The sequence below is a fragment of the Falco peregrinus genome, chromosome 2, assembly GCF_023634155.1.
Source record: "Falco peregrinus isolate bFalPer1 chromosome 2, bFalPer1.pri, whole genome shotgun sequence".
NCBI classification, from domain to species: Eukaryota; Metazoa; Chordata; class Aves; order Falconiformes; family Falconidae; genus Falco; species Falco peregrinus.
In genome coordinates this window covers 63,294,844-63,439,022 of record NC_073722.1, presented here as the reverse complement: position 1 = coordinate 63,439,022, position 144,179 = coordinate 63,294,844, and positions in this window count along the sequence as shown.

The window sequence follows — 144,179 nt, the reverse complement described above, 5'->3', positions numbered from 1 at the left end:
AAGTAACTGAATTAAACTAGATAACTGGAGTACATGGACACTCTTACTATGTCAAAATACATCATCTCCTTTGAAAATCTACTGTGTCTTTGACTGTCACTGCTGGCCACTGATGGAATCAGAGATAAAATACCAGGCTGGATGTAACTTTGCTTGGGTCCAGTGCAGTTAGGCTTATGATAGAAAGCAAAAAATAAAAGTGTGAAAAAAGGCAAGCACTGAAGTAAACAACCTAGGGAGATTGTGTATTTTCTCCCTAAAGACCTCTACCCACTGGCAAGTATCAATCAGGAATGATGCAGGTATAATTCAGTCTGCCTGGGGAAGGATGAGATGATTTTGGAAGTTCCTTCCAGCACTTTCAAAGGCCAAACATATTCACAGCTCCATGAAAATGTCCATTTTTTTCAGGGATTTTCAGATATGAATCATCTAACTGTGCCATTAGGCTGTCTACTTGCCTTATCTCCATAACGTCATAGCTCTTCCTTGTTTCAAATGCTGACCATAACTTACCGCATTGAAGAAATGGTTTCCACTGAGCAGAAAACTCTTCTAGGAAATGACTGTGTAGGTTAAAATCTAACTGATACAGCAGCAAGCTTTTCTGTAATATGCTGCAGTCTGGAGCTTCTGGTGAGCACATGAGGCTGTGGCAGCAGGGTATAGTCTGATGCTGGGCTCTCCGTCTGGGCAGGATGTTTATGCCCCTGTCAGTGAAAACAGAGGAAACAAGAGCACATGTGCATGTCAAGAAGAGCAGCTAAAGCAGAATCGTGTCACCTGCACCCAGCATGCACAACGAAGTCAGTAGCTCAGTGATGTTCTTTTGACATCAACATCACAGGGTTGAAACGTGGCCAATCCAGAGCAAAAGGCTAGTACAGAGGCTACGGTCTTCCAGAACCACTTAGCACAAATGGGAACCCATTAATCTTTGCAACATGTCTACAGAATACATATGAAAAATTAAATCCTTGCCTTGCTGAATTCAGTGAGAGCTTTATTTCTGACTTTATTGGAGCCTGATTTCACCCTAAAAATACAAACATTTATCTCTGTTTTATAGATGATTTAGAAACACATGCCAGAAGAGGGTGGGCAGAAGTATTGGATTCTGTCCTAGAGTTGGGTAGGCTTCTCTAAATTTTCCACAATTTAGGGCTTTTACACAGTTTTGCTCATTTGCCTGTAAAGAGAGTTCTTCGTTACAATTGATGTACATTTTCTTTTGAAACTTACTATAAACCCACAGGTGAAATCTAAGGCTTATATATTCTAGTACATTGTTTCGATCCTTTTTGACTTTTTCCCTCAGACATAGTAAGATGTTGATAAAGGGGAAAGAAAAGCACCTGTTTAAACTGAGATATGGTGACTGTGAACTTGAAAATAGAAAATGATCAGATTTCTTGTAACAGGGAAAGGAAGGGTATATGAAAAAGCCAAGCATTTGCACAAGGGGAAATGTTCTCTGGGATTTCATCCTGATCAATTGTTAACTTTAACAAGATCTTGGATTCCCTCTTGCACAGATTAATTTTTTCTAGCGTAAATTAGAAAGACTTTTTAGAGAATTTTGCAAATGTTAGTTGTTTTCTTGCATTTTCCTTGCAAATTCAAAGATCGGTAAAACTTCTCTCTGAGACATCCAATTTCCAGCCTTTGACCTCTACTCGTCTGCTCACATCCAAAAGTATTTCAAAATTACAGCTGCAGCAATGCAGCGTGTGTGGATATTTTTACCTGGATTTCAAATTCAAAAGAGTGAAGAAATTTCAGCAGGCAGTGAAATTCTAGTGGTGAAAGAAAGGCTGACATTTGCCTTCCCATCACTATACCTGACAATGTGTACTTTTATATAAGCCTGTGTGTTTATTTACTTCTCCCAAAGGCTTTCATACAATACCACACTTCAGATTTCCAGATGCAAGAAGCAATTTCTTCGATCTAGTATTTCTACAAATTAATTTTCTTCTGTCTAAAACTGATTTGGGATTTCTCTGTCTTATAGAACTGTCATGTTCTCCAGCCACTGTACACGCTAATGGTCTACATCATTATATTCATCAAAGCAAATTGTAGCTTGACTAAGCAGAGGCACAGAGATTTGTGTTATATGAATGGTTCTAAAACAGGCCTTCGCTATTCTTGGGCAGTAGGTGCTCATCTTGTTGTGTCCCTATAAATTAGACAGGAATGATCTTTTCCTGCCCATTCTGTGGGTGCTTAATTAGTGTTCATAAATAATTTTTCAGTTACTTAGACTACAGACTGTCAAAAAGGTAGTATATATTTGATCATGAAGACAGTGGAACATGTGATAATGTGAGTGAGTCTGTGTGCAAAATGCCATCCCTCCCCAATGGCCACAGACACTATCCAGGAGTGGATCCATGAAATGAACAAAATACCTATTCCACTATGTTGTGCATCCCTGGCTTTCCAAATACTAACCGCCGACTGAAACACACACAGTGTATGAGCGAAATAAAAAAAATAGAAATATTTTTTAAGGCTGGAAATACAGATTTCACTGGTGAAACACAGGGCATTTCAAGATCTGCTCAAGACAGCAGTGCTGCCTGTGTAAGATTATCAGTATTTTCCCCTTGCTGTATTTAAAGCAGTGCAACAGCAATATGAGATAGTAAATTTTAGAAAGGTGATGCTGCCTTTCATATCCTGGAACTGGAATCTTTCCTTTCCATGCCAAATCCCCAAGGTCAGAGTATTTGATCACTGCTGAGAAGTTTTCTCAAACTCCAGTAGAATCAGTCATTGTGCTGTGCTACTTTTCTATTCCTGTGATTCCACTGTTTGCTATTTATTTGAGTTACAGCCATACAAAACTAGAGTAAAGCAGGAGGTAATCCAGCTCTTTGCAAGGACACTCCCTTAGTTGCAGAAAACAGCAATATTTTTACCTGAGCTTAAGGTAAACTTTCTGCTTTTTTTTTAGAAGTCTTTTGTCCAAGACATGTGTTGCTTCCTTTTACAACATTGTAACTTAATATTTATTTAATATTTTTTCTTCTGAAAACTTACAGGGGAGACTTTATGGTATTCTACACCTACCTGAAAGGATGCTGTAGTGAGGTGGGTGTCAGTGTTTTTTCCCAAGTAACAAGAGATGGGACAAGAGAAAACAACCTCAGGTTATGCCAGGGGAGGTTCAGATTGCATATTAGGGAAAATTTCTTCAATGAAAGCACTGGAACAGGCTGCCCAGGAAAGCAGCTGAGTCACCATCCCTGGAGGTATTTAAAAGACATGTAGATGTGGCGCTTAGGGACATGGTTTAGTGGTGAATTTGGAAGCCTTATACAGTTGGATTTCATGATCTTAAAGGTCTTTTCCATCCTAAATGATTCTACGATTCTGTAGTCCTATGGCGGTGGTACAAAAGTGATGCTCTGGAGCTTTAGAGCAGCTATGCTTCTAGTTCATCATGGATAAAGAGTGGGAAACTGGAAGTACTAGCATTGCCTTGGTAAACAGGATATTTCGGTCTGCCCCTTTGCAAGCATCTTTTAGTTCAGTAATGTCAATGACATCTGAGATTGAAAGTGCTTTACTGACAAGGTCATTAAAATTTCACTGTATTGTTTAAGAATCAATAGAGGAATATTCAGAGCAGCTTTCTGAGGGTGACTGCTCAGCAGGGTTAAGAATGGAACTTCTGCATCCTTAAATCTTTCTGAGATCAAGGCTCTTTCTTCTCCTTGAATAAATCTATGCAATTTGTTGATGAGATTTTGATTTCTTTCTTCTGCACTTTCATTTTAATAACAGTTTAATGTAGCACTATTCAAACAGTAAGTAGCATCCGGTCTGCCCCATCAAATAGGCTAGCTGTTGTCTATGTAGTGATTTATCCCATTAATACAAAGGAAGAAATTGTAAGATTGTGCATGTGATTTTTTAAAACTATTAACATAACTGTGTTTGTCTCTTGGATTTTGCTTCCTCTGGTTTTACAATGTACTGTCACGTTAACCAAGCTGAGGCATATATGAGAAAATAGCTTTGGCTCCTTCAAATACAAATCTCTTACCAACATTCATGCAAAAGGATGGCTTTTGGAACATTTCTCAAACCAATAGATTTCAGGTCTGTCAGATTTCAATGGAAAGTAATTTTAAATTTAAATACCTTTCATTGCAAACATCCTCCTTGTGTGCCCCAAGACAGACCTAAACACTGTTGGTCCAGAGTCCCTGCAGTTTATTACAATGCAAAAACCTAGGAAAGGATTATGGACATGATTCTGTTCTTGAGCCCACCTATCTCAGGAGTCAGACTGGTAGTATCTTCTGAGTTACAGGACTTCACAAAGTGCAGGTAATCCAACATGTGGCCTCAAATCATGACGGTATGCAAATTTTTGCAGTCACACATTGGAGACCCATTCCTGCCTTGGTCCAGACATGAAATGAGATGCAGATGAATGGTTGTTCAAAGAATAGAATCTGTCTGAAGGATTCCAGAGCAGGAAGGATGCAAGTTTTTCATTCCATCTTATCAGAAATATAATCTACCCTTCTTCTACCATGTTGTGGTGAATGATCCCCTTCTGCCTCCCTCAAGGTATGTCTAGTGGTTCATGTGCTACCCCAGGAGCGAGCTTGTGGAGCAAGGGACTGCATCTGGTCTAGCACATCTTTTTCATTTATTTAGAGACAGTTTCTGTCACTTTGGCTTACTTTTTTTCTTCTTTTTTTGTCCTTTTCATCCACTAAGGGAAATATCTCCCATATTTGATTTTCTCAGAAGTTAGGAAAAATAACTCAATTGGAAAATGATGCTTCCTGTATACAAAATACAACACGTGAAGTATTGTAGGTAAATTCAACATGACCACAGACTTCATGGGGAAGTAATGGCACTAAACAGGTCAAAATCAATATTCTGTTGGAATATGGGGGGAAGATCCAATTTTCCAAAGCCCCACCTTTCTTTATGGAAATAGAAATATCCTTATTCACTGAGAAGTAATGGAGGTAGAGCATATATGAAAGTCTGGCGAGGGGGAGGAGGGGAAAGAGCTGAGCTCAGTGAATGAGCTCATGCTTTCATTTGACACCAATTTCAGCAAAACTGAGATTTCACTCCTCAGAGCTGGAAGGTCATGTTGTCCATGCCACATCCTGTCAGCAGAATCAGCTCAATCTAAATGGCTTCAGGGGAAAGTTCATATTAAAAGCTTGCAGAGTGACTGTCAACTCTACAAAGGAATTCTCATCTATCTATAGATATATAAGTCAATGACTGCTCACAGCTGAAATTGATTTAAATCAAAACTGCATGGAGATGTGTGCACAAACCAGACTGGCAAGCAAACCCACACATATTCCTAAACCATCACAGCAGAATGGTAGGAACAAATGCTACTATAATTCAGTGACAATTTTGTATGTTACAGAGATAAAACAGAAACAAAAGCATCCTTTGGTTCAGTAACTCTGCAGGTTACACATATGTGAAGGCAATACAGTGAAATGTTTACTCCTGAGACTTCTCCTACCATTTACTTCCCCTGACTCAAATTTCCCTCTTTGCCTGCCACAGCCATTCCCCTTTCCTAACTTTGTGTGGAACATCTGAGGTGATGGTTATATGTGAGAAAATGAGAGTATTTTGGTGATGCCAAATGATCACTACATGGCATGTTGTGTTCTCTCCTGACCACTGGCTGTAAAACGTAGTTTTTGAAGTATCTAAAAAACAAACAACAAATGTTACTTCCTTTTGGAACTGATGAACCAAGTTGACTGGGTGTCTGGAAAAGATACAGGCTGTTGTGGTTTAAACCTGGCTGGTAATTAAGTACCACGCAGCCACTCGCCCACTCCCCCCCTCACCCAGGGGGATGGGAGGGAGAATCAGAAAGGAATGTAAAACTTGCAGGTTGAGATTAGAGCAATTTAATAATTGAAATAAAATAAAAATGAATTAACAACAACAATAATAACAATAACAGTTATAATGAAAAGGAGGAAGAGGAGGGAGGGATGAAATCCAAAGGGAAGGGAGGAAAGAAAGTGATGCACAACACAACTGCTTACCACTCACTGACTGATGCCCAGCCAGTCTCCAAGCAATGACCAGCAGCCCCTGCCCCAGTTTATATACCTAGCATGACATCCCATGGTATGGAACACCTCTTTGGCTAGTTCAGGTCAGCTGTCCTGGCTGTGTCCCATTCCAATTCCCCGTGCCCCTCCAGCCCTCTGGCTGGCAAGGCCTGGGAAACTGAAGTCCTTGACCTAATGTAAACATCACCCAACACAACCAAACCCACCAGTGTGCTATCAACATTGTTCTCTCAACAAACCCAAACCACAGCACTGCACCAGCTACTAAGAAGAAAATTAACTCTATCCCAGCTGAAACCAGGACAAGGTGAAAAGTACTGGGAAAGCAAAATTAAGATATTTCAGTTGCAGATTAATCAGAATAGATATATGAGAAGATTATAAATTGCCCTCTTGGAGAAAGGAATCAGACACTTAAACTGACCCTTTTTATTCAACTGGGAAAAAATGGTGTTAAATTGCAAGACCTATTCAGAGCTAACTGGATGATTTGAATGTTGGAAAGGTAACTAGAGGAACAAGAAACCATTGAATCAATAACATTAGATATTTTACAAGTGCTTAATACATTCATAATGACATCAGATAGGATACAAGAATAACAGGTAGACTTACATACACTTAAGAGTTTAAGTCACCTATAAGTAACTAGGAGCTAGGAGGAAACATCACTTTATAGTCAAGCTGCTTCACGAGTTTTTTGGAGGACTTTTCCATCTGTCTTTAAGGCAGCCAGTACAAGTCTTTCTAAGAGACACAGTGGTTCATTAAATATCTCTCTGCACCAACCGAAAATTTTATTATTTCCTTTGTTCTTCATTTCTCAAACCTTCATACAAGGCCTTATTTGCTACTTTCTGGACAGCTTCATGGAAACTTTGCACCAGAAAGCTCCACATTTTCATAAAAATTGCCAGCAACTTGCTCTGCATGCTTCTGAACATACATAATTTTTTAAAAGATAGAGGATAAGCTAGTGGCTTGTGGCATTGGGATGAATCCTTGGGCTGTACTGCAGCCAAAATGTGAAAATTAGTGGGTAATCCAACTGGGGTTACTATATAGTCCTCTAATTTCAGAGCCTCTCTTTATAAATTTTATTAACAGTGCTGGGACATTCCAGCTAGGATGGCACCAGCACCACTTGTGCTCAGTATTCTGCAAAATTATTCTAAGTAGTAACATTTTTTCCAACCAATTTACAAGATGAGACCCACTAGTCCTATTTCATATTTTCCCAAAGTTTCCCTTTCTCTGTCCTCATTTATGCACTCATTTCTCTATTGTGCCTGTCTTTTCTCACGTTGTTTCTCTTTTCTGAAGCTGTATGTTCTTTGGAGTGAAAAAGTTCCACTGTTTTCCCTACAGTTCCTAACAAAAAGGGACAAATCCACAATGGAGCTAATATTTTGTTTTGGTTTGGGGGGTGCGTGTGGTGAAAATAGGACTGGAAGATACTTCAGAAGTTGTTTGCCACTAAAATGTCCCAGTGTCATTCCTGGTAAGACCTTCTTATAGCAGCAGGTGGAGAGAAGTGCAAGTCCAGAGAGGCATGCTGCTACATGGGAGAGGGAGGCCAGAACTTGCATCTAATACCTACAGTTGTTCAATCCTCATTAGACTAATCATCTTCTTCAAATGATGGATTCCTCCATTTTGCCTCTTGTCTGAGTTTAGTAGCAGAGCATTACAATTGCCTTCTACCATATTTAGCTTTGTGCTTCCAACTCAAGATTTAAACGTTGTCTTTAAGGGTTATTTACCACAGTGTTCCTAGACAGGTATTGCCAGAAATTGAAAGGGAATTTGTAACAATAATTACTTTTTGTCTAGTCGGAGTCACCATCATCACAACTAATAGCTTGGAAAGTTGTTAAGATTGCTTGTCCGTAATGAATAGCGTTCAATAGTTTCTATATATTGCCAGGCTTTGTTGTCAAGCACAAGTCCATCAGTAATATTGGAGCACTGTAGAGATCAAAGAATAATGACATGTTAATGGCTGGCTCTCTGAAAAATACCATTTGTTTCTATTGTTCCAAAGTGAAGGGACAAGTCTACATGAAGTTTATCAGCAGAAGCTTTTCAATTGGAGTTGCATCCCTAGGCTGGCAGGCGCAGAGGCTGGATTTGCATCAGGTGGAAGTCAGCTGGATTTCACTGAGCTGGGTGTGCTGTTACTGATGGAGAGCAGGTGGGCCACTGGCCTAAACTGCTCAGATGCTTTTGAGTGTACCTGTTCACATGGATCACAGCTCTTTTGCACGTCCGCTTTGGCTGCTTTTCAGAAGTGCGACTTCACCAGTGCTACACCACAGCAGCAGCATCCTCTGTCAGTTGTGTTCTCTTTCTCTGGCCCCTCTTCATCCAGTTTCAAAACTGTCCCTTTTCCTTTCTGGCCAGCACCTATGTGGAGGGCGTCATAAGCAGCTGTGCCTTTGGGCCTGACACTAGCTCTTGCATCAAGAGGTTTCACTGCAACAAGGTGATAACAACCACTTTGCATTAAATTTCAACCACAGACAGGGAAGCCTCAGGCTCCTTAGGGTTAGAAAGAAAATAAGAAAACCTGAGTACTCCGTGGAGGTGAAACCAGGGAGGATAATTCACTTCTGACTTATTCACTTCTGCCTTTAATCTTGCAGCATGGAAACCAAAGATCAATCCCCAAACAGCTCACATCGATTCCTGGCTGAACGCTTTCACTCTACTCCCGTATTAGACCCCATTTTTCGCAGTATGACTCTTTCAACTTAATGTTTTCTTAATGCTATAAAAGAAACAGGGGAGACACTGATATAAGGAAGGAACAGAGGGAGGACAGAACAATCCCACTATGGTGTTTTTTTAATTTCTAAGACTGAAATACAAAGACGTCTGTTTTACATCTTTATCCCCAACCTACTCATAGCCCCAAGCTACAAAGATTTTAGCATTTGCCACTTACAGCTGGCTGAAGTCCAGAAAAAAGACTGATAATGACATCTTAAAATACCAGCATACAGGTACACTAGGTAGGTCCAAACCCAGATTTATCAGACCCGCTATGAAGGGGGACCAGGCACGTGGCTGGAGAGCAGATCCCTTACTGTTTGTGCAACTTTGTGGCTTTTTAAGACAAGCCTGGTACATCCTTCCGTTACTCCAAAGAGACCCATCTTATGTTTCTGGGGGAAGAGTAGAAGCCCCATCAAATATGTAGCTGAAATACAATTAATGTGGCAGAAAAGTTGATTATGAGCAAAGAGATTCTGTATTTGATCAATCTAGCTGTGCAGGTGGCACTTGTGGAACGGAGCCTGTGTGACAGAGTTGAATGGGAGAGCTGCCACTTTCCAAAGGAGTTGAGGTGAGGTGCTCATGAGAGCATTTGAAGCCAGCTGGGAATTTTTAGTTAGAGTTTGGATCTTTTTGCAAGGGAAAAATTGAAGCAAAAGAGTTTGGTGAGTCAAAACCAGTCTCTGCTTTTGCCTGCCAGCAGTCTCATGGAATTTGTAGCTTTTGAACGCTTTTTGTAAGCTAGGTATTCCACCATGGGCTTCCTTCTAGTCAGCATTATCCTTGCTTGTGTCCATGGTGAGAAATACCGACTACTCAGGGTCATCAGACACTTTGGCTGTTGCATTATTCTAGACAAGGATTCAAGTTTCTGCTATATTTGCAGCTGAAGAAGATGAAAATGGGCTACGGAGTGGCATCCTGTGTATCCTACTAATAGGATCTAGTAAAAATTTCAAAATTGCAGCTTTTATAAAAACAGATCTTTTGCAAGAGGAAATTTTCTTTCAGATGGCAACTTTTTTGCCTTGTGCTTGTCCCTGTGCTGACTGACCAGAGCTTTATTTCCCATCACATTGGGCAGGGGGAAAGCATTTACACGCGGTGAGCATCACTGTACACACTGGGAAAAGGCAATGAATTTCAGCTGCAGTTCAACATCTTTGAATAAAGGCAGCAGTAACCTCAATATGGCTATGTCTGAACAAAGGGGTGAAAGTAAAGGTTGATGGGAAAGAAATATTCTGTGATCTGAAAACAAGTCAAGAATTCACAATCTTTTTCTTGTGTGTGCAGATGTGCAGTAGTTCCCAGAACCTGGGAGAAAAATAAGTTTGAAAGCCAGAGGAAAGTTATACAATAATTATTTAAGAGGATAGCTGAATCTAGCAGCTGGTAAGCTTCAAACAGCAAGACAATTTTCCTTTCTTTCCACCTTTGGCCCTACATGCACACAAATTGGGGTCAAGGAGTTGGATAGGAAAGGAACAAAGGAGGGGGAACTTGTTTACATACCAGATCTTTACGTACAGTTGTTCTATTTCCTTCTGTCCATCCCATCTTTGTATTAGGTTAAATTATCCTTATTGCCTTTACTGTTTTGTTCCTCAGAGAGGAACATCTCTATAACCCATGATTATATCTGGATAGCTTGCAATTCTGCAGGGACTGAGGGAGCAAAGGAGCAGAAGGCGGATACAGGAAAGAGAAAAGGAAGTCTGTCCCAAGAAAAACATAAATTTAAGGCCAGATCTCCTTGGTTTTGCAAAAGCACACTACAAACTCACAGATCTCATTATCAAATCAGGGGAGTGAGCACAGCTGTTCCCGTCAGCACAAAAGCCATCAGGTTCAAATAAGCTCTGCATGTGTACAAAGCATGACAATTTTCTCTGATTCTCATCAAGGCCAGTCCCAGCTAGTACCTGCTTTTGTTTCTACCAGAGAAGAGTTGCAGCTCCACGAATAGGCCACTTATGGGATTTGAGAGGCAACCGAGGCCTGATATAATTGGAGATTCAGGAAACCTGCCAGCCTCTTGTGCCCACCTCTGCAGACAGAAAACCTTAGGGAAACCTCCTCTTCCCATGCCTCAGTATCCTCATTTGAAAATAAGGAGAATAATACTGGTCCTCCTGATAGCCTTTGAGATGCATAAGGCACTGAATGTCATTACACTCTACTGGCTGTTACAGCAGGACTCCACAGGCACAAAACCCATCAATAATCTTGCAAAGCTGCTATCACACACTTAACCTTTGTTTTAAAATTCCAGCTCTCCTGAGTCAGCATAATGAATAAGATTTGAAAATTTTCAGAGGAAATGCTCCAAAATCAAAGCATCTAATAATAAAGGGAGGTAAAGTCAGAGAATATTACTAGTTTTTCAACAACCACGTTTACATAGAAACATTTCTTGCATGCAAAAATATGCATCCATACATTTTTTTTTTAGATTTGTCTAGAATGCAGATAGATAGAAAAGCAGTTGCATATTACAGTTTCTCATATACACTTTCAAGGGGGAGTTACAGTAAGGCCATTTCTCCCAGCTGGTAATTAATATCCTTTTCTCTTTTGCTGCATTTGTTTAGTGTGTAACTTATCACCAGAGGTTTATAAATCTCTGACTATCTGTTATACTGAAAGAACTTCTTCCTTATTAAATGTCTGTGCTTTAAGATTCATCTCCTCCATCTATTAGATGCCAATATTGGATTTGTGATTAAATTTATAGCTTACAGCATTTGCTTTTAGCTATCTGGGACAATTTTTTTTTTTAAAGTTAATCTATTTTTCTAACCTAACTTATTTTTTCTATCCAGGTTTCTGTTTCTTATGGTGTTATATTTTAAGATTACTAAAAATGGTTATCTGTTGTGTTTGACAAATGCAAATAGCAAATATGAACAGATGTAGTTCCAAATTGCTATATAATAGAGATAAAAAATACAGGTAAAAGTAAGCCCTTTAGGAAGTGCTATGCTTTGGCATTTCTACCTTATGAAGTCTGTATTGTCACCAAGTTAAAAAGGCTGGGTAGCCGGGTGAGTTAGTGCTTAATGGGTACATAAATAGTTTTGCCATCTCGAATGTATTATTTTTGTCTGGGGCCTTCTCATATTAAATGTAACACAGATTTTTCATCCAGCATTAGCTTCTGTTGGATTGTACCTTCACATCCCAAAGAACAGCTATTCTATCTGGCTACCCCACCTACTATGCTGTTGTAGAGAAACGGATGAGAGTTTGGTCACTTAGTTTCAGTGTGACATCCAGTGCTGTCCTTAGAGTTAATTCTAAGGGGAATGCTCTTCGCTTTTGTTATTGTTAAGGAGAACTAGAAGAGAATGCTCTGCATTTACTTAACGAGAATGTCATGGTTTGAGCAGAGCTAGAGAAGAAGCAAATTTGAAAAGCTGATCTTTGTAATGAGCCAGAAAATTATCAAATGGCATCAACCATGATATGGAATTGGGTTTAACAGCTCTGTGTCTTACATTAGGTCAAATAAGTCTGTGCATATGAATTTTACATGCTTAAAACTATACAACCATTTGTCTCTCACAGAAAAAATTACTAATAATACACTATTACACATACTACTGATCAACCAAAGTAGTGGTAGGGAGGATGAGGGGAAATGCTGGTCAGTGGGAATGGGAAAAAAAATTAACACTGGTACAGGCTTTATACTTTCACTAGGAGCTAAATCTTAGAGACAGAATAAAGTAGGAACTGACATGGCTTTGTCAGTAGTGTACTGAAGTAAGGCAGATCATAAGGTAGTCTAGAGAACTACCCAAACCAAAAGCTACCAGTTATTTAAAATGTTCCCACTATGGGGGATACCTGCACTCCACTTCTGGATGATTTTAAGGCCCTTCAAACGTGAGAGCACCAACAATTTCAAATTGTCCATGCAGGGATAATGCTGAAATCATGAAAGTATGGGCTGCAGCAGACTGCCATTAATGTCATACTGGGCTTGTACAGCTTAGCTCTCTGCAAAAGCTAGTTGGTTAAAGTTAATCTGCTTCTGCTTAAGTGTGATACAGTCCTGACTGTAGTGTTGAGTCTCTGCTCTTCTGTTAACTACAGTGAAGACCTGCAAGGGAGGCCACTGAGCAGTTTCAACAAGGAAGGGCAGTACGCAAAGCAAACTGAATCTCCTTCATCCATACCCGTTTCTGGGATAGGCTTGGCTGATTCTTTGGTAGGACCCATCATCGGTTGACTCTGTGTAAGAACAACCCTGTACAACACAGGCACCTTACTGCAGCATGTTCGTGACTGGATACACATGTTCAAACCTAGACTTAGATCCAGAGAATACAAGTTGTGTGAGATCTTCCTGAGGAGCATCATATTACTTCTAGGCATGCTGCAAATTCACAGGTGTGATATTGTAAGTGAGGCAGCATCCCTTTGAAACAGAGAAGGACTGTGCTTGGCTTGTACCTCAGGGTCAGCTGACAGTGTAGAGGAAGAATATGCTCATGACCCAGCTGGACCAGAGGTCCAAACCAGTAAACAGCTTCCTCACTCTTGCCCCTTAATTTTCCACCTATTCTATATCTGCTGTTGGGTGGTGACAATATCTGCAATTTGTCTTACATAGCAGAGCCATGGAAGGATATTAGAAGGTGTGTTCTTTATTATTATTATTCACAGACATGATGGGAGGGGGAAGCAAAAAATACCTGAAAATTGCAGAATACTCAAATTATTAGCTTATGACTAAACACTCTACATTTCTGGTCCTCTTCATGAGGTTTGCTCCCAAGTCTGGTCTCATCCATGTGGAAGGATGAATTAACATATCCAACCAGCATATTTTTTGCATTTTGCATGTTGGAGGAACTTCTCAGGAATCAAGTGGAATGCTTTCAGCTCAGGTGAGGAGCAGAGGGTACTAAAGTCTACTCAGAACACATCCAACAGAAGTACTGGCTAGGCCTGATCCTGCCTCTGCTGAAGTCAGTGGCTGCTCTTAAAGGGAACACTAATCTGTCCCATATTTACTACTGTGCACAAAAATCTGTAGTAGATAATGGTATTGTTTCTCAGCTGAAGTAATTTTTCAGGCCAGCATATGATAGATGCAGAGAATCCACAATCCCTTTGCTGCTTCAGTCCCTATTTTCAGTTTTACAGTTCACACAGAGCCCAAGGAAATTTCAGCCCAACTGAAACCACCCCTGCTAATGCAGCTAATAGTGAAACTGCTGAAATGCTGGTACAGACAGTGTTCAGGCAGTGCAGGCAGGGTTTAGCAGCACCACACATCCCCCTCGTGCATTCCAGCTTCCTTTCTTGTTCATTTAACCAAGTGAAAGAAGCTGGGCTGATCAGCCCAGATCTCCCAGGGAAGCTGGAACTTGGAGAAAAAAAAAAGAAAAAGAAAAAAAAAAAAGTATAAATCTCCAGAGCCAGAGCAACCATCAAGATTGATTGGGCAAGTCCCAAGAGGATGGGGCCAGGCTCTTTCCAGAGGTGCCCAGTGACAGGACAGGAGGCAACTAGCACAAACTGCAACATGGGAAGTTCCACCTGAATATGAGGAAGAACGTCTTTACCTTGAGGGTGACAGAGCACTGGGACAGGCTGCCTCGTGAGGGTGTGGAGTCTCCTTCTCCAGAGACCTTGAAAACCTGCCTGGATGTGACTGTGCAACCTGCTGAAAGTGAACCTGCTTTAGCAGGGGGTTGGACTAGATTATGTCCAGAGGTCCCTTCCAACCCTGACCATTCTGTGATGGTGTGATTCTGTGATTAACTAGTAACGAATCAGGGGGATGTTGCCAGTAAATCAGAGTGCCTTTTAGGCTACAAACAGTCTGACCATGTGTTCTTGGCATTGAGGTAGAACCTTAGGCGACTTCTGCCTTCTCGGTGCTGCCCCGACTCGCATGTATTCAGATATAGTCAGATATTGTGGCAGGCAACTGCTGACAATGAAGTTAGACTTTTGCAGCTGGGATTATTCCCAAAAACTTTTTTATTTAGTTGGTCTTAAATTAATGGGGTGATGATGGTTTGTTCAAACTATAAAAATAGTTGCAAGTAACACTTACATAGGCATCCTATCACAAAGTCTACCCATATAGTTTACATACAGCACAGATTATCCCTCCAAACACTCTGAAAATGCAACTATTGCTGGCATCCTGATTTTTTACCATTTTTTTCCAAGAAGTAACCTGTTACTACAGATAGAGCAGTTCCTATTAATTCTCTTTATCCTTCCTGATCTACAGATGGTCCAGAGCCAAAGATCTGGGTATCTATTTTCTCTGTACCTTTTGTATTATCCATAATAATAATAAAAATACAATTATTAGTATTATTTATTTATATATTAATAGTAATTAAAATAATAATTATTATTATCTTTCCTTTCTTCAAGACTGGAGTTTGAAATCAGAAGTGCCTAACAGCAAAGTTTGACCTGCTGTGTTTTGACATTAACTAAAAAAAATCAGCTGCTTTTTATTTCTTAATCGTGCAAATCAAAAGTAGCAGGTCACTGGTAGTAATGGAAAGGTGTATCTGTCTTGCTGCCTGTCAGTCAGCAACATGCCCTGTGGCACAGTCAGGGGAAAGTATTTGATTTCATACTGACATATTGTTCAAAGTATTAAATTATAATGTGTCTGAGGAGTTGAAACATAAGCATATTTTCTGGGTACTTGGATCCAGCACACCAATGTGTAGGTAAGCTTGCCATTGTGGGGGCTGGATGGCTCATAGCTTTCATGTTTAATCTGTGTAGATTTCTATCGAGCGTCACAAAATCCTTGTAGGACTTAATATATTTCACCACAATAAACAGGATTTTTGTGGTCAACCTCAGGAGAAAGGTCTTGGTTTTACCACCGCATCCACAAGAGCAAACCCCTCTGATTGTGCAGCGTATCATAGGGTTTGGCAGCTGGGACAATGCCTTACATGGGTTTTGAGGCCGATCCAGGCTAAGCAAGAGCAGCATTTTAGAAGGGAAGGGAATAGTTGGAAGGGACCTACAGCAACCACCTAGTCCAGCTGCCTGACCACTAGTTTCATCCATTTCAAAGGTTATTTGAAGAGACCCTCTCTATGCTCTCAAAAGGCTCGTACCATCTCTGCACTAGGGAATAGAGTTTATGCCTTAAACCAGAGTTTTCTGTTTCTTCCTAAACTCTGAGTAGTATCCAAGGCTTTAACTCAGGTTCCCTTGAAAGGTGCATTTTCTCTTTGAATCTTGAATTCAGTGTCACCCTGTAGCAGAGACTTACCTGTCTCACTGCACTGAGTGAGAAGTAAGACACTTCTGCTCTACCAAATGGACCTGAGGCAGATCTCTGTGAGCTCCAAGGACATGAGTGCAGTTAGACTGGGAAGTCCAGGAAAGCTAATGGGACCCACTGATAGACCTGAGGCAAAAGCAGAAGCAATCATTGTCTGAGAACTTATTACAGGCCTGTAAGAAATGAACTTATGGCCTCAATAAGTAATTACCTATGTCTTTTTGCATTGCCTGTTTCTGTATGGACATTGTTCAAGGGCTGAGTTGGTGAAATGGCGACCAAAGCCCCATATGGTCCCCATCAGGTCCTTTTCTGCCTTTGGAGGAAGAGCTGAACTATCATCACACCATTTTGGTCCCATAAATAGAAACTCATATGGCAGTATGGGATAGGTGTCACCACTGGCAGAGATATCATCATCTCAGTGCTCAGGTCCCCCAGTCCCTCAGCTTTTCCTTGCTTCCATGTGCAAAGCTCTAGGGGTCCTGGATTTCACTAGATGCAGCTCTGGGCTAGGGCTCTTGATCCCCACAGCTTTACTGGCACTGAGAACCCACCTTTGCTTTCTTTCATCAAAGTCAGAAATCTCTGTTCCTGGCTTCAGTATGTCATGAGATAGCACGGGCAAGTCCCCCTGCTTGTCTGCATCTGAACATCACCCGTGCTGCCTTTCAGACTAGTAGATCTGTTTGCTCTTGCTTAGGGCACAGAGGGGAGCACCTGCGCTTGCAGGTGACTTGTCAAAGCTGGGCAGCTCCTTCAGCCGGCTCAGAGGTTACCAGTATTAACAAGGCCGGGGGGGGGGGGGGGGGGGGGGGGGGGGGAGGTGGGCAGGCAAAACCCCCCTTTTTTCTTTGTTTTAATTTTATTTTTAAAGCCATTTTGCAGTCAGAAAGCCTGCTATATCAACCCAAAGAACAGAACTTTTAACCATCCAGATTTTTATTTAAATTTAACCCTCGAACTATAAAGCATCAGTAGCTTATTCAAACTGCTTAATTCCTTCTGATATATTACATTTTTCTTCTACAAACCCTGACTGGTAGGGTATAAATAGGTGAGCAGGCAAAACGAGAAGGCTGTAGTAAATGAGGTGCAAGTGGGATTTTTTGTCCTGCTCCTCAGAAAATACTCCTGCATGTATTCCAGGGATCTTACCTCTGTGTGTGTGTTGGTGTAGAGCAGGGTGCTGGTATTGAGCAGCAATGTGCATAAAACTTCATCTCTCCATTGCTTTTCAGTCCTGCTAGGCTGCCTGCATGATTTGATGCCGTATGCACACCAGCAGGCTGGGTATTCTGTCCTGGCACCAAGTTCTTAGCTGAGCTCTTGCAGAGGCATTTGACAGATTTGTTGCTGTGAAATGCCGAGCCTGTTTGCTGCAGAAATACCTTTGTGCCTTAGATAAATACACTCATAGTGATAATGGTGAGATACGGTTGAAGGTTTTGCAGGAAAAGCCAGGTGGTTTTTATCCAGCTGAAAAATACGTGCATGATGGAGACGCTTTCAAGGCTTGGAAGAGCTAATCCTGCTACGTGGGAAGCTGATATGGCTCCACCTGCTGGTTTCAGGCACAGGAATCACATTTTTCTGGGGAAATTCTGAAACATGCAGCTGTTTTGCAAATACCCTCCCCCCCCCCCCCAAAAAAAAAAAAAAAAAAAAGCTCTGAACAACAGCACACCAAAAAAACTAAAGAGAAAAATGCATGCAAGCCTTCCCTGAAAGTAAACATTGAAAACTTAAATGAAAAGAGAACATTATTTATACCCTACCAGTCAGGGTTTGTAGAAGAAAAATGTAATATATCAGAAGGAATTAAGCAGTTTGAATAAGCTACTGATGCTTTATAGTTCGAGGGTTAAATTTAAATAAAAATGTGGATGGTTAAAAGTTCTGTTCTTTGGGTTGATATAACAGGCTTTCTGACTGCAAAATGGCTTTAAAAATAAAATTAAAACAAAGAAAAAAGAGTTTTTTTCCAGATACAAATACAAATTAAATTCTTTCAGAGGAATTACTAACTTCAGAGATATGTGGAAGGAATGAAAGAAGAATTTGTCTCTGAATGAATGTCTGTTTCAAAAGGCCTGGTTATCTGTAGTCAAACTCTGCATTAAGGATTCAGTGAGAGAGTATTCTATTCTTTTGGGTGGTTAAGACAAACAAATACATTGTCAATTAGGATGTAAAGCCAACTGCTCTCTAAAAGCTTATTACAATTTCTAGGGCTTGTGAAAATGCTGATTATAGTGATTGCTATCCAAATGCTTTTCAATTTACTAATAAAACAGTGTGGTAAGCTTCTAACACCGTTGCCATCTGCTCAACACTAAGGTTGGACAGATGAGTTTGGCAGTTCTGCTTCTTAGTTTTTTTCTAATAACTGAGACACTTTCAAAAACTGCCTAAATTCCAACAATGTATTTTCCATCCTTTTTTCCAGTTTCTGTGGGACAAAGGAGGCCGTGCAAAGGAGGGAGGTTTTACATATAAAGATGACCAGTTTCAGGGTTGCAGATTCAGATCCTTGGTCTATCACAGATTTCTTGTGGGATTGGGGACTGTTATATTTGCTGCTGGAGGTGGCCCATGCTTGCTTTAGAAGGAAGTTTCTGGGAAGCATTGCCTACAGTTGTATGTCTCTGCATTGCACTCTGCAGCAGAGATATCAACAATAGGGAACATTACAAGAAGCATATTTGGGTTGGCAGCAGCCACAGCACGCCTATATTCTCCTTTGCATAATGATAAAGTGACTTCAGGCAGTAATTGCAGCAAAAAGCAGCAGCTTTACAGGAATGGACACTTCGGTATTGGTAAGCCTGGATATGACCTTGCTGCTATTACCTGGAAGACAGGCTCTTTCTTTGTGAAGAGTTCCTTCCTTCCGTTTTCGCTCTTATACCTCCTTTTAATTAAGTGCTGTCAAGTAATTCCTGCATAATTGCCCAACATAAGGCCTGGCTACATCATCATTTCCATTTGATTTTTGTTTGGAAGAATTAAACTAAATGTAATCCTTGTGAATGCATGGAAGAGAAGAGTACTCAGCTTCATTTTTTTGAAAAGTCTGTGGTAGGAACTGGCTGTGGTAGTTGGATCATGTTTTCACAAGTCTGATATACTGTCTTGGAAAGATTTACCAGGTAACATTAAGGCTTCTCACTCACTCTTTTACTCGCAGTATCTCATCCATGTGCTCTTGAGACTAATACGTGTGTTTTGAGCATATTACTATACGGCCTACCTGTTGGCTGGGACTGCATCTGCCTCGAGGGAATTTGAAGAAAGCGTTGGCATATGATGGTAGTACTGATTTTGAAGGACACTTTTTGTTAGGTCCCTGATTTTACATAAATAAAAGCTTGAGTTTGCTATAAATGATCTGTGACAAATCTCACCCTAACACTGCAAACCCTGGGTGTCAGAGATCCATGATTCCCTCCCCAGCATCTATTCTGTGAAGCACGGGTGGCACATCTGCAGGTAGTCCTCCTCACTAACAGCAGACTTGCTGCTGCTTCCAGTTCCCAGCTGCCCTAGAGCTGCATGGTTTGGTGTCCTTCCTTCTCAAAAGGACTTCCAGGTGACTTGTCTCCCTGGCATCACTCAGCACTGCAGCTCCAAATAATTCCAGGGACATCTAAGACACTAACGTGGCATGAATACAGGTTACCAGGCTACAAGAAAGCATCGTGACATAGTACTGACCACAAGTAGACTTTAAGCTAAGCTCTCAGTCAAGAAAGGAGTTGGGTGCTGCCTTAGCACTGTCTGATGCAGCAGTGCTCTGTGTCCCTGTGCTGTTCTGCAGCCTCCAGTCACCCCTGTTGCACCTGCCTCCAGCATCATGTCACCACCAGGGCAAAATAGATCCAGGACCAGCATGGGATTAATGCTAATTTAAGGGTGGAACAGGGGATAAACTGTTTTGTTCATACATCTTGATTGAAGTAACAAGTCTTAGGCAAAAGAGTAGACCATCAAATTGGAAGTTGCTAACTGGTGGCCAGCAGTAGATGCTGAGGGAAGGAGAGAACAAAGGTGTGCAATGTCATATGTCCCAAAAATGCTCTCCTGCCTCCTTATTGGTATCTGAGGTGCATCTTGGAGGTGGTCTTAGCATTTGATGGCTGTTACAAGCTTTTCTCCACTGGATTTGTCTGCTTGTTAAAGCCATATAAATTTTTAGCTTCTGCAACACCCTTTGACAAGCTGTTTCACAGCTTAACTCATAGAATCATAGAACCATAGAATGGGTTGGGTTGGAAGGGATCTTAAAGACCATCTAGTTCCAACCCCCCTGCCATGGGCAGGGACACCTTCCACTAGACCAGGTTGCTCAAAGCCCCATCCAGCCTGGCCTTGAACACTGCCAGGGATGGGGCATCTACAACTTCTCTGGGCAACCTGTTCCAGTGCCTCACCACCCTCATAGGAAAGGATTTCTTCCTAATACACAAACTAAGTCTACCCTTTTTCAGTTTAAAACTGTTACCCCTCCTCCTATCACTATAGTCCCCGAGAAAAAGTCCCTCCCTATCTTTCCTATAGGCTCCCTTTAAGTACTGAAAGGAAGCCATAAGGTGTCACCACAGCCTTCTCTAGGATAAAGATATCTCTCTCTTTTTCTTTGTTAGCTTCAAGTGATGTTGCTAGAATTGTCATTACTTACATAAAAAGTGGGGCTTTGCATATGTTATGAGAAAAGCACCACATAATATTTGTATACAGTATGTTTCTTAATAATAATAGCAGTTTTAGAGCACAGGTTTGGGCGTCGTCTTGGCCTCTTACTTCCTTTTCTGTATACGTGGAGTTAATGGAAGAGTAAATGATGGTGACAGGTAGAATATGGGTTTTGGAAGGATGACTGGCCATGACTTGGAGCTGGAGGACTGTGTGGCATCTGCAAGTTTCCTAGGGCTATGTCAGCAAAACAACATGTGATGACCTTCCCCGTAACACATACAGCAATTTTTGAGTGGCACCCACAAATTCTTGATAGCACACTGGACTTTGTTTTAATCATGTGCTGTGTACCAGACATCAGCCATCATTTGCTAAAGCACATAAAATGGTATTCAATCTTTATGCCTCTCTAGCTGCACAGCTTTACAGATTATTATTTTATTGGTTCTTAGGTTATTACCTTACCCATACAATATTAGACTGCATGAAACTGTTTCTCTTTATAGGAAATTGTCTTTGGATTGTGATTCATATTTGCAATTATTATCTAAATCCTTTCAATGACTCAAAATGACACAGCTAGTAAAAAAAGCCAAAACAATCTCTATGAATAACATATTTGCCCCTTGTCTTGAATTTTTGGTAATCCATACTAGCATGGTAGTCCTGTGAGTAAGATCTCCTTGGAACTTGTTCACACCTCTTTCTTCTCTGTGGCCGTATAAATTGTGACAATGAATTCAGCTGGGAAAGATCTCTACATAGTACCAACTGGCACAGAGATGTCTGTGGCATCTCACATTGCCGGGGTTTAATGCACTAACATTTCACCCCAAGGACTTTGGTCACATCCCTTTAGTGTATCAGTCTAGTTTTGAGAGGTTCCTGCAGGACAGAGGCACTCCTCTGTCAAACAGTTTGAATCACAGTCTGAGACGAGTGTTGATCCCTGTCTCAGCAAGAGGGAAGAAGAAGGGCTTTATATATCTAGTTTGGGGCTGAGATGTAGCAGTAGTGCAACATGGACATGGCTTTTCCTAAAAGCTAACACTTGTTAACCCTTCTCTTTCTGGAAAAACAAAAGGAAAATGTACTTACAACTACACACATGGAATTCTTCTGGAATTTGGACCAGCTGGCTCCAAATAAAGTCTATGAAGACTACTTTCTGGATAGTACATCTACGGGTTATGGGATCTAGAATTCACAAAAGCCAGGATCCTAGATTATTTTTTTTTTCCTCCTGGAAGATTGGTTTCAGCTGCCTTTACGGTACCTAATTCTGAGAAAATGCTGAGAGTTTTTACTCCAGAGCTTTGGGCTATATACCTAAAAGCAGTAGTGAGGCAGGAGCTTCTTGAGGTCTTTTCCATAATCACCCAGGGAACAAATGACTCCTCCATGTTGCAATAGTAGCCAACATGTAGTAAATTTATGTAGCCACAAAAGAAGATACAGTTCCTGCCCCAACAGACTTGCCAGCTGTTAGTAAAGTGTGAGAGGGCCCCTCAGCATAGTAACCCTCTGCTTTTTCTCTGTCTGTGCAGTTACACATTCTCAGGGGTCTTCACTCACGTTAGGAGTTTGGTCAAAACTGTCCTCTCTCATGCATCATCCAGCCTTGCGTGGAAGCTACCTTTCTACAAAGCCATCCTACGCAGTGCAGTGCAACATGGAGCCATCGTGGTAGGCATAGCTGTAGAGACAGCAGTGAGGTCCTACCCTGTGCCTGCAGAACCGACCCCAGTCACTAGCACAAGTGAGGAGTAAAAAAAGCAGCTTGACAATCCAGCACAGCGTCTGAGTGTTGGCTCTCTAGGAAGAGGGGTGAAAAAGGTAATCTTCTACTGATGTTCCTGTAACATGAAGGCCTTGCACTATACCTTTGCCAATCTGTCTGTCACTCTTCCAGCTTTTATATTAGCACAGACATTTCAGAGAGTTTAAACACTGCCCTCTTGAAGAACTTTTCTTCCAACCTGTCCCAACTGGAGCCTTGAAGAAGGAGATTTTTCCCTCCAGGAAGGGAATAATGGTGTCATCTCTGCTGGCCTTGCTCACCCCAGAAGACTAGAACAGCTTTTTTCAGTAGCTGCTTTTCCATGGAAGAACATCTCAATTCATCATGGAAGGAAAATGAAAAGCCTGGACACTGACTTGTTTTGGTCTGCTGTTCTTCTTTGCCCTTTCTGTGGGTCAACATAGCACAGCTGGAATGTGGGTCTAATAAGCTTCAAACAGTGTATACAGGCTTGGTTTAGTGTTTAAAAGCATTCAGAGCTCTGTACTTGCAGTGAATTATATGTAAAGGCAGAACGGCATTTTCCTTTGGCAGGAGAGGATGACAGAGGAAGGACTGGGCTAGATCCTGAGGACTTGACCAAACTGCTTCTGTATCAAGTCCCATGACTAACTGGAACATCTTCCCAAATGGGAGCCCAGTCCTTAACTGAAAGTTACAGCAGTTTTAATAATCATCTCTCCTCTTCACAAGCTGTTCCAGTACACTAAAATTGTTCTTAAGAAAAATATGTTGTAAATCTCATTGGATCAGAATGACCTTAGGCTTGTGGTGGTGACCTTTTTCAGTGGGAGGATTTGGAAGCAATTTTTCTAGATAGTGTGAATATATTTTTAAAAAAAAACGTTCTACTGCATATAAAATTTCTAATGATGTGACTCAGACTTGGATGGAAACCTATTTTGTTTCAAATGAAGCTACTGAATATCGTGGAATTATAATTGCATATTCATTTAAAAATTGGTTCTTTTTTTTTTTTTTTCTATACATGCCTTTTGCTTTCGTCCCCCACACTGGGGAGATGAAAAGCTTTTGCTTGTTACAGAACAAGCTCAGCAAGCATTTCTTCAATGCTGTGGATGCTTCTATATAGAAATAGGCTCTGACCACTAAAAAACGTTCATGTTTTAAGCTCAGAGGAACACACCACAGTACTAGCAATAATGTGACCCTTTATTTAAACACTTGATTATTTCACAGTACAGATGACATTGAATATACAAAGTCAATACTTTGAATGAGGCATGACAATCAATACCTGAGGTCCAAAGGGGTTTATAAAATAAGTCAATATCACAGGTCTGCCTAAGCAGTTGTGATCTGTTTGCATGGACTGTTACTCCTTAAGAAAAAAAGAAATACAAAAGCAAGGTTTAAAGTGCATTGAATTTAATTGAGAAAGTAGCAAGCATCATCAATTTTTTAATAAAGTTTCTTGACCTCAATATGGATTTAGTATGATGTATTCAGTTATTGATTTCACACCAGTTCTTCATAATACAAAACAATGGCTCCACTGGGTCACGCAGTAGTGGATGGAGTACCACGCTTGTCACTCCTTTTGTCCACTCACTCAGCCATGCTTAGCATATGGCTCAGAGTATGCAGTGTCTATAGCATGCCATCTTTTATACCTGTGATTTAGTTGGCTGAGTGGCAGCTCTCTTGAATTCAAGCTGTGTGACTGACAGCTTTACTTCACAAGGTGACGCTTACTTGATCTGATTTCTTTTGTAGCTGTGTCTTTGAGTTTTCCCCTTTTTTCCTTTCCCTTCCCATAAAATAACTTTCACATCTGCTGTCCAGCCATAATGGAGATGTGCGAATGGATAATGGTAGTGGGTAAAGCCTCCATCATTCACTCCATGCTTTGAGCAGATGCAGAGTGACCACCTGTATGACCCCACACTTAGGCTATTGATTATGCTGTCCCTATTAGAAACCTTTTACACCTTATCACAAGCTGCTCTGCCCTCAGTCTTATGTTGATCCTGCTACCCAACAAGAACAGGCAACACAAAGAGAGTGGTCTGCAAATATTTTTTTCATTCCTTTAGATCTCAAATCCATCAAAAAATGTCACAACAGGTATAGCACCTGCTGCTCCTTGGCCTTGGCTCACTGCCATGGGCTGTCATACAAGTTTCATAAATAGGAATGTTTGTATCTGTGAAAATGTAGACATTTGTGCATGGTTTATAATTAAATAAGACAGGGCAAGCAATGCGTTTTAGAGCAATAACAGCTGCTTTCACTGCCGTGCATTATCAAGATGACAAACGGGAAAACATAGTATCTATCACATGCTCTCATCTGTAAATCTGTTAGTCCTTGTTATCATTACTGGATGCAACTCAAATTCTAAATGAAATACAGTCAGGACTGGGAGAGCTCTCAGTGCTTGATCTGATGTCAGTTCCCGGGCTTATGTGCATTTCAAGTTTTGGTACCTTCTCTGTAACACAGAAGACTTTTCCACAGGAAAGTCTGTAAGAGTACAGAAATTCATATATCGGGTTTTAGAGAAGGGATGGGGCAGTGGTGTTTTATTTTTCAGTTTTCAGAGAATTTAACTGGATAGATTAGAAGAACTCGGATATATAGTCTATATTTTCTCTCAAAAATCATAATGAAGAATAAGTGTGTATTTGTATTATGACAGTTATTATCACTGGTGATCTGTAGTCATTTTGTGTGTGTGTGCATGTGTGTGCACACATGTTTTAATGTGTACATGTAAAAATTATACGCTAACTCAAGTGATACATGTATACAGACTGAATGCCTGCAAGTTCATATATGTGCTAGGCAGAAAAGCACTGTTCCTTTACTTTATCAGTGGCATGTGAAAATTTGTTAATGTGCAGACTAGCTGCATTGTTCTGCACACAATTTTCCATGCACCTGTTAGAAGATCAGAAAAACCATGATGTGTAATAAACTTTTGGCCTTCTTTCAACATTATCCTGTTGCTTTAAACTAGGAAAGTGTAGACTGTCTAAGGCTGAGAGCTGAGCTAACTCTGGCAGTTTCATCACGAAACTTTCATCATCTGTAACCATTTGTGAATGTTTCTATCGTATGCCTAGAGTTAATGATTTAAGGACAATATTCTCACATCTTGCCAGTACTGACTATTAGGAAATGACAGCTGGAATCATCAGGTCTGTGTTTGACAGACACTGGCCTTCCAAGGCATTGGTGTTAGCACGGTATTGAGACTTAGAGCAAGACATCTTTGTTGTAGTTGGTCACTTGGATTGAGAAGTTGCAAACCAGAATTCTGGTCATGATGAGACAAGTCTCTACCTTAACTTACAAAAAACTTATCTAAGAGATTTCAAAGTTCCTCATCCACTATTTGACCTAAGTTTGTTTTCTAGGATGAACTTTCTGTCCTGAAATTATTTTCTAAAGCTTGAAGGATAGACACAATATAGCAGCGGTAGAATTTTTCACACTCCCAAGAAATTCAGTGCTGTCCTCACCATATGCTCCAAAACATTCTCTGTAAACATTTGTCTCCATTCAGGCTGTTACTCAGTTCTTACAAAATGAGACCCAATTTTTAGCCTTATGGCAAGCTAATTGCTAGTCTTTGGCTACATATTCCTTTTGTTGAAGTAGTAGTTCCCACCTTGTGCTGAGCTCTAGCAAGTACTGGAAAGCCAGCTGTAGTGCACTGAGTGATCATGAGATGTTATACCAATATGTGGTAGTATCTCCCTGCTCCCCCACTATGAAGACAAACAGATTTTTAGGCTAATTTGCTTGATAAACCAACCAAGGGAGTCAAAGATCTTACCACAAATGTTGAAACTGCTGCTGTTTTGTCCAGCTACTTGAAATCTTCTAGCTGAGCCCCTACCTGTGCTGTCTCACCCCTCCTCTACGTTCTGGCTGAGGTAGGTATGGTCTTACTGATCTCCTCCATAACATTGATGAGGTGTTTTCTGTTGTGCAGAGAGAGAAGAGGACACATGATGAAGACACATTGATTGTGGCTTTTTTCAGATGTTTCACTAGATGCTGGTAAATGCTCAAGTCAGGAAACTGTACCAAAGACCTCTCAGTATGGATCTTTTTAAGAACAATCTCATCAGCCTTGTGTTAGCCTGAACAATGAGCTCAGAGGAAGAACTTCTTTAACAACATTATGAAAAGCCTTGTATGCACATGGACATAATCTGAGAAGTCACAAAAACACTCAACAAAGGACTTTAAGAGGGAAGTTGAGGTATTTGGTTATCAGGAGCTGTTTCTGTACATGCTAATATGGCAGTTCAGGATTGTACTTATACGTGTGTTTAAGCACTGGGTGCAGACTCAAGTGTTTTGGTGTTTGGGGAATCTCAGGGATCCAGCAGCATCAGTTACTGTTTCCCATCCATGGCTGAAACACTCTTAACCCTTCATCCCCACATCAAATCTCTCTGCTCTTCAAATTCTTCTGGTGAGTGGGTTTTCAGCTACAGGGAGAGAACAGAACTAATTAGAATAAGCTTTGCTATATAGTCTCAGGATCTCTGTTGACACACGTGAAAAAAGCTAATGTGAAAATTATTTCATTAGGAAATTAATTCCCAATGAATTGCAGAGGTCAGTGGGCCATGGAAATAATATTATTGCATGGAAAGCCATGAATAATTCCTCCCCAGCCCAGAAGAGATTGGTTATCACCCATCTCTTTGACTGTATTTTGTTGGTTTTGTTCTTATAAACCATCCCGAACCCTATTATTTGCAGTACCAATGTAATGAAAAATACCTCCCAGTACATAATTTGTTCAATTGTGGTGTGACAGGAGACTGCGAGTATAAACAAAGGCATGATCACACTGGGACTTCTAGTGCATGTGTTCTTCTTTGCCTTTTCATTTTACAATAGCTTCATCTAAAACAAACCACTACAACAACGAAAGCCAGATCAGTTTTTAAGCATTAGGGCAAAGATGAAAAGTCAAGGTCTGAGGTAAAATTAAAATAATAAATTTCATCATAGTTGATAGCCACAGTAGATGCATTAATTTGTGATTTGCTCCAGGTTACTGCTTTTTGACTAATGACATCTAATTATATTAAGAAAATTAGCCAAAATTAGATATTTAGACAGTTAATTAGTACTGAAATCACTGGGAGTTAAACTGCAAAATACTCTCAGTATACTGGGCTCTTTCTCACAACATCTCACGGGCTTATGGGAGGAAACATTCACTTTATATAGTGCTTTAAATTACTTGTAGATCACCTCAAACACTCTGGAGTTGATCCTTAGGTGACAGAAATTGCCATAGCTGCATTGAAGTTAGTGGAGTTGTAACAATTTACACTAGTTACTTGACAAACCATCTCAGAGGTTACAGCATAATCTGGCACCTTGGTTTCTATATAAGCACTTAGAGAAGTAGCTTAGTGCAGATGTATTGTCATCTTTCTACTTCTACCTGTGCTGAACTAGAGGCAGGATCCAAAGCTCCAGTCTGCCTTTCAAAATAAGCCCTTTTTAAGTAGCTGTAGTATATTTCTGCCCCCAAAGTTGAATTTGATTGTGGCTGGATATGTTTTTGTTGGTCAATGTGTATATGTGGCTTATGGTAGCTCTTCATAATGTGTGTTATTTTTATTCTGGCACCTAAATCATTGCAATTAGTCAGTGATTGAGGGTAGAGGCATTAACAGCTCTTCAGAGGGAATAAACACATATATGTTTAAATCAACGTTGCACTAGAACAGGAGATTTTAGTGTTGCTTCTACTACAGTGCAAATGTGCTTTTCTGATGGAGAACAGGACAATTTTTTTCTCATCAAATGATCAAAAAACAGAGGAGATGATAATTACCAAATCTGAGGACAGAAAAAAGATATTTATTTTAATGAAATAATGTAAAACCAGTTCTAGAAGTAGCCCTCTTCATTTCCAGCAGTAATGGTGAGGGCTGGATTTTTTCCCGCCAGCACAGGCTGCTGAAAGCAGGAAACAATAGAGAACTATCAGTAAACACATCCTTTCTTGCCTTAAAATCTGCTTATCAACAAAAGATTTTTTTTTTTTCTCCAAAACTCCACTTTGGTTGCAAATGTGGTGACCTTTGAAATTAGATTTTAAGGAAAGCCTGGAAACAAGAGAAATATTTTACTTTTTCTTGTGAGGAACTTTGATTATCGTTGCCTGGCTAGGTTTCCTATGTCTCCTGCCCACCGTAAGTTTATACAAAATTTTTCTGAGAAACAGTTTAAATATGGATTCAGCCTGTTATAGATGAAGAAGCCACCATTTTTAGAGCTAATCCTGCTTTATGGTGGGTCACCCATAATCCTGTATTGAAGGGTGGACGGAAGTAGCATTCACACCCTTCTTTCATACACTGATTAAATTTGGTGACTAGGACAAGTGACCCACTTTCACAGTCTGTTGTTTAGGGTTTTGGGGGGGGGGGGCAGGGTGGGGGAGGGGGAAGTGGATTGTATGCTATTTTAAATGTTTCTTCCCAAATATTTAGGAAGTTTTAGATCTCTTTAAAAATGAGGCTTCTTTGGAGATCTTTTCTGGAGCATCTGAAACATCACTCACTGTCCGTAAACACACAAGCAGAATGTTTGTTTCCTACCAAGTGCATATATATATGGGCTTGTGGAATTAGTGGTGATAGCTTTGGCCTTACCACTGTGAGCTGGAAGCTAGAGAACAATTTCGCAGAAGCTGTGGTGGGTTCCTTGGATGTGCTATGACTTGACCCACCGGTTTGCATTTGCAGCATCTTGGACTATTCTTGAACTCTAGAGAGCGCACCATGTCCTAGTCACGTGCCAGTGATATCCCTGAGCTTTAATGAACGTTTCATGTTTGTAGCTTGGCTGAGACCAGAAAATATCTTGCAGTTGCAGATGCAGCAGATGCTTGGTTTTTCATAGAAAAAAGTCACTGGTCTAAACCCCATCTCAAAGTTAGATCCAGCTGTTAGGTTACTGAATTTAAGTGTACTGTCGTATGTGTTGGTAGGTTAAGTGCTTTGTAAAGCTGAAGTAAATGCTGTCAAGAACTCAGGTTTGAGGAAGGTCATGTGTATCTCAGTGAGGCTGACTTCATTAGGACAAGAAGTATGATGGCTCAAAGTCTTGTTCAGAGAGCTGATGCATGATGCTCTGAATAAAACCCCATGCATTCAGCTGCTAACACACGAGTTACACTGTTGTGTAATTTCAGAGATAATCCATAAGATTTAGTCTGTTAAATTACTCAGGTGTTGTAACTAACTACATGCTTAGGAGTGGAATGTGACTCACTGAATAAAACCCTCCAATGGAATAACACTCAGTGGAGATGGACAAGGGTGACTGTGCCGATGCAGCTCAGAGGATAATGCAAAGAAGCTGAATTGATCTAAAAAAAAAAAGCACCAGAGGCTGGCCTTTGTTTTAGATAAACACCTATGAACAGTTGAGTAGATCAACTGGTGGTGTAAATGTGTCCCTGAGTTAACCAGACCAGCATGGGAGGAGTGAGTATGTACTCATTGTGTTGGCTCAGGCCAACATACAGTATGAAACCTGAACAACTAGCAAAATAATTCTGAAGAGAGCAATGGGCTTGAGCTGGCTTCAGCCCACGTATTCCTTCCAGATGACTGGGGACACCCAGTGTCATGGCAGCGATCATCTTATATAGACCAGTAATGGGGATCATACTAGTATTGTGATTGAACTGTATATTGCAATTGCAAAGATTTTGGGAAGTGTAACTTACATCTATACTCTGCTTTCAGTATATTTTTGTATCGCTCTGAGTGTAACTTTTCTCTGTATTGGCTTTTCACTATATTTTGTATCAGAAAATCAGAAATCAGGAAACCTGTGTAACATGAACTGTCTTCAAATAAGGAAATCTGATATTAAACATTACACTCTCCACATGTGGAATATCTAAAAAAACCTGGTCAGAGGATATTGGATTCTGACAGGTGGTTTTTCATATATAATGCTAAATGCCTGAAAGATTATGTCAAATGACTGTGAAAAATGTCAACCCAGCAGTCAAGGTTTGGCAACATGAAAACCAGTTGACTCAAACCTAAAACTCACTGTGCAATGGAAGTCAAGGAGGTAAGCTAAACACTTGTGACCAAACATGCTCACTTACTTCACCAAGCCAGCCGAGCGCACCTCTCCAGATATCAGCTTGACCTGGGAACTGCACGCATGCACACAATGCCTACATGAATCAGGGCTAAACCCTGAATCTTCTGTGATGATCAGAAAAGACTAGAAAATGTTTATGCTTGTGCCTAATTATGCATTTTCTGGTTTATGCTGAGAAAACCGGTAGAAATACCAAACATTTGAAGGGCTGTTTTGACAGCATTTCTGATCCATTGCAGCATAGACTTCTGTAATTGCTAGCACTATAAAGCATTTCTTCTGATGAGTAATGAGGTCTTATCTTTTCCAAGGGAAAAAAAGAAAAAAAAGTTATACTACTTGTCAATTATATAGTGCCATATTGGTCATAAAACAAATCTTTACAACAAATTAATTAGAAGAAAAGAGAGTTATACCACAAATTTTTCAGCTAAAACAGGCTTTACTCTGGCCGACATTGTTCATAAATCAGGCTCCTATAACCAACTGAAAACAGCATGCCTCCACAAATGGTAGAGCTGAGTCAGCACATATTTATGAATAGAATAGAACAAAATATTTTGCAGCTGGAAGGAACCTACAAGGATCATCTAGTCCAACTGCCTGGCCAATTCAGATCTGACCAAGAGTTAAAGCATGTTGGGTGTTGTCCAAATGCCTTTTAAACATTGACAGGCTTGGGGCATTGACCACCTCTCTAGAAAGCCTGTTTCAGTGTTTGACCACCATCTTGGTAAAGAATTATTTCCAAATGTCCAGTCTAAACCTCCCCTGGCTGTGAACCATTCCCATGCATCCTGTCACTGGATACTAGGAAGAAGAGATCAGCACCTCCCTCTCCACTTCCCTCCTTACAAAGCTGTGAAGAGCCAAGGGATCACCCCTTTTCTCCTGACTAGACAAACTCAACATCCTTATCTGTCCCTTATATGACATACCTTCCAGCCCTTTCACCAGCTTTCCCCTGGATGCCTTAGAGTACTTTAACACCCTTCTTAAGTCGTAGGGCCCAGAATTGCACACAGTACTTGGGCTGATGCAATGCTTAATACAGTGGGGTTATTGCCTTTTTTGACAGGCTTTTTATTCTGTGTTTGATGCACCCCAGGATGCGGTTTGCCCTCTTGGCTTCCAGGTCACACTGCTGATTCATGTTGAGCCTGCTGTCAACCAGTGGCCCCAGATCTCATTCTACAGGGCTGCTCTCCAGCCACTCCTCTCGCAATTTATACTTGTGCCTGGCATTGCTCTGTCCTAGGTGCAGAATCCAGCATTTGGACTTGTTAAATTTCATTCTGTTAACCATTGCTCAATGGTCCAATCTATCTAGACCCCTCTCCAAGGCATCTTGTCCCTCAGGAAAGTCAAGAGCACCTCCCGGTTTGGTATCGTCAGTAAACTTGCTAATGGTGCATTCAATTACTGCTTCCTGATTATTGATAAAAATATTGAACAGAACTGGCCCTAAAATTGAACCCTCTGGAACAGTGCTGGTGACTGTTCACCAGCCAGATGTAGCCCCATTCATCACAACTCTTTGAGCCCTGCCATTCCGCCAGTTCTTCACCCAGTCCACTGTGAACTCCTCATCACACAGTTGGATATCTTGTTCAGAAGGACTGTGAAGGACAGTATCAAAAGCTTTACTAAAATCCAGAAAAACTATATCTGCTGCCTTCCCTTCGTCCACTAGGTGGGTCACCTCATCATAGAAGGGTATCAAATCAGTTAAGACTTTCCCTCTGTGAACCCCTGTTGACTGTGCTTGACAATTGTGTTGTTCTTTAAATGCTTATCGATAGCACCCAGTATAATCTCCATAATTTTTCCAGTAACTGAGGTTAGACTAACAGGTCTGTGGCTCCCTGGGTCTTCCCTCATGCCCTTTTTGTAAACTGGAATAACATTGGCTAGCTTCTGGTCTCCCAAGACCTTTGGCAGATGATTGAGAGGGGTCATGCCATAACATCTACTAGCTCCCCCAGTACTCTGGGATGAATCCTATCAGACCCATGGACTTGTGAACATTCAGCTGATACAGCTGGACCTTTACAATTTCAGTGTCCACAAATGGAAAGTCACTGCTCCCACACTCGTGGTTCTTCGACTCAGGGGGATGGACAACCCAATGTCTATCAGTATTATTAAAGATTGAGGTTAAAAAAGCATTGCATGCCTCTGCTTTTTTTTTAATCCCTAATAGTCAGATTACCATCTTCAACAAGTATTAGTCCAATGTTTTCTTTAGATCTCCTCTTTCTATTAATGTACTTAAAAAAGGTCTTCTTGTTATTGTCACAATGATGGCCAGTTTCAGCTCTAATTGAGCTTTGGCCTTCCTGGTTTTCATGGTCAAGGACATAAAATCCTTGCTCAATAGCCCATATTCAACCCCAGGGTCAGCCTGTACCAGTCCAGAAAGCACTACTACAAAGGACATTTCCTTAGAGGCAGAACTAATTAGGATAGGAAAAGTTTACTTGCTTCCATAGGTTGGGGTAGGTCGTTTGTACTAGAGGGTTTGTAGATTAGCGTCTGGGTGGAGTGGGATACAGTTTACACCAGAATCTGCCTGCCTCTGCCCCAAGGACTTAGTCTCCCAGACACAGGATGAGAGGGAAAGCAGGGCTGCATGGACAAGGGGTAGTTTCTTCTAGTTCCTGGCCTATCCACAATCCATTGTCTGCTGACTCCTGTGGCATCTCTTCTCCTTGATAGGTTGGAGCTTTTATGTTCTACTGCAGCAAAGAGTAAAATAACTTTAAACTACTGGCAAGGAGGCTACAAATTTGTAATACTTCAAAAAGGCTCACTGAGAGCTTTTTTATAGGAAGAACATTAAAAATTAATAAAGATGGTCAGGTGAGTCCCTTGACACCTCAGCTAACACAAAACTGTCAGGGTGTTTACCCATGTATATTTAGCGAGATGACTCTTCTCAGAAAGGGGGAGCAGTGTTGTGTCTTTGTATGGTACAAGGATGTAACATTCCTCAGCAAAGAAACATAACAGGACAGCAAGATAGGGAGGAAATATGAGATGAATTTATGGTCTAAAGAAATGTGATGTGAATATAGCCAGACGCTTCCAGATGAAAAATGTCCCATGGCCCCTTTTTGGACATGCTGAATGCAGAAAGCTTCCAGAAGGCATGTGAAAGGTGAGTGTATAGGACAGAAAGACAAAATCTCCATAGAGAAAGTTTGGGGGTTGTAGTCCTTCAATATACCTTTTTAGTGCCAGAAAGGACTGTTGTGATCACTTGTTCTGAGCTGTCTCTAATCTCTGTCTAGGAAAGAAGAATCAGGTAAAAGGGGTTATATGGATGGAGCCAGCACTCCAGGGGGTGTGTTGATTCAAACTGCTCTTTAAGAACACAGAAGAACACTTGCCTATGTTCTGTAAAATAAAATAAAAACCCATATAATTTTAAAAAGTAAATAAAAGAGGCATTTGAGCCAATTTAGTTGGGGATGCTGCAAGAGAGATGAGGGGTGGAACAGTTCTCTAGCCAGAAGATTGTTTCTTCCGTGGGCAGAGGACCACTGCTGCCTGATGTGGAGGAGCAAAGAAAAGGGTTTGTTGTTCATGTAACAAGAATAATTCAGGGAGAGTGGAGGGGACAGCAAGCACTGTCCTGTTGAAAGACAGGACACCAATTATGAAATGTCAGAAGAAGCAGCTGTGGCACTGTCTCAGACACAAAGAGGGATAGTAGGTCAACAATAATGTCATGCAAAATGGTGTGGTGCTGCGATGGAGAGACTGGAATGCTGCTTGATGCAAGCAAATGTCGATTTACTGTACACAATCACGAGTTTATATGTTTTCAGAAGCTGCGCGCTTTAAACAGATTGGTTCTTTAAGCTAAGCATTGCATACTAGGCAATCCCCGATGGGTGGTTAACTACAAAAAAAGGGCACTTTAAGTGTTTACAGTCATCAATTAACAGCAAGGTGTTACCTTTCCTTGGCCCATCCTTGGCGCCATCCGTCCCCCACTCCCTGTGCTCTCTCGGCATGACTCATCCTGTTAATTGTTGTGTCTATTCACACTCCTTGTCCTCCTAGGGTTAGTGACCTACAAGCTCGAGCACATTCCCCTCAGCTAACTGATTGCCACGCATGGTCCTGATTTCCAGGCCCCCTCCTGCAGTGAGGTGCAATGATTGTGGGTCAAGTGCCAAAACCATCAATTCTGGAAGCAGGAGCAACCTCAGTGGTGACAGACCTTTCTGAGATCTAGCTTGGTGGCCACACATGCCTATTATGCTGCCTCCTGGGACTGGAGCTTGCATTTCCGCATGGCACTGCATGGAAATGTTACTGTGCTCAGAGCTAGCTCAGGTATCTCTAACACACCTCTATGTAGACAAGCTGTATATTTGACACCCATTTGTTTTGTTGTTTGAGTAATTTATAGCTCAGAATGCAGAACTGTCTCAGCAAATTAATATATGTGCTAATCGTTTCGGCCCAAGGCCTTCCGGTAGCTTTTCTTGGCTACTAGACTTTCTCTAGCCTACTCCTTTGACGCATCTGCAATGTGTCAGACCTGTCTGCATCTGTGTGTTTTTTTGGTATTTCTGATTTTGGGTAACATAGGTTGGAGGGCCAATGCAGCCTGTACTGAAAAAATCTTTCCTAACAAAAAAACCTTAACAAGCAAATAAACAATATCTAAACCAAGAGGTTTAGATTTTTTTGTACTTTTTATTATCTTGTAAAGGTTAAAGTCCAAATGTTAGAACTTTGTTTACAAAATGGTATTGTACCCAGCACAGGAACTGTGCATTTGGACTTTTTTCTGATAGATGAAGATGAATGTGTCCCACATGAGACGACCGTAGTTGCTTAGTGACAGCTGGTTATATTCACTAGGGCAAGCAAAGTATTTTTCCAACCCACCACATACGCTTAGTGGTCTAAGAAAATCTAATTTGCCAAAGAAGAGGAAAATTAAGAGTCAAAACTGACTGGGAGAAGGAAAAGGAATGAAATTTGGGGGCTGGTTAGGAAAAAGTATTTTGAACACTCAAAATGACCAGTAGCTGTGATAAAGAGTAACTGCTGGCTGACAGCACATCCAGGTTTGAAGGTAGTGAACAGAAATTTGAAAGCAGTAGATAACAAAAGAAAGAAGCTACATAGATAAACGAAAATGCCTTAAAGAGTAAGATTTAAAGTGCTAAATCTCTTTGGCATGTTAAAGAAGATTTAAAGAAGATGGCTTGACTAGAATATCTAAGAACATTTACATGGAGGAAACACCACAACTAATGGACTTTTTGATCCAGTCATCAAAATTATAATGAAAATCAATGACTGGGAGCTGTAATTAGATGAGTTCAAATTAGTATTAAGACTTGTTTTTTGCAAAGGTAAGTGATTAACCTCTAGAAAAAGTTACTAAGGGGAAGGAGGGGCTCAAGAGCTGGAGGTTTCAAAACAAGACTAAAAGCTCTTAGGAGAATGTGTTTCAGGTGCAGTGTAATTCAATGCAAGTTCTTGGGCTCACTGATGAAGCTCAGGAGGAGATGGGAGAAGTGAAAGGTTTCACAATACCTGGAGTCTGAACTACATAGTCCAGCTACATGTGATCCTTATTAACCTGTGGTACCTAGATGAACTGGCATTCAGTCTTTCTTGAAGTCATAAACTGGGGAATAACAAAGTGAAATGTTCCTATATTAAAAAGTTGCTTGGCACAGACACACCACCTCCTTATTACATCCCCCACAACGGTAGCACAGCATCCCTATGTTATTGTGGACCTGAAGAATCTGGAAGTTTAAGATTGGAGATGACATTCCTCACCACATAGGCAGTGGTAACACTGTGAAGGGCCTTTCTGAGCTGGTATCTCAGACCCTGCATCATTTCACTGTGAGCTGAGAGGAAAGGAGAGGTGGGTATGAGACAATGGATGTGAGGTTTTTAAAACTTAGATGACTAGAAACATTCTCACACATCTTATTTCCTTTTCCTTTTGAATGACAGGAGCAATTTATTTTCTTCTGGAGCATGTCCCAGTATTAGATTTCACTGATCCCATGAAAGTCTGTGTAAGGAGAAAGGCTGGAACAGCTCCTTGAAGGGCCAAAGGCTTGAGAACCAGCTCCTTGCAGGGACCACCACAGGCTTTAGACATTTTTATGTTGATGTTAGGATTACAGGGACTTAGTCCTTCCCTTAGATAGGTGTGAAGTTTTAGGAGATTGTCCCAGATACTTTCAGACCAAGAGAAACATCTGAAGTTAATTAGTTGCCTTTGCTTAGACTTTTACATTGGTATGGGATGAATCCTCCTCTGGAGATGCCACTACAAAGGAAAGCCCTCATGACAAGTTTAGTTTAAGTAATTTACTAGTAAACTACTGCCATAGGAAGCCATCCTGAGTGCTCAGTACCCTTCTCCGCCCTAAGGGTGTGTGCTAAGTCCCAGCCCAGCACACCAATGTATGTGATCCATGCTACATCTAGACAGAGTTTACTAAAATTGCAGATGTTTTTCATTATTTCAGACATTTTTTGGTGTGCTTAGCACCTTCCTGTATGTTCTGGCCACATGACCATGGGCACACTCATACACTCACACACAAAGACCTGTGAATTTATAGCCCGAGGACTCACCTGGGATGGTGGATGCCAGGCACTAGGCTGTTTTTCAATTTCTATCTGTGATAGAGATCAGATGAAAGTTTCATCAACAGAACTGCATTCCTGAGGGAATATAATTGGTTTAGAAAGCAAAAACATTTCAGGGAATTTCTGAGCAGCTCTGCTTTGAACTGTTGATTTTCTGAAAGTTGCTTAAGCAATAGAAATAAATAGCCTCATACAATATGCTAGCTAATTTGTTTGACAATTGATGAAGTAGGAATGGGGAGGGGGAATGTGGAAAAAAATTATTCACCAGAGAATATTTGCCTTCTGTAGAAACAGTCAAATAATGATAGGTCCTAGCCAGAAATAATGTAGTCATAAAAAAAAAAAAGAAAAAAAAAAAGAAAAAAAAAAAGATTCATTGGATAATTTACTTGAAACAAATAATGTGACCAACTCTACTCCACTACCCTAGAAAACAAATTTGCCTAATAGCATATGACAGGGCTTTCTCAGGAAAATGTATTGCTATACAGTCAGCATGTACGTTTTCAAAGGAACTGGCATTGGGAAAAAGCAGCCTTCAAGCACTTAATAAAGGAGATTTTTCTTTATGACTTTCATTTAAAATACATTATGAAAATCACTTGATTCTACTTAGCTGCTGCCAGATTTTGAGTAACTGACTTTTGAAGTCACCACAATGCTGGAACTGATTTAATATATTAAGAAGAAACATTGTCAGAGCAGCATGTGGCATCAGTCACAGTGGTTTGGAAGTTTACCACCATGTAAAAACTATATAATCAGCTAGTGGCATGAGACACCGAGAGTAACACAGGCTCATTGCCACAAAAGGGGAAATCTTTGCCGTTCTTGCCACATCTGTGGCAAACAGGTTCAGAGAAAGGTCCTTGGTTTATAATTGCTGGTTGTGAGCAACACTTACCACAGAGCTCCCCAAAAACTTAGTTTACCATTTGGATCCAACTGAGTTCTGATCTGAAGTAGAGACAGTCCTTCCAAATGGTCCATGATGTTTGCCAATGGAAATCTGCCCTTCACTTTACTGGAGAGAGCTGAGACAGTGCCATTTTCTTATAAATGCTGGTTGGTTTAGCTGGAGCCTGTCTGGAGGCGATCCTGCCAGCAACATATTCAGTTTGTCATGCATCTTGTCTGAGGCTTCCCCAACAGATCAAAAAAATACTGCTCATGAATTGTGCCTGAGGCTTCTGTAATATTTAGACACTATTTGCTAGCATCCAGATGTTCCTGGTGGCAACTGGAGCTGGTCAAAAGAAAAATGTGCAAATTCTCATGAACAAGTCCAGAATAAATCTATCCTAATTTTCTATCTAAACTTTTCAAGACATGAAATTCCTTCGTTATTGCTGATGCCAATAAAAGAACAAACTGCCAGCAGAAATGTGTATAGGAGACACCTCTTCTTACACTTTGAAAATAAGCTAGAAGAGGAATTTTTAAAATTCTGAGGGCAAACGTTTTGCAAATGGCAAAGACAACTCAGCTGGAGGATCTGCTGCCCTCCTTCTGTCTTTGTGTACCATCTCAGGAAAACAGTGGCAGCTTACACAAGTTACTGCCCGAGAGTGTGAGCAAGCATGGGACGACTGTAGCCTTTAAGAGACATTTCAATTATTTATTTATTCACAGGTACAGGTCTGCATAAAGAACACTGGAAAATATAATTTCCAAGGGGCTGTTTGCCATCTATTGTGTTAGTTGTAAAGCACCCTGGACTGCATTAAGACAATTCCTTGACAAAGTTCTGCTCTTACCTGCTTCTCCAGTCTCACATTAATCTAAGCTTACCAAAAAAATGCAGCTTTTTATCAGGTTACACTAGGTAGTGGGGAAATTTCTGTCTTTGAGCTTGGTGTATTTGCAGATGTGTTTGCCTAACCCAACCCAATTTACACTGGTGATACAGTATCCCACTAGCCAGTGAAGAGTGGATAGGTACCTCACACTGTGATATCGGATCTTCAGATATCTATCAAAAAAATGTAGGATGAAGTCATGCTTGTGAAGTAATGAAGTTTTGTTCTGTAAACAGAAGTGAGGTTTATACAAGGCACTGACTGCCAGACAGCTGGAGCTGGGAAATACCTATCCTCTCTTTAGGTCTACTCCTGGTTCTTCCAAACAGCTCAAACATGCTGCTTCAGTTGCTGCAGCTGTAAATGTGTTTCTGCATCAGTGGTTGTAATCCCTGATTTAACTGCGTAGCAAGCTCTCTAATCAAAATAAAATTAATTGCAATCCCTGCTTCACCCCCACCCCACAAAATTATTATTTTTTTTTTTAATCCTCTAAAATATTTGAATCACATTTGTCTGGAAAGTTATCCCTGGGGACATGAGTCCCTCCTTCACTCTTTGAAGATTTGTTTATTTATGAAGGTATCCCCTACCTGAACAGTTTGAGCCTTTCTACAAAATGTTTGTGTATGTTTCAAATAGGTTTTATTACTGTCATCCTAGCCTTGAAACCCTCTTCTGTTAGCCTGGACAGGCTCTCCATTCTGTGGGCAGCCTGTCTTCAGCCCCGTGAACGTGAGGCATTGTTAATTTATTGTTAAAAGCCTGAGATGTTTTGTTCTTTTAGAAATCCAAACACCCTCTATATTTCATGCCTTCAAGGCTGTTTTATAAGCTAAAGTCTTCTGCCTGTCAGAGTTGCACTACTTCAGTAGCTAACTGGGACATAATGTGAAGACCTTTAAAAAAAATCAGGAAGGATTTATGCAAAAGACTTCTCACTAATCTCTCCTCAAATACTACATTTTTAAGAGACATTTGGTGAAAGTAAGCTCTTACTACCCACAAATATTTGTACAGTGTCAATAGAGCTATAAAGGCATAAGTATCAAGTCAATGAATGGAAAGGTTTCTAGGTAAAAGTATTTACTCACTGGAAAATGAATCCTGAGGCTTTGTTAAAATAAATGGCACGACAGAAACACAAATGGCACAGAAACTCTCTTAAGTATCAGAATTTGTTCCCAATTCATAAATCTCTTTGCCCGCTGAGACTGCTATTCTGTTTGCTGCCCTTTCCTGCAGCTTTTAACATCACAGAGTGAGAGCAGGGCCGATGACAAAATTAGCTGGTACTGTCCATTCTGGTGAGACTGGATATCTGGTCAGTGAGCTTTAGCGAAGGAACGCTGGAGCCAGTGTTTTCAAAAGCCAGAGTTTAAAGCGAAGTTAGACAGTGTGTATTTAACCCAAAGTGTAAAGGCTGTTGCATGCTCAGCCCTTCACAATCAGGACACTTTTATATTTATTATATTTATTGTATTTATTACATTTATTTATGAAACTGTGTGGGAAATCTTCAGTAATTGTCACTAGAGGGCCTTCCATTTTATCCTTGGGAGATTTTATCTTGAAAAATCTGGTTGTGGTACAAATCTACACAGAACAGAGGACATGTTAATGCTGCCCAGCTTTCTTTCCAATTTAGAACATCCACAGTTAGGAGCAAGACAATCCATTTGGATCCAGATGCAATATCTCTCAGAATCCCATAGAATGTTATTCTTACATTTGACAGGAAAAAAACAAACCAAGTGGAGATGTAGGATGCTAATACAGATCCATCTTTGTTTTTGCTCAAACAGAGTAAGCCTCAAAGGCTACAACGGAGGCTGAAATATTTTCTGTGAAGATGTTGGGGTTTTTGTGGTTTTTTTCTTGGTTGTTGGTGTTTCCTCGCCCCCCCCCCCCCCCCTTCCCCCAAAATGCTGCTGTATAATTCTGCTATATGGATAGAAATAAAATCCTACAGGATGGTGAGAACAAAAAAAGAAATAATTATTCTGAGATAGTTATTTGTTATTCTGAGATAGTTATTTGCTACCACATCAAAGTGGATCTTTTTCTCTCACTGAGGAGAAATAAATGTTTACCTGAGCTTATGGCTGTTAATGCAAGTTAACACACCAGGTCTCCGAGTCCCTTTAGTAGGTAGCTATGGCTGGCCACAGAACCAGGGAATCGTTTAGGTTGGAAAAGACCTTTAAGGCCATGGACTGCTTCAGCTTCAGCTGAAGCACCCAGACTAGCTTCTTTTGGCTGTGTCAGCACCATGTTTGTGCAGGGGTATTGGTGACTACTGTGGAGCTGTAAGGCAGCAGTAAGGTTTACATTACCAGCTCTGCCTAACTCTACCATGACTGCAGCCCTTACTTTCTGCATGAGTGCATTTTACAAACTTGGCAGAAAAACAAAGTAACAAGCAGACTGAAAAATTTCCTGTATCTCTGTAATTTTCTGAATTTGTTAGCCATTTTATCTTTTAGAAGAGGAGACTCTGCTCCTTAGTAAGTCTGTGTCTATGACAAATGTCAACTTTATATCTTAATCCCTCTTCTCTACAAGCTTGTTTGGGGGGAAAAAAAGCAAAAGCAAATAAGAACGAACAAACAGTATTTTTAAATGGTGGAGGCATAATTTTCCTTCCTTTCTGAATCAAAATGTTCATTCTCACCCTCTGTTCCCTAAGCTACTTTATAAAAGGTAAAGTAGTTATAATTTACCCACTTAATGGGAACAGGATTAAATTGCTGCAGGGTATGTAATACAAGAAATACATTAAATTGAAAGGAAGCCAAAACATTGTTTAATAGGAAATAGGCAAGGTTGATTAAAAAAAAAAGGGGGGTGGGGGTGGGTGGGAGGGGGTGGGGAAGGGAGAGGTATTAGACAGAAGGGTATCTTAGGAGGGATTTGCTCTTCTTTGGTTATTAGAGAAAGGATGATAGCAGACAGAGTAAGGAAGTGGCCAGGGCATTTAAAAGCTTGCTTGTACCTCTGTTCTTGAATTACTTGTGGCATATCCAAGCACTTTGCTTCCCTGGGTGTCATTTTTCCTCCCATTTATTTGGCCCTCTGTCCTATTTGAACTGTAAACTCTTTAGCCTGGGAACTATGTATTGTTGTAGATTCTACCTTTTTTTCTTTCTTTCTTTTGTCTCTTTGTAAAGCACTGCTGTATGAACCTCTCTTTCCGCTTTAGTTTGCTGGTTTTTCAATATGGGACAATTAAAAAGAAGTGCAGTAATTTTACTGGCACTTTTCAAAATAGCTAGCTGGTGACATCAAGCTAAAATAGAAGGGAAAGTCTGCACAGAAAAGGTACTAGGAAAAGTGAAGTAACTGTGAAAAATAAAACGAAGAATACTAGGTTTTCACTCTAAATACATAGTTTTAGCTAATTCAAGCTGTTAGTGTTTGTATGGTCTGTAATTACTTGGCACTGTTGCAAGAATAGGTCAAATTCTTCCTACAGTAATAATTTTGACCTTTTGAATTTCAGTCACACTGAATTGATTATAATTACATCTAACTCTTCTTAAGATTCTTTTGAGTACTGAGGCAAATGGTAGGTATCAAACAGCTCCCCCCCCCCTCCTTTTTTTTTCCCTCATAGTAAAAAAAAATGCAATTCTGAGTCACAAAAGAAAAACTTTTGTTCATTTTTTGCATTCCATAATAAATAGTAAAAGTACAAGGAACAGTTAAGCCCCAAACTAGCTCAGAAAAAAATCTTCAACTTCAAGAGATTTCACAGTGTCATGTTGGTTTTGTTCTTACAAGAGATACCTTATTTTTTCTTATTGCTTATAATCTCCAGTTTTGCAGAAAGCTCTTCTCTGATGCCTCTTGCAGATCGATAGTACAAAACCAAATACTTTGTTTTCCTTGTTAATCTTATCAGATACTCATTTATCTCTTTTTTTTAATTTGTATCTGTGGAGAAACTCTTCCCTCTGAAATCTCTATAAAAGGACACCTCAGTCCTGAAAACATATTTTTTGTTTTAATTTGATCTTTTTCTCCTGTTCATTTCTTTCACAAGTCTTAATGTTGAATATCCTTTTCCCATGGTCTCTTATAATGTTAAATTTCCATCATTACACATGGTTTCCCAAAGTTAGGGCAGAATGTGAGAATGAATGGTAGCAACATAGTTACTGTTGTTAAAATTCTTACTGGACTGTATGAATTAGTAAATGTTACAGGAAAACCTATCCAATGAGCAAGGCAAAGAGATCTTGTGCTATAAATCAGTACATAGCTTCTCATACCTTCAGCTATGAACCATTGCTAGGATAATTCAGCAGATGAATTATTGCCATAGACTCTTACCCCTGGTCTTACCTGCATAGTCAACTTCTGAACAACAGTGCAGTTTAAACCAATGCCAACATCTGCTCAGCTACTTTTGACCCTCACAGCACAGCCTTACTTTGTAACTAGATTATTTACAACAAGGGCTTCTTACCTTCCTCTGCACTGGAGTTACAAGAAAATATCTAAACCACAGAAAGATCAGTATTTCATTGTGCATAGGGGGATTTGTAGCTTTGTCAATAGGAAGAGGGAAGTAAGTAGCAGCACATTGCTCCCTCACAGTACTTCAGAGCCAGCAGCTGAATAGCATGCCAGACACCACGATCAGAATTCTGACTCCCCCTTACAAATTCAGCAGCAGTACTGTTGCTGGCTGCTGCAGAGCTGGGGCTTTAGAAGAGGCCTTGCTCCCACCTGTAGCATCCTTCCCATGGCTGTGCTGTGCCTAAGAAAGGAGCAAGCATCAGGGGGGATAAAGGTTTTCTCTCTCTCAGGGCTGCGGCCATTTAAATGGAGCATGTTGTTTCACCACACTGGGGAAAAGCAAATTCAAAGCCAAGACTGCCAGAACTGAAGAAGTTTATTTGGTAGTGATGAGCAGAGGTTTGTAAAACCAGCTTCAGTCCTTTGCTGATTTAGTTGTGTACTGAACCCACTTTCTGTATAGTGGAGGGGGCTGGGGATATGATCTTAACCTGCTGAAGAGTGAATATTTCATTAAAAAACTTTGGTGAAAATTTGTCAAATAATTTAATAGAATCTGTGAATTGTTAGGTTAGCTCTATTAGTTGGGTTTCTAATATAAAGAACATGTTTTATTTCAAAAATAACACTCAATAAATTATTCAGCAAATAACATCGGCCAGCTCTTGCAACAATTGATAGAAACCTGTAGCAAAGCAAGTGAAATTAAACTAACCCTCAAATAAGCCTGAATATTGCAGACTATTCCAGCAACAGAAGTGCTTTCCATTTTTCTCCTTTTCTAGTTTACACATAAATGGAGAAAAGCACTTGGAGATAAGAATGAAATCAGCAAGCAACCAATGCTTAATATACTGTCCCTCAGACATGCTAACTTAGAAGTGATAATTGTGGATAACTGGCTAGCTGAAAAGGGTCACATAGACATAGTCCAGCTGGCTGGACAAAAATGCACATCGCTCTCAGCTTATCTGAAGTAAAGCAAAATACACTGTCTTTGGCTGTCCTTGTTACACAGTAACAGGAAGATTTTGGTGGGAAAAGAATGTTGCAGGTGGGAACAGATAACTACAGAAGAGAAACAAGGGGCGGGCTTGGTATTTAGGCAACTAACCAATAATGAGCTTAACTTTTGTAATATGTATGAGCGAATTATAAGAAGGCATAAAAGGTGACTGTAAGGTACAATAAAGGAAGTCTGCTGATCACTCATATTGAGTGACTGTGTCTTCCCTCTGTCGCGACAGATAATTTCCCCCTTTTTCCTGTTGTAATTAATATCTTGTAGGAAAAGTCATCTGATGGTAGCAGTAAAAATGAAATCTGTGGCCATCTCAGAGCACTATATGACTACTTTTCTGCCTGTCTTGGCCTTGGACTCTGTAGGACTCTCCAAATTAACTGCAAATGTTCTCGCTCATTACCTTCCTCTGAAGCTTTTGTGGAATCACAGCAGCACACTGTAACCACTGACTATGAAAGGGAGAAAATTCTGATGAAGGAAAAACATATGGAGCATGGTTTGTAATCAGATCTATCCCGTCCTTTTTGTATGTTTTCAGTTCAGAGCAAAAAAAATCCACAGAGCATAAACACCTGAATCCGTTGAAATCTATTTCCCCAAACAATTTTACCCTGTCCCAGGCTGCTCCTGCCTCAGCTCATGCAGCAAACCCACTTTGCTGCATAGTCCCTTATGGGATTTGTAACACTGGCAGCCATTCCACTAAGGTCATGTATAGCTCACACTTGTTAGCAGATCGTTGTTGCCTCCAGCAAATTTAGGGGGAACGGTGTGGACTTACAGATAAGCTTCTTCATTGAGCCTTCTCTTCTTTGCTTTCTGTAGACACCACAGCCAGGTGAGCATATCCTTGGCACTTTATTTCCCTCTTGTCCTGACATACCTTCATTCTTCCGCTACCTCCTGTTTAAGGAACTCGCGAGGGCAGCTAGACCTCACCCATTTCTCCTGGCATTTAGCAAGTAGATGGCACGACAGCCAAGCAGCGTATCCAGGTACCAGTAAGCACCTGCATATGTAACTTGCTCCCTTCCACGTCTGCAGAAGACGAGGTTGTGAGGTCTGCTGCTCATTACTGTATGACAGTAATCTTGGTGGAGTTCCCAACCAGCATGGGTAAATGCTTGCCTCATCCCCCTTCCTATAAAGAGATAACTCCTCCGGACCAACACAAATTTCTGCCCCACCCCATCCTTTTGGAAATGCCCCCACAGGTAGACCAGAATAAACAACTCATCTAAATATGATGCTATGAAGCAGTATTCCCTTCAGCCATGACTAGCTGTTAAAAGCACTGGGCTTGTTTACCCACGAGTTACAGTGACCTAAACCATGCCTTGCACTTAAATTGGCTTATATGGACCCTACAGCCCATTTTGCCACTCCTATGAGAATGCAAAACTATGCTGTGAAAATTGCATAGTGCCTTTTCTACATAATAAACAAGGACAACCTGTGTTTTAAGGCTGGTTACTGAAAAATGTTTCAGATTTATAAGCTCATCTGTGACATTTACTTCAGCCTTAAATTAGCAGTCACCAATAAGTGATGTGAAATCAGTTCACCTCAGCAATAGATGCATATCTTTAGTTAGGTAGTTTCTCTTCTGAACAAGAAATTGTTTGGCAACGTTTCTCGGGGGAGGGGGTGGGGGCTGCAAAACAGCCTCCTTACATGCACAGAGGAAAAAAAAAGGGGGAAAAAAAGAAAAATAATCCTTCTGTCAGTTTTTTACTATTTGGAAACTGGAAGGTGAGGAGTGGCATAATTTATTACACCCATTAACAATGTTATAGAAACAAGTAAAATAATAATTGGTCTATATTCCTCAAGGAAGAATACCACCGACATTTAGCCCAGACAATTGTTATTCCATATGAATGAAAACAGCACCATTCACATTCATATCCCAGACAAAAGATTAATTAGGAATTGAAATGGTTTATTGTGTCTGTAATGCATGAGTTTGCTAGAGCTGTTGAGTTTGTCATTATTTCACTTTCTTTCAGAACAACAATCAATTTCCAGAATCAGGAATGGTGTAAGCATTTTTTCTTTTAGTGCTTGAAAAATTGTTACTGCGATTTAGAAATAAAAAACTAGCACCCAGCTCTCCATTTGGTTGGGTTGTTTTGTTGTTGGTTTTTTTTTTTTGATTACTTTAGAACCTCAATTATGCAACTTCACAACTGAAATTAACCCAGCATCCAACACTTGAATTTCTACAGAAATAGGTAAATCTTTCCTTTAAAATGTTTGGAGTAAGTGTTCTCCTGTTCTTACTGGCTATACAACCAATCAGCTAACTGCTTAATTTAAATATTAGTTAAAAAATTGTAAGGCTGAATTGGGGGTGTGAGGGGTGTGTGTGTGTGAGGTTTTGTGTGTGAGTGTCATCTTAAATTTCAGTAAGTTCTTAGAGCTAAAAAATTGTAAGACACTTAGTTGTAAGTATCATAGCATTGCAGCAAGGATCACCATTCTAAAGCAGCAGAGTAAGAATGTCTTTTAATCTGTTTGCCTTACTGTATATTGGAGTCCAGTGCTCGTTAGTGGCTGCTTTTTGCTCTCGCTGCTTGCTGTACTGCTTATCATCTTACTGCGCTGTGCCCGGGAACACTCTGATAACAGCGATGGCGATGTGCCTGGGCTGGCAGGTGGCCAGGGCATCGCTGCTGTTTCTGTGCTGTCGTACTGGACAGGCTGGAGCTCCAGTGTGAGCTTGAGGGACTGTGACCTGCAGATGAGTCCATGCCAGAGCAGGACACTGCAAAGTATCTGTGGCTGTAAGTCCACAACACAGCAGGTACATCTCAAAGCATCTGTGGCCATGGTTATGTCCATGCATACATCTGAAAAGATTATGACCCAAGGGTAAGTTCATGCTGGAGAAAGTACATCTTGAAGTATCTGTGGCTGTGGCTAAGTCTATGCCACAGCAGATATACCCCTGAAGAGACTGTGGCTCATAGATAAGGCTCCTCTTGGAGCAGGTACAGCCCTAAGGGACTGCAGTTTGTGAATAAGTCCAAGCTGGAGCAGGAGCACAGGGAGGAGTTCATTGCAACGTTAAACCCTATGGTCTGGTCCAAAGGGACCAGGAGTGGACATGGCAATGAAAATACCTCTTAATTGTTGTAACCCCTGATTTGAGTTGCATGTTATAGGAATTACTGTAGCAGGAACCAGCTGAAGCAGTGGAGGACAAGCCTTACAAGAAGCAGTGCAAGTGCAGCAGTGACCCAACCTGTGCTTACTTTGATGCCCAGTAACTCCATGCAACACATCACCTCTCCTATCCTGAGTGACCACTATAATAGACAGATCCAAATATCATGGACTAAATTAACTCAGTGGACATTTTGTAGACATTTGTGAACATTTATGGGCATTTTACAGACATTTCACAGGGGTGGACCATTGACTGAGGGAATGATATCTATGTATTGTATCAAAGGATGGGAAGAGGGGTGGTGGTTAGTGAAGAACTATTGGATAGTGTGGGACATGAGTTTAACATAAATGGTATGGAATAAAGGGTGGAGAATGTGCTGTCATGCTGCATAACGCTGGTGCACATCATAAGATCATGCACTGTTGCTTTTGCATTCCTGATAGGCATTATCCTTCCAGAAATGTCTCTTACCATGAATTTGGAAAGGTAGAAGCATCAACAATTCCAGAGGTTGAATGGTGTGTAAACTGTAGGCTGCTTGGTGGCGGATGTCAGGGCAGAAAGCACATCTTTAGGGGAACATAGGCAACTTGGTGGGGTCTGTCTGAACAGTATCACAGATTGTATATCTCAGTGTCATTTTCGTGTGGAAGAAGCAATGAAAAAGATTTATATTTCCCTCCTGACACAGAAACATTTTATAGTTGAAAGATGATGGAAAGTGAAAAATACTCTTGGGACTTACCAGACAGTAGTTCCTTTCTCTCAGCCCTCATTCCTTCTCTTTTCTCCCTGTCATTCCCATCTAGAAATGGTCCAGAAACGGTGAACTTTCTCTCAGTTGTGGCCAGAGCTACCATGGTAAATGATTTGGCTTCTACCTCACATTTTTCCCAAAGAAAACCTTTGTGAGTTACATGTCTGCCAGACTAGCCAAAGCTCTGCCAGAGGCAAGACAAGACAGATCTTGTGCATTGGACAAGTAGTTGTACAGTGGGTGGAAGCGGTGGGAGAAGTTACTTCTTCACGGTGAGGTAGGAGACAACTGTAGTTAAAATGTGCAGCTGAAATTTTAAACTTTTTCACAAGAAGAAGCAATGTGACTGTTGTATGACAGAGGAATTCATAATTTGATCCTCATGCATTAACCAAAAGGATGATACAAGGTGGCACAATGAACAGAGGCAATTTAAAGAAATATTTCTTCTTCTGCATCTTGGTCAAGCAAGGCCCTAGCAGACCCATATGTTAGCAAAACACAGATACTTCGAATGCAGACACTGAAGATATGTTTTATCTTCAAATGCTTCATCCATTTCCATGGCTAAGGAATTGTTCTACCTAAAAATTGTAATAAAATCTTTGTGCTATTGCTATAAAAGTTGAAATTAACTTACATAACAACGTGGCAAAAAACATTCCCAGAGGAATATGAGAAACCATCTGCTCAGGCATTCAACTCAGCAAGAACATGAAGGGGAGGGAGGTAGTGGGTGAGAGGGATCTGCAACAAAGTATTTTCAAGCCTGAAGCAATAAATGCATATGAAGAGGTGTTACTGTTAAATTCTGGCAAGTCTACTTCAGAGCTCTTCAGTAAGATAATACACTACTCTCCACATGACCTCATAGATTTTTCTATGACAGCAAATTGTCAAAAACCGTGCACCTCTGTATCACTTTCCTGCCTGCATTTCATCCCCAGTTTGACAGCAAACTGGATGACTGATTCCACGTTCTTCATGTGGAAAAACGTATTTAGTGCACAACAGAGCTCACTTTTTATCTGTCTTGGAGGGCACGTGGCAGAAAATATTGATAAACTTTGGTGCTCTTTTTTTTTTTTTTTTTTCCTTCTTTTTTTTTCTCTCTTTTCTTTTTAGGGACATAAATTTAAGCACTTTTTTACAAGACTGACTTCTAGTGCAAAACAAAGCAGAAGTCTTCACCATATTTAACTAATGTTAGGTATGTAAGAAGCCAAGATGGACAAATAAGTGTTTTAACATGCAGCAGTGGAAAAATATGTTAAAGAGCTGTTGAGTTTACGGATTTTCTAGGTTTATTTGAAAGACAAATCCTCAATCAATAAGAACAACTAAAGTGCAGGCACGAAGCAGGAGACAAGGTTTCTGCTTCCTCCTAAACAACAAGAACCTTGCAAGGAGACAAAAGATCAGCTAGCAGCAGGAGTGTTGAGCAAAAGATGACACCTGGGAACCCTTCTGGTTTTGACTGTGCTGGGTTGAAAATGTGCTTGGCAAATATGTGGCAAATGTGAGATTATAGGTATGATGGAGTAAAAGGCAGCTTCAGTTATTACTCTGTAGCCCCTTTGATTTAAGCTTGCATTAACTGGCAATGTGCAGTACCTGATGTGTTTACTGTAGCCTTTAGAAAGATTATATAGAAAGATAGTACTCCTGCCCTGCAGTTCTTGCTGAAAGCAGATATCCTTTCTGTGCTAAGCTTAGCCGTGTCTTGAAAGGTTGTACACCCCCTTCAAGATCCTCTCTGGGTTTTTTTCCAGAAAGCCTCATTTTAATATGGATGGTGACAGTCATGATTACCCCACCTCTGTTTATAGCTTAATTAAGCTTTGTAGAAATCTTAATTGCATAATGGTGCAAAATGTTCTCACAGTGGTACAAAACACCCTCACAGGTCTGTGCAAAAAAAAGATTTGTGCTGTCTAAGGCTTGCAGGATCTCTCCACAAGATCTACATCAAGAAACCAGGCTTTGTTTCTTCTGCCCAGGCATTGATGTACTTCATAAATATATCCATGAATTACATATATAGCCCCTGATTCAGTGGAGAATTTACGTAAATGGCTTCACTCTAGGTTTGTGCTTAAATGTAAGCACAGGTTTAAGTGTTCTCCTGTACCACAGGTTTTGCAGGAAACACTTCTCTACTTGTCAACAGGATAGTTTATTCTTGGTTTTGATAGGTCAAGAACAGATTTCATTAAATTATGCACCTTCTCTTCCAGCTAAAGCAGTATAAATGTAAGTCTTGCAACTTTTGTCTGCTCACTGCTTAAATACTGCTGTAAGTGCAAAGATATTTTCTTTGAAAGTTTAAATGATTTAATATTGTTCTTTCTTCTGTCTCTCATGCACACATTTATTGTCAGTAAAATATTAATCAAACGTTCCTACTGATCTGCCCTTTAACAGCTATCATACATAAACACACTTAAATCAAGATTTTTCTACTCTAACATGAATAGTCTCAGTGACGTTTACAAGAAAATGCTCTGGTTTAAACCTAGGCACATATTGAAGTACTTTGCTGAAAATGGATCTGCTTATGTAAATTATGATTAATTTTATGGTCCAGATTTTCAGAAGAATTCATCCTCTATCACCTTCTGTTTAGAAAGATAAATGAAATGTCCAGAAAACAACAGCTGTGGGACTCACTGAAGTTTTTAGTCTCACAGAAATTCTGCCAAATACGTTTGAAAATTTGATCTTAATCTTAAGTCCATTGTGTGAGCACAGAATAATTCTTTGAGTCCTAAGCAGAAAAATGGTCACATGTCACAAATTCCCCAAACCAAACATGGCTGTTGTTTCCTCCACTTCTGTAATTCATAAGATGCTCTCTTAAAAAAAACAAGGATAGTAACTTGGTTAGCAAGCCTAAATTGACAATCAGTAGAGTTAAAATCCTTTCTATGCAGTGTCTGTGCAGAGATCTGGCATTTTTGTTTGGAAGTCTAGCATGGATGGACACATGTTTGTGTACAGCTAGTAAAACTAGAAGAAAAAAGCCCACAGCTCCATCAGATTTGTGAAAATAGGAAGCAAAGCTCACTCTTGAACTAGTCAAGTTAAATAATCAGAAACACCTTGCATATGAGGAAGGAATGCAGAGATCCTGATGTCAGAGTTGCCCACTGTAAAGGAATGAAGGCAGCGGGTTGATTAGCACCGATAACAGGCAGCTGGGGCCTTGCTGTGAAGGCAGTGGGTTGATTGACATGGATGATGTGCAGCTGTAGCTCGTTCCTGCTAAGTGGTTAAATAGCCCTGAGGAGCACAGGAAGAGAGGCTGCATGAAGGAGAAGCCTGGAGAAGGAAGAACCTAGACATAGCAGAGACAAGAAGCAGGGTGGTCTGGCCTCAGGAGGATGGAAAAACAGCACAGACGATAGAATCTGACCCATGTAAAAGCCTTTCTGCTGCTTGCTAGTTTTGCGTGAGCTGTTACAGCTCACCTCTGGTTTCCAGTCTATCCTAAGATGGTGTTTACTGGAACTATGACGTTTACTAGGAAGTTAACTGTGATAGCCTTACTCCAGGGACTGCCTTCCTTTCCCACTGCGACTAGTTTGAAATAGGGTCATACACAGCATATACCATGCTGACATATGCAGTGAAGCATATGCCTAGAAGCTGCACAGATTGAGCTTTCATAACTTTCAGAGTGATTCTTTCTGTCTAGGATAAAGCACACTGACTAGAGAGAAGGGAAAAGACTGGTTCAGTATTTTTTTGTACATACCTATCCCATAACATTACCCTCATCAACACTGTTATGGAGGCTTTATGGCTAGCATCAAAAGAATTTGTCCTGAGAGGTACCTGTGTATTTTCTGGTAGGATTACATTTTATTTATACCTATAGTCACAGGCCATGTAATGGAAGTAATGAATTACTTTGATTATCTTGTTTGCTCACATGGCAAGGGAATTTTCTTTAAATGTTTAGCATTCTCCCAGTCACTGTGGACATGAAACATTTTGTGAAAGAAATTTGAGAGTTCACTGAGCAAATAGGTGAAGGTTAGAATTTCTCTCCCCACTATCTCGGACCTGTAGGTTGGATGATGACAGAAGAAGGCTTCTTGTGTTTTGCAGCAGCTGGTAATGCTAGTCAGAATCAAGACTGCAAAAACAGCATTTAACTATCTTCTCCATAAGAGGCAAAAAGTTGGTTTCTTTTAGCACTCCTCCTATTCCTAACTGCCTGTAATATTTGGGTGATATAATGGCTGAACGATTACTTTGTAGAATACAGTGAAGAGCGTTTTTAACTGTCAGCAAATATAATGCCAATTATACAGCTATTGATTAACCACCATGGAACAACACTTACACCTCAAGGAACCTGTAATTCAAGAGGCATAAACAGGAAGAATTAGACATGGGGGGAAGTTGAGAGGAAAGTGACTATTTGATTATTATTAGTAGATGAGTTCTGTTCACTGTATTTTTTGTTAAATTTTACTCTCCACGTACTATTGCTATATACCCACTGATTTTGATGTTACAGAGGGAAGAATCCGGCCTTCTGTCTCCTGGCTGGGCAAGCTGCTTTCTATCTTTTATGGCTTCCTCTTTTCTTTTTTCTTTCTTTGTGTGCTGGCTGGTGAGTTACCTGTTGTTAGCAGCACAAATGATCAAAACCACGTCCTTGCTAAAGTCAGCCAACAAGCTGTTTATGACTCAGAAAACAAGCCTTCTGGTTATTTGGCTCAATTGGAGCCATATGGACTATCTACCTCCCAAGAGCAAGTGGCAATGAGTCAGAGAAAGAGATTCCCTCCTCCAACACTAAGCAGGGAGCGTTGACCTAATTGACAGATAAAGAATCTGGCAGGTTAAATGGAACAGAAAATGATACATCCATTACTTAAAATGCTTTTTTACCTCTAGGTTTAAGCAAACAATAGGAAGCCCCAATAAGAAATTGAATTTAAATTATTTTAATCTATTTTGTGAAAATTACAGAAATGCTACAATTACTTATATTGTGCCAGCCTCTGTATACAGGCTTGTATCGATGTAGTATTCTGTTGAATAATACAAATCATTGCATTGAAAAAAACCCAACCCAAAAAACCCTAACACTGTGGCATGAACGCAGGAAAGCCTAGCTAAAGCTGGTATAATCCACAAACCTACAGCAGTTGCAGAAAAGTCTTGCTGATGTACACAAGATAAATCCATTTGCATAGAGACTTGTACTTTAGGCACTGCATAAGCTATTAGTGCTTATAAAGGTCAGCAGAAGAACCTATCCTTGATATAGCTGCTTAGAGACTTGTCCTAATAGTAATCCAACTGTCCAGCTAATGGTTGAATCAGAACTCCCTTCCTGGCACTTGCTTGCAGATTTGAGGGATTTGGAGGCCCTTCTTCATACTTCAGATACGTTAGTTCTCAGTCCAAAAAGCTTTTCCTTTCCTTCTCTGAGCCTTTGTTAAAGCCTTATGGACAGTATAACATTCATGACTTAGCTACTGCAGCCACTGCTGAAACAAACTGATTTTTACAACTCCCGTCATCTTTCCTTGATGTTTGCCTACCCTTTATATTTTATTTCAATAAAATTGTTGTCAGATGCCTTGATAAGTTCTTGTTGCTGCCTGTTTCCTTTCTGATCCAGCATTAAAGTAGTTTCTTTCTTTTTACAACACTTTGAAAAAAATCCTCTGACAAATTTTGATATGGATTTTTTAAAAAGCAACTTGGTATGCTAAAATATGCACAAATCAGCCTGATTTTGCCTGAAGGCATCTGTCCAAGCAGAAATGACCCTTCAAAAGTTCATTATTTGTAGTCTTATGACTGCTGTTCTCTACTCAGATATGGATGCAGAAATCATGGCACAAAGAGGTAGAAGAAGGTCTGTGTATTGTTGGTTTGGTTTGGCTTTTTTAATCAAAAACTGAATTGGGAAGGTATAAAGCTGAAACCTGTTTTGGTGCAAAGATAGCATCGTTCCCAGAACTTGGACTCTTTAATTTAGGCAGGGGCTGATCTTGAAAGAATTGCAGTGTTCAAGAAATCCTGGTTTTCCCAGGAAAAAAAAGATTAGGGTCCTGTTTGATGCAGAATCCACATTTGAATCTGGAACTGTCATTTATTAATTTTGGAGTTCAGCTGGGTGTTCTGCTCTTGATAAAATAACCACAGAGGGAAGTGCAGAGCTGCAGGGTACATGTGAACTATGAAGCGGAACATAAATATTTAAACTGATCTTCAGTGAAGAGAAAAAGCTATCATCTTAGACTGCTTCCCTTTCTATTGTACTGAGCACCAAGAGCAGCACCTTCTGTTCAGTACGTGCTTCCTGACTTCCAACAGAGCTGGAGTGCACTGGGAGAACATTGCTACAAGGGTAGTTTCCTTACAGCAGCACTCCTTACAATAGAGTCTTACAGCATAAGGTACAAGAAAATTGTTGTTCTTGCTTGATCTGCATTTTGGTCACTAAGGGAACAGCCCTGCATCCATAAACTGCACAAGCCACCGAGTATCTTGCTGTTAGCCAGGTTTTGATTTCTCCTCACTGCCGTCTAGACAGACAACTTGCTGAAAAATACCCAGAGGTGATGCACAAAGCAAGGAGCACAGGCCTGATTTAGCTGTGTACAACAGTAAAGCACAGGCAGCGAATACAGCCGCCACATCCAGAGAGGCCCCCACAGTGCTCAAGGCCAGTGAAATAAATGTTCCTGAATGGTTCAGTGAAAGGTTTTGGCTGTAGTATTTTAATATGCAAACCTACTTGGCTTTTTCTTTTGTTTCTTCTCTCTTTCCCTGGAAAAGGGAGGGAAACAGTGCAGAAAAAGCAGAGATATGAAAAATATAAATCAAAAGCAGGAAATGATCAAAAGATATAAACTTGTGTTTCTGTAGACAAGGAACAAAGGTAGTACTACACTTGAAAAATACTAATACGATGTTCGTATCATTGCTTAAAAATGAACAATAGCTTCTTGTATCCTATGGTCTGTTTTGTTAGTGCCCTGGAAGGGGGTTTCCCTCAGATATTTTCTGTGTGCTTGCACTGATGATTTCCTGGCAAAATGAGCTGGAAAGAAAACTGTATGGGGGAAAGGAAGATGGGAACAAAATCACTGTGATAGCCAGCTACTCCCATAAACTTGCCATCAGTGCCACTTAATTTGCTTTTCTTCCTAAAAAGCTGTCAAGCTCCAACACTTCTACTCTTTACAGCACATGGGACAACAGGGTCCCTCACAAATCTGCGACCAGATGGGAGGACTGATCCACTTCTCATAGTTTCCATAGGCTTTGAAGAGGGCGAGGAACATGGTGAGGAGACAGCAACTTGGAAAAGGTGGAGTGGCTGGAGTCTATAACCCTCAGACAAGCAGCTGAGTGCCGCCCAGTATTTCCTCCGGGAACCATATTTTCCCATCTCTAACAGCAGACAACATTCCTGCTCAAGTTGTTAAATACGCACACTGGTTTCCACGCTTTACCACACGCTCATTCTGGGACTGTAACCATGTCACTTGGTCTTTCTGAGCTGGGGTCTGTATGCTGCAAGGGTAGTTAGCAAAAACTCCTTAGCCTTGTGCAACATGAAGCCTTGTGCAACATGAAGTTACACAGTTTTGTTTTGTTGAAGATGTCCCTGCTTTTTGCATGGGGGGGGGTGGGGGGGTGTCTTGGACTAGATGACCTTTAAAGGCCCATTCCAACCAAAGTTTTCTATGATTCTATAATTATGGCAGGGCACCAATATTAGGCAATGGGGGCTGTATGCGCGTCTGGAAAAGGCAGTGTAGGATGACAGGAATGTGTCTTGCTGGATTTCTGCTGTATATCACAATCTGTGAATAAAAGTAAATGCAAAATTGCCAAATTCAGCCCACTGAATGCTGTCAGTGCTAACAGTAACATTGTGAATGCCTCTAGCTACAGTAAAGGAGATTCATGGTTAAACAATCCCTTAGTAGTAGGCCAAGCCGTAGAAGCTCCCAATTCAGGATTGTGCTGCTGGCTGAATTTGCAGGATAATATTGGGTGGTGTGACCTCAGCTTAACTAGGTGCAGAGTATTAAGTGAAATAAGTGTGTGAAAATAAGCCGTGTGCCACCCATTCATTTATTCTTTAGCAGGTTTGTTCTATGGAGAGCAATGTACAGTCCCAGCAGCTAATCACCCATACAGTTTGGGCTGGGTCCATTTTTAATTCCTCAGCTACAAAGTTCTGCCTCTACTTGGCATATGAACAGTACAGCAGATGTCAAAACAGATGTGCATCATTTCTGAATTCTGAATCCAGGGGTGGCTGCACATTGTCACTAAATATAGACTGACTATTGCAGGGAGAACTGGAATCACTGGATGGTGTGCTCAAATACCTGCCTTTGGTTCACATTTTAAACTAATAAGACCAGTCTGACAAAAATCTGCTAAATTAAGGACAGGATCCAAGGTGTGTACTCTAATATTTGCATGACAGAAGAGCTTTGAGTGCCGAGGAGATAAGCGAATTGCTTTTTCATACATTTGTCACATATACAAAAACTTCTTGATAGGTATTCAGGGAATATCCTACTCCAAGTTCTGCTGTGAAAACAGATATGAAAGTTGATTTTTCTAGCAACCTGTATCACTTCTTTTGAGTCAAGTAGTTGTGATGAAGATCTACATGGTTCGTGTCTTTTACTACCACAAGAATATGCGTGCTTATGACAACTGAACTGTGTCTTTGAGATGACTAAGGTTGGTTGTTTTCTTTTTTTCCTTTGGAGTCTAATAAATGAAGCTGTCTTCCAGAGCATACTTGCACTCAGAATAGCAGATTGATTAGCGATTTGTGTCCCTGCATGTAATGTGCAGCTGTACGAAACTGTTTGTGGTCAAACTCACAGCATGGGCATGCTAGGGAGAATTTGCAATCTTGATATGAAAGTCTTCAAAAGTAAACTGGGATGTCCATCAGAAGGCTGCTTCTCTGCTGCTGGTTCAGAGAAAGACAGGGACGGAGATGTAAGGCATTGTCAGACTTTCCTTCTTTTTTGGTGGGGTTGAGGCTAATCAAAAGATGGCTGTAGAAAACCACAATGAGATGCCTGCAAGATAGTGAGGAAAACAGGATCTACTGAGGAGCTGCAGAGGATGGTGGGTTTTGCAATTCCAGTCTGCGTGCTGCCCTCTGTGCCTGTTTCCCTTGTATCTGAGTATGTACCAACCTCCAGTGGTTGCTCCTCAGGAGCAGCCATGTGCTGTCTCCTTCAGCCTTTCAAAAGTGACACAAGTGTAACCCAATGTCTGTGGAGTGACAAGCCTTTGTCATTTTAGTTTTCTGGCCTACACCTGCTAGAAATCTCAAAAAGAGAAAGACTGGGCTTGCTTTAGCCTGTCACTGAGTTCCAGTTTAGGCCTCATGAAACTTTCATTTCTCACAGACTGAGAACATCACCCTCAGCCCAGGGTTCAGCTGCCTGAGTCAAGGCCTGTTTTGGTTCAGAGAAGCTGTATGAACTTGGTTGAAATTTACACAGGAAACTCTTTCTAAGCTTCTACAGAAGACAACCAACTGAAGTCGTACAAGGTAAGGACTGCAAAAACACTGAATGACTGCTGAGACAGGGCTAGCCAGCAGCTAGTTTTTTAGCTTCAAGATGAAAAATAGCACCTTGAAAAGGTATAAACCCTGAGGAATAGTAGAGAATTGGAAGACAGCAACTGAGCAACATCAAGAATCAGACCATTTCATGAAGCACCAAAGGTTGTTCCTTCTCTGCCTGCCTGGCTAGCAAAAATGTAGCCTGTCATTAGGGTGGTAAGCGTATTAATGTTCAGCCAAGTAGCTCATTAGTCCCAGCTAGTTATTGTGTGTAAACCAATAAATACCTTTTGTGTGCTTTTTACTTGTGTTTTTCCTGCTTGCAGTCTTTCTGCATGTGGTAATAGTTTCCCCAACAAAGTGACCAGGAGGTGGAAGGTTACAAGTACTTAGTTGTTCATGCATTGCCCACCATTAGCAAAGCAAATCGAGTTGTGAATTACTGCTTGCTATTAAGAGTGTAATTCACATCAAATACACCCAGCACACATAGATTCCTTTATGTAATTTAAAAAAAAAAAAAAAAAAAAAAAAGAACAGAGAATTAAAATAATTGAATACAGAGTACGTGATAAAATTACCTAAAATGTCTTTCATTATAGACTGACCTTTAGAAACCTTTAGACTGCTTGAGGGACTGCTTCATACTCATGTGCTGTTGCTGGTTAGAGATGCTCGTCTGTAATGTTTGATTACAACTCTGATACATGTCCTAGTCCAGAACTGTAATGACTGAGGGCAGTTTCAACTCTGAGTTTGCATGTCTCTTTGTGTACTGCACGTTTAGGTTCCTGTGCACAACTACTTTGCTTCTGCTGCACCTTTCCGTTGACAATAAGCAAGCACGGTAACAGTATTTACAGTGCTGTTGGGTTTTAGTGCAATCCTCTAGTGCTAAGAGGATTCCAATTACCAGGATCATGGTGCCACTACTGGCCCACCGAATTGAAAGCAGATTGCTGTGGACTGTATTCACTCAACAATACCAAAACCCTTCTTTTGACTGCTGAGCCAGGCAGCAGTGAGTCTGAGGAAGAGACCCAGGAAAAAGCATAGTGTGAAGCCCCACAGTTCTGTTTTATACAGGAACCTACAGAATAACTGTCAGTCTGGGTTATGCAATGAAGCGAAAGTTAGCTGCATTCACACAACAGCTACATCTCACATTTAAAGGGTTTTAGGGTCGCTGGGGCTTCTGTAAAGGTTTAAAGAGCAGTTAATCAGAACTCGGGTGAATTGCCTATTCAGCCTGGACAACTTTGTCAGAGATTTCCCAGGTGTAACAGCTTCAACATGAGGCTTTTAATACAGAGATAGAGAAGGAGAAAAGTAGCTTGATGGAGAAAAAAGTTTGCCACATACCTATTTGTCAGTCATGGTGTGCTGATTTTAGCAGTTCTGAGGAAATCACTCTTGACCCTAGACCAAATACAAAACAAGGCAGAAGCCTAATGCTTCTGGGTCTAACAGCATACTATTCTCAAAGCATATATGGAATCTAATACAGATCTGTTGCTCTCATTACACACATAATATAGAGGATATGTGCATGCATAACAGCTGCTATGTAGGGATCTCTACCAGCCCCATGCTGACTAGTCTAATGATTTGGCTGCCAAGTCTCCAGAAAATCCAGACAATGAACCACAAGATGAGAGAGGGGAGATGACCTAATAAATAGTGGTCTACTGCCAAAACTGTAGATTCAATTAGGTGTTATGTGAGAGGGGGCTTACTTGAAAAGAGAGGTGTTGTCTCCTTCTCTCTTCCATGAAGGCATGAGAGAGGATCAAGGGTGCCTGTGTCAGAGGAGACTGTGTGTCTTATTGATCTTGCTATATTTTACAGAAGTACTTTAAAAGCAGAAGTAGGTGCCAGTTACAGAGGTAAGCAGATGCAGTTTCCATGGAGTGGTTGAGGAAAATAATAAAAATATTAGAGCAAATAGCTGTCTGCCCACATATCGTCCACACTTGAGTTATTAAGGTCCATCAAAATTGACTAGTAGGCAACAATACCTCTAAAGTGAAAAACTTGCATTTGCCCTACATTTCAGTTATTTCTCCATCTCCTCTACTGGGGACTATAGAAAATGAGTGACACATTGTCATCTTCTTCTCTGTTATCAAGTAGAGCTATACCTGTTACTTGACAGAAACTGTAAACTTTGGGCACTAGTTCATTTTTCAGTACTGACATCTGTGTCTTATGGTGAGGCCTCTGTTTGGATTGCTCCTGGCTTGGCTCCTTCTGCTGCTGGATGAGTGATTGGCACTGTCTGCATTGTAATACTGTTCCCAGGGTGGCTGGAGTGTGGGGGTTAGAGGTCAGGACTTCCAGACTCTCACCTGATTTAGGATGGTCTGACACTTTTGGAGCTCTTGCAGACATGGAGAGCTGCACTTGAACCTGGTCTCCATCAGCATTCTTATGTGAGCTGAGAGGAAATTACCAGGTAAGGGATTCCTCTTTGCTTTAATCAGGGAAAGTTTAAGTGTCTTGTTTTACATTAGGTCAAAAAACTTAGGTGTTTGGACACCCTATTTAGGCAATAGAAAAAGCTATGAATGTTCTGAGAATGATTGAACTGAACTTTATTAATCTCTGGAGTTAACACAGGGTGAATCAACTTATTGAACTGCCTCTCTCTCCTTTCACTTGGATGAGGTGGATTTTACCCTTAGCCTTTTCTTGATTTCACTTCCTACCTGTGAAGTGTTTTGCAGTTTTCCATCAATAGTGCTTGTAAAGTACTCATATGCTTTACTAGTGTTGTAGACCTTAGCTACCTGTATAATTGAATCAGATTATTCTGCCCTTACTAATTATGTCATCCACACTCAGTTTTTCTAAATTAAGGTATATTAATTTTACACACATAGCGTATCTGAATGCCAGCAAAACTAACCATGTAAAGGCTTTGGTTATTAGACTGCACAAATTTTTGTCTGCTGTAAAAGAACAGCAAACACAACAGAAGGAATTGGGAGTTGGTGGAGATTGTGAAGTGCTGGACACACTTGCCTGTGGAATCAGTTTGTTCAAGGCTTTTACGAACAAAATAAATTAATATGTTAGATTTGAATTATGACAGGATTTTCTTGCCTTTGGGCAGCGGGGTGGATCAAGGACCTTTTGTGGGCCTCTCCACCCTCATTTTTTAAAGTCTGAATTATTTCTTTTATTTCAAAACTAATGCAAATCATTTGGCGTTCTGTGCTCTGACTTTTTCCCTCTCTTAAAGTGGTATAAAAGTAGGACCACTGTATACTTTGGAATAAACAATGAGAATAAGAATTATCCCCATATGTTAAGTAACCACATCTGTGGTGCGCTCCTGGTAGACAATTGGTTGGATGTTGGATACCTACTTTGAAACATAAGATTTCATTTCACCGAGCTTTACGCATCTCACTTAATAGTTACCTCACTATAAGGCTCCCTATAGAGAGGCAGAAGCAGCTCCATATTCATCTCATTGTAAGACAAATATCTGCAATAGTTGAGATCCATCACCCTGGAGGTGCCTGTCTCTCCCAGTTGATATAAAAGGAGGCTAGCCAGCTAGCTTAGGCCTAAACAACTCACTTTTATACTTCTGAAGTTAGACTAGGTGGAACTACCCCTCTAGTAAAGACTGCCTTTCAGCAGTAAAGACACAACCAATACTTTGACAGCTTTTGCTGTTTACCTTACAAGTATTCTTTGTACAAATTGTCTTTCCTGCTCCACTAACGTTTTTTGACAGCAGATAAACTTCATAGGTCTTGACGTGTCGTACCACCTAGGGATAGTACTCAGAACTACAGCAGTGCTGGTTGCTTGGCACTTCCCATTATTACTCTAACAGCCTTTACTTTGGCTTGTCATCATGGAGCAAGACTCAGTCTGACAGTGTTTTATCAGTAGGAAGTGGCTTCTTATAGCTGCAGCAAGCTTTTGGCACTGGTAACAGAAATACATCACAGCTCACTACCTGATGGACAAAAGTGTGTTTTACCATCAGAAGCTGTAATTGTAGAACTGGGTACAGAGTATACAGGGTATGAGTGAAACATGAAAATCAGCAGTGGGTAATAGTCAGAGGACTTGTACAAGGCTTGGTAGTCTCATGGTGACATCCCTGACAAACCCTCAGTAAGCAGCACACCTCTGTAGAGAGTGCATCCAGTCAGCAAATGGAAGCCTCTGTACCTCTCAGAATCAGAAAAATTGAGTTAGGGACAATAATAATAAATAATAATAATAACAACAAAAACAACAACAATAAAACCAATTGTAATGAAAAGGAGAAAGTGAGAGGAATAAAACCCAAGGGGGGGGGGGGGGGGGGGGAAGTGATGCGCAATACAATTGCTCACCACCCGCTGACTGATGCCCAGCCAGCCCCTGAGCAGTGATCTGTGCCTGCTGGCTGACTACCCCCAGTTTATATACTGAGCATGACACCTGTGGCACAGAATATCCCTTTGGCTAGTTCGGGTCAGCTGTCCTGGCTCTGCTCCCTCCCAGCTTCTTGTGCACCTGCTCACTGGCAGAGCATGGGAAACTTGAAAAGTCCTTGATTGAGAGTGAGCACGACTTAGCAACAACTAAAAATGTCAGTGTGTTACCAACATTATTCTCACACTATATCCAAAACACAGTATTGTGCCAGCCACAAAGAAGAAAATTAACTCTATCCCAGCCAAAACTAGGACAGTATCCACCCTTTATTCCATATATTTATGTCATGCTACACTTGCCAATACCATCACCTTTCGTGTCTCTTAATATAAACACACGGATAGCACTCCCCTAGTCTATGTACCATCCTTCTAAAAGTCCATTGAGTTCATTTAGTCCATGATGTTGGGCTCCATCTGTCATAACAGGCTTTCAGGGCAGGAAAGATGGTGTCTGATGTTGGATTGTTGCATGTTGAAGTCAGTTTTGATTCTAGCACTGCTGTGATGGTCTGGTCTCATCAATGTTCATTCTTTGTTGATGTGGTGATTGGAAGGGAGTTGGGTTAAGATCTCCAAATCAGGAGCAGCAGAGATGGGTGCTGCAAGGTGGTGCCTCCATACCTCTCAGAATCACCCGTCGTCTTTCCTTAGTTGTGTCGGTTGTTATACGGGGAGCAGATCGGGCTGCCTTACTCAGCTCCATCATCTTCCCTGATGCGACAGGTCTTTCCTCCTCATTCTGCAGAAGAGATGATGCAGCTGCATATCTCAATTAAACTGTTGATTTGGAATATCCTAAATTCCAGCATGCATTACATCCAGGGGTCAGGGCTGATCTGCTTTCAAGACAAACATTTTTTTTTAATAGAGATGGTTTTGGAGCTAAAGCCAACATCTTTTTTTTTGCCACGGTACTATTAGGAATTCAAATTTGGTTCCAGTTGTCTACAAAAGCTCCAGATAGAGCTGGTAATAGCTGTTGTAGACAAGATTGCACCTGCTTTGTAAATACAGTTACATGTAATAGCCATAGAAACATTTTGCCGCAATCAGCCACTTCATCTTCCTGTAAAAATGCAGTGAATTTACAATCCCTCATGCATGAAAATCTCTTTATCTAGGGCCTACCATTATACTGATTTTGTAAGAAAATAATCTCTACTGTCATCAGGGTTGTTCATCACTAACAAGGTGTCAGTAAAAGACTGGATGTTTGTAAGAGGCACCCATGAGAATTCTTCCCAGACTTATTAAAAATTACAGAAACAGCTCCTCAAGTACTTGGAAAACCAGATAAAACTCTGAATGGAGACAGAAGATCAAGTAGATCCCAGGCAGCTCCTTCCCTTAAAAGAGTTAATCTTGCTTCTTTATGAAACAAGTTAAAAGAAAAGGGTCCGATCCTTACCTACAGAGACTCAGCAGAGCACTGGTGGAAAAGCAGCTGCAAGGAGTGGAACAGTAAGACATCACCCGTCTTTGCAGGCTCTGTGCTGTATGCTGGCAAAGCAGGGTGAGGAAATAATCTCTACTGCAGTTGAAGTGTGGGCATAGGAGAAGATTTTGCCAGAGTTGTTGTATCTGTGCATTGCTACCCTGAATTCAAAGGGTCCACAGCAAACAGGGAAATGTTAAGCCATTAGGGTGGAAAGCTCAGTCTTCCCTTTGCCCTCTGCATCCAAGGCACTACTGTGGGCATGAGCTTGCTTTCTTAGATTTCCAGATTCTGTGCTGGCACTTGCACATAATCAGCATGGCCAGGGCTGAACATGTATTCAGACCCTTGCTTGGCCAGTGCTGATACCTGCTACGGTAGGAACAACCCATGCCCTTCTCAAACAGCGATGCAGTAGCTGCTGCTCATCCAGACATCCTTATCACCTCCAGCATCTATGTGACCAAGGAGTCAGGGATTTGTGGATTTTATCCAATTTCAGAGCAGAGGCACACAGCAGTCTACTAGTATCTTCCCTAGAAATCTCTTGCCTCTAGACATGTCAGACATAAGTATGTGAGACTGTAAAAAAAGACCAGTTGCAGACCCTCTTATCGAAGATCCACAACTATCAGACTTTATATTTTGGCTTGGGAGTAGGTGCTTACTGGAAATGTGTCTATCAGTGCAGCAGAGTGGGGCGGCAGCTGGAGCAGGCGGCACTACAGCCCAGTGGAGGAAATGAAAACAAACCCTCCTGTCTCCCTGCCTCCCTTTCCCCCAAAAAAGTCTTTCGAAATATTGCCATGATACTGCATAAAAGGTCTCCATGGTGCTGTTAATTTGAATGTCAGCCAATAATTAGTAGATGTGATTACATACAGAGAGAGAACGTATTGAAGTAGCATATAAGCAGAGATTGTCTGTGTCCCTGGTATGCAGAGCTGCCTGTGGATGTTGTATTAGGAGGTGGATACTGAGTCAGGAAGGCTTGCAGTAGGAAGATGAGGACGGTGGAGACAGCAGGATGTTGTAATACTACCCAAAGGGGAAGGATAAAGGAATTAAAATTCAGCTTTCATGGACAAAACCCCCAAATGCTGGAAAAGTCAGAGTAACAAATGGAGGAGGAGGAAGCTGTGCCCTTGGATGAGATCTAAATGGCTAAATTTTTTTATCAGTCTAAGGAAGGATGGGATGTGTCAGTGCAGAAGAACAGATGGGGTTGGGAGAGGAACCCCCAGAACTTTCTGATACACACCGGGTCTTTACAAGCAGTGAAGGTCTCCTTGTTGCTCTGGTTGTCCCTTTTCTTCTGCCTCACCTGCAGCTACAGACACCATAGTGGGAGGACTGGATGGTGGGCATCTCTGCCTGTGCAAGCGGGCCAGTGGCTTGGGGAGCTTCCCTGCTGAAAGCAGTGCATGTCCTGGCAGTCAGCACAATGGCCTGTGGGAAGTAGGTCAGCCTCAGGCTCCAGGTGCTGCTGATCCAAAAGGCTTTGTCTGGATAGCCAGGGCTGTGTATCATGTAGCACAGTGATGCACGTTGCATCACGCTGCAAATGATTTATGCACATTGCGTCACCTTGCAAATGCACAGTGCCCATTGCATCACACTGCAAGTGTACTGGCAGTAGACACCTGATTTGCCATCAGATCTAGCAGGTGGAATTGTCTTCTGCCGATTTCTACTGCCAAAATTTCTGTGTCCCTGAGCTGTACTATGCCTACTGCTGGGTTTAGGCAAGCGAAGCAGATGACTGCCTATGGCAATGGAACAACGAGAGCTGGCAGCAGCACTGACTCTGCATCCTTCTTTGGCTGTTTCAGAACCTGGTGGAGCCAGCCCAGACATATGTGGGTTGTTCAGTACTGCTGGGCCTCTCTGTCCCATGCCTCCTTCACTGGGAAAATGTGCTCCTGCCATTGGGCAGAAAGAGTCGATAAGTCAAAATTAGAGAGTGATCTGGAGAGGAGTGGCCCAAGGCCACATTAACGGAGGGCATTGGAAAAGTCACTGTATAGTCCTGCTATTCAAGATGGAAACACACAGTTGTGGAAAGTTTGGCTCAGTGTGTTTGATCAGCTTGGCAGATCTAGTTGGGCACAAGCTAATCAGATGGCATAAGGCTGTTTAATTCCTCTACCGTACTAGTAGAAGTCTTTTACTGTTACGATATTCAGAGATCTTTGGTAGCATACAGAGCACATTTAGATGAAATAATATATCCCATAGTCATTAAATAGGTCAAAATAGCTTAAAGACAAAGGCTGTGAATAGTGTGTATTTTGTAATTAACATTATGGGCATATAAAAAGGTGCAAGAAAAGAATACATCAAATTACAGAAGCTGGAAGGAGAGACGTACAGGTTGCAGAACATTTTGCTATTTCATTCTTGACAATATTTGCATAAGAAATTAAAACCACTTTTTTTCTTAAGATTAAAACCTTGTTTTTCCCTGGTCTTTCACAGGGCTGAATCCTATAGAAAATTACTTGTGCAGCAAAGAGGAATAAGCAGCATATACAGTCTATAGTACATAAAAATTTGCTTGTGAAGTTACAGCACATTAGATTTACTTTTTTCAAAGTAAATCTGAGGAAGACACTTTAGCTTTTAAACCAGAGTATCAAAAGATTTAAGCAGTTTAAAGTCCTGAGAACCCAGCTATTAGACTTCTTAGAGCAGAATTTGTAGGTTAGGTATAATTAAATGGATTTTTTTTGTGGGTGGGGAAAATATCTCAGACAAGTGCACTGCTATAATCAATGGATAATTATACTTCAAATAAATCAATGCAATGACCATTTTCCTTTCAGTTTAGTTCTTGGTATGGTGTCTTGACAATATGGGTAGCTGTTCTCTATGTGCTAAAATGTGTGTGAATTGTCCTGCTACAGAGATTTTTCAAGAGGAATGTTTATCATTCCCAAACTTGCCTATGGCTTCCATCATAATTCTTCAAATCAATGATATTTCAGCACTCAGACACCATTACAAATTATCAAAACTCTTTTCCTATTTTTAAAGGTGGTTTAGAGTTGTGAAGACCAAGAATAAATCATTATGGTTTGCTTGTTTTTCAGGTTTTGCTATTTTATTTTTTTTAGGTTTTGCTATTATATTTTTTTTTCCTCTTTGTTACAAATTATTGGTCTTTCAGTTTTCAGTTTGGAAAAACATACTGTTACCTTAGAAACTTACAAAGATGTTTGTGAACTTGTGGTTATGTCTGCTACAAACATTGAAAAAATCTCACGATTTACTGCATTTTTGTATGTATGTATGCATGTATATACATATTAAATGTATATATGTATGCACAAATACATTTAGAATTGAGTTTGAGGATAGTTCTGATTTCTGGGACTAAGAGGCCAATATTTTAATGTAAACACCCATGCATCAGTTAAAACATAGCTTCTGAGATAATAGGCCAGAAACTGGTTTCTCTTAAGAGAAATGTCACATAATGATGGGACTCAGATACTAGACTTTGAGAAAATACCATGTTTTTCATTCTGATAAAAGGCATGAGTTGACAGAATTCAGTCAGGTCCAATTAAAAATAATATCCCATGTTGGTTTAAAAAACAACCTAGGGAAAAAAAAAGATTAAAAATAAACTCAACATGAAGAGAGGTATTTTATAATTTTCTTGTTCTTTTGTCATGGATTCAATGTAAAGAACATATCAACCTGGAAAAATATTTTTTTTGCAAGCAAGATAAATTCTCAATCATTTTGTTTACTAGGAAGAATTCTAAGTAGAGGATGAAATTGTCTAGCTCCAGAGGAAGTTATGTATGTGTTCACTACCATTATCACAGTGGGTATAGTGCAAGAAAGGCACACGAGACCAGGAGGGATTCATTTTCTTTGTATACACAATAATTTAGTATTTCATTTCACACATAATTTAGTGTTTCCCTGGAAGGAGAAATGATCCCCTCTACATGTGTGAAAAATGAGTGTACGGATGCATGTAACATACCCTAAATCATCACCCATGGTTTAAACCTCAACAGAGGAAAGCAAAGCTGTCCAGAAAAAAAGACAGGGGGAAAAAAAAAAAAAAATAAGAAAAAAAAAAGAAGAAAGAAACTCACATTAAGCAACTTGATTCTGGCTATTTTGAGTAAATTAATCACTCAGGCCAAGATACCAAGAATCATGGATTAAAGTCAGTTAAAAGAGACCATTTTTAAGGCACTTTTCTACCACTGGAAATCGGTGGACTTGTTTAGTTGTTTCTCAGCTGTTCTGAAGGCTCCCCTAAGTTTATATTCTGACTGCCAGTAAGTTTGGCTATTTCCTTTGTTTACTAATATGGAATGGCAAATCCCAGCAGAAACAGGTGTCATCACCAACACAGGCAAGCTACAAGCTCCCGTCCCTAACACTGCAATTAAAGACCTTTGAGCACTGATGATCTTTAGTGGATACTGAGATCCGGTCCAGGAATTTTCACAGCCCTGGCTGGTGCTTTATTTTACCACCTAACTCCAGCCTCCTGAGATCTGGATGACAGCCTTATCTTGTTAGCTGGGAGGAGTACTGACACCTCCTATGCATTAATACATTGCGTGTCTGTTTTCACTATCACTTGGCCCTCCTAACTGGAGAAGCAGATGGAAGGTTTGGGAACAGTAGCAAATGGCACATATTATGATGGCTTTAAGCAGTAACGCCCCCAAAAGCAAGATGCAATATATGACAGCTCACAGGGTATGTGATGTAGTCAAAAATCTCCCTGAACTTTAGCAGAAGAGGTAATTTTGATTTTTGTGGTCAAGCTATAAAGCAGTGGTACTGTGTCTCATCTGGACAGCATTTTACAGAGGGAGATTTCACAAGAAGTCTGGGAAAATTCAGGTGAAGCATAGAGAAGGCTTGATTCAGAAGGGACTGTAAGCACTGATGTGTATTTCTGAACCCTGAAGCTGTCAGGCTGCAATTTGTTTTTTTGCCTAGGGGCTTTGTGCATACTCTAGTTTGAACAGAAGAAGCCATTTAGTCTCAGCTGTTTGACATCCTGGTCTGGGATAAACATCTGTTGCTCTGTTCTTCTCTTGCTATGCTGATGTTATTTCTATGACAAATTGGTTGTTGTCAGCTCTAGGGGCAATAAATCAGCTTTACATCAGGCCTAGCGGGAGATGCAGGTTCACCAAGGAGCAGCAGAGCAACAGGGCGTTATTTCTGTCTGCCTCCAGATCAAGTGTCCTATTTGGTAAAAGAAAAGCAGCAAGCCTGACATAGTCATGTGGATTGATTTGAACTGTAGGAGTCCACTCCAAGGCTGAAGCTTGCAAGATCAGAGCCTGTTAAATCATGCTGCACAAAACTCTCAAGTTTATCATGGAAAACACACCTAAAAATAGGTGGTTTGGTTCTTTCACACACTACAAGCTGTTTCTGTCAGTTGGCTGCACTGAACTAGAAAGTGTTTTGGCTTTCCCATAAGTTTAATTTCCAGACATTTCTCCCAATCTCTATGCACATTCCTGGGGAAAGGCTCTGTCCCATCCCTCACTAGAATTGCTCCACTATATGCAATCATACTCATAAGGGGCAAAGAGTTTTCAGCTCACAGTTCAAAGGGAAGAAAGTATGTCTTCTATTCCCCTTCTTCCCCCTCCTCTCCCTACCGATGTTTAATGCAAGCAGCTCAGCAAAGAATGAAATGTCAATGACTTCAAGGGTGTTACAGATCTCTGGTGCAAATCTCCCATCTCAGCTCTGGCAGTTTCATACCTGTATGTGTAGATTTATCCTGAAACTAAGTTTTCAGAGATTAGTGATATTAATAAAATAATTTTAGTAAAATGTAATAAAATTATATCCTGTGATTATTTTAATGTAATATTCTAACACTTTTTTATATAATAACTAACACAATGAAATTTGCAATTTCATTGCAAATAAAAGAAGAGCTTCCCTTTTAAAAAAGCTATTAACAACAATCACTGCCCTTGCAAACAAATTATCAAGCAAGCTACTGACTGTAATCTACCAGACTTAGAAAAGTCGTCCAACAGAGAATGTAATTTATTTGTAAAACAAGCAAGCTACAGGTATGTAAAATTTTCAATAATAATTTCAGCAGGAAAGACAAAATATATATCAGCTTTCTTGTTACATTTTGATAATGCTAAAATATCTTCTTTGAATGATTACACATGGATGATTATATGAAAGGATAATTCGACAAAGGGTATGATGTTCTTGAAAACATTATGGTCATCCTAATCCAAGATCTTTTTCCTCTTGTCCTGGTTTCAGCTGGGATGGAGTTAATTTTCCTCTTAGTAGTTAATAGTGCTGTGTTTTGGCTATGATGTGAGAACAATGTTGATAGGACACTGATGTTTTTAGTTGTTGCTGGGTGATGTTTATACTAAATCAAGGACTTTTCAGTTCCTTGGGCCCTGTCAGCCAGAGGGCTGGGGGGGGGGGGGGGGGGGGAGGGGGAGCACAGGAAATTGGGAGGGGACACAGCCAGGACAGCTGACCCAAGCTAGCCAAAGAGGTGTTCCATGCCATATGATGTCATGCTGAGTATATAAACTGTAGGAAGAAGAAGGAAGCTGGGGATATTTGGCTATGGGATTTATCTTCCCAAGTAACCATTACGTGTGATGGAGCCCTGCTTTCCCGGGGATGACCGAACACCTGCCTGCCCATGGGAAGTCGTGAATGAATTCCTTGTTTTGCATTGCTTGCATGCACAGCTTTTGCTTTACCTATTAAATTGTTCTTATCTCAACCCCTGAGTTTTACATTCCTTTCTGTTTCTCCTTCCCATCCCTCCGGGTGAGGGGGAGTGAGCCAGTGGCTGTGACCTCTTTATTATTAACCACAACACCTTTATAATCATCATTATTCAAATCATATTCAGAATAGTAAGTACACCAAATACTGTGTTACACCTTGCTATGAAGCTACACAAGATCTGATAGCTTCTAATTTCTCAGAGCAATGACTTAGTCTCCGTTTGGCACCTGATGAGAAACCAGTGTCACTGATAGACATCTAGTGCTGTATCTGCTCATGGCTCAGCTTTGGGTCTCCCATTTGTCACTACAAGTTAGGGGTCCTGGTTGAACTACTTTCTTGCAGTCTGTGTGTCACAACAGAGAAGTGTAGGGTTAAGTTAAGCACATCAGGAATTAATCATCCAGTGTACAGAAATTACTTTTGTTTCAGTTGAATTGACATGAAATATTTTTTTTTTTTTCATTTGCTTTTCCTGAAGGTAAATCGACAAATTTGTTGAAACTCTGATCCTCTTTGTGGAGAATTTGGATTTGTTACAAACACTTTTCTATGCTAAAACTTTCTTCCTTTACTACATCTGTTCATCTCTGAAAAAAGTATAGGAGCAATGTCATTGTCACTGTGTCTGGATTCCCTGCAATCTCCAGCAGGAGAGCTGTTGGGCTGAAAATAAAGAATCTACATATGTGGGGTTTAGAGTTCAGCCTTATTTTCTTTAAAGGTAATTTTTGTAAAAAAAATCTCTCCTATTTTCAGAAAACTTACTGCTGGTTTGGGCATTGTGTCTGACAAAGTCCGCTGTTTATCACTTTGGCCAGTCACAAGTGTAGAATGGCAGAGAACAAATTGCCAACAGTATCCTCTGTTTCACTTGCTGAAGTGATTTTGACCCAATGAGGCACTGACTCAGCTGGATGGACAAAGGTGAAGAGCTGCAGCGGTTGTGCCTGTTCTGTTGCAGCATGGCCAGCTGCACTGCAGTGCCTGCTTTGGGTTGGGATGGCTTCGCTTGTACTCATCACCTGTTGCTTAAAGGTTGCTCTGTATTTTGTTCTGTAGAGTGAAGTATATCCAGAATCATTTTAATATGAATCAGAAAACTCAGATATTTAAGTTCTGGCAATAAGGCCATAAGGACTTCCATGCATATGTGAGGATTTTTTCTGGCTTTCATTGTACCCATGATTACCCAAAGTCTTCTTGAAAAAGTAGGACTTATTAAAAAAAAAAAAAAAAAAAGAAAAAAAGAAAAAAAGAAAACCTAAAGAGAACAAGCTTGAAGAAGTTTAACTTTAGGCCTTCTTTCAATTACTTAATAAAATTGAGTTATTAAGTGAAAAGGGAAGTCACTTTCACAGATCATCCTAATCTTAATCAGTTGCAATAATATCAAGCAAGATCTAGGGACTCTTCTCAAGAACTGCAATCCATCTAAACAGGAAAAAAATCCAAAAAGGTGAGCCCTACCTCTGGAGTTCACAGTCAAGGTAATAAATGCAGAAAGCTAGGAAAGCAGAGGAAAGCAGCAAGGCAGCGTTGCTGGCTGGAATCACACCATACCATTAAACTGACGCTTCTTTTTTAACAGTGCTTACACAGCATCAAGACCTTCGCTGCTCCTCACCCTGCCCCACCAGCCAGCAAGCTGATAGTGAACAAGGAGCTGAGAGGGGACACAGCTGACCCCAACTGACCAAAGGGTTTCCCCATACCATATGACATCATGCTCAGCAATAAAAAGCTGTGAAGAAGGGAGAAGAAGAATGTTCAGAGCAATGGCATTTATCTTCACAAGTAGCCGTTATGCATGATGGAGTCTTCCTTTCCTGGAGATGGCACTAAACATCTGGCTGCCAATGGGACGTGGTGAATGAATTCCTATTTTGCTTTGCTTGTGTGTACTACTTTTGCTTTACTTTTTAAACTGTCTCTTTCAACACACAAGTTTTCACACTTGTGATCCTCTTCCCCAGCCTCACTGAGGGGATAGAACACGTAGCTGTGTGGGGCTTAGCTGATGCTAAGGTTAAAACAGCAGCTGTTTGGGGTCAAACCAGCATCCTAAGTGTGCCTAACATGACAAAAAAGAACAAGGTCATTGTGGATAGTGTTCCAAAACAATAGAGAAAGACTCTGTTATATCTTGTCCTTTCCTTTTGGAAGAAAATTGTGTGGCTGTGCCACTCTTTTAGAAAGTACAGAAAGACACTTCTCCACAGACCTGGTATTTCCAATGCTGAATTATCAAAAGGATTTTTGTGTGACCTGATTCACTGCTAGAGACTCTGGCTAGCTGGTTACCTTTATGAGCCCTCTGTACATTTTGGATATGGTTGGTTGTTCTCTTTGGGAAGTGGAGAATTCAAGCCTAATGGATGTGGAAAAGAGCTAGGGGGTCACAAGACTAGTTCTCCACCCTTGCTGTAATACCAGCAACCCATAATAGCTCAGGGAAGCCACTTCACACCTTCAGCTGGTGAAATAAGGAGCTGGCATCCTCAGCCAATTGGTTTCAGAACTATGGATAAAAAAGGCACCGTTAATGCTTCAGAATTATTTTCCTTTGAAAGACACTAATAAGGGGGTTTGGGAGGGGGATTGACTTTTGATGTATTTACCCCACAAATACATGCTGCTATTCTTCTAAGGCATAGACTTGGGAACAAATGTACTTTACCATAAAAGCTCTCTTTTTAAGTGTTTCTTCCACTTAGAAGATATATTCGTACCTTTTCAAGAAATACAATTTCTAGTTCCCATAGTGATTTCTGCTGTATACCTATCAATTTCTATCAAAATTAGCTCTTGCTTAGTTCTTAATAAGCATCTTATAATGATTGCTCTGCATTTGAGGAGCTACTACATTTCAAGATAACTAGTTGTAGTAAACTCTGAAACACAGTGAAGTCTAAGCAGCGTGGGAGTTATTTTTAGATCTTAAAAATTTATGTGTCAGATTTTTGAACCTTTACTCTTAAATTCTTGGCACCTTGCAGTTCATTTCCTGACATTTAAGTGTGTTAGCACACCCCCCAGCTGTTATTTCCTAGATATTTTTCTCCTCTGTCTCTTTATGCTGCATTGCATAATGTCTGTGTGTTTTCAAGATCATTTCATGTATCTCCTCTGTTCCATTACAGTCTGTGTTTGTGAGTGTGTGTGAAGGTAAGAGAAGCTGGTTATTCAAAACATTCAGTTTGCTTCTCATCCTAAATAGCAGATCACAACTTTTCATGAGAGTACTCTGATTTTTCTGGTTCCTGCCCTCGAATGACCTTGCAAATATCTTGCTGTTTTCCTAGTGATGGACGAACAACTCAAAAAAATCTGCTTTTTTGTTATTATTAAAAAAAAAAAATATGGTGTACACTTTATGGATCTTTTCTAGAAAAAGACTGCCACTTTCCAAGCAAGGTATGGTTAGGGATTTATTTTTTTTTAAAGGCAGTTGAGCTCTTCAAAACTCATTAAATAATTAACACTTTTCAATGACATTCAAGTCAGAGCTAATTACTAAACTTCTAGAAAGCAATCCTTATAAAGTGAAATAAAGTATGAAGGCAAATGTTTATACTGGTTTAATTAGAGTTGCTGCCTACTCCTTCGTAGGAGCTTCCTTTCTTTGGGCATTGGTCGTACGATGAACAGGAAAGGTGTCTTTCATCGGTTCAGTAAAATACAATGAAAATAATATTTTCACAACTAAGTCTTATTTTACAGTAAGCAAATTTATCTCTGCCCAAAATGGATTTACTACAAAACAAAGCAATGCAGTTTTCCACCAGAACATAATTACTGCTCTACTGAAAGCAAAATTACAACATTGCTGGCTATTGAAGTAAGCTTATATAATAATTAGGGATGCAATGTTCTTTGATGCTGTTTCAGTTCCCATAGGGATTTTTATTTGACTAGGAAAGACATATCTAGATCTGCTTTGCTATTGCTGCCTATTCTCTCCTGACATAATTAAATTGTTAGACTATAGGCTTTGCAAAATTGGAAATTTTTACAGTTCCACTTTTCTCAGGTAAAGTACGTATGTTTTTCAGAAGTGTTGTCCTAATTCATCTCCCATTGACAATGCTGCTAGGGCAGCTGGCTGACAATGGGAACAGGGTGGGGGTTCGCCATCCCTGTGGTCAGGATTTCTAGGAGAAAAGTGAAGCCCAAGTGACTGATTTGTTTTCTCCCCATGGAAAAAACTCATGTTCTTTTTCTAAACTATAAGTTTAGATTAGATAAAGACAGCATTACAAATGTAAGATCTACATCTGTGGAAAAACTTACACGCTGAGTAGTGTTTGTACTGCAACTATATACTACATCTCACTGGCTAAATCTAAAATGGTAGTTTAGGAGCACAGAGGAAGAAGAGGTAAACTGTTATGCACTCCCTTTTCTCTACTTTGTGCAACCATAGTGATAAAGACAAAGAATGCTCTGTCATACATGTCAGTATGGCAGCTCTCTGTCCAGGCTTTCCCCAGATCCCTTCCCTCCTTGCCATATGTGATGATGGAACCCTTCTTCATTGCTTATATTTAGCACTGATTTTTATGTCTGTATATATATATATCTTTTATATATATATCTCTGTATACATAATCTATATACAAAATTGGAAACCTTTCCACAAAGCTCTCAAAATAACTTGACTGGTTAGCCAAGGCAGCTGTGTTAGCTACTTATCAAAGACTGCATATAAAAAATTGCAGGATGAACAATTTTAACTTTAAGCTAATGAGCCAGCTACTTGTATTTCCATTTTTACTATACAGGTTTTGCTGGTAATAGTTCTATGTTAATAAACCTCAATTAAAAAATAAACTGAGAACTGGTTCACTGCTTCCAGTATGGGTGGAAAGCTAAACTTCAAGTTCTATATTGAATCAGGGCTGCTTAACCAAAACTCAGTGTGTGTGTAATATGTGTCAAAATTACTTAAAATGTGTGTTCACTATGTTTTCTGTAAAGATAGGCACTATCAAAATGTGTATAATTTTCAGTGAGAAACTTCAGGTTACATGCTAAACTTGCTGAACATGTTGCTGGGGTGCACTCTGAAGTGCAGGAGGTACACAGGATTTTCCTCTGGGTGTATCAGCTGCCCTAAGCCTGCACCAGAGCATTCTTCTGAGTCTAAAGAATAGGAATAGTTTATCATGTCTTAAAACAGTACACAGACCTTGATGGGAAAACGAGGAGCTTAAGCTTCCTACTGCCAAAACCCCCCACCTTTGGGTCCATAGTTAATTTGAATTATGTTAAGGAGAAGGAAGTGCAGGGATGTTTTATTTTTGAGTGACAGAAAACCCTTTATTTGTTAATTGTGAAGTCTCACTGAATTCTTTATCACTGTTAGCTTCTATCACCTTCAAGCTTATTTCTGCATGGCTCTACATATGCAACAGATCTAACCACAAAACTGAAATTTTAAAAAAACTATCTCCCAATATCTTCTCCAAGTTTCTTAGCACTTTCCTTGAATCTCATTGCTAACTTTTTCATTTAAGGAGTTTTCAAATATGTTTTTGCTAATTTCCAAAAAGAGAAAATGAGAGACTTCCCCTCATGCATGCTACTGATCCTCAATGTTCCCCTATGGATTAACTTTATTTTCATATGTCTAAAAGCCTTCTTATTGACTGGACAAAGAGAAACTGTTGATTGCCCCATAGCATAAATTTTTAATTAAGAAGGCAACACATTTAGGCACTTCAAAACTCATTAAACAAGTAATGTGTTTCAACTGCAGTAAAACTCAGAACTAATTACCAATATCTGCCTAGTGAACCTTGTACTGCTGGGCTTATTCTACAAGTACTAATGGTTATTTTAGAGAAGCCTGGCGTCCACCTTCAAATAAGAAGCTAAGACGCTGTTGTGAATAGTTTGAAAGCTTAAACCTATGCTGAGCCAGTGACAACTCCTAAAATTTCAGGGCTCTTCTGCATTCAGCACCAGGAGCCTGGGGTTTATAGTAGCCTTGTACTGTTAGCAGCCCTTTGTTCTTTTGTCTCTGGAAAATAAAATTCAGATCCAGTATCTGCTGACCCCAAAAGCTTAACTTGAGCTCATGCTGACACAGTAACTGAAAGTGGCCACAACCTGGCATACATCCACCCATGCAGAACAAAAGCTTTCGCAAGTAAAATCTAGGAGGAACTAGAGAGAGTGAAGACAAATCTGCAGGAAGGGCAGAGAGTTCCTTTCAGGTGATTATCAACAGAAAATGTTTCTTATTGTTAATACTGAGCTGGGATATATTAAGCCTTTGATATCAGTCTCATATTTCTTGCCAATTTCAGAGTTTTTATCTATAAGGCCCAGGGAAAATCAGTAGGCAATTTTCTCTGCAAAGAGCATCTTTTTGAGTTTTTAAATCTGGAAGCATAAGTGGAGATACATGCAATGTGTGATGTCTTATAGCTGTGTCTATAAATAAACCCTGCTTCAGGCACCTGACACAACTTCCCTATTGTTTGTTTGGATTTTTTTCTCTACTGACCTATTTGTTTGCAGAAAAGTGTGGGAAAATTAAAGAGGTAGCTTATTTTATGTGTGTAAAGAATCTGGTTTAAACATGGCGCTTAATGCAGTTCAGATGGGAAAGCCGTCAGGCATGAAACCAGGAGAGGAGTTCAGTAACAGACAGCCTGGACCTGTCTGGGTGAGCTGTGCATCTGCAACTGCATCCCAGGACATGGGGTGGCATCATTTCATCAGCTGGTGCTAACAGGTTTAATGCTTCCTCCTGAAACATCACCACTGGCATGAAATGAAGGGTCAGTAGAAGGAGAGGGAAGACCCCTGAGTCCAGTGGATACAAGCAGGGCATAACAGAAATTGTTCAAGGCAGACACAACAGCAGGGCAAACATGCCCATAGCTCATTGGTCTGTCAGCTTTTTCCCTTCCAGCAGAGAAGACATGCAGACGTGGCCGTGGCAGAACTGCAAGCTATAGTGCTTTCTGTGTGGCAACAGTATCACTACATGCTTGGGGCAATATGGTAGGGCATTCTCTGGCACAGTAAAACAGGTTGCCCTGACAGTATTTACATTACCACCCCAGATGATGTGCTTTTTTTTTCTTCCAGTCTATCCACACTGGCTTAATCTTTGCTGGAAAGATGTCAACCACATCATCCTGATTCAAGAACCAGTTTAATTAAGATACCACGTCAAATCTAGAAGTGTGCTAACAGGCTGCAAGACTTTCTATGTTATATAATATAATAGGTTACCAGGTAAAGAACACACATAACTGTTGTTTGTGCTAGGGTCTAGGTAGCTTGGGATAGCAGAATGGGAAATGCATATATCCAGATAAAGACCACTTTGACTATGGAAACACATAAGAGCTCTAGTTATGGACAAGATTCCTGTTCTTCTAGTTAGTTGCCATGGTTTAACTCCAGCCAGCAACTAAGTACTATGCAACCACTCACTCATTCCCCGGCTCCCCTGGTGAGATGGTGAGGAGAATCAGGGGAAAAAAAAAAAAGGTAAAACCTGTGGGTTGAGTGTGGGTTGAGGTTAGAACAGTTTGATAATTTAAATAATGCAAAATATAATACTAATACTAATAATAGTTTTAATGGAAAGGGAGGTAACAAAAAGAGAAAGATAAATACACAAGGGAAAAAAACTCAAACAAACAAATACCCAAGTGATGCACGATACCATTGTTCACCAGCCACTGATTGACACCCAGGCAGTGATCCCACCCACCACCCACCCCCAGCTACCTCCCCCCCAGTTTATATACTGAGCATGACATCATATGGTATGGGATATCCCTTTGGCCAGTTTGGGTCAGCTGTCCTGGCTGTGTCCCCTCCCGCTTCTCTCTGGCACAGCCTGAGAAACTGAAAAGTCTTTGACTTAGTATAAACACTACCGAGCAACAAGTAAAACCATCAGTGTGTTATCAACATTATTCTCATCTTAAATCCAAGCTACAGCACTGTACCAGCTGCTAGGAAAAGAATTAATTTTGTTCCAGCCAAACCAGAACATTCGTGTAAAATTGGGAAGGAAAAAGATGATGCTTTTTGAAGCAGACTGATCACAGGGTGCTCAAATGCCTTTATGGAAGTCATTAAAACAAGTCATAGTTTTGTTTTAGTGGTGGTGGCAACCATTTATTGTCTCTTCTGAGCTATGTTGGGACAGCTAAAATCATCTAACTTGCAAAGCAAGCAACCAGAGAAATATTTATAGTTCTGTAAGAAAAGGAACTTTTGCACCAGTCAACCTTGCCACAATCAATAAAGGCCAGGCCTCCTATGTCTCAGAGTCATAACTAACCTGCTGTACCAGAGCACCTTGGCCTTGGATTCCCTGTTTGCAAAAAAGAGACGAGAACACTTACCTAGTGATCTATAAGAACATGAATACTTGAAATCATGGGAGCCTGACTTTCCACTATCTCCTTACCCTATGTAGTCATTTACGTTAGTGTAATATCCATGGAGAATAATGCTTCAGATATCATTTCCAGTGGGGTTTTTAGTATGAGCTAACTGATGGTCCAATCCCTTATGTAAATACCTAAAGTGTTATGAGACAGGGCAGATACATGGGCAGTATCTGGACTAGATGCTACAAACATGTTGACTATCTCAAAGCAATGGACAGTCGAGGGACTAAAAGCTAAAATACCATCAGGAAAAGGCTGTTGTATTTCTGTTTCTTCCCCAGAGTAAGTTTCCCTTTTCTTTTGCTGGTTCAGATAAACAAGAGAGCTGCAGCAGCAATAGCTGACTAGAATTGTAGCACAAGGCTGTAAACCCCTCCAGAGTGCCTGCACACCACCACAGGTGGGATAAATGGCCTTGGTTCGGCTCCTGAAAGAGCAAGGATTAGACAGAAGACACTTTTCTTAGGAACTGTAGCCATCATCACGGTTCCTTTTCAAATAGAGCTGGACTGCAGCAGAATTGATAGTGTGTCTGAGAGCTCAGGGAATCAATAAAGGCAGCAGGAAAAGGAAAAGGCCAACTGCTGTAGCTTCTTAAATGAGAAGTGATTTTTATCCATTGTCCAGTCCCATGGCACAGGAAGAAGCTTATCACTTCAAACCAAGAACAGAAAGGACACTAATTCTCTGTCTCAGGAAAGGACAGGAGCTCAGTAAAAGGTCACTGAGAAGATCAGCACTGTCATAAAGAGATCTGTTTTCACTTGACTTCCTGAAAGAGAAAGTGGACTTGGGCTAATCAGCTATGTGGCTTTCCTCCAACATTGACATCTAGGGCTGCAAGGAAACCAGAGTGCACCAACAAGTTAAAAAAACAAACATGTATATGCATTCCTCAGGGATGCACGCGAATAAGGGGAGTTTGCAACATTTGCAGGCAGAGACCTCTGCCTTTCTTGGGAGAAGCCCTGGAAGCACCAGAAGGTCTGTGTTTGGCAGCAGTCATTGATGTGGATGACAGAGCCCTGTGAGGCTCCCAAATACCCCACCATAACGCTGCTTCGACAGCACCTCTGAAAGGAACTACTTCACCAACCAGCTCCTTGTGGCATGCTGGTTCTGCCATATGACAAACAGCCTAGATGGGGGAAAAAAAGGTTTACTTTTTCAGAGCAGACAGATGAAATGCAAGCACCAAACACACCCTTTAATTTGTTCCTTTAAGTAAGCTTCACACAGCCTTAAAACTCATTGAATTTTTCCATAATTGCACACCAGCCATCATGCTTATAACAAATACCATCAGTCCAGCTTCACTTGCTTATATCTAACAATGCTGAGTTTCCCTAATGCCTTTTGCACTAGCAAAAATAGATATGTGTAAATATACGTATATTTACATATAAATTGATTCACAAGGGTGCTTCACAAGCGTGGAAGTGAGCTGATTTTCACTGCAGCAGAAGGTCAAAGGACTAAAATTGCTCATTTAGCTCCACTGCACTGGATCTGTGATGTGGTGTGGCATGGTGTGTGCAGAGAAGCAGGTGCTCCAAGCAGAGCTGATGCAGAACAGCGTCTAGGCAGAATCTTAATGACATTCATGAGCTTGCTGAGCTTGTGTCAGTGAGGTTCTCTGAAGCTCAGAAATCAAGTGGTGTTCATTCACAGTCTATGTATTGGTGTACTTCCTCCTAACACAGTGGCATCAATCTTTATGTGTGATAAAGTTGATGGTCTCACTCCTCAAGAGATCATGAAAAAGAAGGGCACATTGTCCAGCAGGAACATACTGGAAGCCTGTAGAGCTGTATGTCTTGTATGTGGCTTTCACATTGGCTGCAGAAAACCCCTTGTTCAGGAGACAAGAGAAGACACTGTTCTGCTGAAGGGGATTTCTAAAGGTTTATGGTGATGGTGGTGTGGCTTTTAACCAGATCTGAACATGCCCTCAGCCCCACTTTCTTTCTTCATGGCCCCCAATCCTTGATCTCTCAGCTGGAAGCAACCAGCATGTTCAGTTCAGCTCTGAGTACCTTGAAGTGTTCCTTTGGAGTTCCCAAATCCCTTTTGTTTAGCCACCTAAGTTTGGTAAATATTAATAAAAAGGAAAAAATGCCAGTGTAAATTGTTCCTTCAGTAAATATGGTAAGAAAACCTTTTTGGTATTTCCAAAGTGCATGGGTTTTTAGCTAATGTGTCCAAATAACATGTTTTTATGTTTATTTGGGTTTATGTTTATTTGTTCTGATTTGTGACTCTTTCCTTGTTGGTGCTAGAGTTGTTCAGTGAATTCTGGTTTGAATTCATAACTAGTCTCCCTGAAATGCAGGCAAAAAATGTGAAAAGCCCAAATCATGTCAATGTAACCAGAGTTTCAAAGGTGAAGCCTGTAGGTTCTACAACTGTGCTTGGAAGACTGTTGTGGGAAACATTTTTGAAGAGACACATGGTTTATAATGGGCTTCCTGAGTTTGTGTCAGTTGAAAACCTATCAGAGAAGTTCTGTGATGCACAGAAACTAGTCTGTGTTCATCTGCAGTCTATGTACCAGTGTGCTTTCCTCTTACCACAGTGGCATCAATATTTATTTCTTCTCAAAATTATTAATGAATGTGCAAGAGTTTGGAAGCCCTTCAGATCAGTCAGCTCAGCTGGGCAGTAGTCAGTGCTCTGTCAGAAAAATCTTGTTACAGGTTGTAGTCAGCTTGTTGCTACAGGTTTAGGTGTGGGGAAAGAAATGCGAGTCAGAGAAACAGATCCAAGTACCTATGTACAGTTCCTCTGGTTTTGCCGCAGATTACTTTGTCATACTGTTCTATACTGCTGGGTTTTATTCACTTAAAAAAATTACATCTAGTAAAGTGTTAAAACAAACAGTTAAAAAACATTGCAAGCAGATCCTGAAGATTTACAGGAAGATTAAGGGAGATGATTTTCAACCCATGACATGCACTTGCAATATACAGTAAAGGAATTATGTTTCCAACATACTTAGTGCAGGAAACAATAATCTTCTGGTTTCTGATTACGGTATCACATTTTGCTTTAGCAGATAGCACAGCAAGCATGGCTTCTGCTCTCAAAGGTGAGTTTAGCCTTGTTAATTAAAAAAACATAGTGAAGTCAGTGGCTTCTCAGGACAGCTTGAATATAAGATTTGGCTTCTGTTGTTTTGCCAGACCCACTTTTTCCACTTTTGCTATTTAGAAAGTGTAAAGCCCACTGACTTCAGACCTGTGATTTAGAACATTTAATGGAGCTGCAGACTCATACATGTTTGGTGAACTATCTGAATACATGTTGATACAACGACTTCCATTTGCTGCAGTTTTTTCTGGGGTAACTTGAGGCTACAAATGAAGATGACAGATCCTAAAGAGACCTCTCTCTATATATGCATGTATAGTTTTAACCATGATGAGTAGTCTCACAAAAACAACTGAGACAAGGCACAACTTATGAAGTTTATTTCATCAGGGCAAAACACAGGATTCCTGAGAAGGTGAAGATACTGTTGACATGGTAATAGAAGATCATGTGAAAGCAAGACTGGCATTTGCTCTTAACATGCTTTTTCTGCATTATTTACCTCTCACAAGACTGCACATTAAATAAGCACCAATGTTAGATCACTGTGATTTGTCAAGGTTTACGCTAAAATATGTTGGCCTTTTAATTTTATATCCAAATTTGATATTTCAAAGTTATGAAGGACTGATTATTTTTTTCCCTCCCACAAGTAGCACAACCTTTTGCTGATATAACATCGAATATTTTTCCAAGGAGACCAGATCCTAGCAATGCCCCAAAGATTTCATGTTCTTTGTAGGTGCTCCTTGCAGATGTTTTTTGCAACTCTACCTGTACTTCTTGTAGAATAAGGCCACTAATTTTTGATAGGCATAACATTTTCTTTCTTTGTTCAGTCACCTCTCATCTGTGCAGGATTCCGCCACTTGTGTAACTAAGTAGGAGGTATGAAACATATGGCTTGACTGTGACATGTGTGATGTAAGTTTTGAGATCATCAAAGAATCATGGAATGGTTTGGGTTGGAAGGGTCCTTACCCCTCTGCCATGGGCAGGGACACCTCCCACTAGACCAGGTTGCTCAGAGCCCCATCCAGCCTGGCCTTGAACACTGCCAGGGATGGGGCATCCACATCTTCTCTGGGCAACCTGTTCCAGTGTCTTGCCACCCTCGGAGTAAGGAATTTATTCCATGAAAGCAGATTTCCCTAGGCACGGACTACTAACCCGAGCGTCTGAGTTAAGGGCAGCATGCTAGTTTTCTTACTTCTTTCCTTGTTCAAACAAACTTAGGAAAAGGGAAAGAGAATGTCCTTAGAAGTTTTAGGACTGCTTTCATTAAGTCCATGTAAAAGAGCATCTTTTTTCTCCATCTATTTGACAAATCGCTGTCACAGATCGTGTGAAACACAGATCTGATGAATCCCTAGCAAATTTGGCAGTTCTAATGGATTCTGTTCAAGGGAATGAAGACACACAGATGAAATAAGGATCAACTTCAGGGAAGTTTTCTAACCCTTGTTTGCAACTACCCTGGTCAGCAATTACTCCATCCTCAACGGTGCTGGCTACAAGCTTTGCCATAGTGACAATGAAATCAGTCCAAGATTTCTGAAATATCTAGAAATGTTGGTTCACTAATGAGTGGACAAACTATATTCAAAGAGGGGCTGCAGGGCATTCTATGCCGGTATCGTTGGTCAGAAATATCAGTTTCACTATACATACCTGGAGGACTGGGGTCATGTTTCAACTTGTCCTAGGCAAATCTTAGAGTCTACTTGCATCAAAGGTGAGGTACCATGGGTTAAAATTGTTTAGAAGTTTATTTATCTTGGGATTGCTCTCCAGATTACCAGTAATTCATTAAATACTGCCTTGTGTTTCCAAAGCGCAGTGAATGAAAGATCCTACTAGCCCCTAGTAGGCTACTGCAATTTATTATTTGTTTATGAACCTGAGCTGTCTGCCGCTTACAAATAGCCTCATCAATTTTGTCACAATTGCCTCTGTTGAAGCACAGGGATTCATCGGCACGGCTGTATAACAAATAGCAAGTTTTTAAAATTAGCAAACTCCTCTCTTGTAACTCTCCTCATTAAAAGTGATGGCTAGGCTTGTATTAAAAGTTGTAGATCTTTTATGACCAGCTCCCTATTTCAAAAGAGCATGTAGAGGCTACTCTGGATTTTGGGGAGGGAGGTCATTTTTTGAGGGGAATCCACTCAGAAAGCAAGTTTCATCAGTGTCAGTGGCTGGGAGAAAAATATTTTGAGAGAGAGATAAATCTGTCACAAAGCTGTCACAGCTGACAGCCATTTTTGTTGGTATAATTTTGTCTAGTTTGGTATCTTCTTGTGACAGGAGTGTCAGGAGTGCGTCTCTTATAGTTGTCTGCAAAAAAGCTTTTCTGTCCTATAAAATAATTAGAGGAGATCACAGTCTTGCTTTGTGATTGGAGGTATGCCAGTCAAGACACAGCTTTCATGGCAGAAAGAGAAGAAGATAATTAAAAGGAATTATATACCTTCTGGATTAGCTCTACAAAGTAATTATTCTTCCCTTATCATGGGAAATACTACAGACCCAGCAGTTTTGGTCACAGATTTTTCTTTGCGTTTATTCAATGAACTAGCCCAATGTCACATGATTGGCAGATTTGATTACACAGTAATGATAATTGATATATTCAGCAAAGACAGCTCATAAACTGCCAGATATTGAACCAACTCATTAAAAATCAGCATGTTTGCCACCAGAAATGAAGATGCTGCTTTCTGTTGACTAAATTAAACACAACTACTAATTTGGTTAGATAACCAATTAAATAGAATAAAAACAAACAAAAAAGATGTTGCTTCAAATGATGCATATATTTTTAAAGCCGCGAAGAAGAATTTTCATCAGCCTAAATAAAAGACAAATGATACTGCTTTGAAGTGTGTGACCACCACAAGAGATTGCAACTCAAAGAAAAGATTTAAGAGCTGAATGGGCATGGTACCACACAGATGTAAGATTTCTTTGTTAGCAACAAAGAGTAGGTCAATTAATTCCAAACATTGTTAGTGGATGATGAAATGCCACCATATTGTTTGTAAGCATCATGGAATAGGAGTGCTCAGGTGCCGTCTCTGGTAAAGAGCTGGGGCTGGGGAACAAACCAGAGACGAGGTTAAGGTACTTGATGATGATGATGTTCATGGGGTTGGTTGTGGTGCCAGTGTATGTAAGGAATCGGCTCATGACAACATCTTTGCAGACTCTACAAAACTGCTTACAGTGTTAGGACCTTGCCCCAGTGCATTGCTCATTAAACCTTTTTTTTTATGTTTAAGCACAAATGTGTGTTTAATATTCTCAGAGGGTACAATAAAAAAATTCCCTAACACATAAAATAGAAAACTGAAACTTTGGGATCAATTAAAATCTATTTGTCAGGTCCCTTAGTATGCACAGGAACTTGTAATCACCTACATCACTTAACACACATCTAATTACTGAAAGCTATTGCATGGAAGACACACTAAAGGCATGGAAGGATGTCATGCTTTCTTTTCATACAAATTGTTGACCTGAACCTATGCTAGCACCCCATGAACAGCATTTTTCTTCTGGAGTTGTTCCAACCTACTACGAAAATAGAAAAAATATCTGTTACTCTGAGGGAGGGGAAGAAAAAGGGTGCCAGGGCTGAACAGTTTTAATTTGTTCACCTAAAAATTCCTTAGCATTTAAAATGTGTTTTGAACACATTTTTGGTTTGGGATATATATCTAGTTAGTAGGGTTAAAGCTTTGACACCTGATTGTATACCATTTTGACCCGTTTCTCCTTTTGCTATTGGTGTATTCTGAATTAAGGCATTGTATCAATTGTTTAATGCACTGGCTGAGAAATTTGATCTAATATTCACTGAAAGCACTTGACTGTCCTGTCAAGTTAATTACTCCTGAAATACTAATGGCAGAGGAGGCACTCCCTGAGACTGCGAGAGTAATGGTCTTTACCTTGAAAAGCCAAAGGTGCCAGGAGCAGTGTTTGAGTGGAGATTGATCATTCATTAAGTAAATTTTGTATTTCCTCTACTCAGAAGGAACTACTTGAACCATCAGGAGTGGATCAAGCAGCTGTGCTCCATCAGCTTTATTTTACAACATGCAGAAGCATATTAACAGTGTTATTAGGTGACTGACCCGTTATTTCCGAGAATACTTCCAGTGTGCTAGTCCCACATTTATAGTAGTCTAGTTTTATTTTTCTTAGCCATCAGACATGCCTCATCCTAGCAGGGCAGCTCTGAGCTGCAAGAGCAAATCTGTGTCCTGCACACAGCCATTGTGGTGGTAGAGTTTTTGTGTTGGTACCGCTGAGCTGTTTGACAAAGGAAACCCAAAGATTGTTGTCATATTTGTTCTTAATTTTCATTGTACTGTTCTGGCTGTGAGAATGCAAAGAAGTGCTGATTTGTTGAGAAACCATTTGTAGGTATAGTATGGATTAGGAAGATGTAACCAAGAGCATGGTCAAAGCTTTCCTGAAAAAGGATTAATTTGGAGATGACAATTAAGGCTGTATCACTGCCAATTGGCAGTCAGGGAGGGTTCAGCTCAGACATTAAAGATATGGGAGCTCTGGACACTGGTGGGAGATTTCATGAGTCTTGTATCTGATGGTGGCAGGTGAGCCTGAAGGAGAGCTGAGCCAGGATCCCAGCTGCAAGAAAATGCATGTCCTTCATAATTCCTAGATTCAGCTCCTTCCCTCTCTGACTCTAACAGAAGCATGGGGAGCTCTGGGGCAGGGGCCGGGTTTCAGGATCGTGTCCAGGAAACCTGCTCAGGGTCCAGGTGGTGAAGCTTTATTGTCTGGCATCCTTGGTGCCAGGCAGGCAGCGAACCATCTGCGTGGACGGATAGGATCCTTTAGGTATCTCCAGCTTTTCTGCACATCAGGACCGGAGGGGCAGGTATTACCTACCACGTAGGTAGGTAAAGCCTGCTGGGAATTGAGTGGCCCCATACTGACAGCCCAGGAGCTTCTCTGCCCTCTCTGGCCAGTATGCATGGCTTTATTAGTGACAGGCGCTGGGAGCCTCTGCAAAGGGTTCCTGTTACATGAGTGGCCAATTTATGTTGGAAATTTTGAATGCTTACTTTTATGAAACCTGAACAAAACCACAAAAGGAGTTTGCATGAATATAATTTATATATGGGTTTTATTAATTTGCATGGAAAGATGTGTTTGCTGCACAATCCAAAATTAATGAATTATTGAAAAATATTCACAATCGAAGAATGTAACTAGCAAATGTTTCAATGTCATTACTGCTGCTAGAGTTCAGTAGTGCTAAGGTCTTTACTACTACTACTATGAAAGACAAGGCAAGATGGAGTTACATAAAAGACACCAAACATTTCTTCAGAAATGAAGAAAAATGGATATGAAGGCAAAATAATGTACACTGCACCTGAGAGAAATGAGAACTTGGGTAGAGCTATCAGAAGGATGATGATAGGGATATAGAAGGCATCAGAATCACATGCAAAAGATTATAACTTTTTTCTTCCATAAAACACAGATTTTCTTCCTTCCAAATATAGTTAGTCATTTCTGACTCACTCCTAGCTATTTTTACATTAAAATACTTTTTGCAAAGCTGAATTAGTAGACAAGAAATCTGTTTTCTGAGAATTGTTGGAAGTCACAAACTGACACATCATGTATGTCTTTTCCAAATTAAAACTGTACATGCTTTCAGCTTCCTTTATCCAGCTGTTTACTCCATTCACGAATCAGGTCTATATATGGCTTGTGCTTGGCCAATCACTTCAGCACAGCTAACAGCTGCTTAGAAAAAAAAAAAAAAAAAGATTTATACTCTCCTACCTTCCCAGCTTTCCCAACAATACTTTCTTCTCTTCTTCTGTTTAGAGATTTCAGAAATCACTGAGAGGACAGGTTATCACACAGTTCAATTGTCCCATGAAAATTGAACTTCCTTTCCTTGCTCAGTTGTTTTTAAACTAAACAGTCCAAGTGAAAGGGCTCAGCATTCGGAGAGGGGGTGTTCGTATGCAAAGGATGCAGGAAAATTTAAAGTTACAAATACAATTTCACAACTAGCATTTCTTTACTTTCTGAAAGTAGTTTTATCTTAAAGGACCTGATTCTGGTAACATTTATGCATGTCAGGGAAGGGAGCATCTTGTCCAGGCATGTGCTTAATGATGTTTTGATTTGAGTCATGATAACTTTCAGGGAATTGCTTGGCCATACCTGGAAAAAAATACCAGTCACAAATGTCCCACTGTCTTATTGAACTTATAATCCAGAACTTATATAAGATCAAGGTAATTACAGCCTTGTTCTTGAAAATAACTGGATAAGAGAAACCCACGCATGACACAATCACAACATTTTTTTATTATTTTTTTTTTTGTCAAAAGAGGATTAGCATTACTTCCATGTATGCAGGCAAATTTTTGTTACAGATGAAATTTGGAAAACTATAGTTAATGTTAAATAACTAGCAATGCTGCTTAAATTATTTTCATTGTTCCTACTGTTTAGTACTTGCATCATCACATAAACAAGAGCCATTCTGTACAGGATTGTACCCTGATGCTCCAAAAAGATGGTATTTACTTAAAAAGAGGATGAAAAGGGGAAAAAAAAGGCGTTGGGGGAAACATGCACAACATGTATAATCTTGCCAGCATGAACACGATTGAACCTATTAAAATGGAAATTATATGAGTACTCTTAAACTGTGATACAGAAAGGATCAGAAGTCAGATTTTGATAACCCTAATTCAGAACAAATAAGAGCCTTGCAGACCAGGAGCTTTCATAGAAGTTGAGGGAAGCTTTTGTGGCATATAATCTTTCTCAGTGTGGAGGAGGGCAACTGACTATGTTTAGCAGTGTAATGGCTGTCTGAGTCATCAGTCTGTGAGCTTTGGTCTCCCACCCACTTGCATATTGGTGGAAGGGAAGCACAGCTTGTATCTCAACAATTCCTTCAACATGGTTGACAGTACTGGTGGGAAAATGCTCCCATTCCAAACACCAGCACTTCTGACCAACTGAAAAGTGTGCATTCCCCCCGCACCTATCCCTGGCTAATAAGCTTCCAGACTCTTAGTGCTCCACCATCTCTGTGTGCAGCATGGACACTGTGCCTGTGCTAACAGCTGTATGACAAGTGCTACAGCAAATAACGAGGCACTTCTATAAAAGGATGGGTCCTTATCTACCTGTGCAAAAGCAGTAGGTCTTGGAGTTGTAGTCAGGAATGCAACGATCAAGTGATGCCTCTCTTCAGCAAGGGCTGAGTGAAGAGCAGTCTAGGATGCATTTTTCTAAAAGGAACAGAAGTGTATTTTGGTCCTGAATACAGTAAATATGGCATCTTATAAGCAAGTCATTATATATATAGGTAGGTATATGCTCCTTGGATGTGTTCATACCTTTCTCACAGCAACATTTTATTTGAACTTTCTAGTGTATTTTGATTTGAGTGCCACAGAACTAGAAAAACAAAAGTGTGAATGAAACTCATAAAGCCCTACAAAGTTAGTATCCTTGAATTTCCTGATACACATTTAATGGGGAAAGATCCTGCTGTTATTTTTAAGTATTCCTTTTACTTAGATTCATACATACATACATCACTACTTCACTTTCAAAAAAAAAAAAAGAAAAACTTTATACAATTCCCATTTAGTATATGTTGTTATGATAAGTAATAACAAGCGTGACACTCAGCAACACATATCACAAGAAATGCAGGGGAACTTACCCTGTAAGCGTGGGGTTGTTCCTTTGTTCCTTGTAGTTAACAGAGATAACCTTCGATTCTAGATTCACCTGCTTTTCTGCTTCAGTACTCCCAGGTGGCATACTTGAAGGAGCATGAGGCCAGATCTGTAAAGATAACGTCGACAACATGATCTGAATCATAATAGGATATAAATAAATACCTAAAAGATGCCAGCACCACCAAGCATAGTAGTGCTAAAGGAAGAAGGGGAGAGGGGGCAGTGGGGGGGAGGAAACTACTGTTTGGATGTACAGACCCCCTTTAACCACCATGTAGCTGTTATGCCTCTGCTTGGCTTGAGAGAGGAAGGAGCATTGAGCTGGGGAGAATAGAGAGGGTGCATTCCACATCCACCCCCAGTGCTGGAGCAGAGAAGCTGTGCAGCTGACAGTCACCAGCTCTTGGGCTGGTGGCAGACAAGAAAGGACTGGGAGAGAAAGATGGAGCTAGGCAGACTATGACAGAGTGTGAGACAAGCACGGTAAGCATTTGGTTCATGCTTGGTAGTTTTGTTACTGTACACCGTTAAAATCAAAACGCAGCAATCATACCTGTGCACTGACCTTCACTGTTGTAAAGGTTTTTAAATGCCTTTTTTCCTACTGACTTTTCAATTGTAGGAGAGGGCCAGAAAGAAGACTCAGCCTCATGTCTGTAAAATGAAGGCTTCCTTCCCTTCCCTGTGCAGCTTAGCAATGTCAATTGTATCATTATCTTTGTACGCTGCTTGAAATAAGGTTTCAAGTGGGGCCTCAAGTGCTGTAGTCACAGAGCTCGTGGCTCAGCCTCAACAGGGGAGTCACCAGGAGCCCTACAAACACATGAACATGGAAGGAAAGCACAATTACCATATATTTGTACACATACCAAAGGTCTCAAATGACTCAACACACTGTAAAAAGCCAGGTCTCTGCCTGCTCACACAGCACTGTGTATCACTGTCTAACTGACTGCGTAAAACACTGTCATGGTTTAACCCCAGCCGGTGACTAAGTCCCATGCAGCCACTCACTCGCTCCCCCCCTTCAGTGGGATGGGGAAGAGGATCAGAAAAGTGAAAGTGAGAAAACTTAACGGCCAAGATAAAGACAATTTAATAGGTAAAGCAAAAGCCACAGACACAAGCAAAGCAAAACAAAGAATTCATTCACCACCTCCCATGGGTTGGCAGGTGTCCAGCCATCTCCAGGAAAGCAGGGCTCCAGCACGTGCAATGGTCACTTGGAAAGACAAACACCATAATACCAAATGTCATCCCATCTCCCTGCTCCCCCCCCCCCCCCCTTCTTCTTCCCCCAGCTTATATATACTCAGCATGACGTCATATGGCATGGAATACCCCTCTGACTAGTTCAGGTCAGCTGTCCTGGCTGTGTCCCCTCCCGGTTTCCCATGCCCCTCCAGCCCTCTCCGTGGCAGAGCCCAAGAAACTGAAAAGTCCTTGACTTAGCATAAACATCACCCAGCACCAACCAAGAACATCAGAGTGCTATCAACATTGTTCTCAGACAAAATCCAAACCACAGCACTGCACCAACTACTAAGAAGAAAATTAACTCTATCCCAGCTGAAACCAGATCATGCATTGTAGAGAAATGAAGCTGGGTTAATTAGCATTGATAATATACAGCTGTGAGTTGGCTTCAGGGGTGGCGGGTTGGCTGATGTAGATAAGGTGCAGCTGTGGCTGGTTAAGTTAAGATGTTGGACAGCCAATGAAGGGAGAGCAGGAGAGGAAGAAGCAAGAGGAGACAGAACACATGCCCTGGATGAGGTAAGATGAGGAGAAGGCAGCAGAGGGACTGGCATGAAGAGTGTGCTGGTATGAGATGGTAAAGGACCTTGTTGCAGCTTGATAGTCTGGAGAGTGCTGTGACAATGCACCAAATCAGAGCTAAGGGAACTTTTGGACAAAAAGCTTACAGGCTTCCTAGTAGGAGCTCCATGGCATATTCAGAGGTTTTAGCATTTTTTTATATACTGCCACACATGTTATTCTCATACAAGCAGTTCCACAGTACTCTGCTTCTATTGTTTTCTACTTCAATGTGTTTGCAGTTTTTTCCTATTTTTTTCACTTCTACTTTCATGAGCACTTCCTACCATGATACACAATCTCCTCTAAGCTCAAAGGTACATTCTGCAGGTACTGCTGTCTGTAAACAAATGACAGTCCCACATAATAACAATAGTACAACTGATATTGCATCAAATAAAGCTAGCTGAAAATTTTCTAAGGTGAGCTGTTTGAACTGGAAAATGCTGTTGTTACAGAATGAAGATGTCTTGCAGATAAATGTTGATTTTGTCTAAATTCTCAGCAGATGATTATTATTAAGTCTTACTATCAGAAAGTTGAAATGCTTCATTTCAGAAAGGTCCAAGTATTCTTTTTAATATGCTGTATTTGGACTATATAACAGAGTAAGACTGTCAGATTACCAGCTCTGACCTTACTGAAATGAGACGCCATGTATGTTAGGAAGAAAACACTTCCGCACATTTTGTTTGCAAGATATTCTGAGATTTTTCAACCCAATTTAAGACAATGTAGAATTTCTAAATCTCAGTATCTTGGATGGCAATTCTTTTTTTTCAACCTGATGTAGCCATTGGAGAATAAGCAGCAGAGACATCAGGGGAGAAAAAGGAGAAAATACAGTGGCTGGTAACTGGAAACAATTGACTAAGAAGCAACTAGTAGCTTTCCTGAAGTACTATGTCCCTAATCAAATGAGAAATTTTGTGACAGTGATTTTATTAAATGTAAATTCTGATTTATTACCGGGGGTGGAAGGCATTACTGTGAGATTTTCAGTGCAAGCTAATGAATTTCTGTGTTAATTTACTTTTTATCCTCTTAATGCATTGAATATTTCTATTTTAAACTTCACACATTTTCATCAAGGAACTATTTTAACCTCCCACTGACTTTGCTTTCAATGAATAGTCTTTCTTAAGTACAAGCATGGTTTTGTTGCATCAAGTAGTTGCACAAGTCTGTGCACAGCACAGAAGTTCAGCATTCATGTGCTGGTGCCTGTGCACTGGAGTAATACTTCCAACAGTGTGTGTGTGATGGGTCTCAGTGTGGACCCTGCGTGGATTCAAAGGCCTCAGGGTGGCCCTGGGTTATGCATAAAACACCACTATGAATTTGGGCTGCTCTCCTTCCCTCCTCTCTTAGATCCCAGAGGTGGGGATGGGGAAGAACAGGAGAGGATTTATTCTACCTGAGCCAAAATGATCTGATGCTAGAGCCACTGGCAATGGTCAAGGAATCTAGGTGTCAGGCTCTTGGCACAGCTGAATGCCATCTTGTTTGCATGATATGCCTTGCATTCAGTTAAATACAGAATTACAGAGCTGGTACCATCAGGCTGTTGCAGATGCATATCAGAAATTTCACTAAGAGCTCTCTGTTCACAACGTTTTCCAAACAAGACAGCTGGTAGTAGTTTACTCCCAGATCTGAAAGCAGAGGGTCTGATGGAGACCTTTAACGTATATATACAGTCTTTGCAGGGTACAAGAGGCAAACCATTTCTTTTCCTGGAGTTGAGCTGTAGTTGTTTATCCATGTAGCCAGCAAGTGAACCATAGAGGTCTGTTAGTCATCCATTCAGTACAGAATTCCCTGCTGAATGGAGAATAATTCTATACTCTGAAGTGCCCTATTTTGTACTTCCATTTCAGACATAACTTCTCCCTCTCTGGACTAAGTATGAAGAACCAGCAAAATTCCAAAGAATGAAAGGCCCGAAGCTGTCAAAAAATGCAGTCATATCAGGTATAGGCTGAGGGCAGGAATTGTCCTCTAGCTTACTTCTCTTCATTGTCCACAAAACTGCAAATAGAACTCTAAGAATATATTCCATTTGTACTCCAAACCAGAATATTAGTTTTCAAGCTCTGGGGCTAATTGGGTTATTTAATCATCTGTGTAGAACATCTATTTCTAGTTCCAACTCACAGGGTTGAGTAACTACTTTTAGAGAAAGTAAATAAAAAGAAAGAAACATCAATTGTCTTGCTTGAGTTCTGTAAAATTATGTTACTGGAAGAAGAGCACGTTTGGGATTTACTGCTGTATCATTTTTTCTTTCATTACAAAAGGGAAAAAAAGGTCTTCACAGCACATAGTGCTTTCAGCAAAAGCATACCTAATTCCTTGTGTTTTCAGGAAAATATATGTAATTCCTTGCTTTTTTTCCCTGAATAAAATATGTCATTGTTATTTCTACTATGGACATGCCTAAAAGTCCCAGCAGAGATGGTGTTGCCATTCCAAAATGTTCTGGCTGAAACAGATATTCTCTGACCTGGAAAGCTGAATGTAAGTGGATAAAGCAGGCAGAGATAGGGGTGGGGTGGGGGTGGGGGGTGGGAACAAAAAGAACAATTAAGATCACATTTTATGGATCAGTTAACTGTAACACCGAGTTTCTTGTGTCAAGCTGAAATTTAAATTCAGGTTTCCTGACTCCAAACCTTTTAACTTTGGGAAACTACTCCCTCACCTGGCCCCTTGAGCCTCAACTGATTTCAGACCATCATTGGTTTTCTGTTAATTAATTTCAAACCCTAGATATCAGAATGTCATAGTAATCTAGAGTTAAAAAGAAGAGAATTTTAGACCTTAAGAGTGACCATTCAGTCTCCTCCGCGTTGCAGGATTTTTTCAGCCATACCCAAATTACCTCTGGATCCAGGACAATATCATCATAATATCATAAGACTATCCCAGGGCATTGAGTCACACAGATGCATCTATACTGCCAGGACCCAGGAACACAGTGAATGGAAAAATGCCTTTGTTGGCAGTTGCAATCAGCTTTGTCTCACCTCTGCTATAATCAAGAGACTCACCGAACTCCAGGCTTTCCACACCTACTGTTTTCCCTTGTTGCCTTGTAACTTATAAAAATAATGCTTAAAAAGTGTCTGACAGAACCTTGTTTCTCTTTCATGTCCTTTCCAAGTAAAGGAGTGTGAAGTTAATGAGACCGCTACCATGAAGACACTATCATCGTGATAATGGCATTAGGTTTATGCCTGTCAGAAGGTCTGGACATGGGGCTGTGAGATGCAGCTGAGGTCAGTGAATGGCATCTTCCTAGGCTGTTAGTGAGAAGCTTGTGACCAGGGTTTGGACCACCTTGCACAGAGTAAGCACAAAATTACATCCCTTGCCTTTAAGTGCTCAACAGTCTAAATATTAGAGATGGGATGCAAATGTATGGAGAGGGACCCCAGAGGCTCTGCTGAAGAGCAATAATCGCAAGCATCTCATCATGCAAGCTACTTGGCATAGCCCACCCTTCTCTCCTTAGTCCCCACCAATACAAACCAAGTTGTACCACTGCTGAATTGGAAGCATACTGCCACAGCTCCCTCCTTTAATAAATAAACACATCTGTGCGATGTCACAACAAATTAGCAACTACTTATTTCTGTTCATTGAGCCAGATGGAATCAATAATCAGCAGGGAGTTGGCACCAGATTCATTAAGGCAGCTTTCAAGGCCTCAGTAACAGGAGTGAGAAGTGACCCTGTAGATGGGAAACTGGGCTAAAATAATTCTCAGCTGAAGTAAAAATAATGGATAATACTCAGTTTACACAGCACCCTTTTGCCATCTAAAACAGCTGACCCTTTTTCTAAATAATACATGAAATGCAGCTCAGTGCCTGATACCTGATGATTGTACTGTGCAGTTTTGTGACAAGAAACTGAAATAAAAACAGGGAAACAGTGCTTAGTCTTTCATGCTTATTTTTGCCTATCTGAAGAACATCAATCTATGTAAATAGATTTGCTTTTGGTTGAAATCTGCATGTTCCATTTCACCAACTGCATGTTAGAAATTCAGACCTCTGCACAGCAGGTGTATCTTCCTTTCTTTTGATTTGCGAAGTGTATAACACTAGAGCTTAATATTTATCAGAAATGGCCAATCAATCTTCTGAGTCTGCAGTCCTATGGATATATCATATATTAACAGGGCTGGTAATAAAAGTCAAACACAGTACCAGATGTGAAATATGACAGTGTTGTAAAATGATAAAGCATAGCTAGAACTTCTCTCTTTATTACTATTATCGCAAACTTTTTTACTGAGGAAGCCACAAACAAGTTGAAGAATCTGGTGTGTTGGGCGCCGTTCAGGTTCTTAACTGGGAAATAAATCTCATCCCAAATATTTTTCAATCCACGGCCTTGTAAGCATGCACTTGCTGACCTTATTCCTAGAGCAGCTCCACTGACAGCAGTGCTGTCACAATGATAAAGTTGTGTTTCTATGCACTGCAGAATTGGAGTTTTAAAAGATGAAACGGGAAAAGAGCTCGCAGTCTACACAGTGGTCTATGTTCCCAATCATATTTCATAGCTGGGAAACCAAGGCAGTGATCTCTTTGGGCCCCCTCAGCCAGAGGTCATTATAAGCCCTGGCAGTAATTGGTAGAGATTTTTTGGCATTTTTAAGAGATAGACCAAAGATCCAAATGGGCTCTGTAGACAGAATCCCCCTTTGGTTATCACATAATTTTTAAAATTATTATAAAATTAATTATGTTTTATATTAATATGTCATTAAGTTTTAGTAATAAAAGGAGATGAAGTTTGCTCAGCAGAAATGTGAGTCCTTTTCTGGAAAGGTAATAATCTATCTGCCCTTGAAATGTTGTTCTCCATAGCTATCACTTGATATTGCTATTCCCACACACAGAGATTTTGGGATAATAAAAAAAGAAGCTAAATACATTAATTGTGGCTATTAAGTGTCACCTGCTCTCCAAATCGTCCTAGGTATTTTTCTGCAGTTTAATCATAAAAGTACAATTTAACCTACATTAAAGGAACACAGCAAATCAGAAGTTTTAGTTTAAGCATGTAAATTACAGCTTTGCAGATGTTAAAAATTAACCAGGGAAGGCACTGCAGGCAAATGGATGGGTTAAGAAACTTAAACTCTGGTCCCAGCTCTTTGCCACTGACTCATTTAATCTTTGTGTAGCACCCAAGTGAACAGCTCTCAACTTCAGGAGCAACACCACTGTGTTTGAACCATGCAGGAACAAACATCAGTGTGTAGCAAAAACCAGAACCTTGCTCAAATGCCTGTATCATCCTCTTTTCTTCCATACTGACACCTGATAACTAAGGACCTAACTACTGATCCAGTACAGGTGGTCCCAAAAGTAAGAAGATTTCAGCAGGACAGGTACCAGGGCATAACTGAAAAGTCGCAGTGAAGGTTGTGCTCATGGGAAGAGCAGGAAGAATTATTTCACTGAGGTAATGTGAAAGCATTATTCAGACACAGGTCTGGTGATCTGTGTTGCTCAAAACCATCTGCCAGACTCAGTAAAAAAGGTTCCTGAAGAGCCATGTACTAAAAGAATAGTCAAGACACTTGACATGCCAAATGTCATGTGGCAGTATGCACGTCAGAGAAGGTTATCTCCCTCCCCTGTTGGTTGGCTCCCTTTAGGGATTCCCGTGTCTTGCAGTGGGAAGGTGCCAGCCCCTCACATTGCTCTTTGCCCATTAATTGCAGCTTTCATGCTAAAGAGAAAAAAATTCCAGAAAGGATGAATACTGATTCTTTGTAACAGCTTTCACAGCCACACCTCCTGCGTAAACTACTCAGTAAATAAGAGTACCAAGCTCGGGTCAGCTATAGCTCTTCTTCACAACCCAAAGGCATTATTCCCTAATAAAAGAAATGTTAACATTCCGTAGACTGTTGTCCAACATCTCTCTTGTAAAGCAGGATTACATGAACAGCTGAATTCAATTCTAAAAACTGAATGGTATCAACTGATAAACTGCTCTGCAAGCTCTCCCGTGAGCACAATCACATCAGTTAAGCTGCAGAGGAGAGTCAAGTGAGAATATTAACTTACTGACTCCTATCATCTGTTCAAAGTCAATTCTGCAGGAGTGAGCATGTCTTCTGAGCTGCTGAGTCGGGTGTTTGTTATGGGTTCAGGAGCATGTATTTTATTAGATAACAGGGCAAATGGAAGGCTCTGATTGTGGTTTTTTCCTCTCTGGGAAAACTTTATTTGAGCCAAGTGACTTAGTTCATACATAATGAAAATCAAGATCCTCTTTTTTCTTTTTTTTTTTTTTTTTTCTTTTCTCTCTTTTGGCAAATTCTTCCCGTCTCTCACTAGCTAATCCCCAGAGGCCAACAGATTTGAATTTTGCAATACTTATTATCAAATAACTGCTGCCTTCAAAATATTCTTAAAACTGTGCTGACATCACAGTGACAAAGTGCTGTCATCCCCTGGCAAGATAAATTAAGTCAACTTATGTTTGCATCTTGTGATTGAGCTGACTGAAATTATCTCCATTAAAAAACATGCAGGAGGGATGAAAATGGCACCAGGCATATAGATAGGACAGCAGTTAAATAGAGGATTGTTCATTCCAGCTGAAGATGAGTCTGAATTTGGCTAAAAAGGTTCATGGTTTCTGCAGCATTATGGTGCATCCAACTGGAAACTCTGTGGCAGCCACAGATAACTCCAAAAGCAGGAGGATTTGAAGTAAAGGAAAAGTGAAAATGAATAATCCAGTCAGAGCAGTGTCCCTGGTGTCGTTGAATTTCATATGCAAAATTGGTTTATCCTAAACTGCCCCTGGTTTCCATGAACCCACTTAAGCTAAGTCTAAAGGCCTATCCCTGCACTATGAAATTACTGAGCATGCAAGAAAGATATTAGTAGCTGCAGAGCAAAGGAGCTGAGCTTCTAAGTGGTGGAGAGGGTATACTAGCTGTGATCAGCTTTAATGTGTCTTCTGCAGCGACCTGATGGGAAAGCAAAGCTTCTGTGCTTGGGTACGCAGCATCCTTCATGCTTCTGCCTTAGCAAGAGAGGGCCGGTGGAGAGAGGCAGTGATGTGGCTGGCCCTCATGGTCCTGTTCTCCTGGGTAGTGCAGGCAGGGCGCACATACAGGGAAGTCACTTCTCCTTGGTGTTGCTTGGCCCTTTTACACCTAGGGTTGATCCAAAGAAAAGTCCTTCACACGGTCTCTTTTTCCAGGGATTTGGAAGCCACCATTTCTCAGTGGGAAGCAGAAGAAACAGAGGCAGGGTTTTTTTTCTCTCACAAGAACTTTCTCTGTTGCCCCCATTTTTCACTCTTGTCTGCATGGTGCAATGTCTTATATGCAGAAATACACAAGGTAGCAAGAAATATGTATTAGGTGTCAGTAAATGGGATAAAAATGGTTTTCAATTGAACATTTGTTTTATAAATGTGATTTCAGATGAAGGAATATTGCAAACTGCCATGCAGCACATTCAGCAAGTACTACCTTGCTATCATAAGACATTATTCTGCCTCCAAATTTGATTTGTGTAAGCAGGGAACCAGGAAAGAGTCCCTCATAAATTAAATTGTTGACTCATTTTGCTATTGAATTCCAGAAAAGACCTTACCTGAGTCCTATATTGGAAATCTGCAATACACACACATTAAAAATAATAGAAATGGAGAGTGAGAAACTCTGATCAGAGAATGAAAATCTCAGTTCCCAAAAATCTTTAAAATTTTGAATGTATCTTCATCCCCTTCACTCTGGGAATGAAATGCCAAACATTTTTAAGCTTTCTGTGAAAGAAAATTATTGTGTATATATCATCACAAACCTATTATATTGAAAAAAAGTTTCAGAACTATTGAAAAATTCTCTACAAAGACATAATTCTGTGTTGCCATGCCATGCACCATTATGCTTTACAACAAGTGATATAATGCAAAATAGAGATAAAGGTGAGTTCAGCATCCCTCTTTTCTGTTTTAACACTTTTGACTCCAGTATTGTGCAGTGCGAACAATAAAGTGTCTGCGTACAATAGGTCGGTTTAAGAAGACAAGCAGTTTCTGTTAGTTCACAAGGACTGGCTGGAATCAAGCACTAAGTGTTTGACTGGAAGTCATAGGAATAGACATGGTAAGCATAACTATTCTGAAAATGGCATGACAATGTGAAATGTGAAGAAGGTAGACTGAGATCTCACTGTTAACATTTTTCTTAAAAAGCCAAAACACTGAAATTAAATAAACTCTGATGGAAAAAACAACTCCGTATTTTCTGACAACTGTACAATGAGAGATAATGGTTGTACAGCTTTTAATAGGTTACGCAACTAAACATTGTTTAGTGATGCAGCCTCTCGACAGAGGCAGCAGAATGGCTGGTATTGCCATTGCGGTCTCGGGGCCCTTTACACACCTTCATCTATTGCTCTGGCCGAGAGTGCGTACTCAGGGCAATGCCTTCGCTTTGCTGCACAACGTATTTGGAGCAGAAGTGGGGGGAGCCTGGCTGCCTGTACAGAAAGAAGAGCCACACATTTTCTTCCTCAGAGCTAGTTTTGTTCTCACAATAAGAAGCAGCCAACACAAAATAATACCTCACACTTGCTTTCTCCTTTGAATTCTATGTAAGACTGCTTACAACAATGTCCCAGCATAATACGCTGGATGATTGTGGGGAATTTGTGTCTCTACTAGAATGACCTAGGTTGGAAGGGACCTCTGGAAGCCTTTTGTCCAGACCTCCTGCTCTAAACATAAATCATTTCAGCATGAGATTAGGTTGCTCAGGGCCTTGTCCAGCCAAGTGCTGAAGACCCCCAAGGATGGAGACACCCCTGTGACACCACTGCCTCAATGGGCCATTTCCCAGGGCTGCACTGCTCTCAATGTGATCTTTTTTCCCTGTATAGCATAGTCATATGGAGGCAGCTGTTTGCACTGTGTCAGTCCAACCACTTTTCTTTTAAATGAATGCCAGACAGCCAGCCACCTTGAAAGTTTTATCCTGATTGCATAAACTTTGAAACAGAAAAAAAAAATCATAGCACCCTAGGATGCAGTCTGAGCAATATCCTTGATCTTTCACTTTCCTAGCAAATCATTTGTCTGGACAGTCTCTTTATAGAATCCTCTATTACAGACAAATCCCATAAAGTATATTTATTATATCAACAGAATGCCATCTTTCTACCAACACTTTTCAGATGCTTAGGTACACTTAACTTGTTATAAAGCAATAAATGTACTTTAGCACCTTTGTATTCTTTGGTAGTTCTCCCTCTATGCAAATTGCTTGTTACCAATGTATGGGAAATAGGAACTGTTTGTAATACTTCTGCAGAAGTGGGGAGGTGTCTACTAAGTTTGGTACTTATTAGCCTAAATTCCCATGCATTTCTCAGACTCCATTGGTCAAAAACATTTGTGCTTCCTCAGGCTTACTTTGTATGAAAAGGTTGCTTTAATTAAACCCACCCAACTGTTTTTGTTAATAGCTCTGCAAGAACTTCATCTGAAGATGGGAAAAGTCAATGGAAAAAAATCAGGCTAAGGTGAGTAGAGGAGCTTGTGTAGGTGACAGCGATCAGGATGCATAGATGGGGATCAGCATATTTTAAATAACAGATTTTAGCCATTTGATGAACAGAGAAGTTTGAAGATTTTAGTAATTACTTCTACCCTTTTCTTGCATGAGTACATATTTTCCTCAAGAAAGGCATTAGCAATAAAGGTTTGCTAGAACTCATGCATCAATAAGCCAGATGACAAAAATGTCTAGATGTGCTCCAGAACCAGTGGCAGACTAAGGAAATGTTCCCCTTTCAATCCAGGAGATCCAGACCATCCATGCTGCACTACTGGTCTAGCTGATTAACACAATGAGAGGTTTCCATCTCATTCCCATTTCCATTCCAATTCAGAGGTGTTTGAGAGTTATGCAGCATGCTTCTATATGTATTCAAATTTTCACTTTTTATACTTCATGTTTGGAAGTGGTGAATGGCTGAAATTCTTACCTACTTTGTGAATATTTTTTCCCCGTGAATTTTCATTTAAAGTAATTGATGCACTGACCACTGGGGTATTTCTATAGTTATTTAAATGAAGTGATTTTTTTCCAGTCACTGTGGCCTTTGAGACCAAGGAGCTGACAATTCTCATTCTCTCAAATACCATGTTTATTCTAAAAATAGAGAGGAAAATAAGTTGCCCTATAGTTATAAAAACCTAGGCAGTTTTTTATCACAGAATGAATTAATCCTCAGTCCAGCCCACTTGAATAATCTTCTCTGTGAAACTACTATACAAAGTTCGTATAGCACTTCAGCAGTCTTTGGTTTCTGCACTTAACAAGAAGTCTTCAGTAGTTTGGTAGCTTGACCTTAAAACTTTTGTCAGCAAATATATGTATTACTGCTTTAAAAAATATTTCAGTGAAATACAAATCATTAGATTGTTCTTGTGATTTCACAAAATTATTGCTACTGCTTTAATTGGAGATCATTATAAAAATAGTCAATTTCAAATAAAAATATACTTAGGTAAAAGATCTCTTTTAAATAAAATTCCAAGTTCTGTGTGTAGTTTAATCTTCTGCATTCATTCCATTTTGGCCGTTAAGCTCCTCTGTCCACACTAGTTCTTTTGTTCTTAAGCAATGTTGCTGGTTTCAGTGAGATATACCAAGTATTAAAAACTACCTAAAAAATGTACATGTATCCAGAATATGTTTGTGTTTGCTTTATGTGTTAAGGTTGGGGTAGTTTGGGTTTGTTTTTTTTTTTGGGGGGGGGGGAGCTGCAGGGGTGTGTTTTGTGAGAAGCTGCTAGAAGTTTCCCCCCATGTCCAACAGAGCAGTAGCTGCTCCATGATGGACCTGCTACTGTCTAAGTCTGAGCCCATCAGCGACAGTAGTAACACCTCTGAGATAACATATTTAAGGAAGGGAGGAAAAATATGCATAAAAGAAACCATAGTCAGAGAGAAGAATGAGAATATGTGAGAAAAAAAGCCCTGCAGACACCAAGGTCAGTGCAGAAGGAGGGGGAGGAGGTGTTCCAGGCACTGGAGCAGAGATTCCCTGTCAGGCCATGGTGAGGACCATGGTGAGGCAGGCTGTGCCCCTCCCTCTGAGGTGGAAGGAGTGGCAGTGATGAACTGACCACAAATGCCATTCCCTGTCCCCCTGCACTGCTTGGGGTGAGGGGGTAGAGAAAATCGGGAGTAAAGTTGAGCCCAGAAAAAATGGGGTGGGCAGAAGGTTCTTTTAAGATTTGGTTTTAGTTCTTGTTATCTGACTCTGATTTCATGGGTAATAAATTAAACTCATTTTCCCCATGTTGAGTCTATTTTGCCCATGATAGCAATGGCTGAATTATTTCTTGCTGACCTTCTCAACCCACAAGTTTTTTCTCTTTATTTTTTCTCTTCCCTGTCCAGCTGAGGAAGGGAGTGATAGAGTGGTTTTGGTGGGTACCTGGCATCCAGCCAGGGTCAACCTGCCACAATGTTCTTCAAAATAAGATCAATAATTTTGTATGAGAAGCTGAAATTAAGCAAATGGGACTAATGCTGGAATGAGTATCTTGACATAAAGGATTTAATTCTGAAATTAAGACTCCCTGTAAGTGATGTTTATACTTGTAAATTCAAATTCCAAATGCCACTATGAGGTTCATTGGGGCTGCTCAGCAACAAGAGCACTGAACAGAGGAATCAGCAGTGAAATGAAAGAAGAGAGGTAGTTAGTCTATCAAAGAAACATTTGGGAAACTTGGGAAGGGAGACAGATAAAAGGAAAGTCAGGGAAAGTGGAGACTTAGCATCCCACTTCCCTCAGAAAAAGTAAGACTGTGTTTGGAAATGGTGCCAGAAAATTTTGAAACTGTTCGTGTATTACATGAAGAACATGTATTACAGCAAGAAAAACAATGCCCTTTTCACCTCCCTGCCATTTTCACCTCTATGCAGAGCTACCCCATGCAGCTTCCCAAAATCCTTGGGCTGCCTTTGCTCTTCCTCAGAGCTGCTGTCCGTCTTGCAGCTTCCCCCACACAAAACCACCCCGAATGCACATGTGGTGGTGAAAGCATAACCCTGCAATACACAGTTGATGTAGTAAGAGAAGCAGCAAACAGTAAAACACACCAGCCATCCTTCTCGCCCGACCTGGCGTGTTAATGTAGTGAAAAGTGTGACAGGTGTCAAGTTATGTGGCTTGTAAGACTTTTCAGGCATAAATAATGGTCATACTTTCGTCTTTGCTACGTGAAACTCAGTGTTCATTGCCCAAGGCCTGAATTCCTCTCTTACTGCTTTTACATGGGGCCTTCTCCCTGCTTGGCTTCTAGAGGAAGTTGACTGATGAGCCATATTAGGGCTGTAAGGCCTCATGCAACAGAGGTCATCTCCTGAAAATTATGGAAAAATAGAGTTCTTTTCTCCTAGTCTTAATGCAACAGAGAGGCAGCATGGCATCATTGTGCTGGAAGATCAGGACACTGTTTGTACCCCAGAGAGAGCTCAGCAAGAGACACAAGAAGAGAGGAGTTAAAAGAATTAATAACAGTAGCAAAATGTCTCATCCAGCCTAAAAAACAAATACATTTTAGTTAGACAAATGTTGCTCTGGCCTGCAACGGTCAGTCTTACCTGCCCTCTCCAATACTGTGAAAAACAGGCAGGAGTGACAATCTATCCCATTGAAATTTTTCTGTCAAAGCCTACAGGAATTGCAGCACAGAGACAGTTTGTCTATTAATGTCACTGGTTATTCATTTCTTCTCTCAGAGGAAGACAAGTCATATAGCAAGAAAAATATGATCTCTAGGCAACACATGCTTTTTTGAGTCCATAATGGTGGGCTCAGAAGTACTGGGGTGGTAGGTCCATTGTCCGCTCTCTGGCTCCCATTCACATTTCTTATTTCTCATCCCACTTGCTTATGACCCTGTTCTGACTGCAATTAATTGTCTTTGCTTTACTGAACAGCTTTGAAAAGCTAAACAGATAATGTCACCTTTACAGCTAAGCAAGGAGTTCTGCACAGAAAGTAAAATTTGAAATTTGCCTTGTTACTCATTTACAGTGTTTTTCCCAGCCCTACTACCCTTGTCCTTCCTGCCACATATTTCCTTGGTTTTGCTGTAAGCAGAAAGGCATTCAAAAGCTCATAAAGAGGCAAGGGTCGGTGCCTGATGAGCTGATAATGAAGAATTTGCAGTATATTCCACAAAGCTCTTGCATTCAGCTTGTGTCAGAGCTATGAACAGGGTTCAATAGAGCAAAAAAAGAAATAAACAGAAAATCTCAACCCTACTTCAGCTTAAGCACTTATCCTGCACACTACTTAAAGGCCAATATTTGCAAGTTATTTATTTCAGAAGTAGGGTTTCAGAGCTTCACAAAGACACTTGTATTCACTATGCTCTAATCCAGAAAATCAAAAGAAGTTATTCTTGTTTCTAAAATACTTGTTCATCTCTCTGTGAATCAGACAGCTTGATTTTGCAGTTCTTATCCTTACCTAGTGGGAGAATCAACATATTATAAAATCTAGAAGGTGGATTGAACCAAATTATATTGATTCTTCTCTGAAAATGGATGTTTAAAGAACTTATTCAGTCTGTCTCCCAGCTTCAGACAAACAGGAATTCTTGGCTAGGAACGGCAAACTTACCCTAGAAGGAAGTTCAAAACACTGAAGAACTGCTTTTTAGGGAACTTTGGCAGCAGTGAAAAAAAATTAGGGTGGTGTTTACTGTGTATGATTATCAAGGGTTAGCAATTGACTTGAGAATACAGAGCAAATGCAAAAAATATTCATTTGTTGCTGAGGAAAATAAAACATTTTTGAAGTAACTGTACTGTACTCACAAATCTGAGGCAGCAGGAGGGTATTCCCTGACTAGAGACTGTTCTTCTGATTATCTTTTGCTAAGCCAGAAGTTATAAAATAAAAGGTGAGAATTTTAGGGCTCCTGGAGCAGCTAAATACAATGGGCTAGTATAGAAGAGGCTTGCACTCCTTGGCACCTTATCTAAAAAGGAAGTAATGTCATCCTATAAATCATAGCATTTAGGTCAGCCCCGTGCCTGAAGTTGAAATGGATAAAATGAGCTGCAGCTTGCCATTTTGATTTGTGTTTCTTGGTGTTTGCAGAATCTGAGACCATTTGTAGATATTCCCTTTTCTTCTACATCAGATCTATGAGGAGGAAGTATTCACTCATGTACTTTTTATGGTGTGTACTTTTCAGAGACAGGCATTTTCAGATATGGGTGTGGTAACTTGGATGCAGCTAGTTCATGTTCTATAGCCGAAAAACAGAGGATCTCTGGGATTCCTTTAGTCAAACAAAAGTACAGCAATGACAGCCACCCTTTAAAGTTTTTCAAACAATCTTCAAACTATTTCTTTGGTACTTTGTCCCATTGTGATTCCTTAATACTTGGGAGACGCTGACTGTAGATACTATGAAAATGTCATCTTCACTGCCTTCCCAAATTGTGACATCCATGAAAAAATCTGAAATCACCTGAAACAATCTGAACCAAACCCAAAATCTGAAACAATCAAGTAGCTGGTGTGCTGAGCTCCCTGCTTAAATTACTATTGTCTCATTGTTTCCTTGTACTCATCCATCAATTTGCATTTGCCTTTTATCTACCTTCTACTGTAAACAATCGGGAGAGGTTATATTTTCTGATGTGCTGTCCAATTGTTGTCCACTAGGCATCTTATCCATGACCAGGGATCCAAAGTGTTTCAGCAATATGAATAAACGCATTTGAAATATCTCTGCAGATACTTTTTCAACTCTCCCACAAAACGTCCATTGTTGTAAGGGACAGTCAAGAAACAATGAGGAAAAACTCTGTCTCTTCTGTACTATTATCTCATATCAGCTAGTAAGCACTGAGCTGAGATAGTGAGAAAACCCCATCATTTTCCTTTGCTTTTCATTTTGATGTTAAAAGTGGAAACTGCTATGCTACACAGAGCTTTTCTCATCTTTGTATCTGGATGCCCAAGTAGCTTGTGACACTGTCTCATAGTGCAAAGACAGTATTCTCTTCTCTATCCACGCATTTCTTCTCTCTGTACAAAGTGTTGCTAATGTTTTAGTCCAGTGGGTAAATACAGCTTTGATCTGGAGGGAATTAAGGGATGGCTACATAATTTGAAGCTAAAGTATCTGCTTAGGACTTCCATCTCTTTGTTGATGAAAATATGTTTTAGCAGATCTTTCTAGACCCAGGCACAGAGAGTACTTCTGCACATTTTCTGTGGAAGTCATCCTGTTCCTTCCTCTCAGAGCTGGTCGATTTGATCTGGCCAGATTGGACTCAATGTAGACACTGTTCTTGCAGTCTGGATTGCCAAAACATGGATTTAATATGCCAAGGATGCCTTGGACCTATCACATATGATTGCTGAGACAGGCAGTGCAGAAATAATCCAACACACCCCAGCTGTCTTGAATTTCACCACACACCCCATGCAGTCAAACAGCCATGCTCAATACTTACATGTCCTAGATTTGTACCATTCCTATGCCAACTGGGCTACCAGATACCTGTAAAGTCCAGACCAGTGCACTGCACTGATCATAGGAAGATTAATAGCCCTGTAGTCCTGCTTGGTAAAGCTTTGCTATACAATCTGCTTTGGTAATGTCTGGAAGTGGCAAAACTCATGTTTCACATGCTTCTTTGTTACACCAATATATCCATCAGGCACCTAGGGAGCCTGACACTCTGTTCATTCTCTCAGGGGAAATTTGACAAGCAGATCAAACAAGGGTCTGTATGAACTTGTTCTGTTAATACAGAGAGAAGGTACTTGGCTAACAGTTGTGTTATGCCTTTCCTATTGTTTAAAAGTATTTGGGAAAGAAGAGAAAAATCGGGTTGCTTAGTCTGCAAAAAATCAGAGTTGAACTTAAGATACAAGGTCAGACTAAATTCCAATGGTAAATTTTATGTTGGAAAAATAGAAAAGCTAGTCCGAAGAAAGAAATGGTAATTTTTTTCTCCTCTGTAAGACACAGTTTCACTGAAACTAAAAAATTCTTATGAATCTTTTTTAAAAAGTAATGAACCTGAATCAGGGTGGTTTTCATTAAAATACTTTCTTCTATGTTTTTCACTTCTTTCTAAATTCTCTAATTCCTTTACTGCCACATTTCAATTTATATGTATTATGAAATACGTTATTAAATGTTATGTATTATTACATATTATCAAATATATTGGGTCTTGCTGGGATGGAGTTAACTTTCCTCATAGTGCCGTCATAGTGCTGTGCTTTGTATTTGCAGCTGGATCGGTGTTGATAACACACCAGTGGTTTGGCTGCTGCTGAGCAGTGCTCACAGCATCAAGGCTGGCTCTCCAGTCGTCCCCCACTCATCAATGCCCAGTAGGCTGGGCATGGGCAAGAGGCTGGGAGGGGACATAGCCAAGACAGCTGACCTAAACTGACCGAAGGAATATTCCATACCATATGACCCTATGACTCAGTAACAAAAGCTAAGAGAAAGGAGGAAGCAGGGGAGGATGTTCATTATTAAGGCATTTGTCTTCTGAAGCAACCACTACAGAGGCCCTGCTTCCCAGGCAGTGGGGGGACATTCCATGCTGCTGGGAAGTAGACAATAAAATCTCTTTGTTTTCCTGTCCTTCTGCATGTGGCCTTTGCTTTTCTTTATTAAACTGCTTTTATCTCAACCCATGAGGTTTTCATTTTCTCAACCCTCTCGTGCTGAGGAGGGCAGGGATAGAGTGGTTTGTTGGGCACCTGGCAGCCTTCCCATGGGGTGCAGTCTACCAGGAACAGACTGCTCCAACATGGGACCCCACAGGGTCACAGGTCCTGCCAGAAACCCTTCTCCAGCATGGGCTTCTCTCCCCACAGGGCCATGGGGCCTGCCAGGAGCCTGTTCCAGCATGGGCTCTCCACGAGCTGCAGCTTCCTTTAGGGCACATCCATATGCTCTGGCATGGGGTTCTACATGGGTTGCAGGGTTGATATGTGCTCCAACATGGACCTCCATAGGCTGCAAAGGGACAGCCTGCCTCACCATGGTCTTCACCATGGGCTGCAGGGGAATCTCTGCTGTGGTGCCTGGAGCACCTCCTGCCCCTCCTTCTGCACTGACCTGGGTGTCTGCACAGTTGTTGCTCTCACATATTCTCACTTTTCCCTCCCAGCCGCTGTTGTGCAGTAGCTTTTCCCCCTTCTTAAATACATTCTCACAGAGGCTCTACCAACATTGCTGATGGGCTCAGCTCTGGCCAACAGCAGGTCCATCTTGGAGCAGGCTGGCATTGACTCTATCGGGCATGGGGGCAGCTCCTGGTATCTTCTCACAGAAGCCACCCCTGCAGCCCCACCCACTATCAAAACATCAACACGTAAACCCAGTATGTGTGCGTTACACTCTGTAAGTAAGTGAGAGCATGTTATGAAATATGTCAAAAATTATGAACATTTTTTTTTACTTGGTTTGATATAAACTGGTACAGAACAAAATGGACTGTTAACATCCAATCATTCCTTCACAGTTTCTACTCTGCCAAAAATTTGGAAATCCATTTTAATTTCATGTTTTTGAGAGCTGCTACTGATTCTTAGCCAGCTGTAATAAAGGCAGTTAATAGTTTACTGGCTCAAACTCCAATTCATCCAGCTTTGCTAGAGGTGTCATGGTTGTTGACACATTCATGTTTCCCAGTGAGATTTTTTTTCAGATACTAGTCATCAAACTGAAGCATTGCAGTTAAACCTGAAAGCTCACACAAAACAATAAATTTCAAAAGCAAGTGATAAGTTATCTTTACTTTAAGAACCTTTCTTTGACTCTCAGGCTTGGAAAAACAATAGCTAGAACTGCATTTTCTCTAAAAAAATGTTGTACATTTGGTAAGCCAACTCCTAGGTGAATTAATAAATATCTCACCTTCAAGGCTCGTAATTTGTCCTCATTTCAGGGATATGGTATGTTAATTGTGTCTTGCAGGTGCAGAGCGGACACTGGTTTTGTTGCTTCTCTTCCCAAACTATGAGGGTGAAACAAAATCCTGATAACAAAATGTATGTCTTTTAACTAACATTCCTTTCTTTATTTTTTCCAGGTTTTTCTGCAGCCATGAAGAATCAAAAAGGAATATCTCTTCCAAGGCAAAGGTTGAGATCCTCACACAATCATGTGTTATAAAAGGGCTCTAATGACAGCTCTCTATAAAACAAGATATATAAGAATTTCTAAATAGCAGGCAACGTTGGCATTGACAGAAAGACTTCACAGGACAAATGATTCAAAAGTTGGGTGCTTAAGGTTAGAAACTGAGCTCCCATTAGAATCACTGGGGTCCAAACATCTTCTGACAATCAGGTCACTTTCATGGTCACCTCTGGCTACTTCATGTTGGGTACAGATTGAAATCTATGAAAAGACAGACAGAGACGTATGGGCATAAGTCTCTGAAAAGAAAGATTGAATTTAAGAAGGGAATTTTGTGGAAGGGGACATCAAGGATGTCAGAGAAGGAAGAGAGGGCTTTTATAAAAAGCAGAGAGAAAGAAGAGTAAAGCAGCCATTGAGGCCAGCAGAGGGAAAGGTCACTTCCAAAAAGTCACAGGCTGAGGTGCTGGGTATGATTTGAACACAACTTCTGTCTGTGGGTTTGGGTATGTGCTTCTCTTCCAACACAATAAGACTGCACACTTCTTCCCTCACAGTGCTGCCAGAATCACCCCCCAAAAAATTTGGCTGTTGTTTGACCATGGTGAGCCCTGCTTTTGTGTACCGAAGTAATCCAAATCTCCAGGACAAAACCAGTGAAAAAAGAACCGATCAACTGTCCTTAGGGTCTTTTGAAACTGCAACTCAGTCATCTACATCTACATCAGTCAAGCTCAGTCTTTGTCATCACAGAAGGTTTGCAACAGAACTTTTCATGCATTTCCTCTGTACTCCCTATACAGTATTCACCTCTGGCTTGGAGAAGTTTTTTCAGCATTCTTCCATACTGTCTGAAAACCTGTTATGTTCTGTGAGACCAGGATCCTTTAAAGCTGCAGAGCTTTTTTATCAAAAAGGATCTTTTCTGCAGAAGCTCTGTATTAAGCAATCTTTCCCTTTGCCTGGAATCGTATTGTTGTTCTGCTCCATTTTATCCCGGCTGTATAGGAGGTAAATACTTATTACTAGCTCCATTTTAATGCACAAGTAGGAACTAAGTATGCCAGGCCATCCTTTACACCAGGATTTAATGTTTTCATAAGCTCATCTGTCATGGTTAATCCTGGTGGGTGGAAAGCAGCCCTTGCACTCAGTAAGTCTTGCAGTAGTGTATGTCTGGTGTGGGCCAGGGTCTCAGCGTGGCTATGACTGCATTCATTTTGTTGCACATGCTGGAGTGAAGACCCATGTGAAAATGCCAGCTTCCCTAAGTCCTGGGCCATAATTTCTATGGGTTTTGGTACACAGCTGGCCTGAAAGTGAACTTGAGTTATGGTGCTAGGCAGGTAAGCAGCCTGTCTTCAAAAGGTGCCATTTTCAGTATATAGTATCAAATATGTGGATGGACAAAGCCACAGTCTTGTTGGACCAGGTGGCTGTTGAGAAAGCAGCACTTTTGCAAAACACTTTTATCAATGCACACTGAACTAGTATTCTCAGTTCTTGGTTTAGAGCACGTCTATCTGTCTGCCTTCCTTGTAGCTCCACTTCAAGGCTATTTGAGCCTGACAGCTAGGCTTGTTGTGTTTTTTTTTCCACTTTTTTGCCCCCCTGTGAAATTCTAGCAGACTGGTTTCGAAGACATCTGTTACCTTCAGTGCAGAGCTGTTGGGAAGCAAAGTAACTGCTATTCTGTGCCTTTGGAATTGTTTTATTTTGGCTTATCCATGACTTTTATGAGTCAGGATAAGTGACTTGCCACATCCCAGCTGTTCATGAGCTTTCTATTTCTTCTGTGTGAGATTAATTGAAATAAAATAAACCTAAAACAAACTCAGCCTGACTGCAAAGGAATATACACAACAGAATTAGGAGCTGCAGTGTAATGCAATGCCTGATGATTTGCAATATCATTTCTCATTGTGGAAGTAATTAACTGGGAATACACTGAAATGTTGGCAGGGCTGGACAAAGTGAGGTCATTAAAACACTTCTCTTTTACCAAAGGAAGTTAACATACCAGCATTAGCACACACATATCAAAATTTTCACTGAGTTTGAAGTTAAAATATCAATTTACTTCACAGTATTCAATGCAGAAACTGAAATGTATTTTTCATTTCAACTTTTTTTTTTTTTTTACTTAAGTACAGAGAATTGCTAGCTGTGCTCCATGCTTCACCTAGCCAGTCTGTGGAGAGCGGTTCATCTGTTGGAGGTTATGGTTCTAAGTGTAAATTCTTTTGTGACAAGAAATATCATTTGTACAGCAACTTGCACACTAGACTGTTCTCTGTCTCTGGAGTTGTTCAATGTAACAGCAAAACAGATGTATAAATGTTCAAGTTGTTCATAGGAAATGTGTGCAGTGCAGATCCTTATGAGGAGGATATTCCAGTCTGACTGCTGTCTTCAGCCTTTCTTCCACCCTCTGCAGGGTTTAACACTTCCCTTCAGGCTCCTTCAGCCACCTTCCCCATCAATACAGGGACTGAATAAACTGCATACCCGCCTGTCACTCAGGGAAAGCCTGCAAAGGAAGTCAGCAGCTTCATATGACAACTGAGAAAAGTAATTTCTTCTTCTGAACCCTGCTGTCCTTCATATTGCAAAGGTAGAGAAAAGACTGCTGTAGGTGTTGTCCTACTTCTGATAGCTGCTACTATTTTGCCCACTTTCTTGGGTAAATTCAAGACTGAATTGGAAATACTGAGACCTAAAAGAAAGAGCAATAGCTGGGTGAAAGATTCTCCAGCTCTGGCATGAGTGCTGAAGGAGGTCTGATGCTGGTGTTGCTGTTATGGCAGGGAACCTTTCCCATCCTATCTCATTCCACATGTTCTGTCTCACTGTTGTGTTACATTACCATGAAAAGGGGTCCTCACTTTTGCTGTCATATTTATTTCTCCTGTGACTTCCTTATGCATCACGTTTCTGGAGAAATAGTAGAAGATTTTGACTGGAGGATCTTTGGCACATTTTAATCTCCAAAGATCAACCTGTATAGAGTGGAATGTGGTATCTTTATCTATTAATCCAGTCTCATGCAGTTCATAGCTGTCTGATCAAAACAGTGTCTCAATGCGGTTTAGCAATGTGAGCCAACACCAGAACAGAAAGAAGAAATGTCTATTTTTGAACTCTTGTCTTTTGTGATAAACAGAGAATTGCATCCTGCTAGTACCACCCTATCCCACTGTCGTCCTCCGTGTCCCCCTGCAGTCTTCAATTCACAGCCAGGAAAACATTTTGGTCCCTTTAGCTGTTTCTCAGTGCTATTCACTGCACTAATTCCATCCTCCAGCAAAGAATACCAGGGAAAAATTACTTATTGAGTTTAATTTCGTCTTTTCATAGCTTAATTCCTTCTCATGGGAAGATCCTAGTGTCTGAGAGAGCTCAAAACCAGTATGAAATCTCATCTGGGTTGGTGGATAAAAGTCTAAACAAATGGATTGAGCCAGGTTATTAAATTTTAGATAGGACAACAGTTCGTTTCTGCCTGAAGTTAAAAGTAGTTCTAGATTTTCAGGTAAGAAGCCAGCCTTTTTAATTTATTTCTTCTTCTTCCACTTTTTTTTTTTTTTTTTTTTTTTTTTGTTTTTTTTTAATTGTATCTATTAGAAAGAGGAAAAAGATGTCTAACCTTGCTGGAATTAATTTTTTTTCCAGTGATTAATTTTCCCTCATACTGAAATTAAATGTTTGGATCTAAGGTTCTGGACTATTTAACAGTGAATAATTTCCAGTTCAAGTTCTAATATGTTTTCACTAGTACAGGCAGTCTTAAACTTATCATCAAGGTATAAATGAGCAAACATTCCATTAAAAATGAAGAGTCTTATGACAATACCTGTTCTCCAAAAATGGAACTACCTGAGCTTTTCTAATAGCTGGTGACATCCATTAGCAGTTCTCTCAGAAATTGAAAACATTTTCCATCTGTTCATACACACTCATTACAAAGTAGTTAAGAGCCTGTGGGATAACAGAGGCCCATTTTTGCAAATTACAAAATATCAAAATGAGTTATTGAAGAAGCAGTGATGACTTTGTAATAAGCTCCTAAACCTTCAACTTTCTTTTTTCTCAGACACTGGACACCCCATTAGTTGGAACCTGTTTAGCCTGTAACCTTTCAGATCATGATATTTTGAAACTCTGTGCTGTGCATACTCTGGGAAGGCAAGCTGGTTCTGCCAGGTTGCACTACTCTAGCAAAGAGTAGAAATCAGCCTTATTATTTAGCAGAAAACACCACTGAGGCCAAGTGATTAAGAAAACTCAAATATAAATGGAGCATTTATATAGATAATGAGATCAGCCAGTATTATGTTAATAAGAAATAAACTGCATTAATTATGTGCTTGCATGTTTTCATGCCTGAAGCGATCTTTAAGCAGGAAGCTTGGATTGACCTTTCCTGTAGGAAAGTGTATTGGGTATGGGCATTTCTAATAACTTCTTCCAGTCACCTGCTGTGAGATGATGGAAAGTTAGTTAAAGCCCGCTACACGGGGGCTTCTGAAATGACAAAATGGCTTGGTTGGAGACAGATAAATGTGTCATACCAAGTAAACACTGTTTCCTGTTGCAGCGTAAATCTGTTTAGAGATGTTCCTCAAAAATCAGTCTTGTGAGGATTGGCTCCAGTACCATCTTATTCTATGCATGTTTCCCCACAAAACTAACCTCTTGGTCAGGTCTCCAACTTGTACATGTTTCTAATTAATTACTGAGTGCAAATTGAGTTACCATATTTTACATTATTGGGTCCTAAACCTGACTCAGAGCTCCAAAAAACTTTGTCTTTGTTTTTCAGTTCAATGCTTATCATGTGTCTTGGTCCTGTGTCATTGATACAAGAAGGTTACTTGGTTTGTCTGCCTGTGATTTCTCATGGCTTGAGAGATCTGCATATCATGTGGTTTTATGCTGAAATCAGATTACCTTGCAAGTAATCTTTAACAGGAATGTTTTCTTTGTTTCTTCTAATTGTAATTTAGTCCGGTATTCTAATAAATACAGTTCTTTCAATTTCAAAGATTCTCATAGCATTTAACAAACCACAGTACCATATTATGGTTTGCTACTACACAGAATCACAGAATGGTAGAGGCTGAAAGGGAACTCTGGAGATCATCTGGTCTAACTTCCCTGCTCAAGCAGGGCCACCTTGAGTCAATTGCTGAGGACCATGCATAGACAGTTTTAATATCTCTCAGGACGGAGACTCCATAACGTCTCCAGGCAATCTATGTCAGTGCTTAGTCAGCCTCACAGAGACCAAGTGTTTCCTGATGTTCAGAAGGAGACTCCTGTGTTCCACTTGCACCTATTGCTTGTGGTCCTGCACTGGGCACCACTGAAAAGAGCCTGGCTCCATCTTTACACCATCCCTTCAGGTATTTGTATACATTACTAAGATATTTTATCTAGAAGGATGCTCTGAGAGACAGTATCAGAAGCTTTGCCAAAATCCAAACCTACTAGATCTACTGGCTTCTCTTGGTCAACTAGATGGGTGATGTTGTAAAAGGAAATTGGACTAGTTAAGTCTAAGGTCTAAGGACCTTCCCCTTGTGAACCCATGCTGGCTATGACCAATGACAGCATTGCCTCTCAAGTTTTTTTTTCAATAACTCCCAGAGTAACCTTCTCCATGATTTTACCAGGCACTGAAGTGAGACTGACAGGCCTGTAATCCCCCCAGTCTTCCTTCCTACCCTTCTTGAAAATTGTTTGCTCCAGACTCTTGATCATTTTTATGGCCTTTCATTGAACTCCATCCAATATGTCCATGTTTCTCTTGTACTGAGGAGCCCAGAACTGGACAAAGTACTCCATGTGCGGCCTCACCAGAGCTGAGCAGAGGGGAAGGATCATCCCCCTCAGCCTGTAGTAATACTTAGTCTAATGCAGCCAAGGATACCATTCACCTTCTTTGTGTCTCATGTTCAACCTGGCGTTCTCCAGGACCCCAAGTCCTTTTCTGCTGAGCTGCTTTCCAGATGACTTGAGTAAGCATTTCCATAAAGTCTTGTATAGCTTTATATACTGTGCACTCACTGATCTGTTCACCCATCATCTGAAACTTGAGGATCTCTGAGATGAAGAATTGCAGATATGCAGCAATGCTCAGGAACAGAACCGGAAAATCTGGGCCCCTGAATTCAAGGGGCAGTTGATCATATTTGCATGTAGATGGGTTGAAAGGGGCCCAGGTTTGCATTTATGACTTGCTCAAATTTGTCACTTCTCTGCTGCAAGGTTAACCTATGCCTGTTAAGTTTGAAAGAAGCAATGACACCTACACTTTATTCACTTCAGTTTTCTACCTGTATTCTCCCCTTTTCTAGTGGGAAAGAGAAAGAAAAATAAAGGAAGGTAAGGGGAATTGCTCAGCCTTCAGCAGCTTCTTCCCAGCTGAAATAGAAGACGTTCTCACACAGTTATTAGGAGCCACATGGCCTTATTTTGAGAAAATTCATTTGCAAGCCTCTTATTCTTCCTGATGCAGGGTCTCTCTGAAGTTTTCATGGAGGTTTCCATTGTACAACTGTGTTCATGTACAAAGTACCAATCAAGAGAATAGCAGTGACAGCATGGACAGCAGCAAAGGGCAGGTGCCGTTGTAGCTCTGCTGACTGATCAGATATTCAGAGCAGCTTTCATTCTCCTGCCTTCCAGCATCCTGTTTTATCTATTCTTTGAAATATTTTCCCTTGTTCCATTACAATGATACTAAAGAAGTAGAAGTGGAAATAAGAAATGTGTAGTACTCTGCTGTGCTCTAGCTAGCAGCAGGAGGGATGCAGCTCGGTTCTTGTTCCTTTCAGGCACTAATGCATCTGTACATTAAGGAAGATAGTGTACCATTACCAGTCATATCCATGACAGGGTTTGAACATGAGGGTGCTCAAAGAACGTCATAAAACAGGCTCATTACTGGTTCCTGTGCATGTAAAAGAGGTAGGTCTACAACTGTCTGTCCCACATGGAAGTGACTTACATCAATGCTGTGATGATCTAGTTGAGTATTTATAACTATGAGGACACTAATGGAGGAAAAGCAAAGTTAAGGTTCTCCTAGATACTTGGCCATTTTATACACCATATTGCTAACCTTGGAGGCAATAGAAGCCAGTGCTTCTGTTTGGGTGTTGTATGCCAGACAAAGAACTTGACATAAAGTGGAGAAGAAGTAATTGCAGTTTGGTGTCATGTCCCTGCTACAAACAAGGTGGGACCACTGTGTAGCTATCTCTGGTGAAAAACAGCAGGTGGAAATGAAACTGAATGGAATCTGAACTTTTATATCTTTAGGGTATTTTTACTTATTTTTTTTCTTTTTTTTTTTCCTTTTAAAGATTTACCTCTTTAAAATGGCTGCATTAGCATGAGCTTTCAGAGAAAGAAAGGTGGAAAAAAACCACCAGGCTATATGAACTGTTATGCAGATTTCAGGTTTTTTAATTGCTATTAAGACTAAATTTAAAACAACCACTAACAACAGAGCTCACATAAAATTGTCAAACTGGAAAAAAGTCTCTCCGTTTGCAATCAGTCATTATAACTCACTAACTTAGGCCAGGTACAGAACTACACATCATGTAATTTATGAAAGGCACAGGTCTCTTATTAATCATGAAAACACATGAAGTTATACCCAATACACAGAACTAGAATAAAAGCTGCATCTTGACTATTCTGGACACATATGAGGGAGAAAATTACAAGTAAAAGAGGAAATAAATTATTAGAATATAGATGAGGGTCATGAATGACTTAACTGTTTAGTTGCTTTGTTTTGGTAGCTTGCAATGCAAATGCTTTCCTATATGAAAGTGACATGCCAAGTACTTGCATTTTTCTCAGTTGGATTGGTTTTGCTAGTTCTAAGTGATGGTTTTCAATTTTTGTTCTTATAATCTCAGGTATGAGTGGGTCCGCAACATGGGGTCCTTTCCATCAAAACTGTACTGGCAGTGGTACCCTTGGGAATAAAATAAAAGCGGGGAAGGCAGGATTCAGTTCATTGAGATCACAAGTTTTATGAGACATTGGCCTTGCATTTCTTTAATACATCCACCAATCTTCCCACTGTGAGGTTATCATGCTAGCTGCTCTCCCCCAGTCTCCTCTGACAACTTTTTGGCTTTCCTGTCCTTTATAATAGGTGAAAAAGGAATTTTGTTCCAAAGAGAGATGGCTTCAAAAGTGGTTTGCATCAGGAAGTTTGCCATAGGTTTAAAAAAAAAAATGTGTAGAAAGGAAGGGTTATTATTGCATAAACAGAACTTAATTTTCATTGTCATACCTCTTTCTGTACTTTCTTACCTAAATGAAAAATGAGTGTACTAAGGTACAGAATAAAGATGACTTTTATGAGACAAAGGATGACCCTATGAAAGCAGAACCGAAGAGCTAAAGTGAGGTTTTGGCTGTGATGGAGAACTGGATCAAGCTTTCCTATGGCCCTGATGTTATGATATGTATGTACACTGTGGGCAGCACCAAGTTTTTAACAACTTTTCTTTAGGATCATGAAACTAGATACAGTTCTTCCTGACTATTTAACCATTCAAATATATGCATATGCACACACATGCATACGCACACACATATATAATGCCTTTGGCCTTCAGATATGAGCATAGTACAAATAATAATGATGACAAGCAATCCTCATTAGTTTATAATTGCCTGAATCATTTATTAGCTAGTGTTTTCCTTCATAGGAATTTGTGTAGTAATGACATCTGGACTTTGTTTTCCTTTGGAGACTCCATGCCTTCCTATTATTTTCTTGGTTGATAGAAGTAACCGAGAGTATAAATAGTTATATTAAGACAAATTGTGCTTGCACTTTTAGTCTTTTTTTTTCCTTTTTCAAATTATTTCTTAGCTTACACTGTAACTTATAGGTGGATTTGACAAAATTTCTCTATGTTGAGTAGATGCAGCAGAAGGAAGAGCCAGAATAATGCTGAGCTGTGCTCAAAATGATAGTGCAAGTACCATGACAGCAGATCCAGAGAGTTATGTAAATGGTTATAACAGTTGCTATGATTTACAACAATAAATTAAGAGCTCACCCTGTCTAAGGCATCATTTTAGGGAGAATGCGGAGGAAAGAAATCAGGAAGGTCAGTTGATCAGTAAATATGACCTATAGGGAAAAACCGTTTAATCAGAGAATACCAAGGGAGGTCATTATGCCCAGAATGGGAAGGGTTGCTTTTTTTTAGTTCAATGTAGCAGATTGTTTGGAACACCTTTCTGAGAGAGTGAGTGTAGAATGTGAAGGGTTGCCTTGAGTGGCTGAGTGTACTCATGATTTTTTTTTTCTTTATGGGAAATATAGGAGTATTATACTCAGATTGGCATTCTTACAACAGTCCACGTTCTAAGAAGGTGCTAATTATTGTTTCCAAACCTTTTCTAGCTTTCTTTTTGATAGAGTATTGTCTTTTCCTGGTTTTGCCTCAGGTTTCAATAGGAGATAAACTCTGCTTTTCCTGGTTTCGTAGATGCTCAAATCAAGGGAATTGCTGCATTCAGTACCACATCTGGGTTGTTGTCTTCAGGCTCCTCAAAAGTTTTTTCTGACAGCAAACAAACTGGTGCTTTCCATGCTGCATCAGGTGAGATGTGGAGCTGCATGGAATTCTCAGGGAAAGTCAGGTGAGCATTCAGTTTGCATAACAACACTCATCCTAGTAGATGGAGGGGGCATTCTGGCATACATAGAAGTCAATGAGTTAATGTAGTATTTCAACTTGTGCATTCCATAGATTTTAAGAAAGGCCATATTGTTTGTTTTCCCATTGCCTTAACAATTGGGATTGTCATTTTACTTACAGGTCCTTTACAACTAGTAATTACTGAATGAGCTTCTCCATTATCTATCAGAAAATCAATCACCCCATTCTCCAACTTCACTGGAACCAGGGCACCAGGTGGGGAAACTCTGATATTCTCCCTTAGTCCCCTGACTCACTTTTTCCCTGGCGGTAGGCCACACACTCTTCCAATGCTTCTTGGGATATTTTTTTTTTGCATATAGCACAGTGATTCAGTCCCACAGGTGTTCAACCTTGCAGATTTCTTCCCAGCCCCATTCCTATTTTTTCTCTTCCTGTCTGTTACCTGTAGCCATCCCAGTTATAGCTGCTGCCAGTAAAGGTGATTTTTGTTCCTTTTTATTCAATTGTTATATACTTTATGCACCATCCCTATCAACTGCAAGATAGACACTCCTCCTACCCTGTCAGCTTTCTGCAACTTTTTATTAAATCTTGTGACAATTTTCCGATTAATAATATGCTAAACATTTTCTAAGTAGCTTCCTTATCAGGGTTTAAGTCCATCCATTCTTTGACTACCTCACAACCTCTCATAAAAAGCTGGCAGACATTCTTTAGGACCCTGTTTTCCAAAAGCTGGTACATTCCATCAGAATTTTCCAGATAAGAGCTGACAGACTGCTTCCAGTTCAATAAATCAGAAGTATTTAATAGCATGTTTACAAAAAAAGTGTGTAAGCCCTTCACCCCAACCACTTGTCCCAGAGAAGTCCTGCTAGAAACAGGACTAAAGTTTCTAAAGTTTTTATCACCTATCTGGTTTTTTTTGTTTGTTTGTTTATTTTGTTTTGCTTTCTCTCTCCCTCCCCGCAAAGTATCTGATATTTTTTCCTGCATTTGTAGCATATATAGGTGGGGCTGTGGGCACCAGCAATTGCACATCCTCTGGTCCTCATCCCCCCACATATACAGCCCCATTCTTACTGCAATTACCTCCACATACACTCTTTTTTCCAGCATATAAGGCATCAAAACATCTTTCCCCAGGTTACACTTTTTTCTGCGTATCTGGTTCTCTATATAAAGTCATAAATGTGTCAGTATAAAGCACTTCATTCCACTGCCCCAGCTGGCTACAAAATATCAGTTGTAATATAATTTTAAATCGTAAAGACCCATTTTCTAGCCACTGTTCACCACCACCTGATTTATAATTTAGCCATTAGTGGTTACAATAACATTGTAATTTTTGTTTAGTTAAGGGATCCCCTCCAAACTTATTCCAGTGTTTGAACATGCATCCCAGAAGAGAACACAGGGAGACCTCTGGAAGCAGCTGTACCCATATCACACTTAATATTACACTTAATTCCACTTAACCCAAAGTTTCATGCACTTGACTCTGACGCTCTGTCAGTGAACATAAGGTATTTTACTCCTTTCCTTGTCACACACCTACGTGTTGAAACTTACAATCCTTAATCGTACTGGTGCAAATACTCCAAGCACGACTTATATGGAGGAATAATAGCGGCTACTTAAAAGTTCCATGATCCCACCGCCCCATACAAATACCTCTAACGGGTGAAGCCCTAGCGCCCGGCCATGGAGCCGGTCACAGGAGCCCCCTCCAGCAGTCGGTGTGCTGGAGCCCCGCTCAGTCCGTGTTCTCCTCACTTGGCACAGCAAGGCGATCCAGGCAAGACCTTACAACAGTCCCATCTGGGCTGCCAAAACCGTTCTCCCCAGTTTGGGGTGTTCATCCAGTGAGTAAGAGCTGATCCACACAGAGTCAAGATGCTGTTTATTGCATGTCTGCGCAGAGATGGGTGCTCGGTGGTAAACCCACACACATCATAAAACTTTATATACACTTTGAACAGTTTCCAATTACGTTTATCACACTTAATTCCCATCGGTTCTCACAAGCCTTGTCTCCGTTGTTTAAAGGTGCTCTTTTTTTCCCACCATGCATGTTCTGTGGGGAGGGGGCTTTGTGGTAGGGGGCTGTCTTTGCTCCAGTGTGGATCTTTTAGTATGTTAATTAGAATAGTTCACACATAGTTCCAGTATTTTTCTGTTTGCTGTCATTAGCCATTTGGTTCTGCTTGAGCTTATTTTGTTGTGCCCCAGCTTGAAGTATTTATGGTGTCTCTTCCTTCCCTCAAGGCCAGGCTTTGTTAACTGTTTGTAAGGATTTAACTAACATGCTCCGTTTTTCAAATGCTTGTTTTTAACTACAGATATTTACATTTTCCCCTCTCTTTTTCTTTCTTAAAGTAAATAATTCTTATATAAGGGAGAGAAATGTTTTGAGGTATTATAAAAATATACTTTAGCATGAACAGAGGAAGCAGTATAGAACAGAGTGCTAGGACACCTGCAGACTGAGATGAAATTGGATCCAGATGTTCTTAGGATTCACGAAGCAACAGGTCAACTAACATACTTCTGCATTCTCCCAAGAATTTCTAAGCTGTCTTATGAAGACATACCTTCCAGCTCCAGGATTTTCTGTATTACCAAACCATGTGCTTTTTAGAAACTGATTCACTTGTATTATGTGAACACTGAGAATCAAATGTTAACTTAAGCCAACACCAGAGCAGTGAATTACCTACCTCCCATTTTAAGTATTAAATTTTCTCAGTCTCTCTTAAACTGAGGAGTTGGTATTGCCAGGATGCTCCTTTTTTTAACATCACTTACAAAATTTCCTCTCAGTGGCCCACAAAGAATGCAAGGAATCATGTTTTATATAAAAAGTCATAGAAGGCGGCTATGCCAAAACCCTAAATCCTTGTCATATGGACACAGCTGAAATAAAGAGCATAACATGTTATTGTGTGGAGAGTTAACAGCAGTTTGAGCTGTTGGAGGTTATTGTCTTTCAGTTGTTTGGCTCCAAGGAGAGAACAAAAGACTGAAGGATGGGGGAGATGACAGCCCACCTATCAAGTTTGATGTATGAGGGAATCTTCTATAGCTTAACAGTGAAATTCTCTTCAAGCATTACAGCCACATGAAGTAAGATGAGTCAAAGAGGTGATGTCATCCATTTTAGAAATGATAATGTAATAGATTGGTTTATAGGATTATGGCCAACATTTTCCAAAAACTATTCCCTCTGGTCTGTATTTAGTCATCTGAGTGGTCTTAGCCAAGATTTTTAAACACAAGAATGTAAATTGAACTTTCAGTGGTGAAGTCTTCAAAAACGCCCAAGTCATCTGAACATCTCTGCTGCATTATCAAAAGGGAACATGTACTTCCATTGTCTTTTGAAGAAAGTCTTAGGCACATAATGGGGTGGACCACTTGAAAATTTGTCTCCTAAATTTGTGATTATGCTTCCAAATACATTTGGTATCAGTGTCAATACTACTGAATATCCTCATGCCCAAAGTACTTGTTTGGCAATAGAAAGTTTCTTCAAGCACTCTGAATGCAGAGTACTTCTGAAAACTGAACCATTAATTTTTGTGTATTTTCATGGCCATTAGAACTCAAGTTTTTAAAATTAAGGTTCCAGTTTCACAATCGCACACCACTCAGCCATATCACTGTGAACTTTGTCTGGGAGATCTTTGTAAGAAACAAATTGTCCAACATCTGGACTAGACTACATTAAGGAAGATTTACTTTTTATTTTAGAAAGAACAAAATTATCTTTATCCTTCAGGTACTGTATTTGGTGAGGATTGTTTAAGGAGAGAAAAACAAATTTTTAATGATGAGACAATAACAGATTCACTAATTAGAGGCAAATTATATCAGATTCAGAGTTATAACATGAATTAGGAGATAGAGAAATGGCCGTTTGAATTTGAAAGAGTGAATGCTAGCTGAGACAGGGAGAGAAGGTATAATCCTTCTATTTTACCTTATGACCCTTGTTTCAGGCTCTTATTTCCCTCTGGCTTCTTTCCTTTGAAAGAGGCATTAGCAAAATGCAGAGTGGACTGATGACTTTTATGCAGCTGCTAGAAACTGGTTTTAAAGAGACTGCCTGTCCCTGCTGATGATTACAGAAACTGATGGGCCTGGGTGGGGGGAGGCTGGGTGTTGTAACACCATATAGGAAGGGCTGTTTAAGTTCTGTTACCAAAGAATGTGGTGACATCTGGGTGTTGATTAGTTATCAGACATCCTTAAAATCAGAAATATTGCTGCTAAGTTTGGACGTTTGGTGCAATTACTTAGTGCCTTTTATATGGGTATCTTGCTGCACAGTTTGTTGAGGGGGAACAGATAACTGTTCCGTAAAGTCTTCGGCAGCCTTGAGGAAGAGGAAGATGCAGTTGCGTACTGTGCTGACTGGGCAAGACCTTGCATTGCAGTGATGCTGACAAATGATGTCTCAGTCTCAAAGTGCTTACTCAAGCAGATTTCCTGTTGTTTCCAGCAGGCACCGAGCAGCAGGGAATGAAAATATATGCCACCTTGCCTTTCACATCCTACACAGAGTCGGTGCTTCTGAGCAGACCACCTGCATATATCGAACACTCCTGAGAGGGAATGGCAGCCCCCATCTTGATCTGCAGGTGCGCTGACACATGTTTCCTGCAGCATTCATATGTAGCTCTTTGACCTCATTCCATCCCAGAGATCCAATCTAAAAATTCATAGTGCAGTTCACCACCTTTACTGAGAATAGGGGATGGTGCAGCTGCACCTTTACTGGTGATGTGGAATGTGTGATTATTTCTGCCTGGCCCAGAGAAAAACACAGAGGACAGAGTCTTCCCCGTATCTTCCTCCTCTGGGCCTCTAGGCCCTTGCTTGTGCCTCACACCCTGATTCCTTTCTTGTCTTCCGTGGTGGCCCAGCTGAAATTAAAACTGCTTGACCAAAAAAAAGAGGGGAAAAAACAGTACTTTGCTACGCAGTGCCACCCACAGGCAAGCGCTCCCAAATCCCAAAGCCTTTACAGATGGATGAGGGGAGAGTTCCTTTCAAGCTTCATGCAGCACAAGTGAGGAGTAAGGATAAAAGCCCGGGCTTGATCCCTTATGATCCTCCTCAGTCAGCAGCTCTGCTGTGGTTCAGCCAGGGAGGACTCACAGGAGGAGCCTGACCACGTCTCTCCTCAGGGAAGCAGAGCTCAGAGCTGGCACGGGTGTGACATTCAGAAAAGGGCTCCTGTAGCTTTCCTTGGTGGGAAAATGTCTGAGGAGGCAGGAAGGAGAGATTTTAGTGTTTGCTCATTAAGAGCCTTCAGACCTCTTTTTCCCCCTAGAGTGCTTCCCAGAGGGTAGGATCTTTACTTCTGAGTGCAAATTCAGGACTGGAAAAGGGGGAATGTAAAACCCATTTTTAAAAAGGGAAAAAAGGAAGAGCGGGGAACTATAGGCTGGTCAGTCTCACCTCGATGCCCGGCAAGATTGTTGTCCCGTATTTCACTGGAGTTCCCTGTGAAGTCAGTAGTCCTCTCTTTTTCCAGATTGCTCCATGTGCGTGAGCTACCCCAAAGGCATATTTCAAGTCTGTATAGATGTTTACTCTTTTTCCCTGACTGAGTTCCAAGGCTCAAGTGAAGACTATTAATTCATCTTTCTATGCAGAAGTGTTGCGGCATAACAATTTGCTGTCCCATACTTCTGTGGTAGCTACCACGGCATATCTAGCTTTTTATTTTCCATTTGACGTATAGCTACTTCCATCAATAAAAAGTTCCAATTCTGTCTCAGATAGCAGTTTTTCTTGAAGATCTAGCCTGCTGGAGTAAATTTGTTCAGTAGTTGTGAAATAATCATGATGTAATTCTCCAGTTACTAGTTTCCAAGGCTGGCAGTAGAGTAACCGGGTTGAGAACAGAGGTTTGAGCATCATCCTTCTCCAGCAGCACTGCTTGATACTGAGCTAATCAACTTGGAGAAATCCAGTGATGTCTTTTGTTCTCAAGGAGAGAGATGACAGCACGGGGTACTTGTGCACTAAGGGGTTGGCTGCCCAGTGTCAGTTTTTGAGACTCTTTGATCAGAGTTACAGTTGCAGCTACTGCTCTCAAACAAGCAGGTCACCCTTTGCTTACTTCATCCAATTGTTTGGAAAACTATCCCACTGGTCTCTTCCAGCTTCCTAACTTCTGTGTAAGCACTCTCAAAGCTGCTTGCTGGTTTTCATGCACAGTTTCTGCAAATTTCAGAGTCCTGATGAGGGAGTCTGTCAGCTTTCTCTATACTTCCTCAAAAGCTTTTTGGCATTCTGGAGTCCATTCTAGCACTGTTTGTAGTCCTTTTGTAGCAGCATATAAAGGTTGGGCTATCAAGCCAAATTTGAATCCAGAGCTGACACCATCCAGCCATTCCTAGAATCCCTGACAATTGTTTCTTTGAGATGGGAACAGCAATTTTGAATATTGTCTCAGCTCTCCCAGCACTCAGTTGACTCTGCCCTCTTAGAATCTCAAAGCCCATGTAAAGGACTTCCAATTGAGGCCTTTTTTCTTGAGACTCATATCCTGCTAGTCCCATGAAATTGAGTAAACTGATAGTCATCTCCAAACATTCCTCCTGAGTACCTGACCCAATCAGTATATTCCTTTCAGAACAAAAGGATTTGCCAGTGCTTAAGGAAGCCTTATCAGGACTTACAAAGTGCTTTTAACCTGAATTAACCCTTAACAACTTATTCATTCCAACTGTCTTAAAGTCAAACCACCAACAACACCTTCAATTCTATCAACCACAGAATATCAAGATCAGGGAGAAGATCCTCCTCAAAACTATACTAAGGCACGTGGAAAATAAGGAGATGATTAGTGACTGCCAACATGGCTTCACTAAGGTCAGGTCCTGCCTGAGAAATGTGGTGGCCTTCTATGACAGGATTACAGCATTGACGGATCCAGGGAAGAATGACTGATGTCATCTTCCCGGACTTGTGCAGAGCTTTTGACACTGTCCTGAACAGCATTCTTGCTGAACTTCGTTGAGTTTCTCTAAACTGGAGACACATGGATTTGACACGTGGACACTCGGTGGATAAGGAATTGGCTGTATGATTGTACTCAAAGAGTTGTGGTCAACAGCTCAATGTCCAAGTGGAGAGTAATGATGAGTGGCATTTTTCAGGGGTCCATACTGGGACCAGTGCTGTTCAACATTTTGTTGGCAATGTGGACAATCAGACTGAGTGCACCCTCAGCAAGTTTGCCAGCGACACCAAGCTGAGTGGTGTGGTTGACATGCCGGAGGGAAGGGATACCATCCAGAGGGACCTTGACAGGCTTGAGAGGTGCACCCATGCGAACCTCATGAAGTTCAGCAAGGCCAAGTGCAAGGTCCTGCACATGGACCTGGGCAATTGCAAGCACAAGTATAGGCTGGGTGAAGAATGGGTTGAGAGTGGCCCTGAGGAAAAGAACTCAGGGGTATTGGCTGATGAGAAGCTCAGCATGACCTGGCAATGTGCACTTGCAGCCCAGAAAGCCAACCATATCCTGGGCTGCATCAAAAGAAGCATCGCCAGCAGGCTGAGGGAAGTGATTCTGCCCTGCCCTCTGCTATGGTGAGACCCCACCTGGAGTACTGTGTTGAGCTCTGAGACTAGCAACATAACAAGGTCATGGACCTGTTGGAGCAAGTCCAGAGGAGGGCCACGAAGATTATCAGGGGGATGGAGCAGCTCTCGCTATGAGTACAGACTGAGCGAGTTGGGGATGTTCAGCCTGCAGAAGAGAAGCCTCCTGAAAGACCTTATAGCAGCCTCAAGGGGGCCTAGAAGAAAGCTGGAGAGGGACCTTTTACAAGGGCAAGTAGCGATAGGACAAGGGGTAATGGTTTTAAACTGAAAGAGGTTAGGTTTAGGTTAGATATTAGGAAGAAATTATTTACTGTGAGAGCGATGAGACACTGGAACAGGTTGCCCAGAGCAGCTGTGGGTGCCCCATCCCTGGAAGTGTTCAAGGCCAGGTTGGATGGGGCTTTGAGCAACCTGGTCTAGTGGAAGGTGCCCCTGCCTATGGCCGGGGGATTGGAACTAGATGATCTTTAAGGTTCCTTCCAACCCAAACTGTTCTATGACTCTACGAAATCCCAAATCCAATTGACATTCCAGCTCATCACAGAAGCAAAAATGTGAGGTGCCCTGTTTTGGGGAATAAGACAGAATGCATGACAGGGCAGGGAAGAAAGGAAAATGGAGTATGAAGTGTGAAACTGACATTGAGGATCAAGGCCTGATCTTTTCAAAATCCCATCAGGTCCCAGTATTGTTGATGATATTGCTACATGCAGTTATGCCAGCAGAATGGAGCAACCCCATGCTGTGGGTCCTGGGAATGGGCAGACTGAGAAGATAGTTTGGGAAGTACCCTGCATGGGTATTTCTGCAAGAGCCTGTCTGTAATGGGGCTGCAGACTCAATTTTCACAGCTGTTTGCACTGCTGACATTTCTTCTTTAGAAGTTTCCATGTTTCATAACTAATAACTGAATAGCCCTATTTTTCAATGCCGACTAACCCCCAGTTTCCTAGATTAATAACTGGGAGTAGCCCAAGAAACCTGTAAGTCCAGATCTTAATTTTTTATTAATTCATATATTTACACTGACTTTAATTTATCTGTATTAATTTCTAACAGCTGATGATGGATCTTCCTGTTTAGGCAGAACTGCATTTCTACCCTGCCTGTGAAATCCAGAGCCTGTAATATCTTCCATTTATGCAGTGACATGGGACTGTCAGGGAAAATGTGTTTATTTTACATTATTATGTATTTAAAGTGAGAATAGAAAAAGTAAGTCAGTCAGCTACTTTGGGCAAATAGTGCTGTGAACTTAGTGTGACCATCCTGCCAAATTTATTTCAGGATGATATATTTTCTCATTAATTATCACATTTTATGTAAATGTCATACTTTATCTGCAGGCTTAACAGGGCTTCGACCTTTTCAGCAGATTTTCCATTGAATTGTTTCCTTGCATAAAAGTATTGGAGTCGTGCCTCACTTTTCTTTAGAAATACCTCTGCAGTTTTCCTGACCCTACTGCCAGCTGGGAGAATAGATTAAAACTCCCGAGCTGTGACTTACATTAGTGAAAACTATGCTTATCTGTGGTAAAGCAAAATGTTGGTGTGATGCATGAGGAACAGACCTCTTTCTACCTTAAATAACCTTTTTTTATAGGTGATGGAAAAAGCTCTGACAGAATCATAGCAAGATTTGGGTGGGAAGGTACCTCTAGACACCTGTAGTTCACAGCTAGATAAAGGTTCTGAGGGTCTTGTCCAGGCAAGTGCTAAAGATATTGAAGGCTCTGGATTTCATTGCAAAATGGTATCCATTGACGGATTATCATCCTATAACTGAATCATATAAGTGGTAGCACATCAGGGCTACCATTGATTGAAAATGAAAGTAAGGTCCAAACAACCCTATTTCACTCCAAATGCCAAAGATTTGAAATCCTACTTAGAGTGCACCAAAGGTATCAAGCCATCCCTTCATTGGCTTGAAAGTAAAAGCCCAGGGATAGCAGGCACGCAAAGAGGAAGGATTTCCAGTCTGTAACCCGAGTGAAAACCTCACAGCACTAATGTACTAAGTCCTCCTTGGACCTACTTTTGGCCACTGGTAGAAAGAAGGATAGTAGGGAAGAAAGGCTTTTGGGATGTATGTCTGTGCTGCTAAAAGCCTTGTGCCAGCCCCAGATTGGTAAAGAACAACCACCCCAGCAACTGTTCTGAGTTGTCCCGGGGACTTTGTTGCATGTACTGAGTTTTCTCAGGAGTCTCTCCTCCTTTTCTCTTCTAAAACTGAAGAAATCTCTGTTCTGTCTGTACGTCTTGGGGCTGGTTAGTTTCCACTCTTCAAAATAACTGTGCAGCAGACTGGCTGATAAAAGAGTCCTAGGCTGCATCTTGCTCACCTCCTGTTATCCAGCCACATGCAGCACCTTAGCCAAAATGTAGACAACACCAGCTTTCTGTGGGTGTTTCTTCCTTCTAAAAATCTAAAGTCAGGTTGAATAGAAAAGTTTTCTATAATGATTTTCATGAACAATTAGAAGACTTCATTAATATTATAAAAAGCCATAATCATTTTGAAGTTTTGATGAAATCCCATCTTTAAGGGGAAGAAAAATCAGGCTGGAAGGTTTCTGTTAGGCCTTGTGATTTCATTATGGTTTAAAATTTTGCTAAATGAAGGTAATGTCAGTCACTTTAAATTAGTCATTATGCAATAAGACTTTTGTATGCATAAACAATATGTCAGGTCTTTCTCCACTAACAAGCACTTCTGAAGTGCAGGCATAGAAACTCAGGAAGGACTGTAGTAAATTCAGCAAGCATGTGTGACATGTTGCTGTCTGGAGGCTTTTGACTACAAAATGAAAGGACAAAGAGAGCAGTCCTACTGATCTGTGGAACATTAGCAGCAAGAATGGCAAAAGCACAAACAATGGGATTAATGAGACATTATTAAAAGCAATAAAGTATATGCATAGCATTGCCAGGAGAATAATTTTTTGACATCACTAAAAGCAGAGTAGCATTCTTGAAGCACATTCAGTTAGCATCTGTGATTGTGAAGAAAAACCTGCTATTATGGAGAGGGTGGACATCCTAATTTATTTGGAGTATACCAAGGCCAATTTTATCTGAAAATGATATAAGATTAATCACAAATTGTATCTTTAAGACAGGTAAGCCCTACCATTATAAAATAAAGGTGCATATTATGCTTCATACAGAACCATGAGTTCAGAAGGATGTGAAGGCACACAAAGGCAAGCACAGGACTGTACTCCACCAGGACTAGCCCCTGGTCTAATTAAATAGGGGGCAGTTATGTCCTAAGGAATAAACTCATGTCTAACAGTTCCCAGATGTGGGTAGAGTACCACTAGCAAGGCAAGGAAATTGCTGTACTAGAGAGGCCTGTTCCCCAGTGTGTGACCACCACACAGCTGAGCATCACATTGCCATCTCCTATAGGGTAAAGGCAGCAGGACATTTTTTTTTTTTATATCACTTTGAAGTAGTTCATGGTGCGTGTCACCATTCTTTCTAGGTGGGTGGAGGCAGAGAAATGGCTTCTCCTTCATCTGTCCTTCTGCATCTGCATCTCCAGGCCCTGGGCCACCTGGTGCAGTCTTGCACAAGACTGAACACGACTATCACCATTTGGAGAACAGAATTATCTCAAGACACTTTCCTCAGCTTTCAGTGGCATTAAAAATTACTAAATAAGGATGGCTTAGCTCTCATCATTTTTTGCTCAACACCTGACAGCACAGTGGATGGTGAATTTTGAACAGAAAAAAAGTGTGATGCCCTGGAGAAACCAGGTCCTAGACTCTGTGTGGGATGGAAAAACTCTTTGGTGTATTTACAGAAGGAAAGAAAAGGGAACTAGTTTTCCATGTTTGTAGTCTTCCATGTAGACCTCTCTTGGGCCAGCAAGCTTTGGTACAGCTTGACTCCCTCTGCTTTTCATAGTGGTGCCATCAGGACTAGGGTGATTTACACCAGCTTTGTAGAGATGCTAGCAACTGAGCAAGTCAGGAATATTGCAAGGTGTCCTGGTGGACTGGGAAGAGTTAAAAGAGTTTAAAAGAAAGGTTAAATGGACAGTGACATAGTTTTCTTTTCCCTGCTGGTCTTCAGGAGCCATCTGCTGCTTGACAGGTCAGTTCTGGTGTGCTGACCTACCTGTCAGCCATCCATTACAGGGTGACTGCCAGCTCGCTCACTGCAAGGTCTGCAGCCACCTGCATTCACCAGCCTCACTGTGTCCTGCAGTAATTAAGGAACCACAGGTGAAATAAAAGTAAATTGTTTCCACTTCCACTTCTTATAAACAATGTTAATTTGATACTGGTAGGTATTTTTTAATGCCTTTTAAAAAACAATTGTAATTAAGGATTTCAATAGCTAATTATGCTACATTGAGGGAAAATGTCTTCAATAACAGACTGTACTCAGAGCAGTACATTAGGTAGCAGTATTCATACAGGGAAAAAGCAAAACAAGCTACTTACACTTTTAACATTTTTTTTCCTTCCCTTTACAATTTAAGGATTTCCCTGAATTAGTGCCAACAATGAAAATGCAACTATTTGAATCATGCTTTCATTCTTCTCTGGTTATCTACAGCAAATAGATGTTTTCTAACAGTATTAAGGACTTCCTTCTTGAATGTCAACTTATAAACAAGCTAGTAAGTGCGAACGTGATTTATGAGACTGTAGCCTGAACAAGCATGGTTCAGAACAAGGAAGCTAAAAGAAGAGTTGGCTATGGATTCTGACTTCAGATGTAAGCCCACTTCAGGCATGAACCTGTGTTCATATCTGAAATATCGTTGTACTGTTGAAAAAAGTTAATTGCAGTGTTTTGGATTGTATCAGATACAGCAAATGCTTGCTTTTTAATGGTAGTGAATATGTTGATCCATATTCTATGTAAGAGTGGAGCACATTTTTTCAAGCAAACTAATAATCTGTGTTTTCGTCATGTGGAGAACTATTTGAATGATGCATCTCTGATTTAGGCTAACTTGTAGTGAGAAATAACTGGCTTGGGAATTATGAAATACAGTATGTTTCAAGTGAGTATCTCACTGAAACAAATAAAAGAGAGTAAAATATGTACAATGAGCAGAGGAAGGGTGAACTTGCAGATAGCTGGAAATAAATGTTCATGCCCCCTTTTACAAAGAAGAAACTATGAATTAAATATGACATTTGGATATTGAAGCAAAGGTTTAACTTCTGAAAAAGGCATTGATTTTGTTAGTGGGACTCTACCTGTGGTTTCTCTCCTGTTGTCACCATCCTGTCTAAAACCTGCCAAATCCCTGCCTATTTTTCCAGCCTTGGCTAACTTAGATTAAATCAAATCATGTCACAGTTTTTCTCACATTCATATTAGCATTGATTTTCTAGACAAACTGCAAAGCAAATTCCTGTGATCAGTCCCTTTCTTCCTCATACAGGGAAACCTCAGCAACTTGGTATTGAGGTGAACTTAACCACTTCTTCACAGTGGCCTTGAATCCTTTAGAATTGGAAATGCTACTAACAGAAGCACCCTGAAAAAAAGAACCTAGTGTTTTGATATGTTGTGGATGCTATGTTTGGAAATTAAAGAAAGCAACTGAACAAATTGATGGAAGAAAATCCATCAAAGTTATTTAATACTAAGATGCTGCTGCTTGCTCGGTTGTGTGTCACTGATAGCTGGGAAGGTGTAACTAGGGAAGTACTACGTAGCTTGCCATCATATTTTTCCCCTTGTCATCCACTACAGTACATTTTCGGATGTATAATGCAGGTCTAGACAATCCATCGTGACCATGTTAGTGGAATCTATTCAACCATGGTTGAGATACACAGATTATAAGAACACAAAATAGGTATATGGGTTATTTATTCTATTCTATTGCTCACATGCAAAGGTAAGTAGACTTTCTTTAAAGGAAATGGAACAGAAATTCATTCAGGATAGACTCCAAATTCAACAAGTCTGACAAAGGTGGGATTAAAGTCAGGACAATCGTTAAACCTTGACTGTATTCTTTGCCCTGTCTACCACTGTAGTCATTCACTCCCAAGTCTTGAACATTGGCCCTACACTGACCAGACTGTAAGAACTACCACTGGGCCAATGAGGTGATAAATCAACATGTTTTGCTTCCACCAGCTGTGACAGAATAAGAGGCAACATTATGTACAGAACACTGTCATTATTAAAATTACATTTCTCATGGGGAAAAAAAAAAGAATGGAAAAGAAGAGATTGATGACTCAAAGAGTAGAAGCCTATATTTAAGTCATCCTTATCTATAAGGTAAGAAATGTCCATTGCATTGGACTGGGAGAGGATGAAAAAGACAAGTGGAAGAACCAAAACCAGTTCCAGTTTGTGGTATTACTTGGTTTCTTCTAGTATCAGCATCTAATTGTCATACTTACACTGGGGCATACTGCAAGCACAGCTGAAAATAGGTCACAGCAGATAATGTCTATTGCATTGTTTAGATATGCAGGCTTCCTCCACCCTGCATGACTTGTTTATCTGTTTGAAAATATTTTCCTTGGGGATCAGGTTATACAAATCAGGTTTTTGCATGGTGTTAAATTCTTTTGACAGGCTATTTGTGACATAGAAATGAGGAAGAAAAGAGAAATCAATGCTTCTAAAAATCTTCCACCCCAGTGGCTTGCTTGTGAGCAAAGGCCAAGCTGTGTCCACAGGGTGTCTTCTAATTCTCTCTGGCAGTGAGGAAACCTGAGCTGAATAATGTGTGCACACTCAACTGTAGCCTGGTTTGCGTATGACGATACCAGTAATATTCTTAAGCAGGACTAAGGTGCAGGAAAGGCAGGAGATGTTGCCTATATGTCTAACATAAAGCAGCCTTCAGACTGCTCTGAATTAAGCCAAGGATTGAAGAGGATGGAGAGACAAAGTCGTCTGAGATCCCCCAGCTCTCTTAGGTCCTGCCATGACAACCCTTTCTGTTCTTTCTTTCTCTGGAAATGTGTTTATGATAGAGCTCCAAATCAAAGCAATGATGGGATAGCGGACAGGGAGAAGAGAGCTTCCCCTTCCACCAGAGTGGGTAGGAATTACTGAGTGCTTTTGCAAGTCAGGTTAGTTTGTTAGATACTTAAACATAGATTTATGATCCTGGTTTTAAGTGAGTTTAAAATGTAACAGTACTCATTTTCTTTCAAATTAAATGTAGAAATGCTGATGAGGCTTTTTTTGAGAATAATTGCCTTTTTATAAGGTACATATTAAAGAATGTCACAAGCACATTATACAGAAGGCATACCCTTTTGACTGTGCATGAGTGTGTAGAAATTTGGTGTCTGTGTCCAAAGTAGTTCCTTTCGGTTCCTTCAGTCAGTGGAGCTAAGGAAGTCATTCCTTCCTTCTTATGGGAGAAGGTGGTCAAAGAAATCACACTTTAGACCTTGCTTTACTGGTAACTAGCTCACATGTAAGAGTCCACACTGGTCTCCTTGAGTCAGAGAGAGAGCTCCTACCAGGGGTGCCTATATTTGCATGTGTTTCAGTGGGTTTTGCTCAAACTGACTTGTTATCCGCTTGACTCAGCAGTGTCTTGACCCAGGAAAAAAAAGAAACAAAGAGAAGGTTCATGGCATCCCCTGGCATCTTTGTGAGCTAGGGGTTTGAGTCTTACAGAAGTATTGCTGGTGGATGTTAGCGTGCTTCAAAGGCAGCTGCACAGCATATATATACACTCTTAGCCGTGCTTGGGCAGCAAAGTTTTAAGCCTCACTTCTTATTCAGACCATACACTAAGAGACAGGACAGACACAGATCTCCTTGCCATGGGTTCAGTGGTGCTGGGAACAAGTGGTTGCAATCACACTACATGTCTCTCGCAGTACTACGATGAGAGCATTGTTCTCTTTCACTTAGGACCTCTGATTATTCATATTCAGAAAGCAGTGCCACCAGAAGTCAATGCAAATACAACCTTCCCCAATAAATTTCTGCTCTTTCGTGCAGCTCACCAAAGGAAGGTTGAAGAACAGAGGGATTTGATATGTTTTGTTCAAAATCAGGGCCATAGGTTCAGGGGGGAAATGTGACCTATTGACTTAGTTTAGGTTGATAAAAACGGTCATTGCTTCCACAAGGTGAGAAATTCTTCAACCTGTACTTCTTTTGTGAAGTGTATAAAAACACATCAAGCTTCTTTTGTGCCTCTTTTGCTGTTCCATTAAATTGACAATATTTGCATAAACGGAATAATGGCTCTTTACTCACCATACCCAGCCAGTCTCAAAATTTTAGTCAGTATGGAGGAGTAACCCATAATGTAGAACCCTTTTCCTTTTTTTCTCAGGTGTGATTCTCAGCTGACACCAGCAAACTCAGAAAGATAAATCTCCTGGAGTGGATGCTGTGGAGAGCAGAGGGTGATGTGCTGCACATCTGGTGGTGTTTCAGAATATGAAGCTAGCCTGCAAAGGGCCAGGTTTTCAGTAGGGGATGAGCACCTAACAGCTCCTCTTCCTTTCACACACTAAGGGCCTCCATGTATTGGTCATACTTTGTATTTTGGGTGCAGAGCAGGTTTGAAGAATCTGGTTTATATAGCTTTGATGTCACTAGCCATGTAAGCAGGGACTGCCCTCTTTTGACAGCAAATGACTTTCCCCAGGGCAGTAAACCTGGTGTCGACTACTCAAATATTCAAAATACTGTTTAGGATTATGGAAATGATGACTCAGGGATAGAATGTTGAGAACTGTACTAAATCCCATGGCTGTCTGGACACTTAATTCTCTCTGAAATCAGAGAAGGCTGAGGGTCTAATTAACTATGAAATTGGGCCGCCAAGTCTTCCTGTTATGTGGCACTTGAAGTCTGTACATTTGGTCAGTAAAGAATTAGCCTGTCCTGAAGGCTGGAGTTTAGGCTGCATAGCAGCTGGAAGGGTTAAAAAGAAAAAGGCTGCAGGCCAAGGTGGAAAAACCTTGCAGAGGTAGAGGAGTGACTGAGAGACATTCAACCAGAGAGAGAAAAATTGTTGTGGGTAAAGAAGCGAGAGGGCTGGAGGGGCATGGGAAATTGGGAGGGGACACAGCCAGGACAGCTGACCCAAACTAGCTAAAGAGGTGATCCATAGCATGGGACAACATGTTGAATGTATAAACTGGGGGAAGAAGAAGGAAATGGGGGGGTGGGGGGCGCATCTGGGATTATGGTGTTTGCCTTCCCAAGTAACCGTTACATGTGCTGGAGCCCTGCTTTCCTGGGGATGGCTGAACACCTGCCTGCCCATGGGAAGTGGTGAATGAATTCCTTGTTTTGCTTTGCTTGTGCATGCAGCTTTTGCTTTACCTATTAAACTGTCTTTATCTCAACCCAGGAGTTTTTTCACTTCTACTCTTCCCATCCTCTCCCCATTCCACTGTGGGGGGAGTAAGTGAGCGGCTGCGTGGGGCTTAGTTGCCAGCTGGGGTTAAACCATGACATATGTACTTAATATTGTCAAAATACTTGCCAGGATTCCTGCCAGTTTTTACCATGTCTGTGTGGTACTTTGTGCCATTTGGTGTGCTAATTTGTTTTTCTGTCATTTGTTATTCTGGAACAAGTCTTTTAATTCATTGTGGTTGTGGTTGTGGGTATTTTATGACAAGCAAAATTTAGGTGTAACTGTGCATTGTGAATAAGAAAAGTCATTTTTCCTGTAATGTCTGTGATGAATACTTTAATGAAAATAGCAATAAGAATATCTGAATGTCAGTGTCATAACAGAAAAATAAAAAGGTGTCCTGGGAAAAAGTTAAAATTTCTGAATTATTTTACTGCTATGTCTGTCTTAAGGGTTTATCCAAAGCAGAATGAAGTAATGGAGTAAACTCAATTTGACTTAAAGGGTTTTCAAATCAAGCTGCTAATACCTCTGTTAGATAATGTCATGAGTTAGAACTGATCATAATAACAAGACAAAGACTGCATTTACAGCTTCTATAATATCCGTCTTCTGTGGATTGCACTACATGGCACAGTATTAATTCTCACTGTCTTGCTGGGAAAATTGTTATTCTGCCCATCTTCTCAGTGAGGAATATGCTGAAGAACGTTGAGAGTTAACTTGGGATATCCAAGGTCACACCCTGGAATGGGAAAAAAAAAATTAAGCATGGAATGAGAAGGGCTGGTTGAACAGGTTATTCTGCCAAAAATTTTTGCAGTTTTTCAGTGCAAAGCCTTTCCCCAGCTCTCCCCTGACTTTAGCTCAAATTTGCCCCTACCTTCAAAGCACTTTTAATTAAAAATAAAATTATTAGCCAATACTTTCCTCCCTCCCTTCTCTTCATAGTTTGCAGCTATTTGTCAGCATTTTATATGGGCATGGATAAACATTTTGCCTCTGATCCCTCAGTGAAGTTGTCATTCCTAGGAAAATGGTGAGGTCAGATTCAGGTTCATTACTGGTAGGTTCAGGAATTTATGGACAGATTATGTTCTGGTAGGTTTTTGGGGGAGGGTATGTCTGGAGGGTAGAGAAGATACTTGGTGGAAGTCCAAACATTTTCTCTGGATGATTTACACTGATAGTACCTGTATCCAGGAGCCAGATTCTTCGTATTACCATTAGCTGATTTTGCCCAGAGTGTATTATATAATGTGCCAACATGTTTGCTTTTCGACAGCCAGAATAAACTGAAAGAGATTCTTCTCCTCCAGAACCATTGTTATAAAAGGTAAAAGGGAAGTTACATAAGCAATGAAATGAAAATGTATTCCTCAAAATTCCTCCGAATTATCCTAACATTTGGTTTTGTATGGAGAGGAAGAGGGCTAGTATCTAATACGAATTCTATAAACCAATATACATCAGTCATTTATTACTAAAGGAGGGTGGGATACAAATGCTCAATTTTTCTAAAACACCAACATCTACTTCAAATTAAGTTTGTGGGAAAAGGTGATTGAGGTGCCCCTTAATAGAGAAAAATATTAGAAACTGAAGAACTCTTTATCTTCATGGGAAAGGCATAGCAAGAAGCTCAGTCCAGGAACCAAACACAGACAAAGTTCAGCTGATAAATAAAAATGTATGTTTATGACAGCAAAGATGATTGAGGAGGATGAAGAACAAACTGCTGAAGGAAGTTTTGTCTTGATCATCTTCGGAGATGTCTTTCTGGAAGGCAGGATTGACCCCAGCACAAAAGATACTACTTGAAGCAAGAGTGGTGTACATGACAATCTCTGCCTTGAAGTAAGACTGAATAATCATAAGGGGCCTTTGTCTTCAAATGCATAACTGTTATCCCAGGCACGCACAGCTCTTAAAGTGGAGTTCTTCAGGACTGGTTTACCCAAATTTTCAGGCTGGTGCTGTGAAAGCTGTTCAGGAAGAAAGGTTTGGGGAACTACAGGCCTGTCAGCCTGACCTCACTGCCTCTGAAGATTACGGAGTAGATCACCCTGAGTGCCATCACATGGCACACACAGGACAACCAGGGGATCAGGCCCAGCCAGCATGGGGTTGTGAAAAGCAGGTCCTGCTGACAAACCTGATCTCTTTCTACAACAAAATGACCTGCCTAGTGGGTGAGGAAAAGGCTGTGGATGGTGTCTACCCAGACCTTAGTAAAGCCTTTGACACCAACTCCTACAGCATTCTCCTGAGAAACTGGCTGCTCAGGGCTTGGAAGAGTATACACTATGTTGTATAAAAAGCTGGCTGGACGGCTGAGCCCAAAGAGTGGTAATAAATGAAGTTATAACCAGCTGCTGACCTGTCAAAAGTGGTGTTCCCCAGGGCTCCGTATTGAGGCCAGTCCTGTTTAATGTCTCAGTGATCTGTCTGAGGGGACTGAGGGTACACTCAGTAAGACTGCACATGACACCAAGTTGTAGGGGAGTGTTGATCTGCTTGAGGGCAGGAAGACTCTGCAGAGGGATCTGGATAGGCTGGACCCATGGGCTGAGTCCAGTTGCATCAAATTCAACAAGGAGAAGCTCCGGGTCCTGCACTTGGATCACAACAACCCCACACAACGCTACAGGCTTGGGGCAGAGCTGCTGGAAAGCTGCCTGGGGGAAAAGGACCTGGGGGTGCTGGCTGACAGCCGGCTGAACATGAGCCAGCAGTGTGCCCAGGTGGCCAAGGTGGCCAACAGCATCCTGGCTTGTATCCAAAACTGTGTGGCCAGCAGGACTAAGGAAGTGATTGTCCCCCTGTACTTGTGAGGCTGCACCTCGAATACTGTGTTCAGTTTTGAGCCTCTCACTACAAGCCTGATGTAGAGGTTTTGGAGCGTGTCCAGAGAAGGGCAGATGAGGCTGGTGAAGGGTCTGGACCACAAGTCTTATGAGGAGCAGCTGAGGGAACTGGATTTGTTTGGTCTGGAGAGGAGGAGGCTTGTGGGGGACTGTATTGCTCTCTACAACTGCCTGAAAGGAGGTTGTAGGCAGGTGGGGGTAGGTCTCTTCTCCCAGATAACAAGCAACAGGACAAGAGGAAACAGCTTCAAGTCATGCCAGGGGAGGTTCAGATTGGACGTTAGGAGGAATTTCTTCACTGAAAGGGTTGTCGAGTGTTGGAACAGGCTGCCCAGGGAGGTGGTAGAATCACCATCCCTGAAGATATTTTAAAAATGCATAGATATGGTACTTAGGGACATGGTTTCGTGATGGACTTGGCAGTCCTGGATTAATGGTTGGCCTTGATGATCCCGAAGGTCTTTTCCAACCTAAATGATTCTTCTGTGTTTCTATGATTCTGCTATAAGGGAAGCAAAGATATTTTGCCTATGCTTTACCACCAGTTGTGGAAGGGAGAATGAAAAGTATTGTACCACCCTAGATAAGGCACTGTTTTGAGATGCCAATGACATCACCCTTTATATCCTATCTTGGGAAAAGTGAGTGCACAGCAAGATTTAGTGCTGTTGGCTTTCCTTCAGCAATGTAACATGAACATGTTACTGATTATCTGACATCCCCATATAGTGCTCCACTGAAAAATTTGCCTTTATTATCAACAGAAAAGGGAGAAAACCTGACTGCAACATACAGGACACCAAGAAAAAGAGAATTAAAAAAATTAGTTTGGAAAGGGGATGTTGTTGAAGACGCTGTGCCTTGGCACCTTAACAGTGATGAGAAAGTGTGTATGCAGCCTGTCCTCAGAGATATTTACAAGGAGAAAAATCTGTGTGTGCACAGAAGCAGCAGGGCAGTTTATGCATTGTAGTTGCAGAAAGACAATGCACATCATCTGCATGAGCTGTTCACGCAAAAGAAAATCTGTGGTATTATGGGGTCTTCTATTATACTTCAGGAAGAAACTGCATGTTCACATTAATAATTCAAGTCTTCAGGGTTCAGAGGACAGTGGTGTGTGCTCAAAGAGGCAATGTGAGAATCAAAGAACCCTTCCCCATCTGTTCTTATTGACCATGAATGGAAAGGTAAAGCGGGAATTGCAGCGTGGGAGGAACAGGAGAATTTTAGAATTGGTCTGCAGGAAAAGGTGAGGTGTCATGACAGAAGAATATGAGTATTTATTCCTTTAAGTCTGTCTTGGAAGGCAACTCTTTCATCACTCAGTTGTGTCTCCATAATGCTTCCTTGCAAGTCCTACAGTAAAACTCTACTCTCTTCCCCACACAGCTCATACAGCACCTAAACCGGTTTTGACCCAAGGCACCTGGTGGCCATTTGAAACTGCGTCAGCAGGGTGAAAGAAACAGCAGTAGGCAGAAACAAGTGGTAAAAATACTGAGGGGAAGCAAATCCATCACTATTAGTTTATTGTGCATTGAATTTATATGCCAGAGAGATGAGCAACTGCCAAAAGTACACCATTCTCATTCATTTTAGCATACAAGGACAACATAGAAGAGTAGTTCAGCTTTAAGAGAACATGTCCTCAAAGATTTCTGGGATTAATTGGAAGAAAATAGCTATTAAATGACTGACAGCATAATATGGCCTTTCTAATCAGTTCTTTCCTATTATCTGGACAAAGATGTGACGGATGAGTCTATATAATCTTGCAGTAAAGTCGTATTTTACAGTGATGAGAAAGTATAATTTGTACTCACATTGCAATGCTCAGATAACCATCTTTATAACTATATCTACCTGAAGTATTTATAAAGAACAGCCTAGAATCAGGCTTCTAAATCCACACTCAAGCACTTCAGTAACTGATCTAATTATCAAATTGCTTCCTCTAGTGTTAAAGATCGCCCCTGCTCCTCATGAATTATCTTCATGGGAATCCTGGGAAAGCTGATTATATGGAAGGAGGGAGAAACAGTTAGAAGCGAGTAGACCAAACAATTAGAATTCCAAATGACACGTTCTAATGGCTTAGGTTTATCATGGTTGTCATTTTTTAACTCCAGTTGGCAACTACAACAGCTGCTTGCTCACTCCCTGCCCACCCCCCCCAGCAGGATGTGAAGGCAATCAGAAGAGTAAAAGTGAGAAAACTCATGGGTTGAGATAAAGGCATGGAACAAAAAAGGAAGAAAGTGATAATGTTAATAATGTTAATAATAATGATGATGATGATGATGATGATGATGATGATGATGATGATGATGATAAAATAATTAGAATATACAAAACAAAGGATGCACTATGCGATTGCTTACCACTTGGCAACTGATGCCCAGCCAGTTCCTGAGCAGCATCCCGCAGCCAACTCTCCCCCAGTTTGTGTACTGAGCATGACATCATATGGTACAGAACATCAGTGTGGCTCAGCTGTCCTGGCTGTGTCCCTCCCGATTTCTTGTGCCCCTTGAGCCTTCTTTCTGGCAGGGCTTGAGAAGCTGACAAGTCTTTGACTTAGTATAAACGCTACTTAGCAACAACTGAAAACATCAGTGTGTAATCAACATTACTCTCATCTTAAATCCAAAACACAACACTATACCAGTTGCTAGGAAGAAAATTAACTCTATCCCAGCCAAAACCAGGACAATGGTGATGCAAGAGACTTTTTTAATTTACAGATGTGTTTTACTTTCCATTATAAGGCCATCATTTTCTGATTTTATTACGTAAAGTGTTGATAACATTGAGAATTAGATTTTAATCAAGAATAACTTACTCCTTAGATCTCTGACTAATGCACCAACCCAGGAAAGCACTGAAGCATGTAATTTTACCCCTGCTTGGCAGTGTACATAAAGTCATGCTTAATTTTAAGCATGTGAAAAGTCCCATTAACTGTTAAATTAAGTATGTTTATAGGCACTGTGCTTGTACAAAGAATCCAGAAGAATCCAGTACATAAATTCAGTAGTAATTAAAATGAAATCAAATATAGAAACCAGTAAAAGTTACTAGTTTATTCTCTCTCATTCTTTGCACAAGTTGCCCAAGAGGCAGGTATTTTGTAGTCATGACACTGACATAACTCATCATTTGTCTAGAAGGAGCACTGGTTTTGTACTAAGATCCCGCTTGTGTACAAGATGCTATACAAATGCCAAACAATAATAATACTTCCCCAGGTAGTTTGAACTCCGTTTCTAATTGGTACCGCAGTATCTGTGATCACCCTTATCCAAAAGTGACTGAATATATCAATGAGATACTGGGGTGCTGGGACCCTACTTCACCTGGCCAGTGAAGGTGGGAAGAAGTTCATACATTTCACTCAAAGCAGTCTAAGTTCTTTCTAAGGTAGGGAGAGGCCTTTCACACAGATACTGCTGAAAACTTCATGCAAAAGCTCCACATGGACTCCATGTTTCTCCTTGCACGTAGCCATTTACAAAATTGGTATCTGTGCTATTAATACACTAGGTGCTTGTTTTTAATCCTAGTAAAGTCAGTGAGGGTCTTTCTGTTACTCTTTAGGTGCTTTGTTTACAGCTTTTGCAGGCCAGAGGTTGCACTGGGGCCAAAATTACAGTCCTTATCCTAGATGTCTTTTGAAGTGCTGCTGCATGAAAAGAAAGCTTTTTATTATGAGTCATGAAGTATTCTTTGGAAAGCAGAATTAGGAATTTAAAGAATAGTATTGTGTGTTCTCTCACATGAGAGAAAGTATCGTTGAGGTCTGCCTTTCTTGCACTTCTGCATTTTTATTAATGATACATGGTTTTGCAACAAAAGCTGAATTTATATGCCAGGCTGTTCTTAGCATTGCTAAAAACCCAAACATGAAGCTGAATTAATATACAAAGTCTTACAAAACTGATTAAAAAAATTAACATGAAATTGCTAAGTACTGCCCAAATTAACACAAATCAGAGTTCATTACATGGCATTAGGAGCCAATTTATTGCAATCATTATGCCTGCTGTTAGAGAGAACCATATGCCAACTCCAGAAATAACAAGCATTCTGAATCAGGGTCATTGCTGTCATATTTGCATGTGAAATACATTAATTGATCTCCCGTGGATATTAAAATTAAATCCACACTTTTTTGCTGCTGAATGTTCTCTCAGAATTTCGGTGTGTGAAAGGACAGACTGCGTGGAGAGAGATGTGATGCTTTAGAGGAATACTTTTTTCCAAACTACATTATAGTCTTCAGTAATCAAACTCATTCTACTTAAGTAACTGAGGTTCTAACCATCT